Source organism: Scophthalmus maximus, chromosome 18 (assembly GCF_022379125.1).
Source record: "Scophthalmus maximus strain ysfricsl-2021 chromosome 18, ASM2237912v1, whole genome shotgun sequence".
NCBI classification, from domain to species: Eukaryota; Metazoa; Chordata; class Actinopteri; order Pleuronectiformes; family Scophthalmidae; genus Scophthalmus; species Scophthalmus maximus.
The window spans coordinates 5,950,127-6,061,131 of NC_061532.1; the positions used below are offsets into that span (position 1 = coordinate 5,950,127).

Consider the following 111,005-nt stretch of genomic DNA (forward strand, 5'->3'; position numbering starts at 1 on the left):
ACACAGCAGCAGCAGATGACTTCAGATATGTAAGGATTTAATCCATGCCCGGGGTGCTGCAGAGGTATCATGGACAACAAAGGCCTGATAAAGATGCCATTTTTAGTCAATTTAGCTCCGGGACGCGATTAGTAACGACCCACAGCCAGGTGAGAAGCCGGAGGCCACTGCACCGCCACGCCGATGATGAGAGAGGAAAAGAGAGAGGAAGAAAGATACAGGGACGGAGGTAGAGCGAGAGAGTCTTGGAAAGTGTGAATGAGTAAGAACACCGAAGACTGAAAGGGCTCATTTGGTAAATTGAAAAAAGTCAAACAGGAAGGTAGAACAAGTAGATTTCAAATGATTTCTGGTAAGTTTAGTTAAAAGATACACGCCCACAGTGTCGTGCAGCGATGTTGATATTTATTTTAATTTATTTCTTTGAAACTTTGGTATCGACTTTTGAATGTATGGAGTATATTGAGCATTTTGAGTTGTAAAGCATTGGGTGTTGGACACCTTTCAGGCCACAAGAGTGCAGGGCACACTCACATGATATGATGGCATCAAGCAGGCTACATGGACATGAGAAAAATAATAAAATGTTGTTAATATCAAAGCGTTTTCAATCAAAATCTTGCAAAACAAGAACGAGGAAATGCACCAGAAGTCCTGGAACTTAACCAAACTGCAGGAACAGAGTCCCTGCTTGAGTCCACAGACAGCAGGAATCATATCTGCGAGCTCACGAGCGCCGAGTGGACCTCGCGACCCCGGTAGCATGAACAAATCCAGTGAGCCCCCCCGAAGCCCCGCAGCGGCCCCTTCAGAATGTGTGTTTGGCGCACCGGCTGCAGTCCGGCATGCACAGGAAGTGCCGAGGGTAGCGAGTCCGTACAAGAGCTCGGATCAACATCGGCCAGGGTGAGTAGAGTTTGTACGGGTTTGAAGTACCAAACGCCTCAGGAGTGAGCGCGTACGGCTACGGCAAAGGCCCACAAGGGATAAACTTGTCAGTCAGTCACCACCTGCACTTCTTAAAGGTACCATACGTAACGTTCACTAAACCCCTGCTACCGTTTCCCTCCCGTTAGAATTGTGCTTCCCATAGAAACAAGCTGTGAGGTTCGGAAAAAAAGTTTAGCTTCACCTTCCATATTGATGAGTTAACAGACTTCGACGCAACACTGCCAGACAATTAAAGTTATATATAATAGTTTATAAACTATATTTGTGATTCTGGCTATGTGTGACTCTCCTGAAACGAAGTGTGGAGATCTGGCTCTGTTAGATTATAGCTTGACTGGTGTTATGTCACGAGGCCCCTTCATGAATCGAATGTTCTGCCGGTGGTGCTATATGGTTTTCCCCCCAATGTCGCTCCCATTCCTGTTGGACTTCACCAGATACATTTTTTGTGTGTGTGTGTGTGTCTGTTTGTGCAGTTTGTGCAATTCTCTTTGGAATTTCCAGCAAAATCTGTCCGGAGTCTTCGAGATAGAAATACGTCCACGGGGCTGTTACGGGCCAGTTAATTGATGTATTTTTCACACATTGGCAATAAAAAGGCAATTAATATGTGTAAATTGCTCCACATCCTTAGCACCATTAAAAGCTAAACGCAATCACACTGCACTGACGGGACATTATTCAGAGTTGTGATGCTCTCACATACAGGGCTGACAGTAAGTCTGGTGACATATAAAGCAGGTAAGCAGGTTTTTCTGTGTCAGAGATATATGGCTGTTTCCTGGACGCTGTACATGGGAGTGTAAAATCAAATCCCATGAAACTTGCAAAAAAACAACAAAAAAAACCATTAGAAAATAACGTGGTGGTTGATTCTGGGCCAGCCCTACAACAGCTGATGACAGCACGGCGGCTTTAAAGTTATAATGACTGAAAAACAGACAGGAAACTACAAAGCGGAGCATTTCAAAAGAAAGGGCCAGAGGAGAGGAGGAGGAAGGCAAGCGAAGGAGTATCACGAATGAGGGCTAAGGGGCGGAGAAAACAGCCGCCTTCTGTCGAGCACAGCGGGGTTAATTTGCTCTTGTAAGGACTAGGGCTTTCCCTCTCGCCGGCCTTATCTTTGTTGTCCTCCTGGATGCTGGTGTCGAGCCGAGAGGCAGTGCGCGGATCCTGCCTCGGCGCTGTCACCTCGCCGGTTGCAGCCCAGGAGTGACAGAGTAGCAGCTTTACACTGTAATCCTGTAATTATGTCAATTAGGGGGCTGAAGAATGGAAGGGGGGGGGGGACTCAATTCTCGTAGAGAAGGGAAAGTTATATGACATACTCAGGTGTATGCCATCCGCATACACACAGGGGACACAAAGACAGCGATAACACCGGAAGACAATGTTAAAGAGAGGATGTGCTCTCAGTTACTGAGCTCTATCGGTCAAAGTGACTGCACCGCTGAGAGTGACGTGAAGGAAAGGCCGGATAGTGACGGACGGCATGGCGGACAAAAAAGAGCAAAAATGCAAATTGGGATTTACAGCAGCTATAGAGGGAGATTACATAATAACAGACAGTAGACGTTCATGTAATAATCATGTAAGGCATAGTCCTTTGAGGGACCACTTTTGGTAACTTGTTTTGCAGACAGTCTACCTTGATGACTGTAAAACAAAAACTCATTGAAACATGCTGGGGGGGAGGGGGGGTAACAGAGTGTTGGTCATGGAGAAACACTGTAGGTAAAATCACTAATTCCTTATAGAAATACCTGTACCCCAGTCACTGATGACAAAGTACACAAAAGGCCACGTTGAGCTGACTCGCAGGCTTTACTAAAGATCAAGTTTACTGTAATCACTGGGTGTGAATATCTTCAAAGACTGATTATTATGGTGGTCCCCAACGAAAACACATAAGGGACGAAAAGCACAAACTTGCTGCATATAGCAAAACACGAGGTTGAGCACAAATATAGGAACATTGGAAATATGAAATCACCTAAGTGTGTGTACAGCACAACAACAAACTAGGAAAGCTACAGAAGGAAATGAAAATGTATATGAATACAAGACCAAGAGCATAGTATGGCAGCTGGAGGTAAACAAACTCAAGTGACATTATATATGTGAACTAATAAAAGAGCTTTGTCAAAGCAATTATTTAAATTTGTTTTTGTTTTTTAATGTAATAACATTAACCATACTGAATTCCATTTGAACCACTTAGGGCTCTGGACTTGTGCATACTGATTCCCTAACATGCTTTTCTTGAATATATATTGGAACAGACGCATTGTTAATGCTGTTACTGATACCTTTCCTTTTTCCTGCAAATTACCTCAAATAGGATTTTGTCTGCCTGTTGCTGGACCCTTAATGTCTGTGTTTTGTGTATGTGTACGTTTTACACAAGCGAATGGACAAGTGTTTATTACAAAAGTTCTTAATAGTTCACTCCCTGGGTAATGAAAACTTAATTCACTCACACACATGTCCACGTCACTTGATAAAGACAAATGATAGCTCGCAACTCTCCTTCCCTTGCACAGCTTTTAAGGAAAGAGTTTGTGCATGTTTGTGCTTTTCAATTACAACGCCACAAGGATGAGTCAAGGATAAACAGTCATAAGTGCACGTCCACGGAGAACAAAGACTTTAGACAGGCACAACTCTTTTCACATCCACGTGTAGTCGATGCAGTGTTATTCTTCTCTTCCTCTGCAGTGTTGCAGGCTACTTTGCCATCGCCGTGGTTCTGATCCATGTCAGCCGTCAGCAACAATCCCCCCGGGAGTTGTCTCTCGCTGATGACATCATATCTCAGCGTGGGAAGTTGATGGATCCCTCGCCATTTTGGCGCCCGCGGTTTTGATGAAGTGGTGAGCAGGTAGCTGAGGGGGGAGGTGAGCGGAGGACGAGTGCCAAAAACACCCATACCGCTTTGTCAACGTCAGGGAGGTGCACTCAGGTCCCCATGCAGCCCAGACAGAGATTAAGAGCAGGGAGGCGAGTGGAAGTGTGTGTGCGTGTGTGTGTGTGTGTGTGTGTGTTAATGTATGCGTGCATGTGTGCTTACACCATCATCAGATATATCAGGTTATCTCACTACACCACTATCTATTATATAGTGAAATATCTCCACATGACTCACTACACTAGCGGCTGGGATGCAGAGTCACACACACACACACACACACACACACACACACACACACACACACACACACACACACACACACACACACACACACACACACACACACACACACACACACACACACACACACACACACACCCTCCCCTCCCACATCCTATGATTCCGGTCAACCCTTACTGAACCTTTAGCCTGCGAACCAGCCAAAGATAAAGAGTCACAACGGGAGGTCAAGTGGAGAGAGAAAAGGACGGGGGAATGGCTGAAGGGTGTTGCGCTCCCTGCGAATGTGCAAACTCTCTGTTCTTCAAACGGCTTCATCTCACTTTCGTCTTGTGCAGTAACGGGCCAGCAGGGGGCCTCGCAGCCGGGGAGCTCGCCACGAGCTCATACAGTTAAAATGTAATTTAACCGCATGAGAGCAGTATGTGTGTGCGCATATGGATATCTGACTCTGTGAGCTTTATGTGTGTGTGTGTGTGTGCGCGAGTGCCTGCGTGCGTGCGTGTCCGTGTGTGTTAATGTGACACTGTCTGTACTGTATACAAGACAAGGACAAGAGGAGATACAAGGCCTGCATCCTTATTTCTGTCAAGGGCAAATCAGACCTGTCAGAAAGCATCAAGCCGCGCTGCCATGGCAACGACGTTAGCACCCGCGAAGGTCACAAGATGGAGTGTGTGTTCCCCTCCTGCTGGGCGGCTGACACACAACTACACAGAAATACACACACACACACACACACACACACACACACACACACACACACACACACACACACACACACACACACACACACATAAACAAATCAGTATTAACAATAAAGTGCTGCACATCACGAACTGTGTTTTTTTTTCCCGTTTGTTATTGTTTGTCTTTTTGATGGTTTGGCAGGAAGAAGGCTGGATTTTTTTTTTGTCCACGGGAGACACTTACTGTTGTGGTTCAGACAAAGTTGATTTAATATTGTATTTATATGTGGGGAATATGAAGAGCTACATTGTCAAAACATAAGAGATGTTTCAATCTAAAAATGTTCTATTTTTATTGGGTCTTGGGATGAGAATCACAGATTGAAAGCACAGGACCGTGTACATATCTAGATTATCACACACACACACACACACACACACACACACACACACACATTTCTCAGCAGGTTCACAGGCTCATTAGAGTTTTCCCAGCTGTCTGAAGAGGATCTGTGGGATGTCGCTATCACTTACCTCAACTACATAGGGACACACACACACACACACGCACACACACACACAGGCACACACACGCACACACACACACACACACACACACACACACACACACACACACACACACACACACACACACACACACACACACACACACACACACACACACACACACACACACACACACACACACACACACACACAAACCTGCCACTCCACAAACAAATGTAAGCTTCAGAGCAATGTGCATTGCCTTTTCCACAGGGCCGGCTGCTGGCTCGATGATGAATGTGCTGCACCGCTGCGTGTCCTCCCTTTGTTAATAGAGTGATAGAGCCACAGTGGCACCCTCCGCTCGCCACCTCTCTTCTCGGGCCTCAACCAGGAAGTGGTCATAAATAGGCACATAAAGCCATGAAGCCCTTGGCATCTGAATAGGGTCAAAGACGAATTGTAATTTTGACCTCGTTACAAAGCTGGAACCGTTTCTGTACCGCGCTGCCCTTAGGATGAAGTCCTCTGCCTTTATACGCAAATAAAACACAACAACATTATGAGTTATATTGGTTCGACCATCCTACCTATTGTTTGATGAGATGATTGCTACTCTACACACCTCACTTCCGAGGCCTCAGAGGAAAAGAAACTCTCAAATGAAAACGATAACGTTCAACTGCAACATGTAATTTCCTGCCTCGAGGCACAAAGTGTATCATCAGCTCCGCCCTCCTCTCCCTACTCGATTGGTGAAGTTCACACCCAAACACCTGTCACTCATCTTGACGAGCTGTCTGCTTTTGAAGCAGCATCTAGCCTCCGGCTGAGCGGTCCAGCATCTCGGCAAAGCGCAACAACAGATGCTGAAAAAAAACGTGTGTTTTTTGAACGGCTCGTGCTTACCAAAGAGATTTTGTTCCACTGTTCTTTTGCCATTGTAACTTCTCTACACTCAGGTTTGTTGTCATCTGTCAGGCTAAGCACCGCTGGTGTTTATGTGACAAAAATACGAGCAGAAAATGGCACAGAATTGGGCAAAACAAAGTGCAGGAAAATCAAGGTGTGCCTTATTATTTCGCCAATGCTTAAACCCTCTGCCTGCAAATGCCTGTACAAATCTTATGATTTGTGGGAATTCAATTCTTACGGTTTACACAGTAAGTGCAGCAGACTATTTGAGGTAGTCCGCCTTATGGTCCAGCGGAGAGCCCTCTTTATTATTCCTAATCAGTTTGACCTTCTGCCATCAACACTGACCCGACAGTAAACTAAGCCAATAAATGAAATTGGAGGACACGAGAGAGCAAAGCTGAGGTGATGGGATAATCGTCAAAGCAATTCGGAAGCACAGTGTGTTAGTATTTCAGGATCTACGGAGAGGGCATTACCTCCAAAGATTGCTGGTGTATAGACACTCAGCTGCCAATGCCCTCGCTAGATGCAACCCAGTGGAGGCAGCGAAGGCAACGGGAACAAGTGGAGCAACGCAATATGAAGTGTGCAGGGACATCGTTAGTTTATCCACGACATGCGCCAAAGGGCCCCTCACCTAATGTTTTATATACACACTAGGACCACACATCCAGGCCTGCACATCATCACATCACATGATTAACATGTGCAGACCGATTAATTACCGATATAATAATTACAAATGTCACGTCACATAATGTCAGTTCCCCTAAATTTTGGCACATAAACAGGGGCTTGATTTCAGAACTCACCCTTTCATCGAGTGTGCAGGTAAAGCTGCACTCAGACGACGGACTACGAACTATGTCATATGTGGTTAAAAACGGCCATCTCCACCGTTTCCCAAAATAGCGCCTCTAGTGGCGACAGGAGGTACGCCACAAATATTTTTTTCCCGCCTCATTGGTTGATGAGCTTGTTAAGGTGACGGTGATGGTCAGGGTGACATGGCAGAGAAACAACACGATACCTTTACAGAATATAAGCAAATACATTTAAATACACAAACCTGATGGTCTCACCAGGTCCGACGCTGACCTCTAGTGGCCGTGTACTTAACTACTGCCAGAGGCCCGCGGCCTTAAAAACGACCACATCCGTCGTCATCCGGTAATTTTTTTGCTGGAGGACAGTCCCCTAGCAACACTGTCAGCTTGAAGGCCGCGGAATGCGCTGCTACTGTAAGAGTGCTGTGGACAGCTGAGTTGGGGGAAAGGCTTGTCGATACGTGGCGAGAACATGAATGCCTACACGAAGTGCGTCGCTCCCTCTGGAGCGATAATCTCAATATCCTGGAGGGTGTGATGTGCCGATGTTTTTAAACTTGTATTGGTCTGCAAGATTCTCCTCTAGTGCATGACGCAACCCAACAAAATTGATCAGGTTTTTTCAAAGTCCTGTAGTCTGAGCCCAGCTCCTGTGCTATCATCCTGACACAGTGGAGATTTTTGGATGGTGGACAAATGCACCATTTGTGGTTGTCAAATTGTGCTGCTCCTTTCTGGCTACTCTACAGCCAGTACAGTAGTTACATCTTATTGTGGAACAACATCAGCACACCAGTTAACATCCGTGACACAGATTGGATGCACAAAGATTTGCACAATGAGTAGTTTTCAATGATTAAGTCTGTTTGTGTGATGTGTCCAAAATGTGTTGTTGTTTTTTTGCCATAGACTATTTGTACCATTTCAAACTTTTGGAAACTTACACAGGAATGAACTTGGGCTGATCAAAGAACTTGTTTTTTGCGAAGGACCCGCACATTAGCTTACACGCTTGTATAATACCTGGCAAAGGCATTCAAAGGAAATGTCGACTCTCGTATTTCCATGTTTTCTAATAGTATTATACAGCCAGGCATTGTCAGCATGCTGCCTTTCTTCAGGAGCTGAATAGTCAGTTATGATCTGTCATCACCGCGGGTGCCATGCTGCGTGACACACTTTCATCATAGTGTAGTTTAACTGTGTCTCCGCCGTTGAACAAAACAAACCTCTTCGGGTCGCTCATGCCTAAACATAGACCTCGAGGGGATCGTTGTGATCGGCTGCAGGGCCTCCCAGGGCGGCGCTTTGGTTCCAGTCGTGTATTACTGTAAATTGAGTGTCTGTGAGCCTGGCCATGCGTAAATAAAAAAAAGCAAGAATTCAAGCGACGCCATGTGACAGATTTATAACAAACACTGATAAGTAGGTTGCCGGGCTGCTCTGTGTTTGCGGGGGGGGGGGGGGGGGGCTGCACGGGCTGTGATGAACGTGACGTTTCTCCACCCGCAGCGCGAGTGGTTCAAGTCAGAATAGGTAGCAGAAGCGGGAACACGGCATCGGAAGGCACTCGGGCCGAAGACGCAATGAGACAGTCAGCACCTTCCCCGGTGCAGTATCAGCTTACTCCGAGTGTACTAACAGAAAAAAATTCGGGGGAAAGTCTAATATTATTTGATGGATGGAAGAGGATTGTCTTCGTGCCAAATGCGGAGTGATAACCAGTGCTGCCTTTTAAGGATAAAAAAAAGGCCCACGGACGAGGTTGTACTGAATACTGGGTCTGAACTTTTATCTCATATTCATCTTCTTTTTTTTTTAATCTTAAACCCGAATGACGACAACGTTCAACGTAAACAAACTGTTCCACTAGTTTTCGGGAGGAGCTTAAAGGGGCATGTGACACTGCTCTGAAGTGATGGCTGGGGCAGAGCTCACACCACAGAGATTCATTGTTTTCCACCAACAATTTTGCCAAACTGAGGATGAACAGAATGCAGGAGACCTGCAACACCCTCACGGCCGGATGACGGCCGCGAGCCCTTCTGCATCCAGGTCCTTCGCATCTGGTCCCACAGCCCCACTTGCGCATTCCGGTTTTCCGTCACCGTGACTTAGATTTAGAGGAGGACATGAAGCCGAGTAAACAAAGTGGAAGAAAAAAAAGAAGCAATCCCTCTCAGGACCAACTCGTGTGAGCTTTTTTCGCGTCATTGTTTCCGGCTCCACTTTGTAACCTTTACAGCCGGGGCCTCCTCCTCCTCGCTTTTTTTCCCTTGTCTCTTTTTTTCTTCTTCTTCTTTTCTAGCAGAAGTGCTATAATCCTCCCTGAATTACTGTTTGGAATCAGGAGTGGCAGCAGCACACCAGCTCTCGCTTCAAAGAGACAAATGCGTATCGAGTCAGGTTTGCGATCCTATTGCATCGAGCTGCAGCAAAAATTTGTCTCTGGTGTTTGGTTCCTTCTAATTAACGGCGGCGAAGGATATTTGAACAGCTCATTGATGTTTATCGGTTCTGATGAGAGAAAACTGCCACCATCATGGGCCCTGATTAGAGCTTTATTCATCTAACACAGAATCGATGCTGGAAACGATCCGCACACACGCACACAGAGGAGGAAACGATGGAGTGGTATACAGTATAAAGGGATCCTCCTATATTGTGCTGTGTTACAAAGTGCCTTAACACACACACAAACAGTCACACAAAAAAACTGTGACTGGTGGAATGATGGAATGGCAGCCGAGCCCTGATTACAAGGAGTGATTCACCGTCAACAGATGTTGTGTGATCGCAAACAAGAGGATTTTTGTCAGAGCCATGAATCAAGCTTCCTGCCCTTACATGGCTGTGAGTGTGTGTGTGCGTCTGTGTCTGTGTGCGTGTGTGCGTCTGTGTGTGTGTGTGTGTGTGTGTGTGCGTCTGTGTGTGTGTGTGTGTGTGTGTGCGTCTGTGTGTGCGTCTGTGTGTGTGTGTGTGTGTGTGTGTGTGTGTGCGTCTGTGTGTGTGTGTGTGTGTGTGTGTGCGTCTGTGTGTGTGTGTGTGTGTGTGTGTGTGTGCGTCTGTGTGTGTGCGGCACAGAGCCTCATCAAGGATCTATTATTATTCCAGGCAAACTTGGATCTGAACTCTGGGGAGAGAACAAGTGGCTAAACAAAAGGCTCAGGTTCGAGTCACTCTGCCCATTTGGTCTGGAGCAAAGGGATTCAAGGTTTCCTCAAGATCTGACAAACTTCCGAGTCCAACATCCTTCACCCTGCGTCCGTCGGCCTCGATGGCAGAGGATGCCGCCGCGACGATCGCAGGTTCACGAGTCCGACCGCAACGTGCGTCCCGAAATGTTCATCAGACTCGGCTCAGAATAAATTAAAGACAAATTTAATCAGGTGCTTCATGCGGTGTATGCGACTGTGCTCCGAAAATGCTTTGGTTAATCTTTGCTCGGTATTTGAGAGGAATTTCAAGGCTCATTTACGCTCACTCCATTACACATCTCTGCGATGTGTCGCGCGCCTGAGGATTACTCGTGTACTGCCGACTGCTGCCTATGCTGTTCGTCGAAAGAAATACTTCGTTCAACATTTGCTACATAATGAACTCACACAGAGGAAGGAGATTTTCTTTTTCTCGCACCATAATGAAAGCTTATGTGATTTAAATGGACACATATTCTATTTGCAATAATTGACTGCCACCACCTGAGTAAAACACACCACTTGTGTGGTACAAGCACAGGACAAAAGTGTTAGTACATTTGGATTCCTAAAGTATGTTGATCACCATCCAAATTTTAACATCATCACTTCTAAGGGGAGCAGAAGAGCTGCGATTGGTTTATAGTTTGAAAAGTAGCGCAGATGAATTATCCGAGGGGGAGTATTTTTATTCTGCACATTTATAGGTTGCTGTGGTTTTATTGCTGCGAAGAAAATTAGACATGTAATTGAAGAGAGTGGTCTATTTCACTAGGGGTGAGGACCTCACGAAAGGTGATGCCAAGCAAAAGTTGGCCTTAATCAGGTTCTATGACATGTGAGTGAACTGCGTCTAAAAGCGCTGTAGGAAGTAAGATGTGGTCATTGGTACTGTACCCATTATGAGGGGTAGTTAAGTGAACTCACTTTTTGGAGGACCTTTCCCTCTAAAGCCACCTTGGCTACAGAATCCAGCGACAACAGTCCATCAGCTGCATCCATGTATAAAGGCCTTGCACTTCACCGTATCCAGGAAGATGAGCGCTGTGTTCAACTGTACATGCAGAGCGAGTCAGACTGGGACCGGGGACCTCCTGATTCAGGTGTTAATTGGGTTGGTTAAACCTACACGGCCCCTCACCGCTGTGGGCAGAGTGTGTGTGTGTGTGTGTGTGTGTGTGTGTGCATACCTGTCTGTTAAGTGTATGTACTGGTTAGGTTTGGGTGGTTGTTTGAACAAAATGAAATATATATATATATTTGACGTGTGTATGGTGATGAAGTAGCAGGGATCTAGAGAGATGGGTGGTTCTCTTGGGGGAGAGGGGTAATCAAAAAACAGACGGACGTTTTGATGAGATGCTATTTGATTTCTGATAGATACAAGACCCCCCTCTAATTGGCCTGCGCTGCGAGAGCGATGGCTCCCAGGCACAGCTGTCACTGGATCAGATGTATGCTGATGTGCCCCTGCTTCATCAATGACCTTTTTGAAAGTGACGGCCCGCGCCACAGAGGGCTGTCATGTCGAACAGAGATAGAGTTGACGGCGGGGTAACCGGAAAAAACCAGGCTACCAATCTAATTTCACTTGTCACAATTTATTTTTTTGCGCGACAAATCGGTTCTTTATTAAAAGCCGCCACAAAGGAATTTCCAGCCCTTTCCAGCCAGGCACTATGATTGTAAATATTAACTTAACCGCACATCTAACTGTCGGCTCACGCGGGGAAGGAACCCATAAGAGCTCAGAGAAGGTGACAATATTGAATTTATGGTATTGAACTCTGTTTTGACAAATGACTATCAATTAAATGATAACAAAAATGGTTTCAAACCAAATTTCTATTATGTTTTCTCTTTTTTATTCAGTGTCCATGTCAGATGTTTCCCATTTAGGAGTGTGTGTTTGGGGGGGGGGGGGGGGGGGTATCTTGCCGTAACCAGTCAGCACTGGATGTTGCAACTGTCCCACCAAGGTCATTTTCAGTTGACAGGGAGGCTGTACTGTGGCAGTTTGCTGGGTGCAGTTAACTTCGTCTTTGTCACGATGATCAAAATGTTTCTGCTGTGAGTGAAAGTACGTGTGAGTGCATCGTCTTTGCCTGAGCATTTTTTTCAAATTCAGCCATGGAAATCACATAAATTTGAAATTTCACTTGACTTGACCCCCGAAATATAAAGAATAAGCATCTTTAAAAAAAGTGCAGTCATGCTCATTTGTAATAGCCACACTGAGACAAGGCCAGAGTAGGATTTTAGAAAAAAAGAAGGGCAAATTATATCATTAATATCAAATCTAAATCATGTATATATATATATATAGTTTATAAAAACATCCCCCCAGTGTAGGGTTTCAATTGGACTAAGGAAATGAAACCGTCATGTTTTCTCAGAGTCTATATTTGGTCGCACTTCACCAGCCATTTTCTTTTTTCTGTTTGCGAACTGCATTAAGTTGGATCAAGTAAATGTATGTCAGCTATGTCGAGTAGAAAGCATAAATGTCAAGTTCAGCCTCAGGTGAAAATGTCCAGCAGCCTCGACAGGTGTGAGTAGCTCACCCGCCGAATCGATTGATTTTTTTCTCTCCCCCAGACCAATTACCCCGGCGTCAGAGATCTCACTCACAAATGCCGGACAGCAGGGGGATTCTCCGACTGTAATCACACATCAGCGCTGGCCCCCTTCGGAGCAATCTCCAATGTTTATCCCGAGCCCCGGCCCTTTTACCAAACGCTGTATCGATTCGTGACCCAGCTTTGGCCCTGCGTTGCGATCCGCGGCTCTCCGTGTCCGTTCGCCATCCGTCCCACCCGCTCTCTTTTCTCCTGAGCAGCAGCCGGAGGGGGCTTATAGGCAGAGGAGTGATGATTTCCTCACCAAACTGCCATTGATTTTGTGACATGCTGATGCCGTCTCTTTCTCCGTCAGAAGAGAGAGCGAGAGAGCGAGAGAGTGATCTGGTCTTTACACGGCAGCATTGGTGTTTATGTAAAACTGGGAATGAATGGTTGTGAATGGTTCACGGCCTGGGCAGGTGGAGGGCAAAGTGTTTCGGATTCGGTGATTTACTCACTTAAAGTTGTCCGGTATATTTTCATTCAGTCTGGAGTATGGCTGTTATTGGTGACATTGGTGGCCGCAGTCCAAACCTACATGGAGCAGAGCCATCATCAATGTTAACAAGTGGGATATTCCTGCTATAAGAGTAAACGTGTTTACCGTCGCTAATTATTATTCATTATTATTTTCTGTACTTCTGAGTGTCTCCACTTTCAGTGATTGTATCCTTTTTAGAGGCAAATGTACAGTATGTATGTATGTGTGTACTAAACCACTAAACTGTATTGAACTGTTTATTTGACAGCTGCATCAATTTTTTTTGCAGATTAAGATGCTACCTGCAAGGCCGGGTTCATCTCTGGATACGCCTCCCCGCGGTCCCTAGACTTCCTTGCTCTCACTGAGACCGGGATAACAGCTGACAACACCTCCGGCCCTGCTGCCCCGCTCCTCGGCCTCCTCCTTCACCCACACACCTCGACCTGCTGGCAGAGGAGGGGGGGGGGAGTTACTGGTTTGCTACTTTGCCATTTGCTCTCATCCTTCGAATTTCACGCTGTGTCTGTAACCCACCCGGTGAAATTAAATATTAATGAACCCGACCACACACCAGGCCCTCTTGGGGATTTCTTCGAGGGAATTGGACGTCCTCCTATCTCACATCCCAGAAGACGGCCCCCTACTAGAACTTCTCGGTGATTTCAACATCCAGACGGAGAAGTTAACATCTCAGCTGTTATTCCCCACTGTCCTCTTTCGCTCTCTCACACCTTCATGGTTGAATGCACTTATTGTAGGTTGCTTTGTACAAAAGCGTCTGCTAAATGAATGTAATGCAAAAGATTCTACATATAAAACAATAACAAAAACAAAAAAGTTTGAAGTAGCTAAAATCCACTTTTTACATTTATTACTTAAGCTGTATTTTGCTGGCAAATACTTCTGTATCACGTGTTAAAAATGAAAAAGTTATTGTGTTTTTTTGGGGGGGGGGGGCCTTAGGGAGCAGCAGAAGTAAGTTGTGAAACACTGACACATGGTCACCTATTACACGGATATCGCAAAAATGTCATCGAGCAAGTTCGGGTTTTTTTACACATTCAGCAGTAATGAAGCAACATTGTCATTCATTCGGAGTGGTGTTTCTGCCCACACGGTGAATGTGAGGTCAATAGTCCCTTTCTTTTAGCTCTGTTTTTGATCTCCACCAGCGCCTTAGGGAAATCCCCGACTCTTTGACTGCTAAATATTCCACTGTGTTCCCCAGCCAGTCGCTGACTGTACCTATCTGCTGCTTGGCGCGGAGTAGGTTTGAGTCAAAGTCACCATAGAGCGAGCTCCGGAAAAGCTGAGGGGAATACACACGGTTCAGCTTTCAAGTGATGTCCGTCCGAAAGTCAAGGTCTAGCATGTCAGCAGCGAGGCGTCCTCCCCACTGGATACCACGATTTCTTTGATTTCGCCCAGTCAGGTGCGGGGAATCGATTGAGGACGCCTCTCAAGGGGCCACGATGGGGCGTGCAGAGGCCAACATGAAAGACAGACGTCCGAACGCAAATTTTGTTAGCAGTGCTAACGAGGTTCACGTCACTTGTACTGTAAAAGAAATAAAATGAGGTAAAAGCTTGGTAGCACTACGCTGCCGGCCCCCGTCAGTCACATGCTCGATCATGCCCGTTAAAGATGTCCCTCGAGAGGCCCCCACTGTGTTGCAGCATGTCCCAGACACTCACTACAGTGGTTTGGTCGACACACAGCATTTCACCAGGAGACGTGCTCGTTGCTTACGGCTTGTGGTCCCGGAACACTCGCCCTCGGGCAGGTCCCCAAATCATTATGTCTGTCGTGCAACTGACTCAAGAGTCTTCTAGGTAAAGACGGGAAATGAAAGGTGCCATTATTTTTTTAAATCCCACCGCCCCTTTTTCTTCTTGCCATTCCAGCCCCGTGACCATGTTTTCAGACTCACTGTAGATCGCAGCAGCATTTTATCAGCGGGGCACTTAACTCAACATTATAACTTAATAAGATAGATGTGAGATAGTCCTCCGCTAACGGCGGTTTGATTGCCTCATCATAATTTGGCTCAGTGGTGTCACGCTGGACGCTCAGGCAGCCAAAGCACTCGATGTGTGTTTGTGCGTTTCACATGTGAATTTGCCGGCTCTGAGAACAAATGTGTATTTAACTGGGTCTGTGCGCACACGAGTTTGGCGTGATATTTTTGGAGTGTGTCGGTTCCAGCTGAGGTGTTTTTCGGCGCGCACGTGTGTGTGTGTGTGTGTGTGTGTGTGTGTGTGTTTTGGCTGAGTCACAGTGGTTCTGGCAGGGTCGAGGCAGGCTGGGCTGAGACGGGGTGAGTCTGGGGGAGGTGGAGGAGCTGACGTGGGAACCTTTTGTCCCATCTGTTCTGCTATGGTGGAGGTGCAAGAGGTGATAGGGGTGCATATAAAAAGTATACAAGTATGAAGGTTAACAGAAACACACACATGCGCACAAGTATTTACTTTTTTATGAGCATATCCATGAGGTGCTTCTTATATACTACACATATGTATGCATGCGCAAATACACATGCAAATCAACCACTTGCTATACAAAAATAAACTCCTTTTATGCGCACACACACACACACGCACGCACGCACACACGCACACACGCACACTTCTGAGCCACAGATGGTGGAGTGAAGGGGTTAGGGCTTCCTGAGGTCTGTGCCCAAGTACCCTGTGGGCATCATCTCTACAGCCAAGTTTCGTCTTCCTCCACCTCCTCCTCCTCCCCGCTCTCCTTCCCACCTGACATGACACTCATTCATCACCTGCAGGCAGGGATTCTGCTTCACAGCCATTAGGATGCAGCCGGCGCTTCGGTCTAACCTTGGTTGAAGGTCTGACTCCTTCGGTGGAACGTCGAGGTTCCGACGTGGCGACGTGCGCACCTTCGTCTGCGCCTTCATTTAGGCTACAGAGAAAGAGAAAAGAAAAACTGAGTTCTCATGTTTGTCATCCTGGCCGCCACTTCTGTCGGTCCTGATAACTTTTGGCTCTCCAAGAGAATTTCTTCGATCTGTGAACGTTGTGCCATCGCCCTAGCGAAGTCTAACAGGGCCAGAGAAGCCAAACGAATTGATGTATTACTGCATGGGCATACTGGGCACAGAGCCAGGGGCTCAAGGGTTGAGGGCTACCCAAACAAGAGCTTCCGTTTCAAGTGGCAGTTGTTCCGCCTACATGACTTGTTTGATCGTCAAGGAGCGGCAGAGGTGTTATGATCCCATTTGTTTGCGTCTGATGTCAACGAGAGTCCTTTCGCATTGAGCAGCTGCCAATACTTTGGCTAATGTAAGCTTAGGTAAATATTTCTCAAGCAATTTAATAGTAGAGCAAGCAACGTATGGAAGAAGGCAAACGTTGGTGCGGACATGTTTCCGGAACTTTTCCTGCCAGCCCCCCGGGTAAAATTTCTGGAAAATGTGAGCCCATGTGAGAATACAGCAGGAAAATCTCTTGAATATTCATAGCAAGCGGGTGGTCTACCAAGACCCCACAAAGGGGTTTTCCTGTTGGTGTCAATATGTCTGACTTGGGGAATCTCCTGCTGTGTTCGTCATATGTGAAAGGCCAGCTCCAGGAAATGTCTGGACCCAGTTTTCTGAAAGGTTCATGTCCGAAAACAGTTATATGTTGAACGTGTCAAACCTTTACTTGTAACAGACTTGAGTCCCCCCTCCACCACTGTATACCGTTTTTATGGCTCTGAGCGTTTGGTTCTTATTGCATTGACTAGGTTCCTAGGAGAGAAATATTGCACATCTCAACACAGTATGCCCAAATTACAAGGGTCCACAAGTAACTGGACACTTGGCTACGGGAAATGTAAGAGCTCACACATTCTGTCCGTCGGAGGCGTAAAGAGGTACCGTCTAAAACCGCGGGTGCAGTCGCGGGTGAACTGGGGAGCTCGAGAGTGCGAGCGGAAAATCATTTGCATGGGGAAGAAAACCCCCACTGTGATTACACACAGCATGTCGATTATTCTCTACGGGATGTACTGTAGGTGCACATGTGTCCTCGTCAGCAATCAGGAGAAGACTTTCGTGACCGGAACTCCAGAGGATTCACCCCGACATGCAGAGCTCTGGAAAATGTCAGGAACAGAGAGGCTGCAGTTGACAGAAACGCAGAGTTCTATGGGCTGATGAAACCAAATATGAACCTCTATCCAAATGTGGGAAAGAGGAAATTGTGGTTAAAAAAAAGAAAGCAACAGCTCATGACCTAAAGCCCCCTCCTCATCTCTCAAACATGGTGGCTCCGCTATGGCTCCAATAGAACTGGCACACTTAAAATGTAATGATGATTTCACTGCTGACGGACGCAACAGGATAAATGAAAAGGTATAACGGAGCAGACTGTGAGCTCAGGTCCAGTCAAATCCATCACAACTCACTGGACGGCGTTTTCGTCAGTTGCTTGTGGTATGTAATAGAATTGATTTCCTGCATACATGAAATGGAATACAACTTCATGATCTGTTGTTGGAATTGAGTTGTGAGTCACAGATATTGTTTTTAAGATGTTGTATTGTTTAAAAATAGAACAAATCCAGATTATTGGCTATAATATATGAAAGAACGCGCAACTGAAACATATGGAAGCACAATATGACGGGAGACCGCATCTCCTCCTCCTTGGAGAGTCTCTTTAGGTTGGCGGATACACAGTCACACGTAAAGAAAACATACTGTACTACTGTGACTAGATAGGATGAGCGAACACATGTTGTCTGGAAAGATTCACCTCCATTACCGCCTCTCCCACACACACACACACACACATACCCTCCTCCCAATAATCCCACCTCCCCCGAGTGTCTCCAAACAGGTGACATCCGGTGCCGTTTCTGGTTTTGAAATAATCTCATACAACAGATGGGTCTTTTTCCTCGAGGCTGCCAGCCGGCCCCGCACTGCACCACGGGCACTCGTGGCAACAAAAATATGAATGCTACCCACGCCAGGAGAGTTGTCCAATTGTCATCGCAGTGCCCACCATCATTACTGCCACACACACACACACACACACACACACACACACACACACACACACACACACACACACACACACACACACACACACACACACACACACACACACACACACACACACACACACACACACACACACACACACACACACACACACACACACACACACACACACACACACACACACACGCACGCCACTCCACCCGTAACGGGTTTCTTTCTTTCCGGAAGACACCAGAGGGGGGGGCGTTCGATTCACTTCCTGTGCTCCTTGCTCCAGGCTGAGGTGTGAAAGTGTCCTAATTCATTATTAGGAGCGGTCAGAAGACTTGTGTTGAAAAATAATATCTGACGGCATGATGCGTGGTGCTGCAGCGACAGGTGGAGGCTGCACAGAGCAGGAAAAAAGCAGGAGAGCTGGAGTCAGTACCGTATGAAAAGCCGGTACCTGTGCCTCGAGTGCTGCTTAATTCATCCGTCCCTTCGGGTTTGCCCAATCAGCTAAGCTCCAATCTGTCTCCGCTAACGCCATAAGGAAGACGATAATAAGGACGCACGGAGAGAAATAGATTCATCAGAGAGGGTGACGGGACGTCAACTCTAATGGAATCGTTTGATATTTGGGGAAATGCGTGCGCTCACTTTCTTACCCGGGAGTCACACGAGAAGATTGATACCACTCCCATATCATTAAATATGAAGCAAAAGGGTTAGGGGGCATGCGGCTCTGGTTGGCACAGGGGTGGGGAACCTCCAGCCTCAGGGCCGCATAGACGGCCCACGAGACAATTCATAAATATGAGAGGAGCAGCTCAGCAATCCAAAGAAATTCTCCTGACAGCGATGATTTCTTTTCTTTTCTGCGATGACAGAAATAGAATGAAATAGTAGACTCAGTTCGTCTGTTTAGCATAAAGCCTGGGAACAGGTGGAAACAACTTGCAATACTTGTTGTAGAATAATGAAGGTGTTATATATTTTTTTTCATTTATATAAACTATTGGATTAATTGCAAGAATAATTTGGTCAACAGAGGTCAAATCTGACTAACAACTGGTAATCTCCTCACTTCTGATCTCGGGCTACCATCAGGTTGACATGTGGTTCAGAGTGAAACAACTTGACAACCATCAGACGACCTGAGCTGATATTCGCAGCAGATACTAATGACCCCGAGATATTAAATGCTAATGACTTGATTCACTGAAGTTCTCTCTTGACTTTTTCAGAAACCCCCCTCGCATCAAGTGTATGCATTGCTGCAAATATTTCATAATTCAATATACTGTTGGTAACAGATTTCCATGGTCCCCAGCGGATGGTGATCCCCTGAGATTTTATCCAGGGCAATCATGAGTTCAAATTTTAGTTTTCCTTTAAATCGATTTTTGCCAATTTTATTTGGACGCAAACGGCGTCTTGACGTACACGTACACCTCGGCCCTTTGTTCATTATGTCCGACACCGGCTGACACCTGATGGATATCGCATATGCAGTGTCTCTACAACTGCTACATCCATTCAGATGCTGGTGTGTGTGTGTGCGTGTGTGTGTGTGTGTGTGTGTGTGTGTGCGCTGGCCCCAAACAGCTCGCTGCATCCTAAATTAATCACGCCACTCTGTGTGTTCTCTGCTGAGCCAGCTCTAAAGTTGGTGTGAGTGTAAGAGAGCCAGAATGCTAAGCAGCTCCTCTCAAACTCGCAGCATCACCGGAGGAACAGTTGACGAAACGCTCCCTCCTCGTCGGTCCTCGTCTTTTACACCTCTGCTCGAGCCACACACCTCCTCTCTCCGCCTGCCTCGCCTCCTCGCCTCGCCAACGTCTCTATCAGTCCACCGTCCTCCTCCTCGTCTCCCGCCTGTTGCCTCCTCGATATCGCCTCAAATCTTCCCTACCATGCAATCCTCCCCCCTATCCCTTTCTCACTCCCCTGTCCTCAAGGCCCCCCCCTTCATCCTCCCCCCTCTGTGCCCTCTGAGCACTGTTCGGTTACAGCTCAGCTGGTGACGGCGTGCCAGGAGACTGCTCCTTTTGTGCCCTGCTGAAAAGGACTCTAGAGCCAGTGTGTGTGTGTGTGTGTGTGTGTGTGTGTGTGTGTGTGTGTGTGTGTGTGTGTGTGTGTGTGTGTGTGTGTGTGTGTGTGTGTGTGTGCGTGAATGAAGTAGGGGATGAGGGTTTAGGGGGAAGGAAGGGAGGGTCAGAAAGATTGACATGGGCATCCATCAACAGCGAGCGTGCGGGCTTGCCTAACGCTGTCACAGAGATTTCACTCGAGCTTGTCCGCATCAATTATCTGTGGCAGATAACTGGGACATAACAACACACACTCCCGCACACACACACACACACACACCTACTACTACTACCCCTTTCCCACGCTAAATAGCCTACCACCGACTGCTGTTGGTGCTGCAGCTTCCCTAAAGTTTTATTGATGTCAGCCTCACACACACATACACACACACACACACGCACGCACGCACGCACGCACGCACGCACGCAAGCACGCACGCACGCACGCACGCACGCACGCACACACACAAGCTCAGCAGCTTCAAACTCATCTCTTATAAAGCACCAGCCACAATAAAGACACAAAAGGGGGCTGCGTGTTTTTGAAGCCCAGCAGAGCATGACGATGAAGTGAAGAAGTAGCCTTGTTAAAAGCTCGGGCTGCTCCGTCGTCTTCTGCGTCTCCCGCTAATGGATGGGTGAATTTAGAAGTGCAGTCAAAAGAGAAGGGAAGAGAAGAGAAGAGAGTGGAGGAAAAAGCGCCTGAGGAATCCCCCTTCTTCTTTTTGGGTTGAGGAAAGAAAAGAGGGTTTCTTAATACGCAGAAGACGGAGTTCGAGAAGGACATCCCGCTCAGAGAAAAAAAAAAAACGTCACATGGTTTCCTGGAAGCTGGTTTGCTCCGTGAGAGCTCTTACCTGCAGTAAGTGAGAGACGCCACGTGGCAAAATGGTGGCGTCACGCTTAGCCATGAAATATGACTGAAGAAAGAGAGCACCGGCGGGGAGATGATATCATCGTAATGATATTCGTCCTAATGCACCATCTGGAGTAATGGCTTTTGGACGGTCCCTTTGACCGAGCCCCCGGGCTACAGTGATTTCAGGATTTATTGGCGGTGGCGCGGCTTAGGGCGAACGCGACAAAAACAAAAGCTTATAATCGTGCCACTGTGGAATCATTAAATCAAGCACACGCGCTGTACACCCGATGAGCACTTTATTAGGCACATCATACCAACACTGGCTCCTCCCTTTGCTCTTTAAACGGCCTTTGTTTGCATCACATCAGCTGCACGTTCGTCTCCTCTTCTGCCACATCCCAAAGATGTTCTACTGGACTCGCGTCGGATGACTGGGGAGGCCGCCGAAGTTCACCCAACTCACGTGTCGTGTTCGTGAAACCAGACGACCCTCTGTCGCTTTGTGACACGGAGCGTTATCTTGCTGGACGTATCCGTTGGAAGACGGTGAACTGTGACCATGAAGGCAACAATACTCAGATAGACTGTGGCCACCATGGATGACTGGTGGTACTGATGTGAAGAAAACTAATAGCAACCATCGCCAGCCTGGACTGTGGACCCAAGATAGGTTTGGATCCATGGATTCATGCCGTTGGTGCCAAATTGGAACGGCGTGGAGCCCGATGTGGTCTTCTGCCATTGCAGCCCATCCGCCGCGAGTTCTGACGTCTTGTTCACTCAGAGATAGACACGAAGTAGAGGTATCAATCTTCTCATGTGCCTCTTGGCAAACAGAGAGCCGCAGGAATACTTCTCAAAATGTTGACGTATTGCTCCCGATGTTGCCAAGAGGATTGCCCACCACGCGGTGAGGTCGTGACTCCCGAGGTTTTCCTGTCGCAGCTTTAATGAACCAACGAATGGGTTGAGCTGCGCGGTGAAACGCTGAGCGGGTCCTGCATCACCGTTACGAAACTCTTCGCGCTGCATTACAACCGTCCAAGCTTTAAAGGAGTGGGCTTGCGAAGATAAAGTAGAGTTGTCGACTGGTTGGAAAAAAATCGCCCAACACTATGCGCCCTCCACCGCGGAGAAGAGCCATTGAACGAAGCACGTGCGCGGGGGAGCTGCTCCACTGGAGTTGCTCCATGTCCAGGGGGGCTGCAGAAGCCCCCAGGTGACCTCTGCTCTCCTACTTAACAAGGACGTGCAGGACACTGCTGCAGAGGAGCAGGTGTGTTTCGTGAAACCATCGTTGGTCTTTTTAAAAAGGGGCCGTTTTTGGCACTGAGAGCATTTCCCACACTGTTCAGACAATTCAAAAGACAAAACCAAAAAACCAAGGACATTGTTTGTGTGCATGATCCAAAAGTGAAACATCACATCTGTGGGGAGCAAAAAAAAAAGAAAAGAAAAGAAGGTAGACGTGGCACGCTTCAATTCCGTCCCGACGAATCGCTTCCAGAGCCATTGTTTTGGTTTCGGCGGCAGAACCGCGCACACGTCTCCCGCCTGCCACGAGACGCTCGGGCACAAAGGCGCGCGCCGCAGCCATGCAAACAGGATTTTTAACACTCCCAGACAAAATGAGATTATTATTTTTTTTTTTTTTTTGCCATTGAGAGTATTCCAGGCGAGCATGAGTGTTGGCGAGCTCAGCCCTGCTCGAGTGTATATTGCACTTCAAGGAAAAGAGAAGAGAAAAAAAAAGGATAATATAATAAGAAGGGGGGGGGGGGGGGGGGGGGGTCAACTGTTGGGGTTCAGCGACAGGGCTGACCGGGTTTGGCCAGTGCTTGCTCATTATTCTTATCATTCATTCTCGCCCTGAACGTGTTATTTTTGTGTGAGGACAAATGAATTGTCTGCCGGGCTGCATGAAAAAATAAAGAAATAAAATACATAAACATTCACAGCACTCGCAATCCTAAATCCTGGCATTGGCCACCGAAGCCTGTGGTTGATAAGTGGTTATTGTGGGCAGGGGATGATACAGCGATGGCGAGTGGGCGACTGCAGACAACGTCCCAGTCCTCTCAGCCCCGGTCGTGAGCACAACACTTCGTCTTCCCAACGTTCCTCCTGGTGAATGTGAACTAATTAACCGCCGACCGGGGCTTGCCCTGACTTTGTTCACTATCTTTATTGTCTGTCACGCCCAGATTACATCCCAGACAATCTGCACTTAAACTCCTGCGCTGCATCAGTCACCGCACTGTAGGAGCCGTCCACGAGGCACGCGGGCAGAAACGCACTGACGACTTTTCCCTTCTTTGATTTCGGCGTGTCATCTGTCAGCTCTGTCGCATTTTTTTCCACATCCCTCATCGAGCTTCCCTCCGACTGTGAAAGCGGAGTTTGAACATCTTTGATTTTGCAGTTTCTATGGGCCGCGCTAATTAAAAGATCAACATCTAACAGGTACGCGTGGTGTAGACACCGGCGCAGACACTGTAGCAGATAATTTGCCATACTACTCCTGTGTGGCTTCAAATTGCAGCAATTGGATTTTAATCTGTGTACCACTGATTAGTCATTTGGCTCCCCAGCCGCTGTGTAATTTGTTCCACAACAGAGACTGGAACAGGCACGTGCAGGCACACATACAGTACACACACACACACACACACACAGAAAGGAAGCATGCAAAGGACACACACTCACACAAGGGTACTGGGAAAGTTTTACTCAGGACGCGGACTGAGGGGAGCGTGAGAAAGACAAGGAGACGGGGAAGGAAAAAGGATGAGCTCGGTCTAAAAGCGAGGCAATAAGGAGCCACGAGCAGACCTTACTGTGGTTTGCTCCAAGAGATTCACGAGTATACCGGCGCCCTCTCGTGGTGGCCGAGGGCGTCGGCGAGCCAGATTGATTGTCCACGCCGAGTGAGCGTGCAGATGTCCAGAGGGGGACGGACAAGGTCGTTCACTCGAGTCAATCCGTTTGGACTGTCACAGCAAAGTGGCCGGGACTCCCGCAGCCAGAGGTCAAGAGCCTAGCAGGGAGCCACAAAGGACAGTCATTTCACCTGACAGACAAGGGCACGCACGTGTGTGTGTGTGTGTGTGTGTGTGTGTGTGTGGCTCATGTCTCTTCATCCCTTTCACTCATCCAGCTGTCAATTTCTGAAGTTGACAGTTTCGGATAAAACAGCATCAAACTGGGCTTGAGGGGATTCTTTAAAGCATCAACTATCAGTCATGTTTCCAAATTTCCCGGCGTAAATCGGGAAATTGCACCGTGCAATGCTGAGTTGCTTCACCTCACTTGAATGCAGAGGTTTTGGTTTCATCACAAATTTGTAATTTTTACATTTTCACCCAAAAATAAATGGACGACTTTCTGTTGTTCACTACCCTCCACTACCAATTTAAAAAAGCATAATGTCCCTTTTATAGGGAATAGACTGTAAACTTGTTTTTAATCACCCTTCAATTGATTTTTATTTTCCCAAACATGCTTATGCTTTCCAGATGAGAATTACTGTGGTTGTCAGTCTTTGACAAATAGTTTTCATTCTTACAAGTTTCCCAAAAAGGAACTTGTGTCACACACTATATTTAGTTTAATCAGTACCAGTGGTTTGGTTACCATTACAGAATTACTGAAGTAATATAAGTGCAAAAAATAGAGAGGACAGATGAGAACTGAGTGTTCCAGGATAAAATATTTAAGAGTGACATTTCAGTGAAGAAGAAAAAACCTGATGCAGCTAACTGATGTATAATACTCTCTGAGGGTGTAATGTGCACCGTTGCCCGCTAGATGGCAATAGTGACATACACACGTTTGACTGATTCCACTGTGCCTTTACAGTACAGCTCCACAGGGGCAATGCTATTAAACCCAGATCTCACTGTATCACACAAGCCTTGTAGTAGTAGTAGTAGTTGTAGTAGTTGTAGTAATGGTAGTAGTAGTAGGCATTGGATATTGATCTCCCCACAAGTAATGGAGATCAACAAATACAGTCCCTTGGTTTAACCTATTGAAGAATGCATTATACTGCAATTATTGCGGTGTTCTTACAAGTAAAATGCAAAATGACAATTAAAGTAGAACCAAGTTGTTGAACCACAGTCATGGAAAGTAAAGCAAACCTTAAAGTTGGAGGCTTCCAATACCAAAACAAGTGGCTTAAAGTCCCTCGAACTCTCCGGAACCGAGTTTGCTGATGGGTCGTCATCACAAGCCACTTCTTTCAAAGATTATAACACAATATAACAATTTCCACTACAGCAGCTTTTCAGAGGAGAGTACACTTGATATTTTGTGCAGCCTGAATCTGTAGATCAATGTTCTTTTTTGTTCGTGTCAAGATGAATGCTGAGGGAAAGAGGCTGTATTTCCCCCCCGTGCTCAGTGCCTGTAGGCCTGGTCCAAAGATTTAAGTGTTGGAATACCGCGCAAACAATCTGTGTCGACAAAAATCGGCGACCATTAGCGGGGACTCCACTCCAGCAGCCCCGGGGCCACACGGAGAACAATGACGCTGATGATCATTTCAGAGTGGTGTGTACACACTTAGCTGCAATTCACTCTCATCAGTTTGTCTTTGTCACAGGAACGGACTAATTATGTGACTAATGCAGGGTAACTAGTAACATTGCAGGATGGGTACTCTACATCGTTCCTTTAGTACAAGGACTTCAATTAAGCTGCTGGTGGAGGAGGGGGGCACCCTTGCAGAACTGATAAGCCAATCAGAAGTCTGTCTGTGATTATTAATTGATGATCAAGATAAAAAAAAAGCCAGTTGCTGACTTCTGCTGTAGGCATGCCATTCAAGCTTTAAGGGGGAGTAAGGGATTTTGGAGAAAGATTATTTGTTGTCGACTCTTTGACGGCACTGGTCAGGATCGGACCGTGAGGAAATATTCGCAGAAGTTTTACAGTGTTTGGATTAAAATATCTTACTGCCCCTTTAACCACAAATCATCCCATGGACCAATCACCACAAACCTGTCTCCAGGTTCCATCCTAACTAGACCATTCATGAAGCAGATCTTTGTCGGATAATTTGCCTAGACATATATCATCTTCACACCTACGGTCAATTTATAGTCTCCAATGAACCTAACCCCATTCTGCATGTCTTTGGACTGTGGGAGGAAGCCGGAGAACCCGGAGAGAACCCACGCATACACGGGGAGAACATGCAAACTCCACACAGAAAGGCCCTGGTTGAAACGGGATTCGAACCCAGAACCTTCTTGCTGTGAGGCGAAGGTGCTAACCACTACATCACCGTGCAGCCCACGGAATGTGAGAGTGAATGGTTGTCTGTCTCTGTATATGGCCCTGTGATAGTCTGGCGTCCTGTCCAGGGTGTACCTCGCCTCTCGCCCAATGTTAGCTGGGATTGGCTCCAGCGACCCCCCGCGACCCTTAAATGGATAAAGCGGTAGACGATGAATGAATGAATGAATGATATATCATCTTGTCAGGTGACGTCAGAATTGGAACAGTGATGTCTAAAGTATCACACTTGACGTTATCATTTTGACCTGAAATCGTGGCGTCATCGTTGCGCACAAGTTTTTTTTAATCCATCAGAGTTTGATAGTAAAGTGCGCCTTTAAAAGATAGACCTTCTTCGAAGAAGACGCTGACCCTTAATGATGGTGCAGTGACATTTCAGGCTAAATGCAGGAGCAATGTGTCTGGAATACTCTGTTTTTTGGCCATTACCAGGGCAACCGCATCTGAAAGATCAGATCTGAAAGATAGACAGCCTGATCTATAGTCTGCCCTTGCATGAAGGGCGGTCGAGGATGGTTGTAAAGGGACTTCACGGGTGTGGGCACTGTCCTTGTCATCACAGTCCGTCGGGATATTGACCCTCTGATGCTGCCTGAAATCAGTGCTTGTTGAAGAATCTCTCTAAAAGCCTGCAGCTCATCTTTCCCCCTCCATCTCCACGGATACCCATTTGGATGCATCAGACTGTATGTGTAATTTCCCACAGAGGCCCTAAAGAGGGTCCCTCAAGATCACATAATATCCCCAGGCCCCTCGGCGGTTGCTGACATCATGCTGCTCGATTGACCTCTGACTCTCTGATTGGTGCAAACCAGTCCCTGACTCACAGGTCATAACCAATGGCCTGTAGGTGGGTATGATTAAAGACCCTCCTGTCTAAACTGTTGGTTCTTCATGATCAGTAAAGTGATCGGTCCTACAAATCTACGCATGTTGAACTGCTTGCTCTATTAAGCGGCTGCCTTCTACTTGATTCCACATTAAAGATAAATATATGATATTATATTATAAGATGAACCTTTATTGATCGCTGTAGGGATAATTCAGTCTAGTATGAAGGAGCTAATGGCACCAACTCTATGACAAACAATTTTTTTTGTTAAAGCAGTCCAGTCCAGCCGTTATGCTAAGCTGGGCTAACCATTGCCCACTGGTTCCACTTAAAGTATAGGCACAATTCTGGTATTAATCTTCATACATAACTCTTGGAAAGAAAGTGAATAAGAGTATTTTCTGCCTTTAAGTTTGGGGAAGATAGTCCCTTGTGTACCAGCATTATTTAAGAATGAGCTATTGCTTTTTTTTGGTCTGCACAGTGTCGGAAGCTGCCCAGAGCAGTTTCTCTGAGAGTCTAAAAGCGCCCAGGGACACACAACACTCCTCAGGATGGAAACGGCAGTTCTCCAAGTGCTCCCACTATCCCACTTACTGTATGTTTAACTCCTAAATGAAACATTAACACCAGTAATTCTAATGCGCCACAATTAATCCCAAACCAAAATGACTCTATCAAAAAGGCTTACGAAACAGTTACAAAAACAGGCCATCATGGCACTTTTTTATTTGTTATATGCTGCATTCAATAGTTATTAGGTATTAGGTATAGATATTTTATAACCATTACCATACTACCATTACATCCATTATTTTTTCTATTACCTTGTTGCTAATGTCAGAATACTGGACAACCTTTTCTATTCCAACCATTGTTACTCAACACTGTTCCTCTCTACACACTCACAAAACTGCTTTTTTCTCAATTATCCTTTCGTTTTCATCCCGACCTCGTTTTCTGTGACCTTGTGATATTTCCTCGTGCTGTCGACCTTCGACGTCTTTTTCACATTTAAATACATAATCGGAGTGCAACAGACACTTTCTGCCGGCGGGACGTAGCAGGTTGTCTTTATTTACTTTTCATGTCTAAATTCACAGTTGTTTGGGGAGATTTCAGCTGCCGACCTTCCAGTCGCACTCAACTTACACACCGCCACACAAAGAAGCAGCGATGATTGAGCATGAGTTACTTGAGCTCTGTTGAGACTCTCCAGACTCCGTGAGCCAATCGCAGGCTTTGTTTCCTCTCACGGTGGCACGAGAAGATGTTAATTAGGCAGGGAGGTGAGGTGGGTACCTAAAATTGGCAAATGACGCGCTAACACTATTGCCATCTTTTTCTGGGGGGGGGGCCTACATCTGGGCTCTTTCGGTAATGGAGGCTTTGGGGAAAGAGGATCAACAAAGCACTCGTGGCTGGAACGTGAACCCGGTAAACAGTGCAGTCATACACACACACACACACACGCACACGCACACGCACACGCACACGCACACGCACACGCACACGCACACGCACACGCACACGCACACGCACACGCACACACGCACTCACTCACGCGCGTATTTCTCAGAAATTTAGAGTCATTCATCTCTCTGGGACACGAGTAATTCATGTCTGCCTGTGAGCTCTTTCTCATCATGACCACTTGTTATCTTGTTCGGTCGAGTTTCTGTTCATCTTTCATCTGCTTCATTTCACACGTCGACTCTCAGCTCAGCTGCCTCGCCTCTTGGACCTGCACCGCCTGAGGTAACAAGCCAACTGATGTTGATTTTGCCGAACAGCCAATTTATGTTTCAGTCAGGTAAACAGTGGAAGTGCCGCATATAGGCAGGAATCCTCTTTCCTTCTCTTGCCATTGAACTGCTGCTCTTACTCGAGGGAGGAGTCCTGATTATAGAGTAAGTTCAATATTCTTCACCCCTGACTAAGCCCATCCTTTGAAAACCTGCTGATGACCATTATATCACAGGATGGTTACCATGACACCCTTGAAACACAATCAGAGCATGAATTAATTTCCATAGGTCTTTGACTAGGCTCCTCATCCCGCAGCCCCCCGCCCTTCCCTTTGCGTCTCCACCTTCGTCCCTCCTCACCTTAGGCCCCGCATCCCTGCCACACATCCCGCCCTGAGGGTTGCCAGGTAACGGTGACTCCTTGAAACTGGGAGGGCGGACAGCTGGATAAGTGGAGGGGTCGGGTAGTGACCGACTAGCTGGGCAGGGGCAGATGAAGAGCATCTAGCACTCTACAGTTCACTATATTACCTTTGTTTTTAATCTTCTCACAGGCCCTATTGGCAGTCAGACGCTGCGTGGGCCCAATTAGATGTGGACTTTTCTCTCTAACCACAAGAACTGATGTCTTTCTACCCATTTTTCTCTTTAGAGCTGGTGCAGAATATATAATTGGTCTTCGTACAGGTCCATACAATGTGTGGAGAAGTCCATTATTTCTGCTAAGTGAAACCAAGTAGTCATTTCTATTTATAACCAACAGTGACAGGGCAATGACACCAAGCAGCACAGGACCACTTTCCAGCCTACGGCCCAGTGGCTTCCAATATCAGCATCCATATCGACAGATACTACTGCTCTCCCTCAGTTACCAGATACCAAGACCTAGATGAAGACTTCTTCATTTGCCAAAAGGATGGTTACATGGACAGCACAGTCCCTTCAGCCGACTTTATTAACCCTGTGAGTCCGCGCAGCAGCGATTGTGGAGTGGAGCCGGGGTATCGAGGTCCCGCCGTTAAACGCACTCAACCAAACACAGGGAATTCTCGGCTGTCAATCATGACATTTCCTCCTGATTTTTTAGCAACCGATAAACTAATTAAAACCAAACGTACTGGGAAAAATTAACACTTGACCATGCAGTACACCAGTGTGATAAGAACTACTTAAAATGACAGAAAGAAAAAGGGGATTTAATGTTTACTTTGACTTTTTAGTTTGATCAATGTCTCTTCATTCCTATTGTAGATTAGAGTAAACTGTGATGAGGGTAAATGTATATCCTCCGGCAGTAGAGGGCACTAAACAAACTTGTCCAAGACCTTTCTGTTTGTTCACTCCCACTGCACAAACACAATACTGCTGTACAGAGATGACACAAAGGCAGTAAAAGGGAAGATACGAGTTCAGAACCAGAGCTCTGTCCCCTTTCGCAATATCGGCCCAATTGCTTCAGATCCCCTGCTCCCTCGGAAGGTTTTTATGCGGCTCTGGGCTGGTGGCTAACTGCTGAGAGGCAAGATGAGGATGGCAGAAGTGTTAATATACAGCTGTCGCAATGAAAGCACAATCACCGCGGCTGACAGGGAGATGGGGACAATTAAGCTTGGTTGGTTAGTTAGCATGTGTAAAGTTAATAATACAAGTGTAATTGCTTCGATAGGTTTTAATTAGATGTTTATCATTCAGGAAAATGTTGTTTGGGGCAAAGCCAAGCTGCCGTTCGGCTGCGACATCATTACAACTGAAACTTCATTAAAATGTTTTACACTTCATCTAAAATGCATAGATGTTCTCTTTTAAACAGAAGGTATTTGTGCTTTTACTTTAAATGCAGCTTCGGACATGTGGCATGTCTTATACATGTTCTACACATGCCACATGCTGTATATCATAGAGGTCTGGTGTACTGTATAAGTGATCCGTTCCATCATTACCCGGAAGTCGAGGTTATCCTTCCATTTTAATTTGGGAACTCAGAATTACGCGTTCCCACCGAGGCCTTATGAAAAGCAGCATAAGTTATCGAAAAAAATCATGTCCTCTCTGTATAATGTTTATAGCCCACTTAATATTAACACAAGTAGTCCATAATTCCTACTAAACAACCCTTGCTCAGTTGTCCCTCAAGTCTCTAAGTTCATGAACAAACAATCGCATTTGTGCATGACATCAAAAGGGATCTTTGGGGACGGAAGTGGCTGCAAGGCTTGTTGCTGACCTGAGACACTGATACATCGCTGCAGGAAAAACTAACAGAGGAAGCCCACATGAACATTTTTTATATCGCTGCACTTTGAGAACTGATAGAAATAGTTTGGTTTCTCAATAATGCAGGTTCTCATAGCTGCGATTTATATACTTTTTTATTTTATTGAACCTTTATTTCTTTTCCAGGAATATTCCCATTGAGTTTCAAAATCCCATTTGCAAGGGAGTCCTGGCCGAGATAGAAGCTTTAAAAATCAAGTATCAATGCAATGAAACAGCATTGGAGGTTTTCTGCAGTGTGTTGAAGAATGACCTGTAATTGAGAATCAAGCAATAAGCTCACGACAGGCCGGGGTATACGCTCATTATACCACAGTTAAGGGGCGTGGCTCAGCCCGACGCGGAACGCGTATGTGGAAATGAGAGTAATAGACACACACAACAATTAGATTTTTTTAACGAATACAAAAAAGTGGTCCCCTCCTGGCTGCCTGCACAGTGCACGGCGGTTGCTATGCAACACACTGTAGCGTTCCTCAGAAAGAAGGCTACGAGACGGGAGCTGGGTTCACTGGCAATTTAAGGTCAAAGGGGTTTCGGCGTGAGCAGCTGACCGTGCGCTTTGAGCCCTCGTAAGTTTCCTCAACTACCTATGGTTGCTACTCACGTCGTTTCTCCCTCGGTCGCGGAGGGATACGGCCCTGGGCAAACTGATTCGACGCCATAGCCGTGGTTTTACGCTCAATATACCGCGGCTATGAACAAATCAGATCGCTTGATTTGAGCAAGCCGTTTTTACAAATATACAATAATTCACTATCATGAATAGCTTAATGCCCATATTTCAATCATAACTATGCACAATCTCAGTTTAGTGCATTGGCACACTAACTGTAGCTAATTGGCATTATATTCCCAAAGTACAGCTGTGGCCAATGGGGATATTAGTAGTTTTGCAGGAATTTGACCTGACGACTGTTCTACAGAGAACAGTCAGGGCGGTCACATTTAATGCTGACAAGATAAGAGTGATTGTACCAAATGTCATGAAGCCATTCATCCCATACATTCCCTGCAGGTGGCACTAAATGAAAGGTCGGGGGGCTAACAAGGGGAAATTAGGATTCATCCACTGGGAAACATGATTGTGCCAAATTCTAAGACTATCCATTAGTCCTTGAGATATTTCACTCAAAGTCAAGTACACTTTTTTTCTCAGGATCTAGTATATTGGTTTCCTTTGCATGTATAAATCTGACAATCACTGCCATCAGCTCTGAACCACATAAACTGCACCGGTACGGCAGCAAGCATGTAATATCGCTGTGGTGGCACACGTGTTACTGAAAATAGCATTATCAATGATATTGATTTGATATTGCCATCATTGACACATACAGTATAAAGAAAGACACATATTCAAACATGTGAATTTAGTGAATAGATTCAAAGTATGCACAAAAATAAAAGGTGCACAAATGCAACTCTAAACATGTGAATATGTTCACACAAAGGTGCGACACACACACACACTCACTCACTCACTCACTCACACACACACTCACACACTCTCACACTCACACTCTTATTGAACAGCATGTGTGCATGGAATTTCACTTATAGGATCATACATAGAGTACAGGTTTGTGTGTGTTGCCACACACACACACACACACACACACACACACACACACACACACACACACACACACACACACACACACACACACACACACACACACACACACACACACACACACACACACACACACACACACACACACACACACACACACACACACACACACACACACACTGGTGGCTGCCTATGAAGCGTCCGTGGTGTCATGTGTTTTGCATTGCTCACTGTGATAAAAGAACCATCTGTTACCGCTAAATCATGAGAAAACAAGCAGCATACGTTTTCAACACTTCCTCGGAAAAACTGCAACTTTTCAACACCTCCTACTGTGCATGAACATTACTCCGAAACCATGGCGACCGTGTTTAATATTGGGATGTTCTGTCAAATGTTAGATCGCCCGTGGTATAACCAATGCTCATATTTTCTGGATTCAAAAGAGAGACTCTTTGGTTTCTTTGAATCCCAATTACCCCTTTCACAGCTATTCACACATACATACTGTACATAATGCTCCTTCTGCTTCTCATCCCCCTTGGTGCACTTTGACAGCAGGTTCCACCCACAATCCACCTGTCCAAGGTAGAACTAAAGCTAAGCACGGTGTGAACACATCATCAACAATCTCCGTTTATGACTGTGGTCCAACAAAAAAACAGACAAATCATCAAATGTTTTGTTTTTTTTATCTATAGAAGCTTGACCAATCTTACAAAGCTTTGTGAGAGCATGAACATGCCATGAAGATGTTTTCCCAGGCTGCATCTCCCACTTTGGGCAACCAAACCAAATTTGCATAATGCAAGTGATTGAAGAGCTCACGTCGGTCCCATGTTGACGACTTGCTCTCCCAGCGGGGTTGGCCGGCCCCCGCGAGGGTGGGGGAATGTCATCGCAACACGAATCAGCAGAGATCCGGGTTGGATCTGATTGGTTGACCAAAGTGTGGAGTGTAGTACAACGTGGATGGGAATAGCTGCTATGACACATCAAAGGGGCAGCTACTGGAAATTGCCATGGCAACCGGGCCTGCCTCACCGTGGCATCGCCACAGAGGCCACGAACACCGTGTGAGGTCATGATATCTCTGACATGTCTGATTCACAGGGGACGAGGAAACACACGGAGAATAAGATGGAGGCACCAAACTCTTGGAACTTTGTTTGACTGTTTGATCAGGTGTAAACAGCATATTAATAATGCATAAAACTGATTATCACCGAGAGACTATTTTTCTGGTGCTGTCTATGACACGTGACATATCAGAGAAAACTACTTCAAATAGCAGTCCTTCAAATGCAGGCGTCCGCGCCTTGGGTCTGCAAACAATCTACCACGATCAAGTGTCCGTTTGCAATACGATGCAAAGAAGAATCACTCATTTGTGAAAAGAAGATTGTGCGGTCTCTGACACAAAACAAAACATCAACTTCATGTGGCAACAAAAATCACGACTCCCAAACGCTTTACAAGTTCTTTGTGACATGATTTCTCAGCTTAATCGTGACAGTAAGATTCTCCAAACAAGAAACGTCTGACCAGGCCTCCCACCATTGAAGCAAATCGCTGACTGAATAGCTTGCACAATGCAACTGCAACGTCATCATATGCTGATGAGAACGTTAAAGAGTTGCGGAAATTCTCCGCATCATAAAAGGTGTCAGAGCCGCATGTTGATCGCAAATGTCAGATGTGTTGCGATCCACGCTGTGGGTCATCTACTGTAAAGTCCCTGAGGACATAAATCAATAAACTTGGCAGCAGGAGAAATTTTAGAACCAGTTTTTTGGGTAAGTGCAGGGTTGATTAAATTGGCATAGGACAGAGGAGCAGTGAGACCCCCAAAACACCTGCGCCATCTTCATCTCATAATACTTATGAGACTGAGACTTACAAGACTGAAGCTGGATTCAAAGTCAGTGCAAGGGGTTAATAAGAGACTCCGTCTTTCACACTCATAATGTGTCCGTACATAGGGTGTATACATAACTATTCTAAATCCTTTCTGTCCAGAAACCTGACATTCATTTATTATCACACGAATGGCCCAAAGCTCACACTGTTTGTAATAATGTGCTGCTGACAGCAAAGCACACTGGTCCTATTTGAGATGCTTACTGGTGCATTATTATTTTGGAGAGATTTTCAAATTGGTACAAAAGTGAAGCCAGCAGCAGAGTTGGGAAACATGGCATCAGTCAGGGTGACCTACTGTCATCAACCACCAGGACAGGACGAATCATTTCATTGACTTCGTCGACGGCATGGGGCCAGAATGGAGGACAGGTCTCTCCAATTATGCTTTGTTATTGTGGCTCTTCTGTTTCTGCAGCTGATCACTCCTCAAATGGAAGAAGCTCATTATCGCTCCCTGGCCAATTACAGTGGTCTTAAGAGGCTGCAGTCTTTATTGGCTGCGGTCAGTAAAGTGCCACAGAGCTAGACCCCCCCCCCCCCTTATTTCATAAAAGACAGGAATAAGCTGTGAGCATCAAAGGCAGTGGAGATAAAGGCCTTCCACAAGCTCACCAACACCCGGTCTGGTACACAGTCAGACACACACATAGATTCCTTGAAAAGAAAACATCTCATGGATACGCAAAGACACATAAATATGTAAAGATATGCTCAGAACCACATGTGCATTAACGTATTTCCCCGCAGAGACACATTGAGCTGCCACGGCGCCTAAAGCTGCTAATTGGCTCATAACTAATCCCAACTCTGTGTGTCTGCTGATAAGTTGTCCACTGCACCCGGTGCAACACAGTGGACTCAGTATCGAGGCCTGAGTCGTTTGTCAGAACAGCATTTACACGACAGAAGGTGACAATGCTTCGGAGAAAATAAAAAGCCGTCAGCTGAAGCCACAGCGAACGTTACACAACGGAAGGCTCATCTCGTCTCGTGTGTCCTCAACTTCAGTCTGGAACCTAATCGAGACCTAAACATTTCTATCTCGGGCCTGTCAATTGAATGCATGTTATGTCATCTTTTACGCAAACTTGGGTTAACTAGCGGGAAATGCCGGATGTTTTTTGCATTTTAACTCTTGTTACTTTAAAAATGAAAGGGGGGACATTGGGGGTCATTATAAGATTTGAAAGTCGATGGATATGTCTAGCATTATTCTGTTTTTCTTACGGTCAACAAACCCACTATTGATTTCAAGTCTTGAACACAGCCTCAAGTCCACAGATTCCTCCTGTTAACATGAATCTTCAAAAAAATGGGTCACAAATATAGTTTTGCGTATCACAAACTAAAACGCCTGCATGGGCACTGTAGTTTAACGCAAATGTTACATCGACAAAATAACAAAGATGGGAACTCTTTTCAGATGCAAATGAACACATTAATTTTTAAATAGGATGTATTTACAGCTGGACAGTGTATGTGGAACTTACAAAAAAATGAACTACAATGTCCACATTCATTGTTAAAGAGGAACATGTCGCCCAGTGCAAAGGCTGGCGTGTTTCAATAGTGTTTGTAGAACAGTAGGAGTCTTTAATGGAGGCCCAGAGTGTTAGAAGAAAGAAAAAGAAAAAAGTGGGACACAGCAGTGCTCGGAGTACTTCTTCATCTGTGTTGATTTTGCGTACACTCGTGACAAAACTCTGAATGAAGCGGTGCGTAAACGCAGTGGCGATAAACAGACCGCAAAAAGACGAGCAGCATTATTTTGAAAAACGGAAGTACGTCCCGAAGCCTAGTGCATGTGGTCCATTTCAAGGTATATTATAAGAATCGTTGGAGGACTAAAAGTCTGTCCTATAAGAGGAGGTGACATCATCATGAGGACCTGTTGAGTCTTATACGCTCTTCTAGTCTTACAGACAACTCCCACACATTCATTAGCGCTGCTATTTACCACTTTTTAATTCTTCTATCACATTCATACACTGCCAGAAGAGTCGCCGGAGGCAATGGATGGGTTAAGTGTCTTGCCCAAGGACACATTGGCAACGACCGACTCCATCTCCTGAGCCACAGCCGGCCATCTACATACGTCTCCCTCTACGTGGCCATGGATTAAATCTGAGAGATTGTGTGTAGGCGGAGACAGATGCTTAGTAGAGAAAGACTGAGAGAAACAAAGACACATGTACGAATACAAACACACACACACACACACACACACACACACACACACAAGCGTGTCGTGACCAACAAAGAAAGCACTTTGCCCCTCAAGGTCTTTCCCTCATCAACATCTTGTTGATACAATATTGACCGTCTGAGATGGCGCACTGTTCGCTCTTGTGACTTTTACTGTTGTTTACATACTGTACTTTATAACCTACTTTTTAGTTACTATGGTTACCCCATGCTCAGCGGATAAATGTCTCCTTGCCAGAGAGAGAGAGGGGGGGGGTGTTTTGATGTGACTCAATTTAATCTTGTGATTTAGTTCAAATGGATTGAGATTTTCTTTTGAACTATCACAGTAAGAGTGCACAGCGCTACCAGCTACACACTTTTAAAATTGTCTTTTGTAATGTGTGCCTTGGATACATTTCAGGCACCGGTTGGATGCAATCTATAGTCCTGCGTGTATTTAGCTGAAATGACTGAAATAGACTCAGTTGCAGACAGACTTGGCCCACACCAGCTTGCTGCGCAGTCATTGCTCTCTCTGGAGCACAGGTCAGCCCCGCGCTGCTGATCAAGTGGAAGAACTTCCGCGGACGACACGTATGGGCCACAACATTTAGTGGTTAGTGGTTCTCGAACCAGCAACGTTAGGACGCCGCAATTTGTCCTTTTCCAATCGACGCAAACAACATCAATTAAACTGTGACGCGCCGAAAACAACCCTGCCTTGAAGCGCAAAGGGGGCTGTGTTGTTTCAGATTCTGGTGAGACATGAAATAGGATCGAGGCAGCCAAGTTTGACAAACAGATGTATAAGTCTAAAGCCTAATTAGATGCCAAAACACTGCACAGTGGATAAAGAAAAAACTCTCTCTAGTCATTCTGCATGGACCTGAATAATTGTAAGTATTCGGGGCCCAGGAAACATCGTAGAAAGTGTCTTCCCCACAAGCCTGTTATACCAAACTGCAATGAGGACAGTTAGTCTCCTCTCTGAATAACAAATTCCAGTGAAAAGCTGTTTACAATAAGCATATCTCAGACGCCATGGCATGCTACAATCTTCTCGACTGGACAGCCCTCTGGTGTCAAAGGCTGCTACAACCGTTATTGGTCATTCAATTCTCCCACGCCGAGACTGGATTTTTCAACACTGCACAGTAATCATCACGGCGGTGGTTTTATATTTCTTTTGAGACGAGCAGAATGTGAACTGCAGAAATATGGCGCCCGTGGAAATCAATGGCGCCTTTCCATAGTTGAGTTTTGAAAAAGACCGACTTTTGTCAGAGCACTGTGTCTGTGTGCCAAAGTCAGATTATTTGGGCTGAAAAAAAACAAAGTCATTTCATCACAATGATAGAAATTTCCGCCGTGCTTTACAAATTTATAATTTAATAAATATAATTTCATAACTCCGTGGGGGTTGTTCTTCAACGAGAGTGTATGTATATATTGAGTTTTTTACTACAGTGTGGTTTATATAATCTTTTGTAATGAACATGAGTGATTATCTTCAAGGTTTTATACTGTGGGGCGTTTTTTTTATATGAGAGCAACATGTGTTAAGGTCAAGGTATTCTCATATCTTTCCTCATCGTGATCCTTTGTGTTGATATAAAATTGTAATCATGTCTTCTGCTCTGACGACAACAAATGATCATTATTTTTTTCTTGCAGCGTCCACGAGGCAGGTCAAAGGTCATGGGCGGCAACAGATCGACTGGCCCGGAGATGCTGGAGATCATGTCGAGATCTGACGTCTCGCCGGAGGACGACTCAGCAATGCGGACCCTTGTAAAACCCCAGAGCTTGGGTTATGGTACTGCTTTAGAAATGTTGCATGGTGTGAGCGTGCATGTGTGTGTGTGCCTGTTTGTGTATAAATTATTAGAGCACTAGCCTAATGATGCTGCTCATAAAACGGGGCTAAATGAGGTGAGGTGCCCACTCACAGATGTGGAGGCTGACGACAAACGGCTGTGACCTTGGCAGGCTGCTTGGAAACGGCGGAGTCCCTGTCACAGTCGGGAGCAATGAACCTGCATCGCATCGGCAAAGAAAGAGGATCATGCCCATCATCCAGGTATTATGCACGCGCGTGATGAATAAGAGAGGCCGATCGTACTGAGGTCACAGCGGGTCTGTCAGTGTGTTCACAAAACATATAGACACTCAGCTCATGAATAACCCACGGGCTATTTAAATACTCCCAAATGCATTGCCATGGAAACAGATCACATACCTACCAAAAAAAAACAATAGCAACAGTAAATTACATAGAGTCATTACATGCTCCAAAATCCTATATAAATGAATGCATTCCGCATAGCGCTCCTCGCAGATTTAGTTCATGGTACGATTTAGCTCGTTAACCACTCGGTATATAGGTTCACAGAAAATGACATAAAAAAACAAATAGACATTTTTCCGCCAATAAGACCATCTGGTATATGTTTTGTTTTTTAATCAAAGTGTAACTCCGCATACAATGAGTCTCACAATCTCACAGGAAGTTTGACAAAAAAAAACAAAATTAATAGGGTGCATTGTGTCTTTCCCCTCGCTTTTACTTCACAAATGCAGCGCCGCACAGTCTCCTTCCTTCTCAAAACTTTGGCGCCTGCTCTACCCACAATTAATCTACAGTGAATCTGTCAGAGATTGTGTGTGTGAGTGTGTTATGCTGGTGGTGTAATGTTGTCTAACGTGGCCTCAGGCTGCTGTAGCCTTAAAGGAGACATATGAGGCTCGTATCCAGGTTCATCATTTTTAATTTTACCCAGTAAACACATCAGTTTCCTTATACTGTCCATTCCTGCTGTTCCTCTTTCCAGCCTCTCTCTGAAACACTTTCTTTTTTTTTAACTTTGCAGACATTTTAAATACTCAAAAAAACCTACGTAACACACTGGAGGAAAGGGAAAAACTGAAGAGGCACAATATGTCTCAGACATGTGAATTGGGTTACAGGGGTGTGGTAAGATACATCTTTTTTCTCATTTTTCATTATCACACTTTAGACCCAAGTGATGCAGACATCGCTAGAGGCAGCTTATCGGATCTGGTGGGGCTCCCGCCGGAGCCACAGAAGTAGTGTAGGTTTAACTTTTTTTTGCGTCTCTCATAATGCACCGTAGATTGACTTTAGATATATTTAAGAATTCTGCCTGTTTTTAATTAAGTTTGCCTTGAGAACAAAGGAACCGATTTCTGTTTAACTATGAGAAGATTGGTAGCACGCTCGTGTCTGAAAGGGGAGTCAACCTTCTCATCTAACCTGTCACATTACAGCAAATTAGCATATTTCCCCCCAAAAATAACTGTGCCATTTTAGATTAGCACCAGACTCTGGAAGAGTGCCTGTTCATAAACTCACACCTCAGAGGTGAGGACAGACCATAAAAGCCTCCCTTATTATTGCATAACACCCCCTTACCACAGAATATCCAGTGTGTTAGTGAGTGAGAGTATACGATGAGCTTCATTACAAGAGAGAGAAAAAACACCCCTAAAAGATGTTGCCGTCAATGTTGCAGCTTTGTGTAGGAGATTGGTTAAAAAGGATGTGAGCTAGACCGCAGGAAAATTGTGTACTCGTCTTCTGCTGGGGCTATTTTCCACAGCAAGTCAAAATTGTGGACAAAGCGAGACCAACACAGGCGCAGTTTTTGGAAGCTCTGCAGAGCAAGAGACAGCTACTGCAGGGGTCACAGCCTCAAATACACAAGTAAGTTCAATGTATGTGTGGTTGTGTCTATGCATAAATAAGCAAATGACACGCATGCACACTCGTGCTTGTGAATGCCCAGACTTTGTCAAAATTAATGTCTATAATCATGGCTGTATATGCATATACATGGATGTATCGGGTGCGTATGCAGAGTCCTGTTAGTAATCAGTGTCCCTGCTGGTTTTTCAGACTACAATCATTTCAAGCAGTCTGAAGAAGGGTTAGGGTTGACAACACATGTCTGCACGGAACACAGAATTAAAGGCAGGCACAATATCTAACCGTCTACCGTGATTTATATCATCAGCAAAATCACATTCTTCAGTGCACCGTGAAATAAGAGCAGAATGGAAATATATCCACGGGTTATATGCTGCATACAGCCAGGAATGGAAAATGGAAGTATTTCAAGAGGAAATTAAGGTCTTTGGTAAATGCAGGACTAGAGCCGGACACGAATAAGTAACTTTGAACTGTCAGTGCATGTATTGTTAACTTTGTTGGCACGTTCTGGGGAGTTACACAACAGCAGAGCAGCAACTCCCACAAAATCAGCTTAAGCTTGAATGTGAGCAATGTGAAACACAAATCTTAACAAAACTTGAAAGACCTTATACACTCCACATACACATCAATATATAGCTTAAAATCCAGTCATCGGACCGATACAGCTTATGCAAATAAAATCTACCACCATTTGATTAAAATAACCTTCACTTGGAGGCTGCCATTTTTTTCAGGAATTCCAAACCGAACAGACAACGTGGTTATTACTGGGGGACATTGGAGATCAAATTAATTTAGTATAGTATATTTTTTGAAACTACAATACAGCAGTGCAGAGTAGTGCAGTGTAGTATGGTATATCATAGTATGGTATGGAACACTACATCATATTATAATAGATAGACTATTAGTAAGAATGGTTACATATACATAAATATTACATGATATATGAATGGTACAGCATAATATCTAGCGTAGCATAGCATTGTCTAGCATATAAAGTATAGAATAGCATAATATTGCATAGTATAGTATCTAGCGTAGCATCGCATGTTATTGTATTGTATAGTATAGTGTAGTATAGCATAGTATAGTATAGTATAGTATAGCATAGCATAATATAGCATAGTATCTAGTGTAGCATAGGATTGTATCATATAGAATAATGTAGTTTAGCATAGCATAGCATAATAAAGTATAGTATCTAGTATAGCATAGCATTGTATAGTATTGTATAACAGAGTGTAGTATAATATAGCATAGCATAATATAGTAAAGTATCTAGTGTAGCATAGGATTTTATGGTATAGTATAGCATAGCATAATATAGCATAGTATAGTATCTAGCGAAGCATAGCATAGTGTAGTTTAGTATAGCATAGCATACTATAGAATAGTATAGTTTCTAGCGTAGCATAGCATTGTATAGTATTGTATAGCATAGTGTAGTATAGTATAGCATAGCATAATATAGTATAGTATCTAGTGTATCATAGCATTGTATGGTATAGTATAGCATAGCATAATATAGCATAGTATAGTATAGTATCTAGCAACGCAAAGCATAGCATAGTATAGTATATCATAAAATAGCATAGTATATCATAGTATAGTACAGTGCACATAAAATCCTTAATAACTGAGGTACTTGTAAACAGAAAACACAACAGAATTATCAGTTTTGTTGTGTAAAAATTATCACTAAACCTATTTAGTTTCAGTGTCATGCTGACTTAATAATTCATTTATCACTTTGCTGGTGGCCTTTACCAGTCGATGCAGACCTACATGAGTCCATGTGAGTGGAGAAGCACCAGTCCAGAACTTAATCTCCAAATAATTGCCAGTGAAATATCAATACTTCGCTGTGTGGTATTCCTGCAGCCCAGTCTATTAAATCAGTCACAATGTGGTTGCAAACAGACTGTGAGTCATGTACAAACTGGTGTATTATAATATCAGCTGTTTCCTGCATTCATCGGTTGCTTCCTCTTGTTCAATAACTATAACTGCTTCTGCAGAATGTTTTATTCATCTACTTTAGGTATAACCACTGAGCTCCATGCCGTCAATTGTAAATTGTTCACCCTTTTTTCTTGTATCTGTTTAGCTTCTCGTAAATGTCCTGTAATAAAACTGCCTCCTGCTCTTGCCTTTACCTATTTACCTCTCACTCATTCTTCATCTCACTAGCTTGAATCGAGGGTGACAAAGGACCAGCAAATTGTTGTTTGTGAACGCTCTATGCAAATCAGATGGGGCCGCATTTTAATGTTTTAATCTTATAGTTTTTTTAAAAGAGAGATTAACTTTTTGAAAAAAACCCTATGCACGAGGTAACTTTTCAATCCTTGCATGGCAGAGAAAGAGCGAACTGCTTCCAGTCTCCTTCCTCTTCGCAGTCCTGTCTCGCTGTGACCTACGGCAAAGAGCGATCACTAGGAACAGTCCAAGCTGACAAACTGCCAATCAGCACACAAGTAACGGTTGTGTTAAGCAACAATAAGTGTAGAGTCATAAACTAATGTTGAGTTAGTAATAACCCAAAGTGCTCCTACTGTATTTATGATGCTGATAATAATACTCAGCATAAGTCCTCTCCATCTTGCACTGTTTCTATAATTATTAATTCAAAACCAATTCAGACTTTGTCAGATGAAATAATGAAGTCATATATTAATAATACCGAAAATATATGCTTCAAAGTAATGCTGGAGGCTACTTCACACTCAGAATTATTAATGCATTGATTCACGCATCATGTAGCAGCAGATTTTCATGTTTCATGCATGTTATCTGTTACAACTCTTCAAGTTCATTTTTCTAAAGTAGATCTGGCAAACGTTATCAAAAAGAAAACTCAAACACTATCACCAGCTTTATGTTACATTAATGTTGACATGCTGTACGTTTAGACCGAGGCAGTGCTCTGTCCAGGGTGCTGAAATGACCTTGCGTGCGTCATTTTTCCTTTTTTTAAGTCCCCAACTTTACAGAAATAGCCTTTTTAGCTGTCTCTCTGAGCCCTGAATAATTGATCTCGAGCCGTTGTTCCGTTGTGACATTTGCTCACACCGTCCCCGGGCGTGAGCGTGGGCCGGAGCACGAATCCCTCGCCAGAGCCCGGAAAGGTCAAGGGATATTGATCTCACTATGCAAACGCCGGCTGCGTCGTCGGAATCAAACCCCCCAAAGTTTGGGGTCAGGTCGAACACTTTCGGGTCAGCCCGTGTGGTGCCTCTTACAAGCTGATATTAGGTGAACTCACGTTAGGAATGAACAGATTGGGCGACATCGACTTCGCAGGCCGAGTTGAATTTTGACGAACGACACTGTAAATTCACACTTGCGATTGCGTAAAACGCGCGCTCTGGGGTGGAGACTTCTTTTGGAGAGGCAGGATCGCCGGAGCGCAGCGGCACGACTCCCTGCATCCACAGGTTGGCTGCGCGGATCTCTCCACCTCCTCCGAGCGTCTTGGCAACCCCGGACCCGAGAGTATAGACACTCGGTGGAGGTGAACTGACACGCGTTTGGCTCGAACCAGTTGGATCGTGCAGATGCGCACGGGCAAAGCTGTCAAATCCACAACCGTGAAACGACTCGACTCCAGAGTTCTAGGCCGATTGTGATTGTACTGCGCAGGACTTTCCCCCCTCCTTGTGAGAATACATCTTCACGTTTCTTCTGAGGACAGTGCGTTTTTTGGGGGTTTTTTTGGCGCAGACCACCATGCCACAGGTCTCTCGCTGCGACGGCGCCGCGCTGACGAGGGCGACATGATGGCATGTAGGAGCGGCGGCTGCTGCGGCTCGGGTCCCATCAACGAGGACAACGCGAGGTTCCTGCTGCTGGCGCTGTTCATCGTCATCTACCTCTTCTGCGGGGCCGCGGTCTTCTCCGCGCTGGAGCAGCCGAAGGAGCGCGAGGCGAAGGAGCGCTGGGCGCACAGGTTCGAGCTCTTCAGCCAAAAGTACAACCTGAGCAGGAAGGACCTGCACAACTTCCTCCGGAGCTACGAGGAGGCGAACGTGGCCGGCATCCGCGTGGACACAGTCAGACCTCGGTGGGACTTCACCGGCGCGTTTTACTTCGTGGGAACTGTGGTGTCGACCATCGGTGAGATGCAGAAAAGACGTGTCATTTAAAAAAAAGGGTGTTAAAACGACTACTTCTCAGGCAGGTCTGTGAGATAATTTCATGACCACATCCACAAACATCTGCACATAAAGAGCATCATTGTCTTGTGTATGAATACAGACCGTTTCAAGAGTGCTCTGGCCATATTAGTCCACAACCATTCACTTTACCATGACAGGTTTGAGTTGATGATTACATAAGTGCAAGTATGAAGAAAAGGAGCTGATCTTTAATTGATCCTACAGATGAAAGCTGCATTGGCCGTTTACATCGTTTGATGAAATCCTCATCGCTCTAACCTCCAGCATCAAGACTGTCTATTGTAAAATATTCTGCTTATTACTCCGAATCCAGCTGTCAGACATTTTTCTCATGATTAGTGTCATGAATCTAAGCAATCTATCTTTTTCATCTTCTTTTTATCTAACGCTCGGTTTTTTGAGCGCGTATATAGCCTGAGAGAAAGCCAGTTGCAAACCCATCATGATTCTGCATCCTCTAGGCACAGATACTGCGTGCACCAGAGTTTGGATGAATACATGGAGCAGTACAGGAGAGTGTTCAAATATATCAACAAGTCCATCGTGCGTCCGTCTCAGCTGTCAATCACTATGTTTCGCATGTTGTAAATCGAATAACTAATTAAAACCAAACTTATCAGAAAGAGTTAACACTATATAGCTTCTTAAACCATCTTTGAGAAGAATGCCTTTAACGTGTACTTTGACTTTTTAGTTCGGTCCATGTCACCCATCGACTAAGATGGACGGGGTGCAGTTTAAGGCATGTTCAGCAGCCAGCCACCAGGGGGAGATCAAGGTGATTTGGCTTCACTTTTGCTATGTGGCTGCGGCCGTGTTTTGGGGCCACATCAGAGTTCGCAACGTGATTGGTTGTGCGTTCTTTCTTGGTCATTTTTAATGGCAGTTGGTGACCAGCCCAATTGGCACATTATGGGCACCTTCTGCTCCGGAGTTTTCCCTTTTCGTCTGACTGTGGCAGATTTTCAAATGTGGCGGAAAAGCGAAATAATAAGCAACATATTGTACGACAACGAACCCTAACCAGATTGAAGTCAAGCACAGCATTGCTGTGTGTCGGCCTCAGACATAACCTCCTTTTGGGGAACCATCACGTCGTCCATATACAGTCTATGGTTGTGGCACAATCCCATTATTACATTATTCAGGAGAGTCCAGTGTTCCCGTGCCATGAAACACTAAGGTTAATGTTTAAACATACTGTTCAAACGTACTGTTTAAACCGACGGCTCCTCTCACTTCTGTAATGCTACAAACCAGCGACCAGTTGGCTTAGCTTGAAACAAAGGCTGGGAACATGGGAAAACAGTTGGCTCTGTCCAAAGGCAAAACAGTCTGTCTCACCTAATAACACATATCCTGTTTGTTTAATCTTCACAAAAACAATCGTATAGTTACGACAAACTAACCATGTCAACTTTTTTTTAAGCTTCTCATACCGCCAGACAAAGGCAAACTAGCGGCTTCCCTGGATTCCACTATTTGTGCTGAACTAAAACAAGCCAACGGCTGAAGATCATACCGTACAGACAGGAGGGCAATGTCAGTCTTCCTATCCAACTCCTCAGAAGAAAGCCTTCATGCAAACTCACAGAAAGAAAGTTTAGTGGTGTAAATGTTGTTCTCGAGTGAAGGAGGTTGCATTTAGGGTCAGGCGGAAAAGTCAGGACTGCGTAGCACAAGCCATTATGTGTTCCACACACAGCTTTCCGACACCGACGTCACACACACACACCAGTTTCCTTCTCATCTGTCATGGGCTGTGTATTCCATTAGGTTTAATGCCTCGTCGTCACCATCATCGCATTTAACCAGGCTTATGAAACTAGAAAAATACATCTATAAAAACTCAATTAGAACCTGGAGAACCACTGTGGATGTGGAGGTAATCAAACCCTCTGCAATAAGCCTGCCTGTGGCAGCGCAACAGTTAGTCACGCTGCGGGGTATGATATTCATGACACGAGAAACAGCTAAATTAATCTGTGTTTTTGTAAAGAAAAGAGCTTTCGTGTCTGTACGAGTTTGCAGCCGCTATGTCTGTCAACAATCAATTTGTCATGGTGCATGTAACTGTAATCACCGTGACAATCACAAGTGTTCGATATTCTGTAACTAATCAACTGAAAAAGGAGAGCTGACAGACAGAAGCTGAGCCCCGAGTGTTAAACCCGGGATGAAGAGGAGACATCACCGAGAACGACGCAGTCGATAGAAAGACCTCTCGCTCTGACTAAACATTTTTAGCCACCAGCCCGTTCTCGAGAGACAAAGCAGGCGCACACAAACGGCGTCTCAGTCCCCCCCTCGGCGCAAAACCAGACAAAAAGTCTTAAACCTTTCAACAATAAGAGGAGAATGATCAAATAGAGATCTGGAGGCGCTCCGCCGGATCTTTCAGCAGCCAAGTGACTGTGAGGGATACAGTGAAATGTGAAGACAAACCCCCACATTGGGTCTGATGCAGTGATGTACTTGGACTGGAATCACCTCACCTCTTAAGGTGTATGGAGTATGAGTGACAGAGAGAGAGAGGACATCGCCAATGGCGACCCCCCCCCCGAAAAGACTGAGGCCGTGTGTGACTGAGACTGTTGTGTGGGGATGATTTTCAATTAGAAGAAGTAGAGATCAGTAATTGCACATCTTCGTTAATGACCGAGAGGGTGTGAGTTTGGTTTTATAGGGGAGTTAGAGCAGCTCGGGGCAAATGACCACCCTCATCTCCGCTACAAACAATCCATTCGTTCATTTAGAACACTTGGCACTTAGGCACTGAGTAAGTCTAATAATTTTTTTCACAAGGGCAGGTAATGCTTTTATGTGAAATGATTATTTTATTCGCTCCTTTTCTTCAGAGGGACTTGTAAGTAGGACAGGAGTACTTGCTTCATTTTACCTTGTCATTTTCTACTTTTTTTAAAGAATATTTTTCCGTGTGTTTTCAGGGTTTGGGATGACCACTCCTGCCACCGTCGGGGGAAAAGTCTTCCTGATGTTCTACGGCCTGCTCGGCTGTGCCGCCACCCTCCTCTTCTTCAACCTCTTCCTAGAGCGCGTCATCACCGTCATCGCTGTTGTCCTCAAGTCCTGCCACGAACTGCGCCACAGCAAGGCCGTGCTCCCGCAAAATGGCCGGCGAGTCTCTGAGGAAAACCGGCCAGCTGTGGCCGCGGGAGGCGGCCGAGGACGAGGTGAGGACCTGGCTGGCTGGAAGCCCTCGGTCTACTGCGTCATGGTCATCCTAGGAGTGGCGGCCATCTTGGTGTCCTGCTGCGCCTCGTTCATGTACTCAGCAGCGGAGGGTTGGGGCTACCTGGACTCGCTCTACTTCTGTTTTGTGGCATTCAGCACCATTGGCTTTGGAGATATGGTGAGCAGCCAGCGGGTGGTCTATGATGGCCATGCGTCAGTGGCTTACCAGATGGGCAACTTCTTCTTCATCTTAACCGGCGTCTGCTGCATCTACTCTCTCTTCAACGTCATCTCAATCGTCATCAAGCAGGTGCTCAACTGGTTGCTGAGGCGGCTGGAAGCCCCCTGCCGCTGCTGTCACCCCAGGAGGGGTCACCACCCGCACCGGCACCCCCGACGGAACGTGGTGGCCCCAGGGCACCTGCGCACCCGCAGAGACCCCTCCATCGAGACCGACGCCATGAACGAGAGCGAGACCGACGCTGGGCGCAGGATGTCTGGGGAGATGATCTCCATGAGGGACTTCTTAGCGGCCAACAAGGTGAGAGCTGCTCGGCTCGAGCAGGCTGTGGCCGTTCATTCCACGCGTTTAATATAATCACGTGTTATTATATTAAACACGAGCCTTAATCATTTAAATATAATGAGGAATTTGATTTTACCGATCACATGAGTAGCTGACAGAACATTAGGTCTAATAACCTTCTTTCCCTGTAGACACACTTACTGCAGTCATTAAATCCGTCAGCCCGCTCTCAGCCATCTCCATCATTATAAGCTTTATTGATTTTTTTTGTTCTCTATGGCAGCACAGTTGTCAATGCAGAGATCCCTCATGCGCCATAACATCCACCTGACATATCATGTAGTAACACATGCATATTTATGATTATTGAAACTCATATTTAAATCATTGTAGTAATGATAAAGACTTGGTGTGAAAGATTTCTCTGAAAACCAACAACTTTACTCTTTTTCCATCGCCACTTCAACAGCCCTTATAGCCACTCGGAGGTGCCAATTGTACGCACATTTCCATAACTGCTCCCCTACTGTTCAGACAAGAGGAATGAGTGGTGTGTGCTCTTGAATGTCCAAACCCCACTGGCTCACCCAAGGATTATTATAAACTCTAAAATTTGGATTTTCACAGCTGATCATTCTGCCATGAAAAAGACTAAATGGTTTGATGCCAAAGCAAAAATATGAACTTAACTTAACAAAAAGTGATATGCATATTGATTTCATTGAGTGTGACCTACACTTCCAGAGGATCTGTGCTCGCATACTTAAATATTGTCAACTCAATATGAATCCAGTTTACAATGTTATGTACTGCCTCTGCCTGCTCACACTCTTGAAGCACAACACAGACGAAAACTTTCACCTTCTCCCACCACCTCACTTTTTATATGCTACCAGACTAATCGTCAATCAATCACAGCATAAGTTTTGAATAAGTTTAGGTTTTAAGCAGGGCAGGTAGTGGGTGACAAGCTATTTTTACCCTCTGGGCTTACTGTAGCTGTATGCACTTATTTATGTAAATGTGTTTAAGTATTGATTTACTTAGCTCTTTCGTAGCTCTTTCTACAAATAGGAAACAATTTGTGAAAGAAATCAAATTGAAATTACAAGGACATCACTATGAATGGAATTTAAATCACAGGAGGACCTGTAAGTTAGGTGTAAAATAGTAGGTACCTGGCGTGAAAAAATACCAACATACGCTCTGGATACGAGAAGAAAATAAAAATCACTGACCAGTGCAGATATCGTTAAATTAACCCCAAAGAATTCAATTCAAACAAGGAGAATGCCTTATTTTCTACAGCATACGTACTAAAGCAAAGCCCAGCGCTACGTGTATGTGCATATGCATGTATGTGTGGAATACATGTTACAGTGTGATGAGTGACAGCCAATTTCCCCGCAAATGATGGTACTGCCTTGTCTGTCAGAAGAGGTCGGTAATTTCCGACATGTAAATCACTTTATGTAACCACAAAGCAAGGAATCCCTGTCTGCGTGTGGCTCGCATATCTCAAGAACTCTTCTTATTATCTTATTGGCTCCACACTTGTCATGTGTACTTTTAAGGCCCCGAGGATGCGCAATGTCAAATTTGGTGCGATTTGGACCTGCAATGCGTTCAATGTTTACGAGCTTTGAATGAACGGGCAAACAGCAACAATATTTCACTCTCGACCAAAGAGGCGGGCTGACATTGCCATCCCTAGCCCTTAGCATGGTTCTAGCAGGTGTGTTTTAATCCACCTCCATATCATTTGATTTTATACTGGCTGAACACAGTACATTCTCTCCACATTGCTTTGTAGAATGTAAAAGGGACTCGTCGGTGTGTGGGAGAGTAATGAACTGGCTCGTGTCAGTATTTGTCGTCTTTGTTCAGGCAAAATTGACACAGCATCACCATCTGCCGCCTTTATGTCCCACCTGTGAAATCAGATGTACCGGCCACCGACACATTGTGTTCCCCATTGTTTCGCAAAGCTTTCACGGGGGATGCACGCGCCACTTCCAAACACAGACAGCAAATATATTTCCCCGTCCGTTGATTTCTCCCATCTCTGTCCCCTCCCCGCAGGTTAACCTGGCTATTATGCAGAAGCAGCTATCGGAGATGGCCATCGGGCACCCGCGCCAGTCGAGCTCCAGCTCGCGTCAGAACGGCTTCTCAGGAGGGGTGGGCGCCCTTGGCATCATGAACAACCGGTTGGCAGAGACCAGTGTGGACAGATAGAGGAATCTTCAAAAGGATATCTTTCAGAAGGATACAAAAGGCTGAGAGAATGAGGCCAGTAAGCACAAGCAGACACTGTGGACTGCCTTCCCGAAGGAAAAAAACAAACAAACATAGACTGAATTAATGACTACAAAATATATCCTGCCCATCGACAAGCCGGCTGACCCCCAGCAGCTACAGTGTAGAATGAATCCATCTCAGCCCACTTCCTCCGTAAAGAACGTGTCTACATGAATGATGCATGATAGGTTTGCTGGAGTCTCACATCTGGATTAGGCTCAGAGTGCTGGAACGTTCCCCCCGCGAGGAATTCAGTTTCCATGGTGATAAAAAAAAAGCCTGTCCAGAGCCCATGTATGCACGCTTCAAAGACCTGAAGCACACTACATGCTACTCCTCGCCGAACCACAACTTCCACTCATCTGCAGTACTTTACAACACCCACTGAGACTCTACCTGTGTCCGCGTCGTCTGATCTGTCTCTGGAAGCGACATTCACGACAGAACAATGGCTTTAATAAAATGGGTGTTGCCTGGTTTTTGTGACTAACGGCAGTTGTAACATAAACACACCGTTTCATGTCGGAAATGAAAGAAAGATTGATTGAAGATTGCCTGATTCGCGACTAATTAAATGTCTACTTTCGAAGCTTGAATACATGTTTTTACATTCAGACAATCAATGACTCTCCCATTCACATCATTCATGGTTCAGACGAATGTTTCACCACCACATTATATCCCTCTATGCTCCTCTGCTTTCATCCACTATCACGACAAACAAAGGACAAAACCCCCGGAAGCAATCTCATCACAGTCCAAGCAGACTTATTATAGCTGAATGAGCAATGGTGCGAGTCTGAGATGAGACCTATTATGTGAAACTGCCGTTTACTTAGGTTTGCTTCGATGCACATTATCGTAACGCAGTTGCAGACAGGTTCCTGATGCTGTGTGGGCCTAGAGGCGGTCGGTATTGGTACTGTATAAAGGCAGAGAAACAAATATCTCCAGGTCTCGTTACTAGATTTTAGCTCAGCCGCGTTGGTTTTATGTTTTGTCCCCCCCCCCCCCGTTGTCTGGATTCACAGCAAGCACAGTAAACACAAAGGACAAGAAACAGGAAAAGGAGATTGTTAATACCATGCCTGTGGAGTGATTGACTTCAGTGAATGCTGCAAACACCCAGGAGCAAGAAGGACTTGTGGACACTACATTATGCTTGATTTAGAGAGATGATATAGTCCCCGCCATGCACTCTGTAAATGCATCCGAGAGGTTGCTGTAATCACGGACTGAGAATCCTCCAGGTTCCACCTCTGATGTCGTCGGCTGAGCTTCACATCAGTACCTCCTTTGGAGTGGTCTTGTTAAAATGACAACCTGACAAAACTGCAAATGAAGAATGTGTTCTAATCATATCTGTACAGAGTCACCATGCCCTTTTCTTATTTTTTAGAGTGATATGTAATGAATATTGTGTTGATTGAGTAATTTGCTGCAAAATCGGTTCAGTTCACATCATAAACTGCGAAGAAGGAGGCGAGATGCAGATGGCTCACAGCATTAATTAAACATATGCTGAGTAAAAGAAAGAAATGTGTTGTCTTCTAATCCCCCGCCCCCACAATGCAAATGTCCAATCATTGCATAGCAACTGTAACTGGCAAGGCAACCCCGTCAGGCCTTGGAAGAACATGTGGAGAAATCCACATGTTTTTTGGAGTGTAATGGATGGTGCATTACCATAGATTTTCCACAAATCCAAATCACAGAAATGAAATTTCTTAGAGTATTAAACTGTGTGTTTTTGTACTGTAATGTAAGACGCCGTTGTCAGCGTGTCTATGTTATTAGCTTACTACCTACAGTAACTCAGTAGCAGTGATGCTGATTTAACATGTACGGAAAATTGTGTCCAGCCATTTCGGGTCAGTCGCGTTCAAAACAGCAGGAACATTTCCGGAACATTTCTGCAACATTTGCGGACATTTGCGTTCTCGCATGCAGCCCCTCCGGAGAAGTTCAGGAAAATGTTCGGACTTCAGTGCATGTCTGAAAGCAGCATAACAGTGGTAACAGACAAGGCCAATGAACTCATCATAAGCACTGACTAGCGCGGGCAGTTCCACCATATAGAAAGCCAATATTGGATGTTATCAGAGTTTAGGCCTACATTAGCAGTCTTGCTCTTTATTGGATTTGGGCAAGTTTACTCCAACAACCTCAGCCTTGAATGCAGCTTCCTCTAATTCCTTATGTAATCCTGTTTCTCTTCCAAGTTTAAGTCATGACACAAGATACAAAATTCATGTAAGAGCTTGCATGACTTGATGTATTTAACCTCCATGTCAAAATGTTCAGTCTCATCAGTACCAACTGTGAGATGTCAACAATATTATCAGCATGTCAGTTGACTGACAGTCGAGAAGCAGAAAATAACACGGACATGAGCAAATCCCTAAAAACTGAAGTCCAATATCTTACAGAGAATAATGAAACAGACCAATATACCTTGTATTGAACAGCCTCCACTCTTTGCTATGGAGACAATCTCACGCTCGGACAGATAATCTGACACACAAACTGGAAAGACGTTGCCTTGCCAATGCTCATGCCAACACGTACACACACACACACACACGTGTGTGTGTATGTGTGTGTGTGTGTGTGTGTGTACGTGTTTGCACACACACACAAGCTTAATAGAGAAGCAGAGAACATGTCATAGAAGCTGTGCCTACACAGATAATAATAGCTTTGAAAAAATGATTGTGTGTTCATGTCTGTTTTTCTGTGCTAATACAGTACGTGTGTGTGTTAGAGATGAGACTCGGACTGATGCAGAAGTACAAAGACTTTTTGTTAAAGCTCTCTTCTGAGTCACAACAACTCCCAGAGAACTACTGACACCGCTGTTGGATCTGCTGGTTAGAAACAATCTGAAGCGTACTCCAATGGAACCATCACAAAGCATTTTTTAGAATGAAATACTATTGATTTGTTTTCCTTATTCTGTTTTTTTTTCCAAAAGCAACAACTATTGTTGCAACAATATATTTCATATTCATTAGAATAAAACGTATATATTATTTATATTATACAGTGCATTATGCAGGCAATGCTATACTTGTATACAAAAAATCACCCATTAGACAGTATTCACTGGATTTGAGTCCTGTTAAGATCAGTGGTTGTCAAACAACAGCTTTACATATATACAGTCCTGTCCCACCAGAGGGATTAGCTACACAAACAGTGACACCCCTTCACAATGAGTTAATTACCTTAATGAATTAATTAGGATGGGAGGAATGCATTGTCAGTGTTGTGTGCATAATTATTGATTTATCATGTGCACGAGTATGACAGGGGAGGTTAAATCGCAAACGAGCCAATTAAGCAGTCTGTGCGAAAACCAAGGCTGTGAGACCCAGATGGCACGCGGTGCACGTCAAACGAATATGCGAGCCAAGATACTGCTTTTTGTCAGAAATAAAAATTTATAAAAGACAGCATTGTGTCTGCAGCTTTATTCCATTTGTCTCCATTTATTCAGGAAACTCCTTTGTTGTCTCTTTCAGACAAACTCGCCCTTTGTGTTGTTGAAAACACAGGAATCAGCTTGCTTTTCTACCTGCCGTACTGACCCATATGATTAATAATCATCTACAATGTCCAATGCTGCACAGTTAAACATGACAACACATGACATAATGTGTATTACATTGTTTTCAATAAAATTCAAGGAAAATTCTGATTATCACAAAATACAGTGTGCTATTCAATGAGTTCAAACAGTGAAATTTGTACATATGCAGACAACCATGGAGGCTAAACTGCAAATCAGAGAACCAAGACACAAATTATACATCACTTCATTGTCATAGAGTTTAGAAGCACAAAAATATGGTATTTGATATTTTCCAATTAAAATACATTTTGTTGCAATGAACATGAAATGTCCCATTAAAATGCCCCTGGCTGCTGTCCCGATAAAAAACACAATGTATGTTCTGAATATTACTATTATTCAAGTCATTTTATTAGCTGTTGTTTGAACTGGATAATATAGAGAATTAAATAAGATCATACAAATAAACACAGTTAAATATATTAAAGTAAGTACTGGTCTGTAAAACAGTGCAAAAGCAAACAATTGCGCATATTTTAGGGGCGTCCTCACGGCGAACTGTTCCAATTCGGATTACCCATCTGTCGTTGAAAAAAATATATTTATGTTTGTCCTACAGTGTTGCCGTACCCTCTGACGTCACACCAGAGCGACAAGTAACTATGGTAAGTGAGCAAGCAATTTTCTCTGCGGCTCTTACTTTTATTATATTTAAACGAATTATTCGTCGAGGTAATACCTCACAGCACCGTGCACATTACTACTCGTGCTGCGTGTAGGTTCAGGCGGTCTGATGTCTTATTTGTGAAGTAAAAAACAGAATTAAAAGTAGGTAACGGTCAACTAGCCGAAGGCTAGCGACGTTAGCTTTTTTTTTCCTCGGTTAGCAGCCGTCCTTTAACCTAGCTCCTACGGCGATGTCATCCATTGTGTAGAGACAGTCGATACTCTCCTCGTTAACGTTGGTGGGTTTTTTCCACGGATGACCGTGTCCCTGTTATAATTCGTCTGTCAATTAAAACAAGCTAACGCGTTGGAATTGTGCCGTGCGAACTGGGTAGCGGCGACGCGAGCTAACCCTGGCTATAAACAGCTAATGGTGTGCTGGAAGGAACCCCCAGTGCCTGTCACAGTTAAAGTCACCAAATGGCTTCCATCTCCTCACCTTTGATAACGTGCGTCCGATATTCTTCCAGGGTCAAAGCCAGAGTGGAGGCCACGGTCCGGGCGGAGGCAAGAAGGACGACAAGGTGGGAATGACACAGCTCCTGCTAGCCGAGCCTGCTAGCAAAACACAGACATGTTCAACTTACTCTGTTTTTATCGGCCCAAAAATGCGCATATCATTACACGTACGTGGCAAATAGAGCCGCCACATGTGATACATATTCTAGTTATTCTTTTTCATATTTCTCAAAGTAGTATTGTACAATATGTTATTCTTATCATTGTCGACAGGCCAGACACATGTTTTGTAAACACTGATCTAGCATGGACCATTGTGTGTAAAGAGTAGTAACCAAAAGTACTATGTGTTAGCATAGGGGGGTGACAAACAAGGAAGTATTTGCAAAATGTGACTTCTGTTACTAGAACCAATAAAATTTGTTTTTTGTTAAACGTTTGTGAAATGTAAAACACTGTAGTTTTCCATGTTTCTGGCTCTTACCCTTTCTGGTGTGTCATGGCACTGTGTGTTTTGAATTGGTTATCCTTTGAAGGACAAGAAAAAGAAGTATGAGCCTCCAATCCCCACCAGAGTTGGTAAGAGGAAGAAGAAGAGCAAGGGACCAGATGCTGCCAGCAAACTGCCACTGGGTAAGAAAACTGGAAAGAAAAAGAGATTTAACAAAATATTTCATCTGTCTGGTTGTTTGTCTCTGTTTTTGTAGTGGTTGGTATATTTATACTACAGTTCTAAGTTCCACTGATCATATCCCTTTCTCTTGATTACAACTCTTATTTATTTTTTGTTTTGTTGTCATTGTTTTATTTTTCCTGTCATTTTGTGTCTTGGCGGTGTGCAGCGTTCATTAAATATTATATCTAAGTTCTCTGGTCAAAACTGAGGATATGGTTTGGCACTCATCAACTTGAAACTCCTTCCATTGCATTACTGTACAAAAAGAGATTGTAAGAGAAACTAACAGATCAGATGTGTTTGCCTTGTCTCTCAGTCACCCCTCACACTCAGTGCCGCCTGAAGCTGCTGAAGCAGGAGCGGATCAAAGACTACCTACTGATGGAGGAGGAGTTCATCAGGAACCAGGAGCAAATGAAACCCCTGGAAGAGAAACAGGAGGTCAGACCTTGTGGCCTAAATACTGCGTATTATTTTGTGCTGCATATTTGGATAAACGTAGGGAAAATTAAGCAATCCTTTCCTCTTCTTTTTTCTTACAGGAGGAAAGGTCGAAGGTGGATGACCTGAGAGGGACACCCATGTCTGTAGGCACCCTGGAGGAAATCATTGATGACAACCACGCTATTGTTTCCACCTCAGTGGGATCTGAGCACTATGTCAGCATCCTATCTTTTGTGGATAAGGACTTGCTGGAGCCGGGCTGCTCTGTCCTGCTCAACCACAAGGTAATATTCAATCGCATATGATTCAAGATAGTTAACCAGCTACAAACTGTACTTGGATGTTCTTAAATCTAGCCAGCAAGTATTCCACAATCCACACCGATTTTACTGATTATTTTCAAAATTTCTGCCACCCTTTTAATTGATGTAAAAAAACACTCTTGTCCTGTCTAATTTTAGGTCCACGCTGTGATTGGGGTGCTGATGGATGACACTGATCCCTTAGTAACAGTGATGAAGGTGGAGAAAGCCCCACAGGAAACCTACGCTGACATTGGAGGACTGGACAATCAGATCCAGGAGATCAAGGTACAGTAACGACAGATGCTCTTCAACTCGCAATGTCATAAAGTCATAAAACACTAGACAATGTTAATGTGAGATTTCAGCAACCATATTCATTCATCACCAGCCACGCTGTGATATGAATATCAGGTTTGATATTTGTAGACTGTTTGACGATACCAGCTACAAAATCGCGGACTACGACACAAGTCAATATACAGAAATAAAACAACATTAGCACATGTCATCCGTCTGAGCTGCTATAGTGGTCAACAATGAGGCTAAGCAAGAACCGAGCCCTTGCAATAGTGCGTAATTTCATGCTGCACTCCTATTGGTTGGTCAGTTGACGTAGGTTGTAGCAGCAGCCAGTCACACTGTGAGATCCTCGTCTAAATTTCAGAATTTTGTCCAAGGCTGTCTTGTCTATGACAACGGCCATCTTTGAACCTCTTTAACAGTCTGAGCAAGTGCCACCATTTTAGAACCCACCGACTACCTGGCTTTACCAAGTGACCTGTTTGCACATCACTGAAAACATTTGTTGAGCAACCAACACAATCAAATGAAAGGTTCAGTTGCTAACGTTGCCACCTCGTATGAGTTACACATCCTCATTAAATGCTGGGGCCGACTGTGGTTTTCTGTCTGTCCGGTTTAACAGGAGTCAGTGGAGCTGCCTCTCACGCATCCAGAGTATTATGAGGAGATGGGCATCAAGCCTCCCAAAGGTGTAATCCTGTATGGAGCACCTGGCACAGGTAAGGGCTTTCATTAAACCAAAGTCTTGTGAAATTGTGAACTGTGGCAGCAATGTAATGGTTTCAAGCCATTTTAATGAGGTCCGAACACAGAGGTCGTGCTGTTCAATTTTAAGGATTCATTTGAAAAGTATCAACTATTTATAGAGACTAGTTTTACATTACTTACGAAGCATTGTTCTGCAAATAATGTGGTACCAGAATTATACACATGAACGTATAAAGCTTAACCTTTAATTTTCAGTCAGTCAGTCACATTAGTATCTTTTTTTAAGTGAAACCCAGAGGTGAAGATGTTTTTGCCCCAGTTTCACATCGCTGACAACTTCCATCCGGCCATTAGGGAGCTTTTTAAAGGGCACCGTCTGTACAGGTGGGAGCCTGTCACCAGCCTCCTGCAGCCTCTCGGCGCTGCACAGTCTGCGCTACACTGTTGGAATGATTGAATGCAACTCGAGCAATTGTTAAACAAAAATAAATATGCTCATTATGGTGCTAGGTAGTTTCTTCAAAGCAGCACAATTAGCCTTAGACTTGTCGCTCATTTGAAAGGGTCATTTTAAACATTTTGCAAATCAAATAATTTATTCACCGAACAAGATCTTAACAAAGGAGGTAAAGGTTAAGTAGTATTATTCAAATAATAGGAGGCAGTAGTTCTGCAGCAGAGATGCTACTAAGAACCATGGGCTCCTCTAAAAACTGACAGAGGATTTGAAAATGTAGGTCATTGATGCCTACAAAGCAGGAGAGGCTGTTAAAATATAAATGTGCACCTCTCGCTTGAAACTTCCACTGTCTAAATGTCATAAAACTAACGGCCATTAAGGGAAGCTGTGGAAGTCGAGACAAATCTGTGTATAGAGGAAAGAGAAAACTTTGGTATAACAGCTCATCTTCAAGGCAGAAAGGGAAAGGAACCCCCTTTATCAAGGGTTTCACTGACAGTAGTGGTTTGGCACCAACACGAAAGAGTCATTAGAAGGAAATCTTACCAGTGACCTCAGCATGAAAGTCAATAATGACACAAAGCAACACCTGTCTAAGACGATAACCTTTGGCGACATAGTACTGTGGACAGATGAGGTTGAAATTACGATTTGATCAGAGTCACTAAAGGTGTGTTCATAGTAAAAAGATGAAAAGACCAATTCTTTCCACTGGGTGGAAATGTTCTGGTGTTGAGTGGCAGCCAGTGGCACAAGATAAATGGAAGAATGGATCCCACTCCGAGGATGTTGTCTGTGGGAATAAATGGTGTTTTCATGCTGAATGTATACTTATTCACCGATCTTTCTTTTGTTCTACGTGTACTAGGCAAAACGCTGCTTGCCAAGGCCGTAGCCAATCAGACTTCGGCCACCTTCCTGCGCGTGGTGGGCTCGGAGCTGATCCAGAAGTACCTGGGAGATGGGCCCAAGCTGGTACGAGAGCTCTTCAGGGTGGCGGAGGAACATGCCCCCTCTATCGTCTTCATCGATGAGATTGATGCCATCGGCACTAAGAGGTGAACTGAGTGCGACGGGAAACTGTGGAGAAGTGGAGAACAATGCGTTTGATTAGCAAGTGTGACCATTCAAATATTACAATACTTAACAGCACATTAATAGTTAGGGTTGATTTTCTACTCCAGGGTTTCCTTAGTCATCGAGCTGCAAGTGTGTTTCTGTCTTACAATGTTGTACGCCTAGTAAACTGTAGTGTACAAGTATTATTAATCAAATCTCAGTATGCATATCAGTTTGTTTTCAGATGGGCATGATGTAATACAGTAGCTATTGCTTTTTTCCACTTATTAATGAAAAATAAGATGAGTTAATGGACCAGACGCAATAGACGCAGTGTTGGAGTTATTTGTCTGTTCTTCATCCCTGTCGGAAGCAACGTGTAAAAAGATATTAACAATTGTGGCAGCATATTGCCTAGTGGCTGGTGCAAATGAATGAGCCTGTTCATGACTTTGGTTGGATATTGACTGACTTAAATAATATATAAGCTTGTACCTCACATGGAGGAGACTGCGGAAAACCACGATTAACAAGACTACATGACGGGCAAGTCTGAAGATTGGATTCCCGTTTACGTGCTGTGTGTGATGTGCAGGTATGACTCTAACTCTGGAGGTGAGCGGGAGATCCAGAGGACCATGCTGGAGCTGCTCAACCAGCTGGACGGCTTTGACTCGCGCGGGGACGTGAAAGTCATCATGGCCACCAATCGGATAGAAACCCTGGACCCGGCCCTCATCAGACCTGGTCAGTGAGAGTCTGCCCTTATCCGGCTCGGACAGCTACAGTATCACCGACTGGCATTTTGGAAATGCTGAGTCATGGCAGGGATTAGAGTTCTGTCTGTTTGACGAATTTGAGCCGCTCTTCCAAATGCAGATTCCTGTGTTTTCAAGCAATGAATTTACTTTTTACACAGAATACAATTCTTCCTCAGACTCAAAAGAAGAATAAGTATTTATTTTCTTTGCTAATTTGAAAAATCTTCCTCAGATAAGTTATTTATTTATTGACTCTGCTAATCAAATGTTTTACTTCAGTGCAATATAGTGAACAAGTAAAGTCTGGGTCATCATGAGCAAAAGTGCTTTCTTAATTGCATTCTTTTGATGATATAGTGCATCGCTATGTTTTATTTATCAAATTGGTCTTGAGAGACAGTTATTGGCATTAGTCTACTAAATAAAACATCAGGAACAAAATTGGTGAGAACCTGTTTGCACATGGTTTCTTTTTTCTCCCTCCCTTAGGGAGAATCGACCGTAAGATCGAGTTCCCCCTGCCTGATGAAAAGACCAAGAGGAGGATCTTCCAGATCCACACCAGCCGCATGACAGTAGCAGATGATGTCACCCTTGATGACCTCATCCTGGCTAAGGACGACCTATCAGGAGCAGACATCAAGGTGAGGGGGCGAGACTGTTTATTCTTAACTGCAAAAAGGGGTTTTCCATCTGCTCCCAGTTGACAATTTCATAAACCTACAATCCAATCCTGGATATCCAACAGCATAAGACATCTAAGCTTGTGTTCCAATATAATAGTATTTATAGGGGTATGTTGTATTTTACTTTAAAGTGCATTAATCAACATGGTCTCCTGACACCGGAAATGCTTTGTTTCCTTAATTTGCCCTGACCTCGTTCTGTGACTGTGACACTGTGGCAGATTAGAGAAAACATCACAATCCCTTTTCAAAGGACAAAGCAATTTTTCTAAGTTACTCCAGTTTCTACTTGTGAAGTGTTAATTGCACATAGAGCTTCACCTCTCACTGACTAAACTCTGCTGCCCTCATGTGGGATTTTACAGAACTGCATGGTATAGCCTTATGCTTGAATAATTACTTTTCTGACGATTTACTTTGACATCATTCATAGTTTATTTAAAACAATCAAACACGTATCTTATAAACTGTCAGACAACTGTGTGGGCTTGAGAGGCAATTGTTGAGTTTGAATTTTGTCTTTTCTAATTAATATCAGCAGTGACAAGAGTGAAGGCCACTTACAGGCATATTTAGTTTATACTCTAAATACTCTATACATTAAATTAATGATTTTTCTACAAGTTAAATGTCTCCATGTGTCATTAAGAAAGGTTAACATACAAAAGTTAGACTAAAGCGAAGCATCGTTACTGCTGCTTTGTTCCCACAGTAGTAGAATGAGCTCAGTGTTTTACTACCACGCGGAAACTGTCTTTATATTTTTCTAAAACAAAAGTATTTATTAAAGCCTCGACTGAGCCTGACACTTGTCCCTCATCTCTGTGCGTCCTCCAGGCCATCTGCACAGAAGCGGGCCTCATGGCTCTACGAGAGCGCCGCATGAAAGTCACCAACGAAGACTTCAAGAAGTCCAAGGAGAACGTCCTGTACAAGAAGCAGGAGGGCACACCGGAAGGGCTTTACCTCTAACCTTCAAAGTTTTACGTTTCTCCCCCCCCCACCCACCTGTGTCTATGGCTGTGTGAACGAGAGGAGGCAGCAGTTGAGTTGTGCGTCTTCCCTGAGAGAGTTTTGATATATTTTGTGCATGTCATGTCCGCTTTATCCCACTCTCCTGTTACCGTTGTTTGTTAAGACCATAAATAAAATGACAAATTTAAAAAAAGAAAAGAATTCAGATGATGGCGTGTTTGTCATCAGTTGTATCCTTTTTATTTACACAAGTATTTTGGCTGGGGCAGCGCCCTCTAAGATCGTGTTTGTTCAGAAGCGGCATCTGTTGATGCCTGCTCTTTATTAGATTCCAGTATATTGACTAAATCTCTGCGCTGTAATATCTCGAGATAATTAATCATATGAATTATTCAATTAGTTCAGTCTCAGCGTTGTCGCCCCTCAGTGTCCCAAACAAAATCAATCATATCAATATGCAAAGTCATGTTTGCTGTCGTAGGCCAGTGGCGAGATGTGTAGGCCTGAAGAACTTGCCTACTGCCTCCCTTAAAAGCCCCTATTCGCTGATTACTATAATATTCCGTATGACGCCCACACAAGGCACAGATACACATAATTAAATCTTGGGGTTGCACAATGAGATGAAACAGCCTGACTGTAGAGTTTTACTCTTGACATTTCCTCCAGGAGTTGCGTAATGTCAATGCACTAAGTTTTCACTTGTGTGTGTAAAGGGAAATGTTCCTAAGCAGTAAGGGAGAAGTGAGTTCTTGGGTGAAGGTTTTTTGGGGGTTTTTTTTGCACAATGGGGTCTGCGATTTGATTTTTGCCGTCTTCCATTCAAATCATCCTTGTAAGTCATTACAGCACGGTTAAGTAAATCCTGCTAAGCTGCCTCTGCTGCAGTCTGACATGTGGAGAACAGCGGCGCTGATTTAATTCCTCTTGATGTGGAGCCATGTGTAACTCAGTGCTCAGCAGAAAGTGGCCCCATGCAGCAGGCGTCCAACCACTGTACAGGGCCATCTTTGGGCTCGAGTGAGAGTGGAGCTGCTGCTGCTGCTGCTGCTGTACTGCAGCCCCCCTCCTCAGAAACGCTCCTTATTAAATCAGTCACGCATTTCAACTGCAGCTCATACATTGCAGCACATTCAGCAAATGGAAGAAGGGGGGGGGGGGACCCATTTAAATCAAGCGTGGCGTGTTGGGCCAGAAAGGCTGGGAGGGTTACAAGAAGAGGAGTGTGCGCTCTAATGAGGCATTCGCCCTGTCAGCTTAAGGCAAACTCTGGGTTTCTAAACCGCCCCCGTTAGCGCACAGACACTGATGGGGGGGGGGGGGGTCACATCTTATATGTGACCGTGGTGCTGGCATTCTCCGAAATGCCACATCCACATTAGTGGTCAGTCACAGTGTGCACAGGTTGTATCTCTAGTCGATGTAGCTCTGCTTGTAAAGGGAATAAAAGCCCTGTTATAAAAATTGTGACATTCCCAAACGTGGACATTACAGTCTACATCAGAACGATTTCTAACCTGAGTTATGACCTCTTCACATACCTCAGGAAAGTCCTCTCTGGCTTGGCTTTTTAAAATGTTTAAGAGCAGCAACCAAAATGTATATCTGCTTACGTAATAGCTATTTCTCCTGTTAAACAGAGCAAAAGCACTGAACGAATTCAGTAAGAGGTGCCGATTAGTTCCAGTGGATTAACAAATGAAACCGCTCAGCTCGAGTTAGAGATACTTGACCTGACGAGGGCTGCACACAGCCTGCTCCCTGACTGAACTGCACATCTTTTTTCACATTGTGCTTAAAACAATATAATAAAGATTTTAAAAAGAGTTAAATTGAGATCTAGTAGATTTACCTTATTGCCCATTGCTTAGTTATAGTGTTGGAGAACGGTGATACATTTCAACAGACTTAACTATTTATGCACTTACCTACTAACGTGTATCAACCTGCGTTGGGAACGTTTCAGCAACACATCAAACTGCACTTAAACAATATACTCTGCATATGAAACCTGTTTCCTGATTTTTTAAGGAGCACGTGCCATCTCTTTCCTCCACCTGCCGTAAACAACTCTTCATGACTTCAACGCTTTATCCACCGAGTGGTGCTCAGGTACACACACACACACATACATAAATGAATACATATACATGCATTGTATGTGTGTGTATATACGTATACACAAACACTTATACATATATATACAAACACATATATGTACATAAACATACATGCTATACATAAATAGTATGTATAGGTGTGTATATACACATTTAGATATATACTGTAGTATGTATATACACATATTTACATATATATGTGTATAGTATGTATCATATGTATGCAATATATACATACAAATACACGCACCCACATAAACACACACACACACACAAATATACGCGGTAATAACTGTTTTGCCAGATCCTGCGTCGTCACTCCCTCCCTCGGTCTTACACCTTTCTCCAACTCTACCTTCGATTAAGTCAATAGCGCAGCGATGCTCCTTCTCAACGCACGCCACTTACGCAGCACCTGTACGAGCATGCGGCGACACTGTCTCGCTCCGTCGCTAATTTTCACGCAGTCTACCAGACTCCGTCGCAGCCAATCGTAAATCTGCGCACTTCCCGTATGGAGCGAACATTCACTCCGCACCAATGAAAAGCTGCCGCATCTTCCCCTCCGTCTCGACCAAACCAATGTCAATTAACCCGCACACGCGAACAAGTCAGCGATAAAGCGGCGCCGATTTCTTGAGATTCCCGTGTTTATATTTATTACATTTCCATCGAGTGCCACTGCCTGGTGCAATGCAGGTCCCGTGTAGCCAATCGATGCGGCCGACACATGCAGTATAATATTGCAGGTCTGCAGCGGCCAATCAGAAACGACATCACACACCGGCACAGCAAATTCTCCAGTGTCAACCGGGCTGCTTCCTACTCTAGAGGTATCCTTCCGCGGCTAAAAAACTAGTGCTCCGTGTTAGGAGAGCCCATCTCTGTGGAATAACAAGAAGCCAGGCCCCGCAGACGAAAGCTGGAAAATGCACCACTTGAGATTGTATACACTTTGTAGTAAAATATAAATACACTTAAGTAAAGTCTAATGTATAGCTTTAGTTTAATTATAGAGTTCAAAATAACTACATATGGCGATATAGTTACAAATAAAATGGATTGTGGTCATTTAAATAGTTCTATAGTGGGCTGAAAGGAATATTAGACTTATATAATATAATAATAAATATAACAAAAGATTCGATATAACTTAATTTTGGAGCTATAGTCAGTATCATCTGTACATTTGTGAGCACAGTCATTTGTGAAATGCCCACCATCTTGCACATGAAAAGCTTTTGGTTGTTGATTAATTTTGCCATAATGGGTTTGATCCTTGTCTTATAGTGGTAAGTGATGATTATCAGGCTGCGTATAATTCACAGTAGATCTGTTCCAGTCTTTCTACATGAGTGACAATTACTGAATTCAAAAAGTGTACCCTGTCCATTAACATAATGGGAATGTGATCTTGTTTTAGAGAATGATGAGCAGGATGATGGATAGGCTGGCGATGTCCCAGTTCAGATTCAATTTATTTGTGTGCCTGTACTCAAAGTTAATTATATGTGTTTATGTAAACCAGAACACCTTAACTGTAAACCTAATCGTTACATTAATCCCACACCTCATCCTTTAAAGGCTCCCATGGGTCCCCGAGTCAACTCTGTGTGTGTGTGTGTGTGTGCGTGTGTCATAAGTCCATTGCTGAATTTGACCTTACAGAGGCCGCAATCTCAATGCACATCAACCTGTTAAAAAATGGATTAAAGCGTAATAACCAACTGCCTGTCCTCAGCATCCCCCCGGCCATGCGGTGTAGCGCGAGAGTGCGGGGATGCTCCGCGTGCACTGCAGGCGTTCGAGCCCCGGTGATTGGCGGCTCTCCCGCGCCCGCTGACTAGAAACGAGGAAGTGGCTGATCGGCAGCCAGTGTGGCGGAGGGATACACAGGCACATCCCCCCCCCCCCCCCCCCCCCACACACACACACGCACACACCCCACCCCTCACCACACACACACCCCCACCCATTCTGGCCACGGCCGATATACACACCGCCGGAGCCGCCAGTGGAACTCCATCTAAGGAACGAGCGCGCACTCTTACTAGTCCGCGTCCACAGACCGACAGAGCACACAACCCATCCGACATGGTACGTATCGCCGTTCATTCTGCGTGCGAGGGAAATGTGCTTTTGATCCGCGGGGGACGCCTGCCTATACATGTGTGTGTGTGTGTGTGTGTGTGTGTGTGTGTGAGAGAGAGAGAGAGAGAGAGAGTGTGTGTGTGGAGCCGGCACGGTGTAAACGCTTTTTCCGCTCCCATGTTTGCCGCCTAGTCATTGATTGCTCTCATGATCGGCTGCTCGTGTGTGTGTGTGTGTGTGTGTGTGGACGGGGACGGAAAACGCCCGCAGTCCGTGTTCCGTCTCATAACACGGAGCCCCGTCGTGGTCCGGCTTTTGTTCCTGTTTTTCTCTTTTGGTGTAAAAAAAAAACCCAGAACAAAAATTGATGGTCACCCTTCAAAACAGGCTACGTACCCCCCCCCCCCCAATTAACTGCGCAATTCATACCGCGGCATATTCTCCGCTGTTATTCCACCTCCGCCGTCTCGAGCGGAATGGTTGCCCGGACTCTGGGCTCGGCGCCGTCGGGCTAACTCTGCGTTATAGCGGCGCGACGTCTCCGCCGTGTGCCGCCCGAGGAGCGCGGGTCGGGTCGGGGGAGCCCGCGTCGCCGACACACGTCGGGAGAAGAGCGACTCGGGGGACGCTCCTCTCCTCTCCTTCTCCTCATGAGGCGGAAAAACGAGATGGCTGCGTTTCGGTTCCCCCCCCCCTCCCATTTTCTCTCTCTAGGTTGCACCATGTTGCCGCCCGGGCCGCGCCGTACCGTGGGGGGTGGCACGAGGGGGGAGGGGGGGTGGCACGAGGGGGGAGGGGGGGTGGCACAACTGTATCTCGTCAGTGTTCCGCAACGGAAACGGACCAAATTCTGCGAACGACGCGGCGACGGCTCGTGGTTGTTGCCGCCGGGGCCCGCGAGTCCGCAGTTCCGCTTCTGCGGCGGACTCCGACGGGGTTTGATCTGCGGCCGGGCTCTCGGTCGGCTGATGTGGTTGCCTCTTTTGCAACTCGCGTCGACGGTTGCAGTTACAGTTGCATCACGAACGCCACCCAACAGCCCTGAAGTTGACCTCTTCCCAGAACCAGCCGCATATGGTGAAATAGAATAATTACAGCACTGTTTAGTTTCTCTATAGTTTACATACCCCCCCCCCCTTTTTATTCATAAAGGTCATGTGTTATTCTGTCGCAACTTAATTTTTACCACATGTTGGAGTCACACGTGAAACAGAGACCCTCCGGCCGGAGACCTCACACAAGAAGTTACCGGGTGTGGATGTGGAAATATTGACCCTCGGGGTGATCCATTGATTACCGAGCCCGATGGCTCACTAATGGCCCGGGGGAGTCAAGGCGCTGTAGGTACCCCCCACCCACCCCCAAACCCCCGCTTTGATCAAATATCCCATGTATGGTATCAGGCTGCGATGCATTTTCACGTTGCAACAATGCGGCGCAGTAATTGGAGTGTAAAGTGGAATTGTTGCAGAGTTGGCCCCGCGTATCCGCATCTCGGAGGAGTTTAATCCACAGGCGTAAGCCCCCTTGTCCGCATCGATACGCCCACCGAAGTGGAAACAGCCTCCCCCCATTGAGGTGGAAGTATCGAATAAGTAGTTGGACCGTGCCAGGGCCCCGATCATGTTACTGCTACGCTCTTGTTTGCTGATGCATGTTTAGTAACTTGACGGACATCTGATCCGCCGCAGTGAATAATTGATGCGCTTGGCGGCAACACCTCGCCATGTTCCATGTCCCCGGTGTCTCAGAGAGCCACAGTGCTGTCTGTGGTGCGGAGGAGTACCCGGCCACCTACCGCCACCAGGCCATATGGTGGAGCAGCCTTGTCTGCGGGTTGTAGAGGGAGGCTGGTGTTGTTTACACCCATCCTCGCTCTCCCTCCTCCCCTCCTCCCCTCCAGACACGGCCCGGGCCCAGAGGCCTCACTGTCTTTTGTCCAGCCTCAAAGAGAAGAGGCGTTCAGCTCTCTGCGGAGCTCAGTGCCTCTATAGAAAGGGAGCGTGTCACACACTGACTCTTTGTGTTTGTGCTTGTGTCATGATGAATGGAAGAGTGTGTGTGTGTGTGTGTGTGTGTGTGTGTGTGTGTGTGTGTGTGTGTGTGTGTGTGTGTGTGTGTGTGTGTGTGTGTGTGTGTGTGTGTGTGTGTGTGTGTGTGTGTGTGTGTGTGTGTGTGTGTGTGTGTGTGTGTGTGTGTGTGTGTGTGTCACACCCATCTGTCAAGAGTGACAGCTGGTTTTTGCCCGTTTCACTTGGTGAATATAGAGAAATTACTTCAGGAACCTCACAGCGACAGATCGTCAAACGATGCCAATGAAGAAGACAACGTTCTCTTGCCCCATTTTGCGTCCCCTGTCAAGTTGAGCTCAGAGCGAACGGGGGAAGGATGCTCTATGTTTGTAGATGGGGGACATGGCATCAAGTGAGAGTAGAAGACATTCTTCTCTGGCCCAGTGAACTGCCCCCTGCCTCCCACAGTCCAGTTTGGAACGCGTTGCTGAGGCCGGCTGCCCGGGCAACAGTGGGAGCGGTTGACTGCCCCGTGCCAGCCGAGCACCACCCATCCCCAAAAACACACACACACACAAACACACAACAATCCTCTACAAGCTGTTAGAAGGAGTGGACGTTTGGCAGAAAATGACCCTGTCCATAAGACACCATGGACGGTGATTCACAGGGACTTTCCTCTGAACTGTATGTAGCCAAAAAGTAAAGAGACAACACACACATGGTGGGGAAATGTCTTCAGGAGGAGGAGTTGGTATTGGCTGAGGTCCAAGTGCCGGGGGGTGGGGACGGCAAAAAAGGAAGGGATGGGCCGGTAGTGGGCAGTGTAGCGGCACCGTGAGGCCCCAACAGCTTGGACCTCAGCCAAGGGAGGATCCATAGCACTGAGTCACCAAACCACACACCCTGTCCACTTAGAGAGACAGCGGGGGACAGAGAGAGACTGCAGTGACCCGCCGTGACGAAGAGGGTGACTAAGGAAAGATAGCAGGGCAGCCACATCTCCTTCTGCAGAGACATGAACACGATGACTGAACACAGGAGATTGGAGGGACAGTGGAAGATGGTGGTAGAAAACAACACAGTCGAGGCTGAAAAAATATCGGTCAAGCTGTGTGCCGTGTTAGTGCTGGCCAGGCGGTGTTGTCTCTTGACATTTCCCTTTCTCGCAGATGGAAATGGAGACAGGAAGAGGGTTACGGGGGGGCGGGTTATTGAATCATGTCAGCTAATCGTATGAGCGCCGCTGGAGAAGTTATCCATGAAACCCCTCGCTGGCGGGATCGATCCAATTCTCTGGCAGCTGCTGCACCAGGCCATGACCAGAGGCCTTTTAGTTTTTTTTCTTGAACAGTTAAAGGTCAGCTCGCGATGTGTCATGCGGTTATCTGCTTAATCTCACCCATTCTAACCATACCTAGTCATGATGCAACAAATTCAATTCACTGGCTTGAATTCAGAAAAATAAAAATGATCTTACCTTTCAAACGTGGACTTAGCGAGGCCCGGGTTTGCACACTCTCGGGACAGGGGGCCTCTCTCTCGTGTTCCTGATCAGACTAATTATGGCTCTGTTCTGTTCACGGCTCCCAGTAGTTTACTCAGTTCCTCACACTTGTGAGTGACACGTCAAAATGTCTGCTGTGGAAAAAAACGGCTCTCATTGAGGATGACTTCGTCGACGGTTTTGTGCTTGTACAAACGCATAAACACACCGATGGGCCGGAGGAATTCGCTTTGAGGCAGAACCGGCTGCTCTGACTAATTCACGGGAGAAACGAAAAGTATCGGCGTTGAGGAGGAATTCCATTGAGAGCGACTCTCTTGTTTGTGTGTTTCTGCTGTAGGGACAGATTTCATGCTAGAAACAAGTTAATTGAGGACGGCCTGTCCAATTGGGGACAACAGCCATGTAATCAGCTGGGACAGAGCAGCTTTTTGGGTCACTGTTCAAGGTTAGGTGGTTAGTCTCCAGGAAATTAATGCATCTCTATGTAATGTCCATAAAGAGACGATGTGTGCGCACATCTGTGATGACACATGCCGTGTTTGTGTGTGTGTGTGTTCCTTCATTGTTTCCAGGCACTGTTATGTCTGTTGCTGACAACATGAAAACGGACACTTCTTTTTTCCCCCCCTGAAGCATTGATGAGGGAGGGTACCTGTGGGAGTCGTTGGCACCACAAGCTCTGCATTCACACTGTACTGCTGTGGGTGTTCTATTTGAAAGCAGTGGCTCCCTTTACAAAGAAAGCTGGTTCCATCTATGTAAAAAAAGGCCCAGAAGCGGATGCTCGCTTCTGAGCCGTTTACAGCACACATGAGTCACTATCAGCCGCGAAAGAACCCCAGCTCGTGGAGGGAACAGGCTGGGAGGGGAACCAAACAGCGCCAACCCAGCAGGCCCTTTTTTCTCCTTGGTTGGTAGGACCATGGAAAACTCTCCCATGCTGATATGTTCTAAAACAACCCCGACTAAACTGTTTCTCCTGGTCCGCAGACGGCACTTCGTCCATTTTATTACACTACTCTGTTTCCCAGCAGTCCCTCTTTTGTGAGGAACACAATGCCGTAGCCTGCTCTTGTAAAACCCCATGGAGCCACACGTCAGCATGCAGTGCCCTTTGTAGAGCTCACTTTATGTTAGCCTGTCAAACAAACTCAACCTTTAAAAGCATCTTGATAAGCCTCTCATATCAGCGAGCCAAGTCTGATAACTGGATTTCAGCATCAGTATCAATTATCTGGCAATTAAAGTCAGACCGGAGCCAAGATGGACTCCAATTGGCTTTAATGTATTTAAGGGACAAAATCAATTAGGAGTATTGTCACTGGTAAATCTTGGCAGTGCCATAATTTGATTCTAGTTATGGTCTTGGCGACGGACTAGCACTGAGGCCACCAGACCCCTGAACACTGTGGTCAGTGTTCAGCTGTGTGGCGGTGGGTGGCTGGGTGGGGCTGATGAGGAATGTCATGACAAAACAACTTGGGTCTTTCGAATAATTGCCTCGTTGAGTAACTTGTTTGTTATTTTCTCCCCCCAACCCTCAGGCTGACCAACTAACAGAGGAGCAGATCGCAGGTAGGAATCGAGAGATGTTCTCTTCTTTACTTCCCCTTTTCTTCACATTTTTTAAGGGCTACTGGTGGATCACTTCCACCCTATTATGCACGACTTCCGATAAAGTCCCTCCTCCTAGTTCTCGTTAGCTGTTCTGGTTGCCTCTATGTTACAGAGAACATAACAGGATAACAGAAAATTGAAGGATCTGGCACCCACCCTCCCATGGTAGATCATTAGCCTTTCAAAATTTACAGGAAGTAAGGGGAAGACATATTTACAGCATGTCATGCGTGAGGGCCTTAACCCATGAAGCTACAGTGAATAGACAGTTTTTTCTTCTTCTGGCAAGCCTTATGAAAAGTTTCACTCAGGGACCTTGATATTCTTGATGAATAAATGATGTGGCCTCTGTACTAAAACTGGAGGCTACACAGTTTCTTCTCAGCCCCCCCCCCCCCCCCCCCCCCCGTGGTTAATTAACTTGTGCTGTCATGCTAACTATTGCCTGCACTTCCCTGGATGGAGGTTTACGGCCTTCCAGCTCATATAAAGACAAAAAGTGATGCACATAGAAATTCCTACAGTAAAATCATGTTTTTCCACTTTCCAATCTGCTTCATTCTCTTTTTTTTGTCACAGTAAGATAAAAGATCCCTGTGAGGTCGTTAGAGCTCAGCACATTTACAACTTCAGTGGTGTCCACGCTCATATGGGGCAATTTACAGACATGAACCGAGTTGACTCAGCACCAAGAATCGATTAACCTCCTGGACGTGACTGCAGCGTGCTAACATAACCCATTTTCTGTAACTGTGCAGCAGCAGTAATGTAACATCTCACCCTTTTTCAGAGTTCAAGGAGGCTTTCTCCTTATTCGACAAGGACGGCGACGGCACCATCACCACCAAAGAGCTTGGCACCGTCATGAGGTCGCTGGGCCAGAACCCCACAGAGGCCGAACTGCAGGACATGATCAATGAGGTGGACGCTGACGGTCAGTATACTCGATACGACAGAAATAATTCAGCCTTCTGTTAAAGAAGTCATACATATTTTTTACATATTTTGCTTGATTTTTACCAAATTATGAAATTGAATCAGGTTTTGTATATAATATTCATGAAACTATTCATATCATTGAATGCTATTCGCAATAAACTTTGTCTAACATGTTCAATGTTGAAATGAGACCTCAGATAGAATGCCAGTAGGCCACTCAGTCATGATTTCTATTAAATCAGAAACAAATATATGGAAGCTAATTAAATCATCATAGGGTGCTAGAACTCAATTTTGAACGATAGACCTTTTTTGACCAGGCTTTTATTATTTGACTGGACGGATGTTGAGTGTCAAACTCAAGTGTTATTTACTAGAAAATCCAGATGGCTGTCGTCAGTGAAGAGGATGTATTCTAATATTTAAGTTAATATAGTCCTTTCTTGTTCAGCCCCCAATTTTTAAAGCAACAACATGACCTGCAAATGTCACTGCTAACTTTTTTTACAGCTCTTAATTTGGTGATTTGATGTGGTGGTACCTCCTGAGAATTATCAATTCATTTCAGTTGTTCTGGTACAATATAAGCATTATTTGGAGTGAACATGTCATTGCATGACTGCAGCGAAAAAACCTCCGTTACAAATGGATGGGGATTAGAGAGAAAGGCGTCCGTTACTGACCCATTTAGAAAAAACACATCAAATCTTGTTGTTGCCCACCGCTCTCCCTTTTCTGCCAACTGTCAACCAACTGTTCAGGCGGACGTCCGGCCAGCTTTTACTTTCACATGACGTGCCCCACTGTGTCAGCAGTTTAGTCACCGACACTCTCTGTCAGAGATATGGGTGTGCAGGAGGTGCTCGCAGTGCTGGTGAGAAGAGCAGGCAAAGTGTCAAAAGACTGTCAGCGTCTGTGCCCGACGCCGAGTGCCATAATTGAGACAAATTCCTCTATTCACCTCCTCGTCCTCCTGTTTACCAAAGCCTCCATCCTGCACCGCTGCGTCTCCCAAAGGCACCGACTGCGATCGAAAGAGAGCGACGGAAAGAAAAACAGAATAGGTGTGAGAGAAAGGAGTCGGAGAAGTTGGCTCGTAGCTTCCAAGAGGACCGGCCTTGGCCAGGAGAGTCAAGGATGTGAGCTGTCAGTGGGGCCTTTACCCGATGGTGCTCTGTCAGCTTATAGGATTTCGTAAATTGGACCGCATTGATCAGAAGAAATCAATTGCTCCGCAGTTTTCCTACCCCTTCCTCGGCGCCCTCCCCCTCAGTTGCACCAAAGAACAAGAGCAAGTGTGCACACACACACACACACGCAGCACAGCACCACTAACATCCCCTTGTTCTGCCTCTGCCTCTGCCTCCCTTGGCTGATGAAATCTAGGTCAGACAGCAATGAAGCTAGTAATGGAAAATAAAAGTGGTTACATAAGGCCTCTGTGCGCTTTGCACATCCTGTACCCACATAGGCAACCATGGGATGTCAGCTGGACCATTGAAAATCAGCTTTATTTACCAAACAAGGATGCAGTGGTAAAGAGTGACAGCGAATGGGAGCGGGGATGGAGGTGCCTGAGCTAGCCGCTAAAAGAAAATGGTCTCGTAGCCATTTGATTGTAAAAAGCCAGGCAGCAATTTGCGTGGATTACAGCATGAAATGGGATCTCTCCTGTTTGTTTTAAAATGTACTTAGAGCGAAACAGGGGGTTCTGTATTTGTGACATAAGCCGGCCACACTGAGCTAAAATATGTAAAAAAAAAAAAAGATGAAAGGATAAACCAATTGATTTGTGGATTAACTAACTGCATGAAAAAAATACTAGCTCGTCACTCGTTGTCATTACACAATTCTACCCCTCATTCTTATCTAAGGGATGGAAGTCGGCTTTATGATTCAAGGAAAACTAGAGACCACACACACACACCAGTGCGCTGTGATGCCTCAGCCTTCCGTAGTTTGCGTCAGCACCTGTTATGTGTAATCGCACCATCTCCCACTCGGTTCACTCCTTATATTCTCTCCTCTTCACATCGCCCTCATCTCCATCTCCCTCTCTACCGCCCACTCCCTCCCTCTCTCTTTCTCTCTCTCTCTCTTTCCCTCCCACCATTTTTCTCTCTCTTCCCCCCTCCCTCCTTCCACTGCAGCAGCTGGCCCTAGGTGCAGTAGAGCAGATATCACTCAAGGGCTGCCTTGCCTCTCTAGTCATTGTGCCTCTCAGATGATAGTTTTACAGTTGCAGTTCTGCCCTTCTCAAAGGCCCCCATATTTAGTGCCCGTCCCAAGGCAGCAGCATGTTTTCCCTCAGTGCTCCTGGCTGTCTCTGTGTGTTAGATAACAGGTCCTTAGATTCTTACCCTAGGTCATGAGATCACCATCTGCCCCATCACATTACTGCATCGCTTTTGGTTCTGCACCAACATCCATTCTCTGTATATCTGGCTCTCTGAGGCGCGCTCTGTCAGCCCCCTCCCACCCCAGGGCTAATCCTCCTCGGTAAATTTCCCTCTGTGTCCATGGCCTTCGTTTCAGTTCCCTCACAAAATCAATGTGGGGTTTTTTTTTGTCTGTTTTTAATGATAACACACCTGAAGACTCGTAAAACCAATGCCATTAGATTTACTACCCACCCTCCCATCCGCCTTTTCCTGGCTGCAGTTGGTGGGCTGCTGAACTCCTCATAGATCCTCCTCCTGTCAAGGGGGTCTGATCCCTTGTTAATCCTGTCTTGACAACTGCAACATGGTTATTGATCCAATCGCACGCACGCATGAGCCGCCAGCAATTAGCAGCACTAGAAAAACGACCACCACTGACTTAACTGTCCAATCGATCGCACTTTTGGACAAACCAAAAACATGTGCACACACCAGCCAATGCGTGACTCACAAAAGGCACCGAAAAAGTGAATTTTTTGGGACGGAGGAGCTGGACTGAAGCCCCCAACCCCCTGTGTGCGCTTCCCGTCCAGCCTAAGTTCCTGACAGGGACACAAGGAGAGCCGAGACTTTGATTTATCCAGGCTCATCGAAGGCCAAGCTGCAAAGCAAATTGTACGTCTACATTATGGATGACTAGCTGTTTCCCCTTCCCCCCTGCAATGCTGCTGTGCTGTCTAACATATGTAACCTGCTCCCAGGGCTTCCCTAAAGGAAGAAGAGGGATCACACACACACACACACACACACACACACACACACACACACACACACACACACACACACACACACACACACACACACACACACACACACACACACACACACACACACACACACACACACACACACACACACACACACACCCCTCTCCTCCATTCAGTTGGCAGTAGCTATATTGGTGCTTATTACACTGATTTGTGGATGGGATGATTATTCACGTCACTGCCAGATTCACTTCTGGAGAAAAGTTTGGCCTCATATTGTAATGTAAATGTTACTGTCGTATATTCGCAAAAGAGGAGTGGAGCACTAAATGAGTATTTCAGTTGAGTGATTTTCATCAGCTAAACGCTGGTTCATATTATCTCTACTTATCTGAGTTTGCTTTTAAGTAATTGCACATTTTTTTGCTGATTAAAATGTATCCCATTGATCACCCGTTCCAGGTAATGGAACCATCGACTTCCCCGAGTTCCTGACCATGATGGCCAGAAAAATGAAGGACACAGACAGCGAGGAGGAGATTCGTGAGGCTTTCCGGGTATTCGACAAGGTAAATGAGGTTGAAACGTGGCGATTCTGTAGGCCTGGCAAGCAGAGTTTAGTTTAATATTAGCCTGCAGCTATTTTGTGTGCATATTGAGTTAGACTGAATGCAAGTTAAGGATGTGACTTTATTCTGATAAGGGGGAAAGTCTGCCGCCATGTCTGCTCATTAATTGATATTTGCCCCGCCACTTGTCAACCTTGCGGGGATGGTTTGTTTTTTTTTACACGTTTTTAACACATTTGATCCCCCTGCTGCATGTTTCCAGGACGGAAACGGCTACATCAGCGCTGCAGAGCTCCGTCACGTCATGACGAACCTGGGAGAGAAGCTAACAGATGAGGAGGTGGACGAGATGATCAGAGAAGCAGACATTGACGGAGACGGACAGGTCAACTACGAAGGTAAAAATAAATGAATAAAACAAATACAACGCTTTTTTTTAAAGGAGGCAGATACTAAAATGTCACGCTGCATAAATAGCTTTATTTTCTAGGCCATGGCGTGAGCTTTTATTAAACGGGGGGACCAGAACACTTAATTTTCCAAGCTGTGTATTTCTCTGAGGGCAACTGCAAGATACGTCAGCCACATGTAATATTAGTTATTAGATGGGGGCTATAGCTGAAACTTGCTGCAACAGAGATGGACGAAAGTCATGATGAATTAACATCAGTGTGCCAGGAGCCCTTTTCCATCTTTCTCCCATCCCCCTGCACATTACATGACAGACTGCGCTCATTTTCTAGAAGGCTGTTGATATATTATGAAAAGTCCACAAGTCGTGGCTGAAACGTGTCCTACTTCCACACTGCCATTGTGCCACAGAGAGAAAATGTGCTCCACGGACAGTGAAAGCCTCCCTTAATTTATGATTTTTTTTATGTGTGCACGCACACGTGCGTGTTGTCTTCACATTGCTGGGAAACTTTAAGCACAACGTAAAAGCTTTTTTTAATCAAATGGGTTTAATGAGATGAGCATGGAAGCCGGATGGAAAGGGAACACCAATCAGGAAGTGTTCTGAACCTGCTTGAGTTGATTAAAAAAACAATAAAACACTTAACAGTTTAGCAGGTGATTGTTCTTACTGGCAACATGCTGAGCCAATGCCTTAAACCTGACGTCCTCATTGTCTTTTGTCCTCTCCCTCTCTCTTTCTCTCTCTGCAGAGTTTGTACAGATGATGACTGCAAAGTGAAGCTTGCCCGCCCCCTTCCTGTCCCCTCTTAGAAGAAAACAAAAACAGAAAAAAGGAAGAAAAAAAAAAAGTCAAAATGTTTTACTTACCTCTTGGGAAAAAAAATGTTCATTTATTCATACCGTTTCTGTATAGAAAATAATTGAATGTTGAATTAATCTATCCTTCTGTCCACACAGGAAAAAAAAACAGGAAAAAAATATACAAAAAATATCTGCATGAAAATGATGGTTAGTGATCCTGTCCCCTCCCCCCAGAGATCAGTTTAGCATCAGTACTTAACAAGTAAAAAAATAATAACAACAAACCCTGTAACTACTACCCTCAGACTAGCAAAAGCATTTGGAGAACTCCTTCCAGTTCCATTTGCTCGTGGTAAATGTCTGGGCTGGCCATCTCTTCTTTCTCTCTCTGTTTTCTGTTCTTCATGCATGCAGCTTGAGACCGGAGCACTAACCCCCATGCCCCCCCGCCCCGTCCCACCCCCATCCCTCCTCCGGACTACCAGAGCGTGCTGATTCCACTATAAGCTGTCCTCTTGTTGGTTTGGTACAGTTTTTTTGTATTTGGAGAGGAACCCTGTACTGTTAAGATGCAAGATTATACCAGGTTCTAACTCAAGCGTTAAAAGTGGAATGGGACTTAATTGTATGCTAGATAAAAAGAGAAAAAAAAAGTACAAAAAAAAAAATACATTTTCAAATGTTTGGCATGTTATTTTGTTTTTTGTTATGTTATTTGGACGGCCATCTTAGTAGTTGTGCGTCCTGCTCTTTTAAAACGAGGGGGACTTAAAGAGTCTTACGGTGAGCTTTCTTTTTTTATTCTTTTTTTCTTTTTTCGCTGAGATGGAGTGTCTGTCCTCTTCTTGCAAGAGAGAATCACTGGCCTTCACTTTTCTTTTTTCTTCTTCTGTTTCTCGACTCAGACAAAAGCGTAGTGAGGGGTGCGCTGCTTTCGCAGCGCATGCTGTCAGAAGTGTCAGCACACCAGTCCTCGCAGCTCGTCGTCTGAGTTCAGTTTACATTCATTCCAAGTTGTACATGCTAGTCTTTATTTTTTTTTTTCAAATAAAAGACCATGAACTTTATCACGTCTTATGTCATTTTTTTTTACCCCCCTTATGTTTGCTTGTGATGATCTATAAAGACAACATAACAAGTCTGTTTGTTGTTTACCGACCCGTCAACAATAATTGATGAACATCGTCCACTGTCACTGGTTGATGATGAGCAGAGGCAAGGCCCATCAAATGGCAGTGAGGTGGTGCAGAGAGGGAGCTGCCCACAGGGGAGGGAGAGGCAGCGGAGCAGTGTTTGCTCTCGCTCTCAGCCCGGGATATACATGCACATCTATGACGGCTCTCTTCTCTCAAGACACGGCCCGTTGCTAGGCAACAGCAGCATGCGGTAACTGGGATGATGGGGGGTTGAAAAGCCAAGTGGGAGTTTGAATAAACCCTCCTGCATCTGCTGATGTTGCCTTGTCCTAGTAAGGCAAACCAGGCCACAACAGTACTGCTGTGTGCACCTTTTAAACAGCTCACTCACTCTCTCACTCACTCACTCACACACACACACACACACACACACACACACACACACACACACACACACACACACACACACACACACACACACACACACACACACACACACACACACACACACACACACACACACACACACACACACACACACACACACACACGGTGCAGTGTACGGGCAGGAGAGGCTCTGCTGTACCTCCAGCAGCATACTGCCTAAATGTCCAAAAAGTCCAGTAAGAGCAGAATCGTTTACTATATTTGGAGTGTCATTTGACCATGTTTGGAAAGGAGCGAAGATGGACCGAGACAGCGCTCTACCAACCTGCATGTACACTAGGCAAGATAAATCATGAAGTGAGCCTGACCCTCACACACAAGCGCACACACGCAAACACCTGATCTTTTACACAGATACGGGGCATACTTTACATTCCTCACAATCTCTGAGGATCTGTTCTAAGTAACATGCCATTAAGCTACTGTGGAACGAGCCCTCCCTGCATTACTCAGAAGATAAGCTGAGGCCGAGCGGAGGAAAGAGCGGTTGACAAGGAGCAGGGTATGGAGAAACCCTGCCCTGATGGTGTTTTATTCTGAAGAAAACCAGCCAACCTTATCACCGAGCCCCTCCTCACTCGCCCCTCCCTGCAGCACCCGACGAACCAATGGGAACGGCCGTAAAGTTGACTGACAGCCGGGACTGAAGCGCTGCTCCTCTTGGTTACCTCAACTGGTCCAAGTGCTCCAACCTTAAAATTTACACTTTTAAAGGAAAAGCATTGTGTTCAATGTTAAATAAATAAATACAATGAACAAATGAATTAATAAAGAAAGTGGTCTGTATGAATGAAGCAATAAATTGTGAAATAATTTAAAAACTCTTTTTTTTATAAGAGTTAACTTTGATTCTGTTATTATACTTTTTAAAAATTGTATATTTATAGTTTGCCTCCATAAAGGCATTTTCCCATTGACATGTTTTTTCTCATGCCATGATAGTGGAAGCGGTCTGCAGGGGCCCGTCACAACTCCAACCGCTCCTAGCAGCCGCGCTAACTGCCAGCTAGCTTTGCCAGCACTTGGCTGCAGAAGCGAGCCTGAAAGACGTTTACTGTTCCAGATCCATCTATCTTTAGAGTCACAACGCTCTCACAGCACCGACTCTCTAGCTGCTCCTCCGTTTGACGTCAAGCAGGCCTTATAACTCACGCTTACAGCCGAGCGGCAACCCACCATGACGTCAGCCATTGGTTTGTGAACTGCCGCAGCATTTGGGCCAGCGCCATCTTGGTTTTTTTAAAACCAGAAGTAACCATATTTGGAGGAGTGGGGGGGGGGGGCGGTTTGGTCTGGCTGAGAGCTCGACCAATGCACGTCCACCTACACCTGCAAACATGCGCCTATTGGACGGTAGCAGCTGTCAATCACACGGTATTCACGCCCCAAAGTATACAGTGCTTTATCATCTATTTTACTCTAAATGGACCAGTATTTATAACATGAACATGATGCTGTATTGAAGAAGTATTAAAACTAGACATAGAAACCATAAGCTCCTAAGGAAAATGTTTACTGACGTTATAAATCAAGTGGGAAGACTTCTATAGAAACTGACTTCTTTTTGCAACCAGTTAGTCGCCATCTGCTGGTCATTCCAGAGAATACAGGCTTCAGGCATTTCCACATCGGCTTCATTTTATGAACCCGGTAACTACGTCTGTTTTTATTTTGTCTATGCTCAGTCTTTGAAGGTAGCATATGCTGCCTTGTCAAATTGCATACTGTGTTCATTTACAGTAGCTGTTAGTTTTTTATACAGCAGGGTTTTTTAGAAATACTTTGGTACTGTTGCTGCATCTGCTTACAGTAGCTAGCTAAATCTGGGAGCGGTTGTTGGGCCTTGCCAATCAACGCTGCAGGCGTGTGATTGGCTGGAAGGTGAAGGGGGAGTGCACAGGTGTATGCGTTGTCATACAGAGTGTCGCTGGAATATACCATTACTCTTTTATAACTGCAGCCATTTTCAAATAAAGCATTAATAATAACATAAACAATATTGAATGAAAACAAGTACGATGAACGGAAAAATATGATTTGTTGCATTATTTCAAAAGTATTATTATTATCATTACCACACAATTATTAGCATAAAATGTACTCATCAATAGGATTAATTTGTTTTCATAATGTTTTGTTTACTTTTGTATATGCCATATTTGTAGGGTTGTTTTGCAGAAAACACTAAACAATTTGTCTTTGAATTTTGCACACGCTCTGCCGGGCAAACAGCACAGGTATCAACCCTGCAAACACAAGCACGTACGCAGAGCAGGTGGGACACAAACACAAAAGGAATACAAACCGATTTGGAAAGAACTCCACTGGTGGGTTCGTGCTGCCGAACAATGAGGCACAACTAAACACATCGACCGTCAACCAATCCCAAATAGGAAAGGGGCGTGTTTCTGCTTTTTTTTTTTTTTTAAAAGAGGCCTCCCCCCGCTCGGGGGAGGAAGGGACACTTGAGCACCCTGGGGGTTAAATTAAGAACATCAATATTTCACGTGTAAATGAAGCAGCACACTGCGGAGGCAGTAATGCGAGAAGCATTGACCGGGCAGGGGTATCGCGTATCAGCGCCCCTGGAAAGAAACAGGCACACTTATGAGGCAGGCCCATGACATACGGCAGGAGTGTGTGTGTGTGTGTGTGTCTATGAGATGGTGTGTGGCCTGAACATTTACAATTAGAAAAGAAAATGTGTGTGTGTGGGTGGGTGCAGGCGAGGCATGGGTTTTGTTGACATGGAGGCCTGTTTATTGGTGTAGTGTCCAGCTGTATTAGCGAGTTAAGGAAGTGGATGAGGTGGACTGAGTCAGGCACAACATCAATACAGGGGAAGCTTCTGGTGTTTCTGACACACACACAACCATAACACTTTTGCACTCACACTTACACACTCTTGAATACACAGATAATTGAAAGTGAAAACATGGCCGTTTCCCCGTGTATGCATGTATGGGCCTTACCTATACTGCAAATAACTTTCCTTCCACTCCATTACAGTATTTTGTCTTTGTCCTTAAAAGCCACCGTCTCTTATTTCTGTGCTGTATAATTCATGGGGGGAAAAAAACACGCACAAACATCTACAGCACTGTTTGTGGGCCTTGGAGGGTCCTTTTCACCGCGTTGAGCCAATGACGACGACAGAGGTGGAAGAGCAAAGCACCACAGGGGGTTTGGGCTGTTTCTTGCTCCTCGCACTCTGCAATGCAGCGCCCCCCCCACGCTCCCTCCCCATCCCAACAAACCCAACTAAGCTCCTCTCTAAATCAGTCCCGGTGCGTTTTCAATTACTGGGAGCAGCGTGGGTCTCTCTTTCCCTCACAACCCTCTAATAGCCCCATCCCTCTCTTTTGTAGCCTCCATGTAAATTTCTCACTCTGTCTCCACGCTCTTGTCCTCTCCCTCTCCTTCCCCCCTCATTTACCTGGCTCTCTCATCTCTTGCCTCCTCCATTTGTCTTACACTGCGTTTTTTGTTTTTATGGTCTCCAATCACTCTTGTAGTTGTTTTTTTTTACCCCCCTTCCTTCCTCCTCCAGCCTCCTCCTCCTTTACTTTGCATCAGCGTCGCCGTCACCATCTTTGGACTTTTCCTCGCCGGTGCCAGACCTCCCTCTATTTACCGAGAAGAATAGGCTCATCCATCTTTGATTGTTGTGAAATATTACGGCGGTGTCACGACAACCGAGCCCCGCTGAACCTCATGCAATATTCAGAGGCGATGATATAAGATTCCTGCTAATGAAAAAAACAGCAGGCAATACAAACAGCCCTTTAATAACGGCCTGGCGGAGCAGCTCGCTGCCTATTGAGCTCCAGGAGCTTCGTTGTGGCCAAAGGCTGAACGAGCCAGTTCATCAACGCTGGGCCCCTGGGGTGAAGGCACCGGCACCCATGGGCCGGTTGGCTACATGCCGTCCGCTTGCACCGCGAGGCTCATCTACATAACAGCCACCATCATCAGCATCGTAGGGACAATCTGTTACATGCGGGTTCACCTGTTGTGCAAGACACCTCCCTTTGTGATACTTGTTCAGCGACGAAGTGACAGTGAAAGGGCCAGTAAAGCTTATATGTCCCCTGCCTGCGCTCTGGCTATCCATCGCCCTCTGATCCACGCACAACACGTGTAATCGCAGAACAAATGTTTATACAAGCATCAAAAAAGAGCAAACACGCCCACTCACATGCGTGTGCACACACATGAGCAAGAGGAAGCAGGGGACTGAAGTGGCGGGGGATTGCGTCACTCGCTCCTCCAACAGGGGGGAAAGGAAAAAAACCTCGGGTTGAAAAACCAAAGAGAGAAAAAATCATCAATGCTCTGAGACCAATTCAAAGAGACAGGATGGGACTGAGGAAAAAAGGGGGGAAGGGAGGGAAAAAGGAGACGGAGGCGGAGGGTGGTGCCAGGGAGAGCTGGGATCCTCCTGCAAGGGATTTCCTCCCTCTGATGTATTTCCCCCAATTTTTTTTTCTTCTTTTTCTATACCGCAAAGTAATCTCTCCTGGGCTCATTGCATATTCACTGCCAGTACGCGAACACTGCACACAACTACCTTGACTTTGAAACACTGCTGCTGCTGCTGCTGCTGCTGCTGCTGCTGCTGCAGAGCCACCATCTGCCGTGACTTGCCCCGTCCTGCACATCAGCTCAGTGCCAAGCCCCTGCAGATTGGCACCAGCCTGACACTGGAGAGGGGGAAGAGCGATCGGGGGGCGGGGGGGTGGGAAGAGGAGGGGGAGTGAAATACGGGGGCCAGTCATGCAGAGGCAATGCAGAGGCAATACGATGCAAATGCAACACAATGCAGCGGTGCTGGGGGGGGGGCCATTGCAGATGAGACGGGGCAAGGACATCCAAGTGAAGGGATGCTATACTCCCGAGCCCCCACGGGCACGCAGGGTGACGCCTGCAATGCACCCTTTGACCTTGATGGACCTATTCTATGAATAACATATTAGTGCGCGATGGACATGTGCAACAGTAAGCCGCGAATGAAAGTGAGAATGTCCTCTCCAGTCCCCCGGAGACAGATTTTGTTTTTCATCAAATCCAACTTCTGCCCCTCCCTCGTCGAAAACACACAGGCGCACACTCTCATAACAATCCACACACGTGCCCAACTGTTCAATTATTCATTGCCAATATACTGTATATATATGCACTGTCTGAACAAAATACTGTTTGCTCAAATACACCTGGACACACAACAGAAGTCATTACTGCCAACAGGCTGGGGTTTAGGTGCTGCAGACACGGCCATCTACGCCGAAGCAGTTCAGAGAAAGATGCAATTTTCAGCCGCACGCCATTTTCGTTTCATGCGTTGTTACACCGCACGCAGTCGGAGAGTCGTGCCGTCCTCTCCCTCCCTCGGCGAGCGGGTCTGGAGAATGTTCCGTTAAATGTATTACCATCCTCCTTTTTCTGGTTTAATAATTCAATAAAGCTAAACTTAAAATGGCCTGCACTCGCTCAGCGCTGCCAGGAACTGGTAGGAGGAGACAGCAGGGAGCTGGGAATGGAGAGGCTCTGCATTTGTATAATATTGCATGTGAAAGGTGCTGACAGGCGACAGTGTGAGAAGGGCAGAGCGTTCGTCTCCCTGGATGGGTCGGCCGGCCGTCAGCACCGACTAATCCGGAGCGGAGTTGATTGACGGAGGGCCCACTGTCACCGAGTGCAAAGGCCTCGTTCTCAACACACCACGCCGAGGATTTTCTGCACACCAGCGTCGGGCCTGCGTGAACTCACCACTGACCCAGGAGGTGAGCCAAGCCCTCAAATGATCCCGTACAGCGACCAATAATCCAAAGATACGGTTATGAGTAATTCGCAGAAGTTATTATACATCGGACGGTTTATGGATCCAATCCCACTGAAGGAAACGAGCTCAGAACGCACACAAAAATAATCTTTTTTTTTTCACAGTTATAGAACAACCAGACAGTAAACCCTGACCACTGAAAGGCATCATTAGGGTTTATGATGCTTTTCAGTGTTTAGTTTTTGTTAGTTGTGAATCAAAAGCATCACTGGTAGTTTACGGCCATGCTGTTAGGTCTGTGAGGATGGGCCGCGTTAAATGCCAAGGTCCGCTTGCTGACATCAAATGAGCATCTTCCATAGTCACAGCTTTTTTCCTTTTTAATAGTTTACTCTTATTACTCTTCCACTGTAGCTCAACAGGAACAGAATATAATACTACAAATAGCACATTCGCCTCGGAAGATAATCACCTGATTTGATCGGCTCAGACAGCTGAAGTCTCACATAAGGCGTAGATTAACCTTTTTCCTAACATGGACTGTGGATTCTGTCTCCCATCATTTGAATTCATAGGCCATAAGCAAGGGATTTTTTTGAAATGAAATAATGTTGCTAGTATGTAAACACAGATCTGTATAATCTATGTCGATCAGAAGTATGCTACGGAGGAAATGTGTCAAGCTGAGGACGCGCAGCATTTATTTTTCCTCGCGTGGCGCAGAGCCGTATCCAGGCCCTTTCTGCATATGAAAGTAAATGTGTGTCTGTGCGTTGCTACCACAGAGACAGGGCTGGAGAGCAGCAGCGTCCTCTCCGCCGTGTCCACCCACACAGAGGCCTAGTCACCAGGTGGGCGGCTGGCAGTCCACTCTCATTGGCCAGCTGAGGCCGCCGGTCCACTGGTTGGTTTTTTTTCCCCAGCCAAGAGATGATTTCCATCTCCTCATCTCCCCCACACAAACGTATACCCCTGCCGCAGCCATGAGCAGGGGCTGATTCACAACAGAGAACTACCTCCGATTATAAATAGCCGAGCTGTCCTCATCCTCCTTTGATGAGCCTTCACGGAGGATTCAAAGCGGTGGTGAAAAAATTTCGACAAACGTACGTGAGTCATCGGGACTTGGGAGGCCTGTCAGACCTCGGCACAATCTTACATTGTTCAAGCGAATGGAAAGAGAGGCAGCTAATGTAAAAGCAAGTCAATGAGGTTTAACAAAACGGAAATCACGCAGGGCTCCATCGAAACACTTCCCTAAGTGGTTCAGATATTAAACAAAGGCCTTTGGTTGGACAGAAAGTGATGAATCAGACTTTTTAACACTGCGACTCAAAAAGAATTAGATCGCTTGTCTATATGATTATTTGAACACATTTTCATCTCTAAAGCTCTACGCTGTAGAAGTCTGGTTTCAGGTTGAACTACACTGTAGTTTCAGAGGAGCGCTTGCTGTTTCACTGCAAAAAAATTCTCTGCATTTTCTGAAAAAGTGACCATTCAGGTCTTACAGCCTCTTAGGGCGTTTTCACACTGGTCCCACTGGAGTCGGTGAGTTTGTAAACTTGGGACAGTTTTAACCCCGGTTTGGTTTCTTTTCTTTTCACGCAAAGATCCTGAATGCCCTCTCTGGTCGCATGTGTCTGGGGCGAGAGGACGCAAGTAAATACGGCACAAAGGTACCATGGTCCTTGAATCTGGTCCAAGTGAGAACTGGCGTCTGGCTGCTGCTACTGCAAGCAGGCAACCTGTGACAGTGTGCGTGCTCTGCTGCTTCCCCAGAATGCAAAGCACACGTGGCTGCAGGAGCCGTTCAGCTAGTGGTAGCTGGGTTCCGATCGAGGTCGGATCGTGTTGTGGAATCTATGTGTATATGTTTTAGCAAGAGGCAAAGTTAACGCGTGTCAGCTGCCATGAATATTTCATCAAAATCACTTCATCACAATAGATTTTGTTGTTCTCCGAGACTGTCGGGTCTCCCTCTGAGGTGGAAAATGATCCTTTTGCCAATTGTATCTCAACCGCCAGCAGCCACACATTTGTATTCTACGACTTTTCTTCACACACAAATACACGCACTGGCTATACAAAGGCATCGGAGCATGCTCTCTCCAAGTGCTCAAGGCAAACTGGATAGTAATGGAGCGGAAGTATTTAGAGTGACGAGAGCCCAATCTGAGCGGACAAAGGTCTGGCCCGGCGAAGCCAGTCCAGTGTTAACGGAGGGTCAGAGGCTAAACACACAGAGGCAGAGCTTTTTGAACTAAATATACCCTTTAACTCGACGTTCCTCCGGGATACAGAGAGTCACATTGTACATATTCATCTCTCTCGTCCCTCATGTCCACCTCGATCCCCCTCGGCGCGCCCCGCTCTGTTCGCTAAATGCTACTATGTGCCTTGTCCGGGGTAGCAGGGGTTGGTCGGGGGGGGCGGGGGGCGGCACCAACAGGACTTAGTAGGGACTTTAAAGATGGAAAACCTGAGACGACGGCAGTGGCCAGCTTAGACTCGCCACCGCAGGCCGCAGCGTCTTCGGTTTCCGCCACATCATCTCATCGAGGGCCAATCGCAACAGCTCGGCGGCTCTGGCTGGCGAATGACAAGGCCGTCAGGGATCAGTTGGTCATACGAGGGCAGCTGGTTGGCAGGGTTCCGCCGAAAGTCACAAAAGCAATATTGGGAGGAAGCTGAATGGGCCGCTAATGAGACACCGGATCCGAAATGATAATAGGTGGTGTTTATGAGAGGTCACCTGAGATCGCTGATGAATAATAGAGGGGGGCTGCAGCCTGGTGAGGGCAGGTGAACCCGCCCGGCTGTGGTGAGAGCTCAGCTCAGGGCGGCCGCGGCCACGGGGCCGACGTTTGTTGGCCCACAATTAACCTCACGAGAGGGGCAACAAGTGAAAGGGGCGAACAGAGGCCGATGGGCACCGAGCCTCGGCAAAGCGAGAGGCACCGGGCAGGACCAGGGTCACTGACACGGGACAAGCGATAATGAGACCCAATAGGATAATGAGAAGACAGTACCGACAGCTTGTTCACATATTCTAGTAGTGTATGTTTATTACTATGCGTTTTTTATCTGTTTTTAGTGTGTTGTTTTTAAATGTAAAGTGTCTTTGAGTACCATGAAAAGCGTTATATAAATAAAATGTATGTTATTATTATTATTTTTTCAGATGGGCCCCTGCATAAAGAAAGTATGTTTCTAGTCAGAGTTCTTGTTTAGCCGTTTGTGTATTCTTGATTGGGGGCTTTTTTATTCTTTTATTCCTTTGTTACAGATGGTGGAGACACGACGGGTTATGAGGGAGAGAGAGACCACAAGGTTTTATTTACTTTATACATAGTTAATGAGACTTTTACAAGCAAAAACTGCCCCCAGTTTCCATATGCTCACCTTCAACTGTGAATATCTTCTAATTTTTCAAGAGAGTCAATAACATAGGAGATTATTGTTCAGACAAAACAACCTATTGAATTGGTCAGAATGACCTTTAAGATATCATGAGCCATTGTCATTTTACTTTTTTATCTGATCAATAATACAAACAAGGGACAGCAACATTTGAACCATTGATTAATCTATTTTATAATTCTTAATTCATTATTTATCTTTATAATGTCATGCAGTAGTGACAAGGGCTCATCACTATTTTCCCACAGCCACAGTGACATCTACAAATTCATGGGGGGAAATCTGAGAGTTCTCACGTTTAAGGCAACTGGATGCAGCAAACATTTCGCTTTTTTTTTCTTTATGGATAGCTAAAGTGAGTGGGAGATTATCAAAATCCAAACATTCTCATCTCAGCTCTACCTCAACAATTTCACACTTGCATTCACAACCTACCGGAGTTTCCAACACAGCCAACCTGCTGGTCCGCTGTGTTGAGGCGAAGAAACGTGACGCACTGGGGAAACCCACGTGAACATGGGAAGAACATGAAATGGGGAGCGTGTGCCTGTAATGCACAGCTGAGGGCAGGTATCCTTCAGACTTTTTCTGGCGATGCCGCCGTCAGCCCCTGACTCAATGAAACATTCATGAGGACAGATGTACTCTTAATAACCTCACTGGAAAAATCCCACTCTCAACCTTTTTGGAAGTGTGCACTCATATGATGATTATTATACCTTAATAAGGCACAGTCACATCAGACTGTACAGTGGTAATCGCCTCAGAGGCGGAGAAAATTTGCCACTATAAAAAGCCTATTGGAATGATTTGGTCTCGAAAATGATTGGATGGTGGCGGATTCCATTAGTGCCTACTCTCTCTTTTCTCTACATCTCCCTGCTCATGTACTCTCTCTCTCTCTCCCCCTAATCCATTAAAGGATGCATACATTTCAAAATAAAAGCGCTTTTTCCCCCCAGCCCCCTGCATTAGTTCGCTGACAGATAAAGGGAACATGATGTTTCCTTATGAAGAGATGCGGACAAATCGGCCCATTCATTTGCGCTTTAAACATGGATGTGGACGGATGGGTCAGGTAAGAAGGGGGGGGGGGGGGGGGGGCGCTCTGTCTTTATGTATGTTCCAGTGCGAAGTCTGCGGGGCTTAACACGCATCCCTGGGCAGCACTGAGGCTCATTGAAGCCAGCACATAAAGACAGAGCGAGCCTGCTCCTCTGCTCGCCCTCCTTGCGCGGGTTACATAAGAATGGAAGATGCAACCGTACCGGCGCCGTTGCAGCTGGAGGTGAAAGTAGGCCTGTTGAGCCAAAGGGTTGATAGGTTTGTTTGTGTGTGTGTGTGTGTGTGTGTGTGTGTGTGTGTGTGTGTGTGTGTGTGTGTGTGTGTGTGTGTGTGTGTGTGTGTGTGTGTGTGTGTGTGTGTATGTGTGTGGTTGTTAGAGAGGACCATGTGAGAGGGGAAAAAATAGCTGGAAGCGATGGGCTGAGCTGAAGCAGAAAAAAAGAAAAACACTCCTGGACAGGAAATTATATTTACTTATTCATAAATGGAGAGCTCGAGGGGCTGGTTTTCTACACGTTCACATTGTGTGTGCATGTGTTTTTTTTTATATAAAGCAGTGGCAATTACACACACACATACAGACGGCTAACAGGTAAAACGTCAATCAAGTCTCGGGTCTCAAACGGATTTTAACAGGAAAACAAACATCAGGTGAACCTGTGACAGAACACTGATTCAGCGTCTCCCCCCCCCCCAGCAGCCTCCGTGGAACACCATGAGGCTTTTACCAAAGACGAAAGGGGGGCCTCATGAATATTCATGTTAACAACACTGCTGGAGACGCAACACAATTTGCTGAGAACAGCAGCGAGAAATTCCCATTGTGCGAGAAAAAAACACAAGTGCACTTGTGCTGTACAGTATGCACGCAAGCATGACCGTGCTGTGCTCTCTCTCTCTCTCACTATTTCTCGGCCTTCCTCTGGCATCCGACCCGCCCACGCACAAATGTTTGAAACTCACACACACACAAACACGCGCAAGCACGTACATACATGTACCTAAAGCCACATACATGCTTTCGTGTTTACGTCGTCTGGCTGGTCATCTTCACTTTCCCTTCACGAGGGTCATTCGTCCAACGAACGGCAACGTTTTGTTGCGCTGTAATGCAACATCCCTCCTTGGGTGATGTTCGAACGTTCAGCACAGTCAGTGAGTCCGGATGATTTACACAGACTTAGATTCGACCACACACATCATGCAAGCACTGTAATGAGCCTGACCCCTGAACGACCTGCCGAAATTGATTTGGAAAGGCTACGGCAGCACTTGGACAATTTCACACCGTGTTCCTTCTTGTGTTTATGAGCCAGTGCTTCTCATCCTGTCCTCAGATGGCTCCGCACCACGTGTTCAACACCTGCCTTTCAGCCCTGCAGTTGTGAGTTGCTAGTTGCCACAGTAGCTTCGGCGGTACACACAGAGGCAGACTCTTGATAATAAACGGAGGCGACAACCGATCTGATGTCAGCTTTGGAGAGCTGTGACGAGGCCAAGCCGATGTGCCCAGACATTGACAAGTACCCCCCGGTATTACGGCTGTGCTCTGTGATCCCCTGGCAGCGTTGCTCAGCTCACAGCTGTGCATTTGATGTGGCGTTATGAGTGGGATGTGTGTGTGTGTGTCTTTGGAATTCAGTTGTGTACCAAGTGTGTATGTGTGTCTGTTTTATTTTGTTGCAACTGTTTTTTTCTCAAAGATGGAGAGAGCCCCAGATGTTTTCCTGGGATGCCTGAATGGAGGCAATAGAAAAAAAACCATTGACCAACAACAACAATGCACATATATGCATATATATATACAAACATTTAATGTTACTGGCTTAAAGGGGCAGCAAGCGATTCTGGATACACACACTAGTGAAAACCACAAACACACATATCTCTAAAGAAATGAAAAAGCAAAGGATCAGAGACGTCAATGTGCCATTTCCTCAGTTGGTAGTTCCAGTTCCAGCGGTAGAGCTTGATTTAAAATTGGAGCATCAACGGAATACTTCAGAATTGCTAAACCTAACACCAACATGTAGACAATAAAGTTCTACTCATTCATGAGGTGAACTCTCTTTGAGGTCATTGAACTTGGGTGACCCTGTGTCCTCAACATCTCTCAAGTCAAATTGAAGTTGCCCCTTATTATTACTGTTGATATCTTAGTCGTAGAAGCGTAATAGACACAGACTCAACGTGCCTCAACACGGAGAAGGGAGACGGAGACTGTACATTCCCCGATGGTTCCAGGATTCCTGTCTGATTCCCTCCCAGCACTCAGCCTGACGGCAGTTTCACCCCTCTAAACTCTCCCTCCGGTTTCAGGGAATTAAGGACACTTAAACAGTCCTGCTTTTTTGGAAGAAATACGCACTTAACTATCCCTTGGTTGTCTAAAATAATATATAAATCAATTCATTACCAAGTCTACACCCATTCTAGCGGCTATGCGGGGCTGTGCACAGCACTGCTTTGAGCGAAATGCTAACCTCTGCATGCTAACATGCGCACAATGACAATGCTTATATACCACACTCACCATCTTAGTTCTAGCCTTAGTGTTTTAGTATTTTCTGTTGTTAAGCTAAAAAAATAAATCAAAATTGAGTCGATTGAGCTTATTTAGAAGGGCATATACTTTGTTTATATTTCCTTTGACGTGTTAACGCAGCAAGATTAGCTCATTTAGGCTAAATTAAAATCGGACAACGAGGCTAGGGGTAACCGTCTTGGAATAATGCATGGACAACCTCTGGTCCAAACAACAGGAGTTTGGATACGACATTAGTGTCAGACTATGTCTGGTTTCCACAGATTGTGCAAAGCAAAGCTAACTAGCTGTCGGCTTTCACGTCATATTAAAAAATGGACACGAGAATGCAGTCAATCTTTTAATATAACTCCCCACCAGAAAGCCAACGAGGGTATTTTCTCCAAAAACTCACACTCTTGCCTTATGTAAAATGACATAGGAAGCGAGAGGAAACACAACAAATGCACAGATTTCACAAAAATTTAGCTTTCTCAGTCTGTGTTTACCAACCCAGGCACCCCGACCGCAAAAATGCTAACATCTCCTTTATCCTTGAGTCTAGACTGATGAACATGACGATTCTGTGTTGTTCTTTGCCAAACATGGCGGCCTGAGTACAGCAGAGCTAGGAGTCTGAAAGGCATACAGTGTGTGACATAACTTCACATTAAGTGTAAACAATGTGAAACGACACCTGAAGGGACACCACATCGACTGAATGTATTTATGAATGAGCGACGGAGGGAGAGAAAGAAAGTGCATTAAGCGATATCATTGTGATCCATCAAAGTAAAGTGTTGGGTGAAAGCACCCCGAGGCGGAAAAGCTTTCCCGTCCTTTAGACATGGTCCGTTTCAAATGCGGCTAACGTCCCCTCCCCCTCTTTTACTCACACCCCACTGCTCTTTGCCGTCCATCAAAAGCCCTGTATGAGTTTGTGCATGCGCGTTCCCCGCAGAGTCGAGCATGCCATTATGATGAAATGTACTTTTGATTATCTGAACTCGGGATGTTTGTCTTTACATGTTTTAAGTGCAAAGCTACAGAGTGCACTGTGCAGTGGTGTCCGCATGCATTCACACACCTTAACATGCTTACACATGAAAGGAATCTAAGTATATGTTTGTGTGACCGGCGCCGCTGATTCAAAAAAAATGTGCAAGTGTGAGCGCATGCGTTTGTCCACGCACACACTCGGAGGCCAAGCAGGACACTGAACAGTAAACCGCCGAGGCCCGATAAGCACCAGGGAGCAGGCTCATTAAAGCTGGCGTATCTCCAGTCTGCACATTCCCCTTTTTTTCTCTATCCAAATACTGGAAAAACAACAAGCTTCGTAACTTGTCAGAGGGCGCCACTTGTGTTTCTTTTCTGTTTTTTTCTGTAAAGCAGGGAATCCCTCTGAGGAAATATTTTCACAAACCCAGAAGATGAAAAACAGAGAGAAACAGAGGACCTGTCTGTGCGATGTGCTCTGTCAGCATCCTGTCAACAGCGCACAGCCAATTAGGACCGCAGCCAAATGGCAGGGCGAGCTTTCTGTTTCTCACTGCACTGATTCTGCATCCAGCAAACACACACACACACACACGTTCACATACGTGGTTAATATGGACAACATACATTTAAGAGTACGTGCAAGGGAAATGTGTATATATATGCCCGCATTATGTGCACCTGATTTTACTGTAAACCAACAGGACATACTGTATATCCTGTGTCTAAATTCTAAGGCAGGAGAATCACTCGGCCTACTATGTCTCTGTAGCCTCTTGTCCTGTTGCTGATGCCAGTTGGCCATTTGAATACATTTTCATACTGAGCCTGCTCAGAGCATGTGAGGCTGCGCCTGCACGAGTTCGGATAAGGTGTGTGTTTATCTGTTGGGGAAGATGACGCTGAACTTGATACTCTCTCTATGTAAAATCAACAGTCCTGCCACAGGCTGGGGAGCCCATCCAGACACAAAAACACACCCTCTCTTACGCCCTTACACAAAAAACATTGGCCCTGTACTCGCTCTGCAAATGCTACAGTCATTCCTAGTTCTGCGTTGCATATCAGACCTGACAAAGTGAGGAGACACTGAATGGTGTCCGGGGACAGTGCGCGTGGAGGTGGAAGGTGCTACCACCACCTCGTATGGTCGGCTAAATAAACCTGACACACGCAGGCCCACCAGCCTGCTGGAGCTGCTCTGTTTCAAGCTATCAAGTCAGAAAGACTTAGAACACCTTAAATCAATTTTCACCGCTCCCTCACAGGAGAAGTGAGTCAAAGTTTACGTAAGTGGGAAAGGCTGAAAAGGTTACAGGGGCCAGACACAAAGAACACCTGTTCAAATCGCATCAATATCTGCAGTCCAACAGCTTGCAGATTCTTCTCAAGCATTTTGCAGTTCCTTGTTTTATTCACGAATGCTGTTGACTGAGCCACGTTATAACTCATTTTTCTACATATGAGCAATGTCGCTACTACTGGGCTCCAACAGCTTGGCCACTTGTCATCGTGGATCTGCTTTAAAAATGTGCATGTAGGCAAGTGCCACTCACCAGCTGCCAACCAGGCTACTTGGTGAAAGTGCAAGAGGGTGCGTTGTCCTAATCTGAGTAATACAGCCGCACCAACTGTTAACTGAGCAGTAATCTGTCTCTGCTGCAGGAGGTGGTGGAGACCTAGTAAGAGGAGGTCTGGGGTGGTCTTCTATCCAGCAAGGACAGATAGGTTGCTGGCAGCAGCTCACATGTCAATCAAATGGCATTTAAACTTGAAAATATGCAGGGCCTCAACTGTGACTCTCACATGCAGACATCAATGGATGTTCCACTTGGCAAAGCTGCCATTCCCCTCCTTGAACGTACAGAAAGCCAAGGGGATCCGTCCAAGATACCATTGCACAGCCAATGGCTGAGCCTTAGGAGGTTTACCAACAACGCTGTCCGCAGAGTACAAAAAGTGCTGCATGATTGCATATCACGCCAAAACTCACACAGGGCACAGATGATGCAATATCCCCCCCTTTTCTCTGTTCCATGAGGATACAGAGCACTGAAACTGAGCCCCCCTGCACCTTACCGAACTCTATAAATATAAATATTTGATGGCAAAAAGGTTCTGTATAAAAGAAGCGTCTCTCGAGTCCTCACCACCAAGAGCGTTGTTTGGGTTGTGTGACTTATTCACCCCTTTAGCTGATTCAGAGCATACAGCAATGCTGTCGTTATGGATAACAGCTTTAGCTGAGCTTGCCCAATGGGTATAAACTAGCATTTCTCACTGAGGGGAAGACTGGTGTACCACAGAATGAAGCCGCCTCAGTCCAATTCAGCAGAGGGTGGTTAAAGATAAACTCTCTCCAAACCCCACATGACAAGAAGAGATCAGTGATGCATACACCTCAATAGCAGAATGTGACGGAGAGGAAAGGACAAACAGAACAGACTGGGTAGCTCTCGCCTAAGTTCACTGCTGAAAGCCATTTTGACTTGGAGATAGAAACGTGGACCAATGCTGCTGTACATCTTAAATGCGCTCCCTCTTTGTCTCAAGAGACAAGCCTTGAGCGGCTGACCCATGTTGAGCACTGTGCCATTCGCCTGTGACAACACTCAGCATATTGAGAATTTCATCAGTCTAAAGTGAAGTTGTGCGAAGTCTAGGAAGCTGGAAACCGGGACCGTGATTGTTATGTACTGTGACATACTCACAGGGGAGAAATTACATCAGAAAAAGGTCTAGTTCATGCACAGGAGCAGAGGACTCCTGAAAGCTGCCACAAAGGGCCCTACAGTTTGTCCATACTGCAAATCTAGTCCCATCATGTGAGGAGACTGGAACCAATCACATCATTGCTTCGACATGCGACTGATGCGGGAAGAGGCATAGCTAGGAGGAGCAACAGAATCATCCCATACGTCTCTGATAGATACTGAATCCGTTTCGGCCAAGAAATGAAATGGTAACAAACGGCATGTTTAGTATCTCACAGCAAGCAATGTTTGATAAGGAAAACCTTCTGTTAATAATTCAGGTTTTTTTTTCTCCTGCCAATTCTCAATCGTGAGTCCCACCTTAAGATGACTAACACACGTATTTCCCAAAACATTATGGATGTCATCCTTTAGGGTGCACTATGAAGTGATTGTACTGTTGTATTCAACGTGACTTTGACGTTTTTCATCCGACATTTGTGACTTTGTGGGGAAATTTGTATCGATACAAATTAACAACAAATTAATCCCATCTTCAAAGAAGCGGCAACTGGATAAAAGCAGAGACTGGACAGGATCAGATGAAGAAGCGGCTATGCTCTGAGTGCTAATGGTGAATTCTTGGCCACCGCCATTGACATACTTAAAGAGGTGATGCCAGGCAGCACTGTCCATTTTAATCAAACTCCCTCTCTGTACATCTCTCGCTCTCTCTTCTCATCTTACCTGATGAAGAGCAGCTTGCCTCGTCCCTTTGATGTTAACTTATGGATGTATATGCATTTAGCATTCTCTTACACAATCAGCAAAAGGTACACACCCACACACAGCCATGGCTCACAGCACATGCACGGAGATCCACAAACACGGCCTCACTCTCCTGAACATGCACAGTGATGCACACACATGTACATCGCACAAGAGGGGCAGGGATACAAGTAATTTAGCACAGTGTGACACTTTCACGGTCTAATTAGCCCCAGTGTTGCAGTAAACACATCCCAATGACCCTCCAGTTCTGGTTTCTCATTAAGTATAGATGGGGCTGAAGATGGCCGGCTTCTCTCGTCCGCCAGGGCCCCGACTTCGTCACAGTAGCAGCTCCCCAGAACCCTGTAGAACCTCAGGGCGAGCACCCGATTCAACCAGCATCAACGCAAACACACTTCAGAGAACAAACAAGGAACCCCCTCTTCCCTTCGCTTCGACATGTCTGCCTCTGCACGTCACGTCCGATTCTGACCATACATCATACATGCGTTCATGTGCACGCTCGGAGGAGAGACTGAGGGAGATTCAAGGAATGCTCTGGAGAGATGCTGCATGGCGTGTGCAGAGACAGACGGCCCTGTTGCTTGCTTGCTTGCTTGCTGCTGCTGCCTTTGACGCGGTGATGGGGATTTTCCTCCTCTTCTCTCTGTTGCAGTAGCAGACGTGGCCAGCAAGCTGTGATCAAACTGTGCCTTCATCCTCACACTCTCTCTCGTTCTCTCTCATCAGCTGGAAGGCTTCAGTAGCAGGGTGCCCCAGATTCATGGACCACCTCCATCCTCCCATCTAGTGCAGGGGCTGCCGACTCGCCGCTGTGGAGCTCTACTGCCACCTTCTGGCAAAAAAAAAAAAAAAAAGTGGTAGTGCAACGGAGAAATGCAAGGAGGGCTCGTCTGGTCGTTTGAATTGGGGATTTTTAGAAACACTCTTGAATTAACTTCATGATCTTGACCTAGTGTGGATGTGGTAAATTATAGCAAAGAATATTTGTTCAAAACCTACTTGTAGAAGACCTTTTTTTTTATTTTATTAGCCGTTCAATTGATTCCTTCTTAATATTCCCAATAGATCAATCGCAGGTTGCAGTGGTTCTGCATGAGGCGTTTGCACAGGCCTGAGGGCAGGAAGAGAGGTGGGGGAGGGGGGTGGTACATCAAATCAGATCCTGGATCGATATTAGCATGTGGTGTTAATCTAGTGAGTGGCCCTTTGGCAGATGTAAGTGACTTAAGAGTTGAACAGCACAGCAGACCTAAGAGCCATTATCAAATAGAACGAGCTCAGCATTTCCCTCCCGAATAAGCCACTTTTTTTTGGTCACAGTGGAGTGTAGCCGGGGTCCAGCAGCAAACTGCGAGGGTGACTTTGGGTTGAGCACCGTCAGGGACTTTTCTGCCTTTGTACACCAAAGTATTATATAAGATTTTATCTGGGCTTTTTTTTTGTGTGCACGCTAGGCCAAATCCAATAGCCTCTTAAGTCAAAGAAAAGGAAATTAGCGTGACTGATGCGGAGCAGTGCAGGTTGATACTGTAGTCACAAAATGCAAGGACAATTTTTTGCTCGAAAAGCAGGCCAGAGGCCTTTAAAGTACAGAAAACCACACAGTTCTACTCAAGTTAAGAACTCTTGCATGAATTGTTTGTGTGCAGGTTTGACTCTTTGTACAATTCAAAACAAAAATCTTTAATCATCTGTACATGCGTTGGCACAATGTTACGGTTTCCCCGTTTACCTCTGGGGAAAAGGAACCAAAAATTAAAAAAAAAAAACAGTACTACTCAGTGGATTCCATATTAAGATTCACAAGCCTTTTCTGGATGTTTATGGTAAAGTGTTTGCAAGCACCTCTCTTTAAAATACTGTTGTCAGGTAATAATTGAAATACGTATGCAATATTGAAAGTATAAAGCATCCTAATTGACCCAAACAGACTTTACATTGCTTGATTGTATGCAAAAGAAAATGTCTTTCTCTTTCTGCTGTTAAAAACACAAGTGCTGAGGAACGTTTTAGTGGCAGCAAAGTGAGAGGCACGACTAAAGGGAACAGGGAAAGAGAAGTGACAACAGAGGGGGGAACAGAGACAAGGGGAAAGGGCAGGGAACAGGAAATACTTTTGATTTGTAGAGATGTAACATTTACACTGCAGTGCTTAGTATCTTAGCCTTGCAGCCGTTTTATTTATAGCAGACACAAACAGGCTGGATAAAGACAAAATATACGAGAAATGGCGCCATGAAGTACAAATCTGATTCCGTTCCATGCCCAAAGAAGAAAATCAGCCAAAATCTGTAGAGTTGAACTTTTTTTTAGGATCATGCCTAAGAGGGGACATTCTGGTAAAAGTCAACCCGGTTTATTTCCTATCAACTTAGCAATTGTCACTTGATAGGATGATTAAAATGTGCTTCCTTTAACTGTAAAGCTCCAGGCACTGTCAGACGCATGGCGACACGACAGGAGCCAGAGGGAAGAAAGAGTGAAACACAAAATACATTGTCATCTCTACATTTATATAGGGCACCTCCCATTTCTTCAGGCTTCTTAAACATCCGTCACGTTTTGCTGAATTCATGGGGGCTGGCCTTGATTTTAACTTTTTTTTGGTAAATGTAGTACTGGTAAAATTACACTGAAACATCAACAAATCAAGAGATCATTTAGTACGGCGTCTCTAGTACATACATTCTCTCAAACTGCGATCCCCAGGGATCTGAACACAGATTTATTAGGCTCTGTGGAGCATGAAATTCAAGTCTAACAGCATCCTCACCTGGTTTAGGGCTTCTCGCCCACTCGCTCGCTCATTGACCCGCTTCAGTCCTCTTGGTGCTAAGGCTTCACTGCATTAATAGTTCTGGACTTTTTTTTTCTTTCATTTTTTTTGTAAATCAGCCGAGGCATTATCTCGTCTAAGAAAGGCACGCGACTGAGCTTCAAAGTTCGCTACTGCTCCGGTTCTCCTCCCTTTATTTTCTTCTTTTTTTTTTTGTAGCAGCACTTTGCATTGCTCTCCATTCCAGAGAGAATAACACTTTGTGGCCTTGTCGATAATATCAACATACATATACATATTTACACAGAAGAACATTTTCTAAAACGGTCAGTTGACTTTTGTTTGTTTCTTTTTCGTTGTGTGTGTGTGTGTGTGTGTGTGTGTGTGTGTGTGTGTGTGTTTTTTTTTGTCAGGCTTAGAGTAAAAAACTTTTAAGGATGTCAGCGTGTGCTCGTGAACTGTACATATGGCAAGCATGTAGAGAGATACGACATGGAAACATGGCAGGGATGATGCTCGTTGTACTGCGTGTGTGCGTGTGTGTGCGTGTGTGTGTGTGTGAGCGGGTGTCAGTATGGTTTTATGAGTGCTTGATAGTGTATTTGCCTTTCTGCAGCTGGGAGATGTACAGCTTTGACTTGGTGCCATCCAGTCGTTTGAACCACACCTCGTCGTTGTTGATTGTGGTGATGATGGCGCTGCATGACACAGACAGAACGATGTTAGTCCAACCACAATCCTCACAATGCGTTTGAAAGGGTTCACATGAGACTTTTTCTGTGGATGAACACTCCTCGCTGAGTGGCAAACACTCAACAGGCAGAAACTGCCCCTGTGCATTACTAATAACCAAGCACGTGGATTTCAAAATGAAACATTCCAAAGAGTTTTACAACAGACAACCTGAATTTCACTGGAATTCCATATGATTCTTTGATCAGCCAGACAAATTATGCTTTAAGATTTGACAGACGTATGAATGATGATGAAGATGTCTGCACAGAGACCACGCATACAGCGTTTCCCCAACCAACACTGGAACTTACAAAGAGACAGAAATAAGGTGAAATCTAGTACTTAATGTGTCATTGCTTTTTTTTCTTTTAAATAAATGTCTGTGTGTATATTATCACATCAAAAGCCATGTCAACATCCATTTACAGTCAACTATGGGAATGAAGATGAGACTCGTCACAGTGAATGAGATCTATTAAAATTAAAATGAACAATGCGTACGCACAGCTTTGATTGTGTCTCTGTGCGTAGACAGAGGTTGAACTCGTGAACCTACGCAGAGTTTTGTGGCACTAGATGTCTTCAGGCTTACTTTGGTGAAACATTACTTCCCTGGGCTGATGCAACACATACACACAGAGGCTGGTGACAAATGAAAGGAGAAACCAACATAAAGTGTTTAAGTGAACAGCTTTAATGCTCTGTAGCACAGAGATTCCCTCTATTATCTCCCATAAGAGTTCACCTGGTTTAGCTCAGGTTACTCAGGTACTCGTCACCAATCTGTATGTATCAGGAGAATTCATTTCTGGATACATGTTGCCCTCATACCACACACTGACTGCTGTTTTGTACATGGACCCCAGTATCAGAGCTCTACGCATTCATAACAGCAACCTCTTGCGCGTATCCTGTCCTGACGACGCACCGGACAGGACGCACAAAGGGCGGAGTGTGGAATCACAGTCATTCCTGCTGTGACTCCCGTAGTCTTTGGTTAAATCCATCCAGGAGCGTTTATGTTACAAAAATAAATCCACCAGGTGACCCCCCACTGCTCGAGTCAGAAGCACAAATTTGTGGATGAACTTGTACATGTTGTTGTCTGGTGCTGGAACCAAATTCCCCACTCCCTCACATTTTTACAAATGGCTATGGATTCCGCAATAAACCCTCCTTCCACACACACACACACGTGTGCGCGCGCGCACACACACACACACACCTTGTCGGGTACTCGTCCTTCCTGTTGATACAGATGGCCTGTCCCCTGCAGTACCAATGGTTGTCATAGAAAAGTCGACCGTCCTCGGAGCGCGCCACATGGTGATGCCTGTCAGGCTTGACTGCAGGGACTGGGCGAAGAAAAAACACAGCAGGAGACATGTGGTGAGGAAGAGATGGGGAGACAGGGAAGGGAACAAGTGACTAAGGGCAGGGTAAGGTTGGAAGAAATACAGTACAAAATAACTGTAACTGTGGTTCGATGGCTGCACTCGGCCACATATTGACTGTAACCAAAGACGAGGAGAGACTCTTACCGTCCACCTTCACCCTGGGTGGCCCCAGTGATGCCATCGCCTGCAGGTGGAGGAAACAGACACAACAGGACAGAAAAAAAAAAAAAAAATCAAATCACAGCTTATCAACAACGTAAGAGGACATTTACTAGTTGACTCGTTCAAGTTGGTCAATGATCATAAAAGTACCTTTCTTATAGCGGTCCAGTCTTCAAGAATGTCCAGATCTTGCAGCATGTAAACGATATACGGTCGTAAAGGAGAGGTTAAGGAAAACTCTGAGGAGGGGGCAGAAAACGTCTGTCTGGAACTGAACGACACTGAAATAAAAGCAGCAAAATAGTGGTGCATATGGCTCATATGGGGGGAATAAGACAAGGACAGGACGAAGGAGAAAGGATATCAGAAACAACGACAGGCTTCTTCTTCTTGACAGGGGTGAACGGGTCTTTTTTCTTGTTTTTCCGTGAGTGCAATCCATCGTTCCACAACTCTGGAAAAGAAACAAGGAGGACAAATTATGTCTCTGTGTCACTGCCCCCTGTTCATATTTCCATCTGCGTCACTAACATTAAGTACAACCTTCAGCTCTCGTCTGGTAACATAGTCTTGATCAAATTTGCAATGTTAATTCACTGATTCTTCCTTTACACGAACAAACATATCCTGTAAGGTATGTTAGTGCTGATGTTAAACAATGATTCAACAGGTTTGTCAAGTGGCAGCTCCCAGTTGGAATTATTGAACTGCTTTTTTTATTGTTCAATGAAAATATAGAATATTTACCAACTGCTGCTTAGCTAAATGAATGCAAGGATTATGCCTCTCTCTTTTTCATACTGATACGACCAAATATGCTGGGTTTTATGGATAGTGGCAGTCTAAGTCAGAAACTTTAGGATATCAATGCAGGCCCCACCTTCTGACATTGTATTGACTAAAATATGAATAAATGGATGAAAAAACAACAATGGTTTGTCGAAGCTCCCGGCTGGTACCTGAGGTGATGTCAATACTGTGTCTGTCTTCTTCCAGTCTTCTTATCTTCTCCTCCAGTTCACTCTGCACAGTGTCAAACAGCAGCAACTTCTCACTCTGTGGAGGACAGAAACAAAAGGTGTCAGCAAAGGCAGAGAGTCCTCACATCTCACGGCTACAGAAGCAGGAGAGGGGTTGAATTTAATCTCGGCAGTGCACACTGTGGCAGAAGCCCAAACATTCTAAATTACAGTGGATTCGCCGTTTTGTCAGGAGAGTCGTCCGTCCAACTAAACCTATCCGACTCAAATGTCGGCCTCTCACCTCCCAGTGTTGGCAGGCTGCCTGGATCTCACACTCGTACTTATTCTTCACCGACTCCAAACACAGCTCCCTGTAGATCCCTGCAACAAACATTGAGTGGCAAAAAAAAAATCAACCCGAAGCAAACAACAGGAACAACGAGAATCTGTTTTAACCCAAGAAAATATAGTCTCTGAAGTCTAAACTGCAAAAAAAGTGCACCTGGCATTAAATATAATTTCAAACACTGACATTTGAACAAATATCAAGTCCTGCTTTGCTTAACACATGGAGGGATTAAGGCCAGGGCGTGCAATCCCTTTAAAGGTGACATATTATGTAAAAATAATTTTTCAGTGTTTGTGCACATAAATGTGTGTATCACAAACTGTGAAAAGAGACCACCCTGTTGTTTTTTTGTAAGGGGGCTTAACTCTATAGCCTGGCTCTGAACAACTGGTTCAGACTTCTCTCCCACTGTGACATCACAGTTGGACTCTTTTGGGGTAACCCCGCAATCTGAGAATCTCCACTTCTCCGGTGAAGGGGTGCAACATTTCCTACATAGTTTGAAATCGGTTGACCAATCACAACAGACTGGGCCAGCTGGCCATTCAGAGCAGACTGGGGGTTTAGACAGAGTGTGAAAAGCGAAGCAGCTGGAATGGGAAGTATGAGGACACAGATGCCTTTTCTGAACATTAGAGCACGTAAACATTTTGAAATGGTCACCCAAATTAAATGTATCGTTCATGCTAATACCCAAATACGTTAAGTTGATGATATCAGCGAAGACTGAAAGTTGACTCGGACTCACCAGCCACTTTGGTCCTGATCTGCATGTTCTCCTGCAGGTTGGCTAACGGCTCCAGGTACTCTTGGGCACAGCCAGCCATCACCTCCTGCAGCTTAATGTCCACCTGGCTCAGACGCTCCTTGTACAACCTGGGCAGCAAATGAATGAGCTTGAACTCAGGCGGAGCCTTGGATATTTTTGCGGCATTGTGGTGAATTTGCTTTCAAGGCATTTGTCTTAAAAGCAGAGTCGCCACAGTGCAGAGCATAATTAAACAGTCAGGAGTCGTCACGGTGCTTTACTCCCACTGGACCGGGCAGAGGAGCTAAATCATGTCCACACTTCTCAAGAAGGGGAAAACTTCTCAGCTACACCAAACATAATGTCTATTTTAATGACATTATGGCGATTACACAGATAGCCATTAAAATACCTGTACTGCAATGGTGGCATGGAATTCATTACTAAGTTTACTGATTTCAGAAAGTGCATAAAAAGTTAGTTTTACACAAGAAATAGCGTAGAACGCTGTAGATTACATAATTTGAATGATCTCGAAGATTTGAAATGGTCTTTGGAATTGAACTTTGAGCTATCTGTCAATTGTTTTGTGACTGAGTAGATTAATCTTCAGGTACTTTCGTTTCTCCACTATTGAGGTTGATAAATGATCATGTTGAGCTACTGTATGTATTAGACAGGTTGTGAGCTTGCGTTGATTGTTGTGTGGTGTATTGTGTTGATTTCTGTTATGTTGTGAGTATGAATGTTCTGTTTGTAAGCTTATGTTTTTCTGCTGTACTTTTGATGTACTGTGAGTATGAATAGCCTGCTTGTAAGCTTGTGTTTTTTGCTGTGCTCTTGATGTACTGTGAGTATTAATGTGACGGATGTATGTAATGTTCTTCTAATGGTCCAGAGACCCCAGGAAGAGTAGCTACTGTTTAAGACAGACAAGAAGCTAATGGGGATCTTAATAAACTGAACTAAACGGAAGATGAGACGACAAGCATCTCAGAGTCTTCACAGTTTGTTTTCAGTGAGTATCACTTCAGGGGAGAGCTGAAGTGTATTAGATACATCAGGGGAAAGGACTCACTGCTCCTTCAGGTCGGTGAACTGTTTCTCCAGGGTGGTCATCTCATCCAGGCACTCCATCCTCCTCCTCTCACAGTCCTCGTCGTCCATCTCTGTTCACACGGACACACGGCGGGTTTGGCATCACCTCCTCATCAACTGCTTTTCATTTCTTTTTCCAACCAGCATCAACAACATCATACAGCAGCAGCACCCCCGACCCCACCACCACCATCATCATCACCTGCCCTGGTCCAGAATCTCTGACCATTTTCCACAAGTGTGTCAGACAAGAGTGTTGGATCACAAATGAAACTGTGGGTTTGTGTGTTTAGGGCCTGTGTGTGTGTGTGTGTGTGTGTGTGTGTGTGTGTGTGTGTGTGTGTGTGTGTGTGTCTGTGTGTGTGTGTGTGTGTTTCTTTCCTACCAGAGGTGTCTCCATCTTCGGACACCGATGAGCTGACGGTGTCCTCCTCGTCCGTGCTGCTGCCGTCCTGCTCGGGAAAGTCCACCTCCATTTCTTCGTGGTTACTCTCTTTCTTCTCCCGGGAGTGCACCGGCATCGCGGCGTACGAACAAGCCGGATGTTAGCGCGGCGGCAGAGCTTGTTCGTCAATTCCAGCCCACGGCAGTAAAGAAAAAGAAAGCCAACGTAGCTCAGACGGCTAACCGGTTAGCTAGCCCCCGCATCCAGACAGCTGAGAGTGCAAACATGGCCACCGTCGACCAATGACAAGAGGCTTTGCTGAGCTCGTCCAATCAGACGTTGGTGTGGGTAACTGACTGCCGAGGGAAGACGTTAGGGATTTGTGGTTTTTTAAACTTTTCACGAGCACCTGATTGCTACTGTACAGTACAAAACAACAAAACAAAACAATACAACTTAATTTAAATTAATTAAGAAGGCAGTTTGGTTTAGGCTAAGTAAAAAACAAAAACAGGATATAGACATGCACGAACAAATAAACAGCAACAATATCACGATCATATACGCTGCGATAAAAAGTTAAATTGCTTCTAAAATACTTTGTAATCAATATTTTAACATTTATTGTGTGCGCAGGTGTCTAGCTATTTTTGATTTGTTTTTTTGTTTAATCTAATTTTTTTTTAATTAATTTTGACCTTCCCACGCTTCATTTAATATATGTATATTTGTTAATTTAGGCTACAGATGCCTTGGACCCTTTAACATCTGGAAGAAATTGAACAGCCATTTAACATGTATAATACAATGGAGAGAACAATTTAATAAAAAAGAATAATAATATTGACCAAATTGTAAAAATGTGAAAAGGCAATATTGGATTTTTAAAATGATCTTAATTCTTTATATATTGGCTGCCATTGTTGTTGAGGGACTATTGGTCTTGCAGGCCTCAAAGATTTTCTTTGCATGCTGTCAGTGCCATCATCATCATCATCATCAGTCGGGGTACTTGGAAGCAGCCAGGGGGTCTTCAGAGTGATTGCAGCGCGTGCGGCTGCAGGGGTGTGTGTTGTACAGGTGCTGGAGGTCCTTTGCAAGCGGACTGGAAGATTATTCAAGCACCCGGGGCAAGAGCTGTGACAGACAGCTGGCTGCTCATCTCTCCTCTCACTCAGTGGCAGTGATGGACAGACTGAGCAGCGGGTGGAGGCTGGAGCCGTGGCGTTTGTCTACTTTGAAAAAAAACAACACTTTATAGCACAACATCACAACAAAATTCTTTTGCGGTTGACAGTGTGCATGTTTGGGTTTATGCCACTGACCAGGATCTGCAATTCATGTTTTGACCACAGGGGAGCGTTAAAGAACTTTGCTGGGAGGATAAACAATAGCTCCCTGTTGCTAAAAGTTTAAATAATTCCAAAAAGAGAATAACCTATCCTAGAATCAGGCAGAGTTCATGATAATGATCTACTAAATATAGTGGATTAAGAATAACCAAAAGAGCATGATTTAAAAATGAGTTGTATCAATAAATGGAAGACCTCAAACAGGAACATTGATGAAACAATAAAATATGAATAAAAAATCCTGGCTAACAAAAATTCTATAGATGATATATTGCACTGTTTGAGTTACGTATTTGTCACAAAAAAAACCTTGACGTGAACTTCAACAGAAAAAACAAGTTTTATTTGTGATACATAAGCTGAAAGGGGGAAAAAAGGGCCTCAAAAAACATCAAAAAAACTGCATATGCGAATATTAAACGTCTTGTAAGCCTCACTATTTCCATGGTGCGTAGTCACTCACATTCACACTGCTAGTGTGTCAGGAAACTTTGCTGGTCTAAATTGTGTTAAGGGTGCAGTACGTAGTGCTAAAGCAGAACATCTGAGTCGTCTTTGTGGTTTTATTTTATAATACTGGACTTTCTGTCATTGTCCCACACTGTCCAGAGTGGACATGGCTGACTACAGCGGATAATCAGCAAATTGCGCACGGAGGAATGTAGGAGAGACTCGAGAATGAGAAGAAATAAAAACGGAGAACCACATTTTTATTACTTATGATAAAAAAGTGTCTCTGCACTCTGGAAACAATACTCGGTTCAATATTGTTTGCCCTGTTTTCAACTGCATGTGCACTCACATGACAGTCAGCGCCGCGATATGTAATCGTTGTAAATCTAAGACCTCAAACCATACTCGCTTACGAAGGCTGTGTGTCCAACCATCTTTCGTCTGATTTCAGGTTTCAGTCTCATGTTTCTGTGAATTTGTTTGAAAGTTCTAAGAAGTAGGTTGATATATCCTTCGCTATACCCCAATGGTCCGATTATTCAACTCTGAAACAACAGGTAGACCTATAGGTGAAGGCTTGTCCAGTATGATTGAAAATGGACAATCAAAAAAAACCCCGGATAAAGTGGGTCTCTGACGCTTTCAGCTCTCCTCCTTTGAACATTATCTGATCCCCCTATTGATGCCTCGCGCAAAAATCCCTCTCACATCTTGTAGCAGCAAGTATTTGAATTGCAGCCAAGCAAAGCATTTGTAAATCCCCAACATTAGCATTCTGCTTACCCCTCTAAGATATTGAAATTTTAATGATTGTGTTTAAACCCTTTTCACTTTTGCATCACAGAGCCCTTGATTTCACAGGCAGGTATGCACAGCCTGAGAGCTTCCAGCCTTTAAGTCCCATTAATACATAATCATCTTTAAAGCGATGTCCTTAGTACTTAAAGGTAACCTTAAAGGAAAGAGTTTTTGAGAAATACTCTTATTCGCTCTCTTGCTGAGAGTTAGCTAATGCCAGTAGATCTAAAAAGTAGAAACAGCCAGGGGACGGCAAGTCTGGCTCATTCCAAAACTATTTCACCAACCTGCACCCCAAAGCTTACTAATAAACATGTAATACGTTTAATTAAAAAAGTTAACGTTTTGGCTTTACGAAGAGTTACATGCTAGAATGTATTCATGGCTAGTTCTGTTCTGATTACCTCATGGGGATGACATTAAAAACCCAACCTTTTGCTTTTTTTTGTTCCTTTGGACAAAATTGGGTTAGGTATTTCCCCCACGGTATCAAGTTGTTGGCTCCAAGACAAGAGAGGTATTCATCTACTCATCTAAATGTCAACTAAACCTCAACAATATCTCAACAACGTTGAGCAAATTAAACCAAAAATATCTGCACGGCCAGACATCACAGAGGAGGCCTATCTTGTGAAACGCCTTTAGTGTGTTCCCATGCCGCCAAGACTTAACCACCAATTCTGCACCTGATAATGACCCTGTGAAAGGAGGGCAGTAGGACATCATATTGGATGTATTAATGTCTTTGTGTGTGTTTGTGTGCGTGTTTGTGTGCGCGCGCGTGTGAGTGTGTGTGTCTGTGCGCATGTGTGTGTGTGCGTGCGTGTCACCGTGGGAATGCCTGGGCAAGGAAATAAAGGTATTACCCCTTCTCCGAAAAAACGCCCACATTTCCCCGAAAAAATATGCATTCGCACATTCAGCATGAAACCGAGTCAACAAAGGGGAGGATCTCAGAGTTTTTTCACTTCCGTTTGAAAGTTTCAATCAATAAAGTCACAACAGCACTAGAAAGATGTTGAAACCCTCTATTTCCCCCCCCCCAAGCCATTCAAATGTTGGTCAACTTTTAAAGGTATGGGAACCCGTTTTATTTGAAAATTTGTTCAGGGCAACACACAAGATTACTTTCTCTTTTTGGAACTCACTGAATGATGGATACCCTTGGATTATCTTCATTTATGCCTCTAGAAAATTTATATCATTGTACACTTTGATCACATGAGATAATAACCACATTGGCCTTTAATGTATTCAATTCATAAAGCATGGTTGTGGTGAGGTCTCCCTGACGAAGAAACTGCCTGACTCATACTGTTGAACAGCGAGCGTGCCTACCCAATTATTTCACGAGCCGTGGAAAAAATCCATGTGTGACGTTGTCATACAAAATTTTTTTTTTTTTTACACCGAGCCACACATTGTGAAAACATGAAGTGGGTGCAGTTTGTGTAAACTCTGGGTGTAGGACTGCTGTGTCACTGAGCCCACACAAGAAACGGATGAGTTGAGGTTGCCTGGCAGGCCAAATGTCCAACTGAGTGATTACTGTAATAATGGAGCGATGGCTTCGTCCTGAAACTGGAAGGAAGTTGTCATGGGTGACGTGCACACATCTGGGAAGCTGAAAAGCTAATCTTAGACGGCTGAGCTAGGTGCAGATCATTGATGTAATAACCGACTGACATTCACGACAGATTCAACATTAGATTGTATCCTATTCCACGTCAGACAGTGACCTTCTGCCCATAGATTATGAAAATCTTCATTATCTTATATTAAATTTGAATCTATCTCACAATGTTATCAACATATGTGTCATTTGGAGAAAATTCTGAGAAATGCATTTGATTTCCCGCCAAGTGTTGAATAATGACATCATGGCTATCATGTCTGATTGCTAATTATTGGAGGCCTGTGGAAAACGACCAGCCGGGCTCCCTGCAAAGTGAAAACAAATGCCACCTATAACTCTAAAGCTTCATCAATAACACATATTACTTTGAATAACTTTGCAGACGCAAAAAATACAGATGAGGTGTGTCTGGACACTTATGTTATGGAACAAGTGTCACATGGTTACTAGCTCACTATTGGCCTTACATATCGCAAAGACAGGGAGCTGGTGGACACAGCTAACCTGGCTCTGTCTGTTAATGAATGTACTGAATGGCTCACCTATTAACATGTTGATTCTCTGCAGTATCCGTTAGTCTACGTGCAGTTTACACAAGTGACAAATTAAAAAGCCATAAAGGGTGCTGAGCAACAGTTTCCCCTCGACTATTCTGAGCTAAGCTAACTGCTCCCGTGCTCTAGCGTACAGGCACGACAGCGCTGTCGGCCGTCTCACCTCTCAGCGTGAAAGTGAATCCGCACATTTGCCAAAATGTCAAAGTGTTCCTTCAGGTGCAAACAGTAGATGCTTTCCAGAAATTACACATGTCTTTCAGTTTCTCAAATTAGCCATGATGTAATTTCAGTATTAGTAATTTATTTGACTTGCTCCCCCGCGACTTCATCAACAGTATTATATCTCTTGCTAGATGCAAAAAAACAAAAAAACACTAAGCACAAAATTCAAGTATCCATAACTCTTCATGAAATGTTTGGTCCATATACTATAAAAAGATTGCTAGAATGAACGTATGGGAAATTATTTTATGTGCTAACAGTGGGCTATTTCTTAAAAAAAAAAGCATTACATAACCTGCTTTTAAATTAGGCTGATTATGAATCAATTCATATTTAACAATATTGAGTAATACTTTCTAATTCCTTTTTTCTTGGAGATACATGCATTAATAGTCAGCTAATGAGGTACCCCTTCCAAAAAAAGAAATCCAACAGCCCTGGAATGAATCAAATTCAATGAATTTGTTGAAACTTCATTCAACTTTCAGATCAGGCTGCAGTGCATGGTGCTGCTTAAGAGTAATAACAGTATATTGCATTGTAGGGCTGTTGTATTGGTATGAAGAGGCATTACTTTAGCTCAGAATGCAAGGTGAGGTTGGTGTAGGTAAATTGAGAAAGCGCAAGAGTTTCATGACCATCAAGGTGTGATGCACCCTCAGGCACTTAGATAAGTGAGGATTTACCAACACGCAGGCAGAGGGCAATGTACAGCACATGACACTGAACTGGCGTCAGTGCTCCATCAGTGGTTGGTTGTCCATAGCAACCACAAGTAAACACGCGGCAAGTGCAGACAAGTGCACTCGCACCGCTTTGCAGAACAAACAAAAAAATGCTCAAGGATGTAAAGTGGAAGTCCCAGCATTTCCCAAATAGGTCGAAGATCTGACTGAAAGATAGACACAAGCACGCGATCTTGGCCGCAGCACAGAAAACACAGGGCTGCGAGAAGCTTGTCCCCAGATGTCTCCTTATGATACGTGAAGTATGCGTGGAATTCGAGGCAGCGTTGTTGTGCGTGGGGTGTTTGCCTGAGAGGGGCCATACAGTGGGGCTGATACATAGTGACATCAGA

At 45.1% G+C, this 111,005-nt stretch overlaps 4 protein-coding genes and 1 long non-coding RNA gene across 7 annotated transcripts; 3 read left to right on the forward strand and 2 right to left on the reverse strand.

Moving 5' to 3' along the window:
- Positions 1–13,294: 13,294 nt before the first annotated feature.
- LOC118290363 lies at positions 13,295–56,632 on the reverse strand. Of its 2 annotated transcripts, XR_004786403.2 has the most exons (5): positions 56,317–56,632; positions 55,813–55,931; positions 16,186–16,270; positions 13,645–13,791; positions 13,295–13,395 (listed from the first exon to the last, which is right to left on the reverse strand). It is a non-coding gene; the product is annotated as an uncharacterized LOC118290363 (long non-coding RNA). The 2 variants fall into 2 exon arrangements; XR_004786402.2 differs by lacking the exon at positions 56,317–56,632 and having other exon boundaries at positions 55,813–56,293.
- LOC118290357 (potassium channel subfamily K member 13) lies at positions 44,259–54,545 on the forward strand. Its single transcript, XM_035617958.2, has 3 exons — positions 44,259–44,989; positions 48,000–48,787; positions 50,855–54,545. Exons 1-3 carry the CDS (start codon positions 44,650–44,652, stop codon positions 51,008–51,010), a joined length of 1,284 nt encoding a protein of 427 aa, XP_035473851.1. The 5' UTR covers positions 44,259–44,649; the 3' UTR covers positions 51,011–54,545.
- LOC118290356 (26S proteasome regulatory subunit 4) lies at positions 55,234–62,414 on the forward strand. Its single transcript, XM_035617956.2, has 11 exons — positions 55,234–55,312; positions 55,844–55,897; positions 56,369–56,465; positions 56,825–56,949; positions 57,051–57,236; positions 57,414–57,542; positions 58,183–58,279; positions 59,597–59,786; positions 60,383–60,534; positions 61,038–61,192; positions 62,072–62,414. Exons 1-11 carry the CDS (start codon positions 55,310–55,312, stop codon positions 62,204–62,206), a joined length of 1,323 nt encoding a protein of 440 aa, XP_035473849.1. The 5' UTR covers positions 55,234–55,309; the 3' UTR covers positions 62,207–62,414.
- Positions 62,415–66,271: 3,857 nt separating this feature from the next.
- On the forward strand, positions 66,272–78,500 carry LOC118290362 (calmodulin-1). The gene is made up of 6 exons (XM_035617973.2): positions 66,272–66,426; positions 71,487–71,517; positions 72,350–72,493; positions 76,109–76,215; positions 76,478–76,613; positions 77,382–78,500. The coding sequence occupies exons 1-6, from the start codon at positions 66,424–66,426 to the stop codon at positions 77,408–77,410; spliced, it is 450 nt and encodes a 149-aa protein (XP_035473866.1). The 5' UTR covers positions 66,272–66,423; the 3' UTR covers positions 77,411–78,500.
- Positions 78,501–96,697: 18,197 nt separating this feature from the next.
- Positions 96,698–105,218, reverse strand: LOC118290358 (breast cancer metastasis-suppressor 1-like protein-A). Of its 2 annotated transcripts, XM_035617959.2 has the most exons (11): positions 104,910–105,218; positions 104,505–104,595; positions 103,427–103,554; positions 102,631–102,710; positions 102,327–102,423; positions 101,732–101,821; positions 101,518–101,582; positions 101,350–101,389; positions 101,034–101,163; positions 99,680–99,771; positions 96,698–97,129 (listed from the first exon to the last, which is right to left on the reverse strand). In XM_035617959.2, exons 1-11 carry the CDS (start codon positions 105,043–105,045, stop codon positions 97,056–97,058), a joined length of 1,023 nt encoding a protein of 340 aa, XP_035473852.2. In that variant the 5' UTR covers positions 105,046–105,218; the 3' UTR covers positions 96,698–97,055. The 2 variants fall into 2 exon arrangements, with proteins under 2 accessions (XP_035473852.2, XP_035473855.1); XM_035617962.2 differs by lacking the exon at positions 96,698–97,129 and having other exon boundaries at positions 97,960–99,771; positions 104,910–105,215.
- Positions 105,219–111,005: the final 5,787 nt, after the last annotated feature.

Excerpts from the sequence above, each read along its gene's own strand:
- LOC118290357 (XM_035617958.2), top strand. The coding sequence starts at position 44,650 with ATGATGGCATGTAGGAGCGGCGGCTGCTGCGGCTCGGGTCCCATCAAC. Across the intron at positions 44,990-47,999 it reads AACTGTGGTGTCGACCATCG|GGTTTGGGATGACCACTCCT; the intron begins GTGAGATGCAGA and ends GTGTGTTTTCAG. Across the intron at positions 48,788-50,854 it reads ACTTCTTAGCGGCCAACAAG|GTTAACCTGGCTATTATGCA; the intron begins GTGAGAGCTGCT and ends CCCTCCCCGCAG.
- LOC118290356 (XM_035617956.2), top strand. Across the intron at positions 57,543-58,182 it reads ATCAGATCCAGGAGATCAAG|GAGTCAGTGGAGCTGCCTCT; the intron begins GTACAGTAACGA and ends CCGGTTTAACAG. Across the intron at positions 61,193-62,071 it reads TATCAGGAGCAGACATCAAG|GCCATCTGCACAGAAGCGGG; the intron begins GTGAGGGGGCGA and ends TGCGTCCTCCAG.
- LOC118290362 (XM_035617973.2), top strand. Across the intron at positions 72,494-76,108 it reads CAATGAGGTGGACGCTGACG|GTAATGGAACCATCGACTTC; the intron begins GTCAGTATACTC and ends CACCCGTTCCAG. Across the intron at positions 76,216-76,477 it reads CTTTCCGGGTATTCGACAAG|GACGGAAACGGCTACATCAG; the intron begins GTAAATGAGGTT and ends GCATGTTTCCAG.
- LOC118290358 (XM_035617959.2), bottom strand. The coding sequence starts at position 105,045 with ATGCCGGTGCACTCCCGGGAGAAGAAAGAGAGTAACCACGAAGAAATG. Across the intron at positions 104,596-104,909 it reads CGAAGATGGAGACACCTCTG|AGATGGACGACGAGGACTGT; the intron begins GTAGGAAAGAAA and ends CCGTGTGAACAG. Across the intron at positions 101,583-101,731 it reads GAAGCCTGTCGTTGTTTCTG|GACCGTATATCGTTTACATG; the intron begins ATATCCTTTCTC and ends CCTCTCCTTTAC.